The 144,179-nt window shown below is 39.9% G+C and overlaps 2 protein-coding genes and 1 pseudogene across 4 annotated transcripts; 2 read left to right on the top strand and 1 right to left on the bottom strand.

Annotated features, from left to right (window-relative positions):
- The first annotated feature begins 312 nt into the window (after positions 1-312).
- On the top strand, positions 313-14,413 carry SLC38A2 (solute carrier family 38 member 2). 2 transcript variants are annotated; one of them, XM_066258179.1, is made up of 16 exons: positions 313-622; positions 1,790-1,991; positions 2,263-2,344; positions 2,493-2,608; positions 5,130-5,203; positions 5,306-5,398; positions 5,522-5,603; positions 6,883-6,965; positions 7,443-7,501; positions 7,590-7,754; positions 8,149-8,228; positions 8,338-8,438; positions 9,334-9,458; positions 9,764-9,908; positions 10,022-10,119; positions 11,394-14,413. In XM_066258179.1, the coding sequence occupies exons 2-16, from the start codon at positions 1,876-1,878 to the stop codon at positions 11,493-11,495; spliced, it is 1,521 nt and encodes a 506-aa protein (XP_066114276.1). In that variant the 5' UTR covers positions 313-622; positions 1,790-1,875; the 3' UTR covers positions 11,496-14,413. The 2 variants fall into 2 exon arrangements, with proteins under 2 accessions (XP_066114276.1, XP_066114277.1); XM_066258180.1 differs by lacking the exons at positions 313-622; positions 2,493-2,608.
- A 31,536-nt stretch (positions 14,414-45,949) lies between these two features.
- Positions 45,950-46,864, bottom strand: LOC136322997 (G patch domain-containing protein 11 pseudogene; annotated as a pseudogene).
- A 12,760-nt stretch (positions 46,865-59,624) lies between these two features.
- On the top strand, positions 59,625-141,167 carry SLC38A1 (solute carrier family 38 member 1). Of its 2 annotated transcripts, XM_066258178.1 has the most exons (19): positions 59,625-60,066; positions 60,217-60,479; positions 63,796-63,884; positions 79,758-79,860; positions 83,166-83,383; positions 93,045-93,120; positions 93,409-93,524; positions 120,938-121,011; positions 122,418-122,510; positions 122,829-122,910; positions 123,892-123,974; positions 125,437-125,495; positions 125,618-125,731; positions 127,046-127,125; positions 128,706-128,806; positions 131,097-131,215; positions 132,032-132,173; positions 132,272-132,369; positions 135,354-141,167. In XM_066258178.1, exons 5-19 carry the CDS (start codon positions 83,262-83,264, stop codon positions 135,453-135,455), a joined length of 1,461 nt encoding a protein of 486 aa, XP_066114275.1. In that variant the 5' UTR covers positions 59,625-60,066; positions 60,217-60,479; positions 63,796-63,884; positions 79,758-79,860; positions 83,166-83,261; the 3' UTR covers positions 135,456-141,167. The 2 variants fall into 2 exon arrangements, with proteins under 2 accessions (XP_066114275.1, XP_066114274.1); XM_066258177.1 differs by lacking the exon at positions 63,796-63,884.
- The last annotated feature ends 3,012 nt before the right edge of the window (positions 141,168-144,179 follow it).

The following is a 144,179-nucleotide window of genomic DNA, read 5'->3' as shown; positions in this document are numbered from 1 at the left end:
TGCATATGTTGGGCACCAATCCTGGCTGAAATGAACAGAGAGGCATGGGCGGGGGTGGGGGGTGGGTACCTTCCCAGGGTGACCAGGAAACTAGAGAGGGTAAGATTTGGCATTCCGGGAGGGGGGGGGATTCCAGCGGGCGGGGCGGGGCGGGGCGGGGCGGGGAGCCTGTGTCCGCCAAGAGGGGAGGAGCGCGAGTATGAGCAGGGGCGGGTCCTGAGGGCCCCGGCGGGCTGGGGGCGGAGCCCAGGTGGTGTTGATACACAAAGAGAAGGCACCCCGAGGCCGGGCCCCGCCCACTGACGCGTCCGGGGTGGCCGCTATAACCCGCTGATCTCGGTGCTGTTAGAGAGCCGCGCGACGTCGCTGTATCCGAGCGCCCGACCTTGTTGTACTACAGCCAGCATCCCGACCACGCGTTCTCGTACACTTGAATCTTTCCCTTGAGACGGCGGACGCCGGGCGATTGAGGGGCAACTTGCCATTTCCTTTTTTTATTAAAAATTTTTTCTTGCCTTTTGTTGAATTTTTGTTTTGTTTTGTTTTATTTACGATTTTTTGAGAAAAACCCACCGAAGGTGTTTTTGTGACATTCCGGGATTCAGGAGCGGAGACCACCGAGGTAACAGCTTGGGGGGGTGTCTGCACGGGCTGAAGGCCTCGGCGGGAGTGGGGGAGGGGCATCCAGGAGGGGCCGCAGCGGGAAGGCGGCTGCGGAGGTCGTTTACTCCCTAGACTGGCGATTGAGGTTGACGGGGTTAGCTTTAGACCCCGGCCCACGGGAGGCGGGGGGGGGGGGGTCTCCGCCCTCCTTCGGGCAGGGGAAGTGTGCGGTGCGGGGGCCGCGAACCTGCCGGGGGCGAAACCGCATTCTCCCGTTAGGGGGAGGGGAGCCACCCCGACCCGAGTCTCCGCTGCGGCAAGTCTTGTGACTGATTTGCATCAATAAGAAAAAAAAAATTAAATCCAGGGGGTCTGGAATTTGAAGGCGCGGAGGTGGGTTCGGGCTTTTAGTATAGCAGAGGCCACGATTGGGGAAGACGAGCCGAGGACGTTTGACAATCGGCGATCGATATTGCATCAGTTTTCTTTCCCGGCACAGGAGGGGCAGGCGGGGCGAAGCGCTTGCCGGCCAAATGCCAGTGGACGAATGTGCCCGAGGGCACGGGCGTGCGCGTGTAAACAAACCCGCGGCGCTCCTGGGAACGGGCGTTCTCCCCTTCTGGATGGAGAACTTCTGTCAGCCCTTTCCGCCCCCCTCGTGTGGGCTTAAGTGCCGCAGAGGCATTTCCCCATCCGTGGCTCCGCGCATGAAAGGACGAGTTACGCGACACCACGGTTGCAAATGCTAGGGACGGGGAGCTGTGCGCCTGGGCGGCATGCACACCGAGCCCGTGCCTGGGTGGGCTGAGTCCGGCGTGCCTATCCTGTGCGCGACCGGAGAGGCTGTGGGGGTAAGGCAACAGAGCTCCTGCACCTCTCCCTCAGACTTGGGATCACAGAGAGGGTGAAATACTAAAATCCGCTTATGGGCTTCGCAGTCCGAAGGGCGCAGGACCGGGGCAGGTACGGCACCGCGGTGGGACCATCTTTGTTCTCCGCGGCTCGGCTGTCTGTACTTTTCCGCGGCTCAGCGCGCCCCCGCCCCTCGCGCTCGGCTGGTACTTTTCCACTCGCCTGGCCGCGGGGGGGGGGGGGGGGGGGGTGAATCACCCGCGCTGCGCCGCCAGGCGGCGTCACGTGACCTGGGCGGGCTCTGCGGGTCCTGACGCGCAGCCTCTACCTTTAGCAGGCACACGCGCCGGCCCTCGCCCGGCAAAGGACAAAAGGAGTCCAGTGTTGTTCGAAGCATCTGATTCCTCCTGGTTGCCCAGTATGAAGAAAGCCGAAATGGGAAGATTCAATATTTCCCCGGATGAGGACAGCAGCAGTTACAGTTCCAACAGCGACTTCAACTACTCCTACCCCACCAAGCAAGCTGCCCTGAAAAGGTGGGAGACGTGTCTTTTTTTTTTTTTCTTTAAACAGCTGTGCGGGTGGGAGTTCTAGATGCTTTAATTTACCGTCGCATATGGAGAGTGATCTCTGGAAGAGTATCTGGTTGTCTTATTGCAGTGGCAATATCTGGCATGATAGTCAACTCCTACTTAATACTTACGCGTTTAAATAAAGGTGTGTGATAACTAAAGGGCCGGTTTATGTTAAAGCATTCCGTTGTATATTTCAATCCAACTGAAGATAACTTTTTTTTTCTTTTTGCAGTCATTATGCAGATGTAGATCCAGAAAACCAGAACTTTTTACTTGAATCGAATTTGGGGAAAAAGAAGTATGAAACAGACTTTGTAAGTTAAAAATAATAATTTGCGTTTCTGTGGCTTTATGGAGTAAAAGAATAGTTTTACTTTTAGATTTCAAATCTAACTTGCCCAAAGCTGGTTTTCTCCATTTAATTGTTGTTATATGTTTGGTTATCGTTTCCCCTCTATGTAGCATCCAGGTACTACTTCCTTTGGAATGTCAGTATTTAATCTGAGCAATGCGATTGTGGGCAGTGGAATCCTTGGGCTTTCTTTTGCCATGGCTAATACTGGAATTGCTCTTTTTATGTAAGTATGTGTAAGTAGTGAGTCTGCCACGCAGGGCAGTTAATATGATAATACAACGTGTTTTGGCTCCAGAAACTGATTTGAAAATCATTTGCTTAAAATTTAAACTATGAGAAATCAGAAAATATTTTTATTCTGGTATGCTTGCATGATAATCAAGAAAGCCAATTAGATAGGGAAAAAATAAGCCGGCAATTAAAACTGATAATTAAGTCAAACATCTTTTAAGTCAATGGGAACAGTTAGGACAAAATTTTAACAGGACAATATTTTAAAGGAACTATTGATAAATCTAGGATAGATAAAAATTTTGTTCTGGCAAAATAGGAAGCAAAAAATATTGAGCATAGTCATTCCAAATCATTTTGGTAAATTGACATATTCTCTCCACAGATCTATGGCCCTAGTGTATGTAAGGAAAGCAACTATCTTTTCTTTTAATGTATAAGGTGTGGTATTTGCCAAACTGTTTGTTTTAAGAAAAGGAATCAAAAAGCAATCCATGCATGTTTTTTTTTTTTTAATATTCCAGATATGTGTGGTTGCCATATGCTATAGCAAAAAATTATTTTAATAAGTACTTGCTTTAAGTGTTTTTTTCCTTAGTTGTCAAGTTAGAATTATTTACTCCTGTATAGGAATAGAATTTTGGAACTATAGAAGATAGTGGTTCTTAACCATTGTGAGGTCACTGACATTTGGAGAATATAATAGACAAGTACAGATCTTATTTCCAGGAAAAAAGCACAAAACAAAAATACATACAGTAAAATTAAGCATATATTTTTAGTGGTGTTTATGTCATAGCTGTTAGGTAGAAGAACCTTTGAGCTCCTAAGCCAATTTTGGTGGAAGATGGGTGATTTTGCTGTGTAGATAAAAAAATATACACATGCATATAACATGAATTTGTCCCTTTGTGACAGATACACTTTTTGTTAGCCAACTGGTGTCTTCTATTCAAGTTGTTTTATCCAGCAGAGTAGACTGTTCATGAAAAGAAAAGCAGACCTTTGCAAAGCTCTGCTTTGTGAAATTCCGTGCTGAAGTTAAGCACAGTTTGAACAGTGGTTGACAGCTTAAAAGTTTTAAAGTTTTTAATGGGGAAATTGAATGGAATCATGGTTAACAGTTTGAAAATCTTACTGTTAGCATGAAAACTGGAGGCAGTTTTTAAGTAGAGTTCTAGTGCATCTCCATTTCATAAGTGAAACCACAATTCTGATATATTAGCCTTGTACTTTGGAAGTTATTTATATTTTAATAGGTTCTCTGTGTTTAATTATGGTTAAACAGTATTGAGAGTGCTAACGTCAGGCTTTTATCCATCAGTATTTTACAAGGTATGGAGGTAAATGGACCAAAGGCCATATGGCTGCCATGTTCTAGTTAAACAACTCTAGTTAACCTTATCGAGTAGAATCTATCTTGAAATTGAGAGGCCTCGAAGGCTGTGAAGTCTCTTCATTCCTATTGTCATTTCAGTGTAAAAGAAAGGACCGAATTTGTTAGCACACTTTGAAAATTGTTTTTGATTAAACCAATTTAGTTTAGAGGTGAGGTTATGGTGTCATTCAGATTAGACCCCATAAAACTTCTGGCATTAGAGGAACTGTTTGATGTCACCAGCTATGTTTAACTAACAGACATCAGTTTCTTTGCCAGACCTTATATGGTGCTATATTCAGTTTGCTTTTGCAGAATCAAAAAAATATGTCTTGTTTGCAGAGTTTTTTGTGAGTTTCCCTGATTTTGATTTGTTGTTCCTTTTACTAAAGAGAAATTTATCTTTTTCTTGGCTTACCCTGGGGAATAAAAATAAAACTGGAATTTGAGAGAACCTGTGCCCTAAAGGAAAACATTAGGGAACCTTGAGTCCCTTTCTGTTCTAACAGCCCACCCCCACCCTGTTCCAGGGAGGAGATAGCCCAGACGGTTGGACTGATAAGCCTACTTGTTCTGTCTAGCACAGGCATTGTCTAACTTTGTGACAATGCTGGGCCTGTAGTCCACACCATGATGAGCAATATAGATTGTCACATTGGTTACTTCTCTAACTTGTGTTATCTCAATTGGATTTCAAAAGTACCTTGTAGGCTGGGTTTCCTGGCAGGCATTACCATTTTATAGGTAAAACAAACTATTTAAAGTGCAGACAGGTAGCAGGTATACAGCTAATTATTATGGTGCCAAAACCAAATTAATAAGTCTCATAATTCTACCAGTTTAAAATTTGGCTTTCCAGTATCTTTCTGCATGTTTGGTTCAGTGGGTAAACCACTGCTTTTACCAGTACTGTAGAACCTATTATCACCTGAGACATGATGCAAGCTTTTTGGACCAGGTAAGAGAATATGTTGACACTCTAGTCAGATGAGTGTCATTATTGGGGGCATTCTGTCTAGCACAAGAAATATTAGGACAGGTTCCATAGTTAATGTTTAAATAACAATCCAGAAGACCTGTCTTTTAATAGAGCTGCTCTCATTTATAACCCTGCGCCTTCTCTTTCTCTCTTCAGAATTCTCTTGACATTTGTGTCAATATTTTCCCTGTATTCTGTTCATCTCCTTTTGAAGACTGCCAATGAAGGAGGTATGGTAGCATTCTTGGTATTTCTAAAACAATTATGCCTGTCATGATTTTGTTCCTTGTATAAAATACTCGCTTCATGCTTCCGTGTTCTTCAAATTATAGGGTCTTTATTATATGAACAGTTGGGACATAAGGCATTTGGATTGGTTGGAAAGCTTGCAGCCTCTGGATCGATTACCATGCAGAATATTGGAGGTAAGAGTTTTTTAAAGGTGATTTGGGTAGACTTGCTTTGTATATCACAGAATGGTGACACATTACTTCTAGTGTCACGTGCCACATTTTGCGCTTGTAATGGTATAATTTTTTTCCCTCCAGCTATGTCAAGCTACCTCTTCATAGTGAAATATGAGTTACCTTTGGTGATCAAGGCATTAATGAACATTGAAGATACAACTGGGTAGGTGCTAAGTAAGGTTACTCATAAGAAACAGTAATAGTCTAAGTGGTTAGATACATTTTATCAAAGTTGGATACAAAATGATTATCATAAATTAGTTTAAATGTTATTGTTGAACCTGGGAATTGAGAATGAAAGGCCAAAGATGTAGCTAGTCCTATAACTCTGGATAACTAATTTCAAGCCTGCTGTGAAAACAGGTTTTCTAAACTTTTCTCTCCATACTTACTCATGAAGAGTTTAGAGCTGAATAATACGTACCTGACCTGTTATGACTGCAGCTTTAGAAATTCTTAAAACTTTTTATAAAATTCAAAATACCAGAAAATGTATAGTCTTATCTGTATCCTTCTAACAAAGTTACTCATCTCAGGAACTAACATACTTCCCCACATAAATGTAGCCCTTTATCTCAAAAAGAGGTGTGGTTATCTCCCTGCTTTGGAAATTTATTTCAGTCATCTGATCTTTAGATACTACATTTCTGTGGGAGTCTTTGTTGCTGAAGCCAGTGGAGTAAAATTCACAAGGCAATTAGAATTTGAAATAGTGATTTAAAAGAGAGACTATAGTTGATTACCTCAGAGAGAAAATATTGCTAGAACTTTTAAGACACTTGGGTTATAGTTCTCTTAACTTCAGAAGAGATCTTTTGACTATTTTTGGAGTTAAGGTGGGTCAAGGTATTAAAACAATCTCTTGACAACCTAAATAATAAGTCCTCATTTGGGGACTGGGTTTTTTTGTTTTGTTTTTACCTATGTATTTTGTTTAGGTATGAAAAAATTTCCTTGTTGAAGTATTTTGTATGTATATGTGCTAACAAATTTCTGAAAGAAGCTTGTTTTAAAATTTTCTTGTTTCTAGCATTAAAAATTGCAAGCTAAAGCTATAACAAAGTTGGTATACAATTTTTCAAAAATGCTTAAAGATAAGATTACTGGCTTAACAGTGCCTCTTTGTTCCCTATATTAGCAGCGAGTGGTTAAGAAGTATTTTGTGTTATGAATCAGCTGGCAGTCTTCCCAGAGCAAACTGTGGGACAAAAGTTACACTGTTCCATACCCCGTTTCTAACCTGGGTGAATGAATATTCATTTAGCACACAAAGTTAGAGATTTATTCCTGTTTCTAGGTTTTTTGAATAAGTGATACTTTCAAACCTATCTTCTTTGTATTTTTATAGTATTTCTATAGTGAGTCCTATGAGAAGATGTATATGTCATTCTGAGGATGTTTGTGACCAGTTTTTGACCTTGTTTTTCTTTTCTTTAATTCAGATTGTGGTATCTGAACGGTGACTATTTGGTTCTGCTGGTGTCATTGGTGCTTATTCTCCCCTTGTCACTGCTGAGAAATTTAGGTGAGCAAACCCATCTCTAAAGAGAATTGAAATGATCCTCTCTCTCACCAGCTAATTGGCTTTCCATAGTAGACATTGAAAGCTAAAAAGTTCTAAATACCTACCTTGGGGAGGTGCAGCAAACCTCTGTATGTCTTTCAAATTCCTAGTATGATCACTGCCAAGGTGCCAACTATTTTGTTGACATTTTGTAATATACTGCTTACAAAAATTGGGATATTTCAAAAGGAATATGAAGCAATAAACTAACCCCTATTTCTTTTTGGGAGCAGGCTATTTTTTATGTTGTACTTTGTATTTATATTCAATATTTTTAGTTATTAGCAACTGTTCTATAGCTTAGTATATAAAAAAATCAAAAATTACTGTAGCCACACTGAAGCCTTCCAAGCAGAATGCAGTTATTTAGTAGATATATTTGCTGTAACTCTGTTCCATTAAACTAACATTTATTTCACCATCCACCCACCCCTATAGGCTATTTGGGATATACCAGCGGCCTTTCCTTGCTGTGTATGGTGTTCTTTCTGATTGTGGTAGGTATAACTTCTTTAGAACTAGAATTTATTTTATAAGCACTGTCACATTATTCTATTTAACAAATGAAAAATAATGTATTTTCAGGTGATTTGTAAGAAATTTGAGATTCCTTGTCCTTTGCCAGCAGAAATCATAATTAGTGAGATGGTAAATAACACCGTCACACAGCCAACATCTTTTGTACCTGAGATGGCATCTAACATGACTGATGATTCTTGCAGACCACGTTATTTTATCTTCAACTCACAGGTAACTAAATGGCATCTTCATTTTCTGAAAGGAAGGTTTTAGGGAAGAAAAGAGGGAAACTACTGGAAATTTTAAAATAACTCCCAAGGTAGAAGGAGGAGGGGTTAAGAGCTGCTCTTTAGAAAACATGATTAGCTTATTACTGAGGACTGGGAAGAAGCATTGGTTTGTGTCTTAAAGTAGATTCAAAGTGAAATAATCATAATGTTAATAATTGACACATTCAGAAGTTTAGGATACTGGTCAGATATAGTGAACAAATTAGAAGTTTGGAAGCTAATTATGTAAGAAAAAAGCTATTTTAGGCTTTGATTCTAAGATTAGTTGCTAAGTTGCAAAACTATGATAACACAAGTTTCATGCATTAGGCTGTTAATTTTTATATCTTTTGCAGACTGTCTATGCTGTGCCGATTCTGACCTTTTCATTTGTCTGTCATCCTGCTATTCTTCCCATTTATGAAGAACTGAAAGAGTGAGTGCTTCACCTATATTCACACAGATTTATTGAAAAAATAATATTTGTTTACTTCTGTAACTGCTGCTAAACCATATTTTTTTTATTTTTCTTTGAATTTACATAGCCGCAGCCGTAGAAGAATGATGAACGTGTCCAAGATTTCATTTTTTGCTATGTTTCTCATGTACCTGCTTGCTGCCCTCTTTGGATACTTAACATTTTACGGTAAATAATGTCTGCTTTACAAAAGCAAAAATTACGCTGTGAAATGAAATAGATACTTTGATATGTATAGTTCTACCATTTAAGAGTCTGTTTTAGTATATTTCATCTGTGATGGGAAATTGAATTAGAGCTTATATTCAATCAGTAATTTCTAGAACCCAAAGTTCACAAGTACTGTATTTCCCTGTGTATATAAGTCACTCCCATGCATAAGACGCACCTTAATTGTAGGGCCTGAAATTTTGGGGAAAAAATGTATTACATGAAGTTATTGAACTCAAGTTTTATTCATCATAAAATTCGTATAATTTGTCCCTGTCAAAACTCCCATCCATTAGCTTGTTCTCATCTGTGTCTGATGACAAATCACTGTCTTCAACAATGAGCGCAAAAACAAGCACAGAAAAGCGAGAGATGCAAGTAGAAAAACTACAACCACTGTATAAGACACACCCAGTTTTTAGACCCCAAATTTGGGGTGGGGGTAGTGCATCTTATACATAGGGAATACAGTATACCATTAGTCATTTGATGCCATTTTTATATGATATGCTACATCTAAGTTCATCCTACTTATCTCTTCCCATGAATTTCATATTATACAGCACACACAAACTATAAGCCAAACCATGGGATTTAGCTATTTAGCTCCTGTTGTTTTTAATGGGGGTCATGTGGCTAAATCTCTCCTTAGCATTTAGAAAAATTTTCCTTCAATGTTACTTTAATTGCATTAACCCTAATTCCAAATTAATCGTATTAGCCTCTTAGTTTGTAGTCATTTTGTGAGGAGCCAATAACTTTTGTGCAAATTTTGCCACAAGTTCAATTTTCTACCTAATCTCCAGAGAAAACACACTTAAAGTTTTGTGGTTTTTTTTTTTTTCCTTGACAGGACGCGTTGAGTCAGAATTGCTTCATACCTACTCTGCTGCCTTGGGCAATGATGTTCTTCTTCTCATTGTTCGTTTGGCTGTGTTAGTGGCTGTCACCCTGACAGTACCAGTCGTTATTTTCCCAGTAAGTAGTCACTTGCTCTCTTTCGGTGGGAATGAGTTCAGATGTGAGGGAAACACCACTAGAGCAATACTGAGTTAATGGTTGTTTTGGGAGAGCTTTTAAAAATACTTTGTAAGTTTTCAAAACATCCTAGTACATATTTTCCATAATTGAAGATTTAAATGATCTCTGAGTGTTCAGATGTTTAGAAAACAGCAGGGAGACATAATTTTATTATTTAAATAACTGCTTATTGTAGATAGATTTCTGTTTGGGTTTCTTATTAATTAAAGCTGGAACTTTAATTTGTTTATTTATTTTTGCAGATCCGAGGTTCCATAACTCACTTGTTTTGTCCAACAAAAGATTTCAGTTGGTGGCGTCATAGTCTCATTACAGTATCTATCTTGGCATTTACCAATGTGCTTGTCATCTTTGTCCCGACTATCAGAGATATCTTTGGTTTCATTGGTAAGTTTTAGAAAGTATCAAAATGGATTTAAATATCAGGAATTTTAAGGTTTAAAAAAATGGATGACAAGTGATGATTGAATTCTCAAGAAATGGTAAATGTTCTTTTACAGGTGCATCTGCAGCTGCTATGTTGATTTTTATTCTTCCATCTGCCTTCTATATCAAGTTAGTTAAGAAGGAATCGATGAAATCTGTACAAAAGATTGGGGTAAGAGATTATGACTAGAAACAATGATAATATTCCAGAATACCAGAAATCTCTCAACTGATTTTAATTTTAGTCTCTTAGCTATCATTTGTGCAGTTTCACTTTTAAGTTTCTAATAAATGTTTCTATAACAGTAGGAGAGGAGGTAAAAGACAGTTTGCTATCTAATGTATGCTTAAGTTACTTACAAGAAAGTTATTAGATACTGTGGAGAGGGTATAAAGTGTAAAGATGCTTATTCAGCTGTCAACATTTGTTGAATCAGTATTTTGGGGCTGTCTGTCATGTGACAGGCACTTTATATCCCCATGGATAAGACGCTCCCATGGATAAGAGACCTTAATTTTAGGGCCCGAAATTTGAAAAGAAACATTACATAAAGTTATTGGACTCAAGTTTTATTCATCATAAAATTCATACAACTCCCCATCCATGCAAAAAAGCGAGAAATGCAAGTAAAAAATCTACAACTACACTGTATAATACACACCCAGTTTTTAGACCCTAAATTTTTCAGGAAAGGGTGCATCTTATACATGAGGAAAAATGGTGCCTGGGCCTTGAGTCTGAAAAAGAGAAAGTGATGGGCTGTGTTTAGTTGAGCAAGACAAACCACCTTCAAAGCAAAGCTTGGGATAGGGCTGTTATTACATATTAAAATGCTTTTATGTACATTAAAGTGTGATAATGAATTTTTCAAAGGGTATGATTCTGGTGGGGCTACTTAGGAAAAAAGACTAATTTTCAGTCTTTAGTCTCAACTACTATTCTATTCTGATTAAAACTACAGTGCTAGAATTGTTTATAAGCCAAAAACTGTCTTCTTGTTTTACTCAGTGTGTATAATGGCAGTAATTGAAATAGTAGGATTAGGAGTAAACTTTTTTCTCTTAGAAAAGCCTCTGGCTTTGACTCAGGCTGCATTTTAGGATGACTTGGGTTTGATCCTGTGACTTCAGTTTTTGCTTTAAGAATATGTGAAAACCTAGTCCAGTTTTACTTACAAAGTAGTTTATTCACCAAAGGAGATCATTTACCTTTTCATTTGAAAGAAAGAAATTTAAAAGTGAAATTTTAGAGGTATTTTGTATTATAGATGACCCCTTGATTACTTAAGACCACTTAAATATCTTTAGCAAGGTGAAACTGTAGCTCTATATCCTTACTGACATAATTTCAGTAATTACAAACCCATTTTTAAAAAAGTAGGAAGAGGAATGTTGAACATAAACATCATGTTGCTTGCTGATCTGTGTTCTCTGTGCTTATTACAGGCTATGCTCTTCCTGCTAAGTGGCATAGTGGTGATGTTCGGAAGCATGGCCTTGATTGTTCTGGATTGGATACACGGTGCCTCCCAGAATGGTGGCCATTAACTGGCAGCATTAAAACTTCAATAGTCCATTTGATGCCAGTGTTGAGGCGACAGTTCTCAACTACTATGAAATTTCACCTAATGTTTTCAGTTTCACTTCCTTTTGAAGTGCAGATTCCTCGCTGGTTCTTCTGAGTACAGAATAAGTGAACTCTTTTTTTTTCTTTTTTTAAGAAACTATTCTGTGTGATAGAAATGGACATGAACAACGAAACCACGAGTCTCGGGTTAATGGAAGTGACAATTTTATTCCATTCCAGAGAATGGACGAACTCTTTAACTTTTATCAAGCCACATGTTTGGCTGTGTCATTGTTTAACTTGGATATTTTATGGTTTTACTTGAATGTGCCTAATGGAACCATTTGATGTGAGAAACAATTCTTAATTTACAGCAAAGTATTGAAATAGTCATTGAGAAAAACACTATTATTTTTTTGTACCAAAAATATTTAAAGACCTTAGAAGCACTATTTTACTTTTAAAAAAAAACTGCTTTTTTGAACATTGTCCAAAAACAGTTGTCAATAAATTCCGTAAAAGAAAAATTTACATTGGTGTTTAAAAACAAATATTAGTATTATGAAATGGATTGCCTTTTTGTAGGCATAATAAGCCAAATACTTTTTTTACCCAAAATGATTTTTAGACAAAATGATGTAATGAAAAATTGTATCGTGAGTAGGAGCATAGTTTTTTCCATTGAAACTTCACCATTCAAAGATAATTGATTGCTTATTGCTACACCAAATCAGATGAACTCTGTTCATCATTTTTCTTCTGTTCCCAAATAATCTAGATCATTCAGACAAATAGTTATGGCTTCAATCTATTAGAATGAGAGATAATGCAGATGATTTCTGTGGGAAGTAAAATACCTAATTTTGAGGTACCAAATAGTGCAATTGGGTAAAACAGGGTTTATTCAGTTGCATCTGTCTCCAGAGTTGGATTGACAGCTCTGAGTTTTTTGGGCCAGCCCTTTTTTGACATTGTTTCCAGCAGTGGAAAATGGGCATTTGATGGCTATCGGCCAAAACTATTCTATCTGGAGTACAACTTTTCAGAATGCTCATCTACTACTGGAAGTGTGAATTACTTGATAATATGTGGCTTAGTTGTGTCGTGTTTTGTCTACAGTAGAGGTCTAATCCACAGATCACACCGATATTTGGTATAATATAAGTTCTCTTCATACAGGCCACTGGATTTCTCATGCAGTAAGCTTTTTAAAAAACTTATTTGCACTGGAATGTCATCTCATTCTTGTACAACATAGATTTATTTGTTTACATCCAACAAATGGTTAGCTAGGGAAAACAGTGCAACCTGAGTGTAAGTAGTTGGTCCAGCTGCATGTTCACCCTTCCATGTAAATTCCAGTTAGAACTGAAAAAATTACTTGGCTTTTAAGAGCACATTTATTGTACGTTAAGGTGTATGGCGAATATATTATTAAATAATGTGGTACTTTGCTCATCAGGCATAATGTCTAAAATCTAATATACATAATTCCATTAGTGGTTGAGGGAAGCAAATAATGGAATCATCAATTGGTCATCTGGCTGTTAAGGTTTTTAAACTAAACATTTTTAGTTCTAGGCAAGGGCCAGAAATGTGGCAGACATGGTTTTTGTTAAGCATTCTTGTATTATATGTGACTAGATTATAGACCAGATATGTCTGTCTGTACTAAAGACCCTTGTGGAACTGGAAGACGTCTTGTAGTGCTACATTGGGTGAGACCAATGGTCCATTTTTGTTTGTTTCTACGAAAACAAAGTAATTGGGGACCATCTAGAAAGGCAGTGAGAAGGCGAATTCTGCAGCACTGCTTTCATTTCATTGGGCTCTTGGCACTCCTTTCGAATCCAGAACCTCACCTCTATCTAGTTCAGACCAAGAACTAGCGCTTCTTGAGTCCCTGAAAGAATTGCTGATTTTGTATGTAAGGCCTGTCGGGGAATACCAAGTAAAGAGCTGTCTTACCGTTTACATCCTGTCATGTGGGAGGAGATACCCTGTCAACCAGAAAAGAATGGGAGAAAACCTTCACAGTGAATAGATGTGGGAAGGCTCATCCAGTCTTTAGCTTTGAGGTTCAAAATCAGTTGCCTAGGGTAAGTTCCGTTGCGTGATTTTCTTGGAGCTATCTTGTCTGTCTTGAGGTTCCTAAACAGTGAATTCCCATTAATAAGCAGTCTTCAGTATTAAAAACCACTGTCTTAGTCACCTCATTTTGCATTACTGTCTTCCGTGGATGTTTCAGTTATAACTGTAATGTTATTTATAGAACAACATTAATCCATTAAAGCTAACCTATTTTTCAATATTTATGATAATCTATGTACATACATTGTCTGTCTATATGTATTGTAAATAGGTTGTATATAATTCCATAGGTCAGGTTTGGGTCTTAGGTTCAAGTGTATATAGATTCCTGTAAGTTTCTTAACTGCATTTTGATGTATTCACATTATATATCTCTAGAATTGTCCCCCAATTACCTGTACAAAGATTTCATTTTAAACAAATTGACAAATTGTATAAACACTAAAAGTTTTAAATATTGTTTAAATTGTATTTGCAATAAACAGACTGGTTAACCATTACATTATTTTTTTCCATAAAAACTTGGTGCAAGTTCAGATCTCTTATTTGAATTTTAAATAAGGTCTAAATTTTCAAAATGCTGTAGTTACCAAAATGTGAGCTAGTGTAATGAAATCAAATGTGATTAGTGTAAGGAAAGACCTTTGAGAACCTGGGTGTGTTAGTCTTATGTATATAGTGTAAAAATCCCCCTGTACTGTTAGAAGCCAACAATTCTAGTATGACTTGTTGGCAAAGAGTGCTACACCGTTTCAATGAAACAATGTATGTTTTAACTGAACTAAAATAAATACATGCTTAATCCTGAGTAGCAGTGTTTTCTTTCGGTTGATGGAATCAACAATGATGTATTTTAAAAGGACAGCATCTAGCATTTAGGTCCATTTAATGTTAGAGATTATAAATATGGAAGAGAAAGAACAGGGAAATGTTTATTTTGCTTTCAAGTTCATAAAGATCATAAATTTACAAAGTGTGAGGAAGAATGAAAAAGCACTGACAGTCATTTTGAGGACCCACAGGCTTGGACCTGCTGAAAGTAGCCAGTAGTGCGTCAGAATCAACCCGGGAGCTTTTAAAATGCAGCCTTCTGAAGCAAGTGCCTATGATAGTTGAGTGCCATGGGTCTGAAGGGCTGCCCAGATCTTTTTTGCCCCAGAAAGCTACCCAGGTGATATCCGCAGTTAAAATTAAGGGGTGCTGAAACTGGCCCAGGAAGGAGTCAGGTTAGTCCCACTCTGGTGAAGTAGCAAAGAAGAGAAAATGTTGAATAGGAATTAATTACAAGTTGATGGGGGTGTAAGTACCTGAGTGACACGATGTAAAGATTAGTAAAATACACAGGATAGTTCAGGTATGGCCTACAGATAGCCTTAAAAGATTAAGGCTGGCTGGGTAGCTAAGTGTCATTACCAAAATGATGGTTGTGGGTTCAATCCCCAGTCAGGGCGCATACAAGAATCAACCAATGAATGCTTAAAAAAAAAAGTGGAACAAAAAACCAGTGTTCCTCCCTCCCTCTCCTTTCTCTCAAATCCATAAATAAAAATTTTAAAATGTTGGGCTCCTAAAGTGAGTTATTCAAAGCTGAAACGAAAAGGGAGTTAGGGCAGAACAGCAGGTGTGCTTGGAAGTGATTCCAAAGGCAAGGGGGTTCTGCAAGAAACTGATACCCCTTATGAACCATGGTCAAGTGGGAAAAATGAATTGTGAGTAGAAAGTGCAGCAGGATATGCTCAATAGTTACTCATCTGAGAAGCTTTCATGGTACACCTCCCATGTGCAACTAAACATGCCATGGGAAAGAGGATGGGGTTATGTGTCAGACTTTGGTATAAACGGAATCTGTATACTTTCTATTAAACCTTTTTTTTTCCCCAAAACAGTACCAAATTAACCAGAAAGCCAATTTATGAATCTAAAATTAGGAATATATATTCAATGGTTACATCCACTCAGGAAATGAAAATACAGTTCTATAACCAGGCAGCCAGCTATTCCCAAGAGAACCTTTTAGTAAACCTGAGGAATAATCTGGGAACATGTCTAACTAAAATCAGAGCTGTTTGTCGTGACTTGGAAATAGTCTTACCTGGAGAATTGGCTTAGTTAAGTTTCTGGTAACATGATAAAGAAAAACCACTTAAATTAGTTTAAGCAAAAAATGATGGCAGAGGGAGAGAACTTCTTAGAAGGAAGTTGGGGTACCTCAAAGAAAGCTTTAACGGGCTTCCAAACAGTCAAATACTAGGTTTGTTAATCTAGAGACTTCAGCGACAGAAGTGTGTGAGACATCACCATAGAGCTCTGCAATTAGACTGAGCAGTTTCTTCAGCCAGATTCTCAAGGTGAGCTCTGCAATTAGATTCTGAGCAGTTTCTTCAGCCAGATTCTCAAGGTAGACACTGGCTAATAATGGGTGCTGATTTCTAACACAGCCTGATGGATGTGGCTGCCAGGACCACCCTAGAGGTTGGGAGATTAGTTTCCAGAGGAGGCATAATCCAGTAGTGCTGCAAATTGAGTCACTAACTGTCACAGCTCTAGCATGGAAAGTCTGCATCCTGGGCAACTCCTCAGTCCATGCAAACTGGAGTGATTGGTCACTCTAGTTAGGAAGGCACACCAAAAAAGTGTCTAATAAAATAGCCTAGAGATACCAATAAACTCATTTTCTTTGGATTTCCTTTTTCTAGAGGTCCAGGTAGAATGCTAGTCTTTTTTAAAATTTATTTTTAAGCCTGACCAGGCGGTGGCGCAGTGGATAGAGTGTCAGACTGGAATGCTGAGGACCCAGGTTCAAGACCCCAAGGTCTCCAGCTTGAATGCGGGCTCATCTGGTTTGAGCAAAAAGCTCACCAGCTTAGACCCAAGGTCTCTGGCTCAAGCAAGGGGTTACTCGGTCTGCTGAAGGCCCGTGGTCAAGGCACATATGAGAAAGCAATCAATGAACAACTAAGATGTCACAAGGCGCAACGAAAAACTAATGATTGATGCTTCTCATCTCTCTGTTCCTGTCTGCCCCTGTCTATCCCTCACTCTGACTCTTTCTCTGTCTCTGTAAAAAAATAAATAAATAATTTTTAAGTGAGAGGAGGGGAGATAAGACTCTTGCATGTGCCCCAACCGGGATCCAGCTTGCAACCTGGTCTGGAGCCGATGCTCAATCAACTGAGCTATCCTCAGGGCCCGGGGCCGACAGGAGAACCAGTCAAGCCACTGGCTGCAAGAGAGTGTAGGGAGAGAGGGAGGGGAAGAGAAGCAGATGGTTACTTCTCATGTGTGCCCTGACTGGGGATCGAACCCAGGACATCTGCATGCCAGGCAATGCTCTATCCATTGAGCCAACTGACCAGGGCCAGTCTTTTATGACTTTGCCCCAACTCAACAGATTATAGCTTTCCCAGGTCACATTTTCCCCTGTTTTCCTTCACCAGAGTTGTAAGCTTCATAAAAGCAGGCATCTGTCTTTTCATTAATTTATCCCCAACAGTCATAACAGTCTCTAGCAAATAGTACAGAAATCCTCAATGTAATTTGTTGAATGAATAAATATGCCCTTCATTTCCTATAACATAGTTGAGATGAGGCTCAAACTTTTAAGCAAGAATTTACTAAATGCTTACAAAATAAATACAGCAAATACCATGAAATTAAACACTGACTTAAAAAATATAGTTTATTTCTCTTCAACCAGAGGACTGCCTACAAGAAAAAGGCTTTCTTGCCTAGCCTATGATCTGCCTCCAGGTGGCAGAAGCCATCTTTAATGACCACATGTGATTTTAGAATTGTGAAATCCTTTTTCAAATACTAGCTAGATTTGGTTGTCCTCCACCTATTGTGTGTGTGGGGGGGAGGGGGGGACTGACACAGCAAGACTGGTTGCTTACTACTTATGTCTTCAAGGGAACCATGAGTGAACTTTGGCCAACTCCTAGGAACATGCCCTCAGAATGTTAGTGATTGATGATTTTGTCATATACTCCTGAAGCAACAGACCGTGCAATCCTGGCTTTTGAGCTTGCTTTTACACAAACATCCCCAGATTAATGATGAGTACCTGGTTTCATTGTTGTGGTCCTCAGTTTTAGTTGCCAAGGGTAGTTGCCAAGCAGAATGTGTCTACGTGATCAAACCCCACTAAAAGCCTTGGACCTTAAAACTCATTTGGGCTTCCCTGGACAGACATTCCACACATGTTCCTGAAGTTCACGACTGGAAAAAGAGCGCCCCTTTGCCACCTCAGACAAAGAAGCTCTCAGAAGTCTGTGCTAGACCTCTCTGGACTCCACTGTTGCATATCTTTTTCCTGTTTCTTTTGCTCTGTATCCTTTGCTGTAATAAATCTTAGCAGCAAGTATTAGTATGTGCCATTGAGCCTTGAGCATCCTTCTGGTGAGTCACCAAATGAAACATGTAATGTTTCCATTTTTCTTTACACCATCAATTTGCAAACCATAGCATTCTCCAGGAAGAATCTATTCAGCGCTAAAGCAGTCAAAGCATTATTCAGCAAGTTTGACTTAATACACTCTTGGGTCTGCGGAGATGAGAGAGTTAAATAGCAAAGAGACTTTTTTTTATGTTGCACATCCCACTGTGTTGAACGTCATAAAATTCCATTTGACGCATTTCTTCTCCCAAGTCCCTCTGGCTCTGTTTGAACTTAAGATTCTCTCTATCTGCCCTTCCCCCGCACAACCCGTGCACCCTATGCCCCAGGAGTTCCTCCCTATCCTCAGATCTGCCTGTCCTACTCAGATAAAAACTGTTTTCAAGTCATTGGGACTCACTCTCCTGAGACAGCAGTTTACTGGCCATTTATTTTCATTTCACTGTTGCTTTTGGAGACCTCACTTCTACTCCCACCCTTCCAAAGGGGCTTATCTAGGTATTCTTTCTAACCACATACATAAGGTGACCAACTGTTTTACAGTGCCCCGTGAGGTGCTGCCTTGAACTAGGGCCCTATGCAATATGGTTTGAAAACATGACTCTAAATTCTTCCAGGGGATCAAGACCCCAAGATAACAACAATTCTGCTCACCTGAAACTGAGCTACTGAGTCACCATTTTCTGCAACCAGGCTCTTTCTCTTCTTATTGACAGAATGGTGGCCTTAGCCTCCTGTTTACAATCTAATTACATTTTTAGGTACAACCCAATAACCTCAAGGTTGACACTTGTTCATAGACACAGAAGTCACGTCTCCTTGATTGTGAATGTATTGCTGAGGAGATACTCAAGACCTTCCAGGTAGCCCCAAGGTGGAGAAAGTAAAGAAATCAAAGTGGAAAATAGTCACTGGTGTCGAAAAATCATTCCTTCTCCTCTTGTCAACAATGATGCCATTGCTGAGAATTGCCTTAAGTTTGCTAAAGAAACTATAGTCTTTATAAATAGGTAGGGGAATAAAACTTTTTAAAAAATATTGACCTTTGCCTGACCTGTGATGGTACAGTAGATAATGCCTCAACCTGGAATGCTGAGGTTGCCAGTTCAAAATCCTGGGTTTGCCACATTAAAGTACATATGAGAAGCAACTACTATGAGTAGATGCTTCCTGCTCCTCCCCCCACCCTTCTCTCTCTAAAATCAATAAATAAAATTTTGAAAAATATATATTGGCCCTGGCTGATGGATCAGTGGATAGAGTGTTGGCCTGGCATATGGACGTCCCAGGTTCAATTCCCAGTCAGGGCACACAAGAGAAGAGACCATCTGCCTCTCTCCTCCGCCCTCTCCTTCTCTCATTCTTCCCCTCCTGCAGTCAGCTCAACAGGTTTGAGCGTGGCCCAGGCACCAAAGATAGTTCAGTTGGTCCCAGCACATCAGCCTCAGATGCTAAAAATAGCTTAGTATCAAGCACTGGTCCCAGATGGGGTTGCTAGGTGGATCCCAGTCAGGGCCCGTGTGGTAGTTTTCCTCACTATCCCTCTTCCTCTTACTTAAAAAATAATAAACAAATAAATAAAGAAATTATATATTGACTTTTGGTTAGATTTAGTTCTGGAGGTCTTTAATTTTAAAAGAACAAATGACCATAAATCAATCCTCAAATTATCTGTTTCTCAGGAAATTGAGGAATTATTCCTAGGTCCTAAATATATAACTTTAAACTTCCAAAGTTAGCCTTGACCAGTTAGCTCAGTTGGTTAAAGCTGCATCCCAATACACAAAGGTTATGAGTTTGACCTCTGGTCAGGGCACATACAAGAATCAATCAATCGGCCCTGGCCAGTTGGCTCAGTAGTAGAGTGTCAGCCCAGCCTGTGGAAGTCCCAGGTTCAATTCCCCGTCAGGGCACACAGGAGAAGTGACCATCTGCTTTTCCACACTCCCCTCCTCTCCCTACTTTCTCTCTCTCACTTTCTCTCTTCTCCTCCCACAACCAGGGCCCAATTTGTTCAAGTGCATTGGTCCCAGGCATTGAGGATGGCTCCATGGAGCCTCTGCCTCAGGCACTAAAAAGAGCTCCATTGCAAGCTTAGGCCCCAGGTGGGCAGAACATCAGCCCAAAATGGGTGTTGCCAGGTGGATCTTGTCAGGGCACATGTCTGTCTCTCTATCTCCCCTTCTCTCACTTGAAAGAGACTAAAAATAAAAAAAAAGGAAGCAACCAATGAATGCATAAATAAGTAGAACAACAAATCAATGTTTCTCTCTCTCTCCCTTCCTCTCTAGAATCAATTTAAAAAAACCCAACTTCTAAAGTTATATACATTTTCACAGAAAGTTTGGCAAAATCACACATCAGTATAATATTTAAAAGTGAGGTATCTGGCCAACAGGCAACAAAAGTAAACAAATAAGATTAAGATGCAATTCCAGCAACCAAGTGTTTATTTTTCTCAAAGGCAAATGCACCCCTTAAGTTTTGGTAAATGATAAATATTTTTCCAGTATATCCAATCTACTGTAGCCTATCATAGAATCGTGTTGTGTTCCAAGCCAAAAATAAGTTATATTTCTTTTTTATTTCCTTTTGTTTTCTTTGTATTTCCTCTTGAAAGGGACTGAAAGTCTTAAGAAATGTGGAACTCATGGTTCACAACCCTTCTGCTCCAGTTAGAGAGACTGTGTTTTTTAAACCAATCCTTAAATAGAAAGATCCAAAGAAGGAAATTTGTGGAGTATAAAAATCTCTTCTCAAAATGTATGAGAGCCTCATAAATTTGGAAACATTTTTCTCTCATGAATTGCTCCAAAAAGAAATGTATAATATTTACCACCTGTATTGGAGGCAATTAAGCAAGAGAACATTCCTTCCTGCTTGTGGGGAAGAGATTGGTGAATTGCATTTTAAAGAAGCACCCTTTCTTCTTAAAACACACACATACATGCACGTAAGTGAACAATAATACACTTAAAAGACTATCACAGAGTTTACTACAGTATTTACTGAGGAGGATTAACCATCAACAGTACCAGCAAATGTTTTTCAGTGGCTGTTTTTATGACACACTGTTTGTGGAAAGCTCTCCTGGTCTGAGGGAAAAAAGTATGACCTTGTAGTTGTGCAGAGATAGGATCAAGTTCTGGTTTGCCATTACAGTCATGTGCCACTTAACAACAGGATACATTCTGAAAAATGCATTGTTATGCAGTTTTCATCATTGTGTGAACATCATATACAAATCTAGATGATATAGCCTACTACACTATCAAGCTATATGGCATAGCTTATTGCTCTGCAGGGGAGGAAAAATAATTTTCCCTCTACCTTTCTGGATTCTTGCCTAACACATCCCTATAATAAAAGACAGATTAACAGGAAAAAGATGGACAAAAGTTTAATAGCATGTATCTATATCCTATATACATGGGAGCAATCCAGGAAAACTGAGTAATTGACCAAAGTGGCTGAAGTCACACCACTATAAATACCATCTTCATTAAAGCACCCCCCCACCAAAAAATGTTGGGGGGGGTGGTAGTCAGTTTGGGGAGGTTACAAAATAAGTCCAGGTAAGGTTTAAGTTGCTGTCTTATGCCTGGGTAAGAGTTTCTAGAGAAAAAAGTTATCTCCCTGTTCCTTTGTATTATAGTTAGGGAGACACCTTAGAAATGGAGATTTCCCTTACAAATGCAAATGTCTTTCACTAAAGGTAATTTCTATTTGGTTTTCAGATCTTCTTCCATGTCTGCTGTTTCTTAAAATTAACCAGCCTAAAATAATCATTATGCCTAACAGGCATATTTTGGGGTGACAAATTCTGGTCCCCTACAGCTCCTAGAACACAAACATGCACAGCATGTTGCTGTATTCATACTGCGGGCAATTGCTATGTCACCAACCCTGAGGTCCAGAGACCCCAAATCATGGTCATTCTGCCTGGTGATGCTTATATCAATAGGATGGGACATTATTTGGAAAAGCAAGTCAGAAACTTTATTCTTTGGCCAAGGAATTGATAGGGGGAATTTAAGAGTTGAAATTTTAGCCTGAATAATGATGGTTTTGGTTATGGTCAGCGGACTTCATGGTTAATGCAAGTCAAAGCTTTGTTCCAGGAACTGGGATACCTGACCAGGCCTGAATGACTTAACAAGATCTGCAAGTAATACACTTTTGTGCCACAGGAGATCTGTGAGCAATCCACCTTTGTGCCCCAGGGGACTGCAAGGAAAACTTTATGCTCTGAGGACAGTCCAATTAACTTTGACTATGATCTGATTAACTCTCCCTTGAAATTTCAAAACTTTTACCCACCTTTCTCTTCCCCTTATAAAAAGATTGGCTGGGGATGGGGGTTGAGATGATTTTGAAATATAACCTCATCTTCTCAGATCACTGGCATCTGAATAAAGCTTCCATAAGAGATTCAATGCCTGTCTCTACTTACTTGGCCAACGCGGTGACAGGCAGCATAATTTCTGGTTTAGAATAAAGAAGGATAATTGAATGCCTAATAATCCTTTCTCCTCCCATTCTGGGGAATTAAAAAAGTATTAAAGGGCCTAAAGTGGGGGAGTATGTCAGTCTAGGGGTGGGGATTCCCAAGGAAGGGTAGAGAGTTCTCAAATTTCTAAGGGACCATGTGCAGTTCCCAAACATATATATTTGAAACATGCTTAGCCATGTCTCATTTTAATGAACCTCCTTTCACTCTGGGTGTGATTTTTGGTATGCTAATGACAGTTGCTTGGGAAGGGGTTTCAGGTGCCATCTTGGGTTTTCCTGGCTCAAACTAGCTTTTCTTTCTTTCTTTCTTTCTTTCTTTCTTTCTTTCTTTCTTTCTTTCTTTCTTTCTTTCTTTCTTTCTTTCTCTCTCTCTCTCTCTCTCTCTTTCTTTCTTTCTTTCTTTCTTTCTTTTTCTTTTCTCTTTTCTTTCCTTCCTTCTTTCCTTCCTTCCTTCTTTCTTTTTTCTTTCTTCCTTTCTCTCTCTCTCTCTTTCTATTTCTCTTTTTTTTGAGAGAGAGAGAGGAATGGGGAGAAAGGATAAGATCAACTTATAGTTGGAGAACTTCAGTTGTTCATTGATTATTTATCATATGTGCTTTGACTGTGGGGGTGAGCTCAAGCTGAGCCAATGACCCCTTGCTCAAACTAGCAACCTTGAGCTCAGGCCAGCAACCTTGGGCTTCAAGCCAATGAACTTTGGGCTCAAGCCAGTGACCATGGGATTATGTCCCTGATCCTACACTCAAGCCAGCAACCTCAGGCTTTCGAACCAGGACCTCAGCATCCCAGGTCAACTCTCTATCCTTAGTGCCACCACCAGTCAGGCCCAAACCAGTTTCTTAGTGGTGGTCCCTGGGTTTCTTATTTGATTTCTACTGGTAGCGTTAGCTAGCCCTGGAATTTCTGCCTTTTATTGGTGAGTTCAACTGGTTTTTGTCAGGGTATATGTTAGAGACCACATAAGAAAGTCAGAAGAAGTTTAAAGATTAACTAATGACTTGGTGGCACAACCGGTGACAGTTACACAATGCATTTGCATACTTGTAGTGCTAATGAAGCTAGGACAACTATAACATCATTCAGTGATAGGAATTTTTCAGCTTCATTATAATCTTATGGGACCACCATGGTACACGTGGTCCATCATTAACCAAAATGTCATTATCTGGCACAAAGCTATACTAGCTATGTGGTCTACAGCAATTTCTTAACCTGCCCATGCCTCACTTAGCTCATTTTGTAATAAAATTTAACATAACTCACATCATTTAGTGCTTACAACATGCCAGGTCCTGCACTGAAGATAACCACCACAGTTTCCTGAGGCAGGTACTTTTTTAATTTTAATTTTACTAAAGAAGAAACAGAGGCTTATAGGTTAAGCCTCAGTTTCAAGAGGTTAAATAATTTGCCTAGAAAATGGTGGAGTTGAGACTCAGGCCTCAGTCCTGAGTTCATGCTATTAATTAATTTATTCTCAAAGTAAGGCTGAATATTAAATGCCCATTTTTAAGATTGTTTTGGATATTAAATAAAGTGACCCAGAAAGTGCCTTTCAGTGTGTGTATCATACAATGGAATATTATAAAGCACTGAAAGTGAAATAACTACAGTTCATTTTAGTACTAAAAACTTGAATGAACAAAGCAAGTCTCAGAATGTCACATATATATATATATTATTATATCCATATATTTATAAAGTTCAAAATAACTGAAACTAAACAATATCTTGACTAGTGTACTTGTCTAGTTGATACAACAATTCTAAAACTAGCAAGGGAATGATTTCCACGACATTCAAGACAGTGGTGATTTTTGAAGGGGGAGAAAGGACATGACACAGAGAGCATGTAGGCAGATGGAAGTTATTGTTCGTGTTTTAGTTCTCTGGTGTTCATAGGAAAAAATGGAAAAGCAAACAGACAGAAGATGACCTATATGAACCAATGGTAAATGTGACTGATTAATCACATTACGTACTTCTGAGATCCATAAAAAATGACTTGCATAGTCTGAACCCCATGAAACTACCAATTTTCTGTCAGCTTTCACCTACAAAACTAGAAATTTAATGTTTTAAACTAATATGTAATCAATAATTTTTTTTCTATTTACGCTTTTTCCAGCTTGCTTGACACGATAAGGTACCTACATGATCCCACAGCACCCTAAACTTGTCAGCTCCTCCCATCCGAGGCTATGAGGGAAATAGGTGCCTCCATCCCAATACCAGCTATTGGTCTCTATCCCAAGAGCTCTATCAAGGTGACGGGTTCTTCTAGAATGATGAATAATTGTTGAATTAATGATCACTCAAAATCTCCATATACTTCAATGGGATAAGAAAACACTTACACTGGGTGCAGAATAGGTACAGGGGATTGGGCACAGGGAAGTACATCAGAAAGTAGCTCAGGGACCAAATGGTTGGCTCATTCTTGTCCTGCCTCTTGTAATAAGGGGACATGCATTGCTGCTTTGAGGTTTCATCTGTGATGTCACAGGCTCTGTGGGTTCTCTGAGATCCCAGTCCTAAAACTCGTGCCCTCTGCTAGCATCTCCTTTCTGCCTTCTGACTCAGCCTGACTCCTGGATTCCATCTTTGCCCTTTGCAGTGGTTCTCAGACAGCAGCTTCCTCTAGCCTATCTGACTTGGCTTTCAGTCCCCATTACTGGCATCTACATTACATGTTCACTTTTTAAAGCCTACTGTGGCTTCCTGTACCTATCAGTATAAAGTTCCAAATTTTTGTGGCCTTTCATGATCAGAACTTTTCTCACATCGCTAGCACATCTCCCCAGCTTTACTCTGTAACTCAACCACAAAGAACTATTCCCAGATCCTACCATACTCTTATACCTCTATGCCTTCATATATGCTTTGTCCCCTGCTTGGAACACTGTTTACTGCTCTTCTTCTTTTACTTATTTATTTATTTATTTATTTGTTTATTTATTTATTTGACAGAGACAGAGATAGAGTCAGAGAGGGGGGGACAGATAGGGACAGACAGACAGGAAGGGAGAGATGAGAAGCATCAATTCTTCGTGGCGGCACCTTAGTTATTCCTTGCTTGCTTTCTCATATGTGTTTTGAGTGGGGGCTGCAGCAGAGCAAGTGACCCCTTGCTCAAGCTAGCAAACTTTGGGCTCAAGCCAGGAACCATGGGGTCATGTCTTTGATCCCACGTTCAAGCCATCAACCCTGCACTCAAACTGGTGAGCCTGCACTCAAGCATGGCAACCTCAGGGTTTCGAACCTGGTCCCCCACGTCCCAGTCCGATGCTCTATCCACTGTGCCACTGCCTGATCCGGCTATTTATTTATTTTTATTTTTTTGTATTTTTCTTAAGTGAAAAGCTAAAAGCAGAGAGACAGATTTCCGTATGTACCCGACCAGGATCCAATCGGCAAGCCCACTAGGGGGTGATGCTCTACCCATCTGGGCCATTGCTCAGTTGCAATCAGAGCCATTTTAGTGCCTAAGAAGGTGAGGCCATGGTCCCATCCTCAGTGCCTGGACCAGCTTCGCTCCAATGGAGCCATGGTTGTGGGAGAGGAAGAGAGAGAGAGAAAGAAAAGGGAGAGGGGGAGGGTGGAGAAGCAGATGGTCACTTCTCTTGTGTGCCCTGCCTGGGAATCAAATGCGGGACATCCACACACTGTGTCAATGCTCTATCACTGAGCCAACCGGCCAGGGCCCTCTTTTGCTTTCTTAAATCAAGACTCAGATCAAGCACCACTTCCTCCAGTGTACCTTGTGTGCTTGCTAAACACGTCTGACTGTTTTTGAAGAGTCTTTCTTACTGTTCACCTGGCCCACTAGACTAAAGTTCCCTGAGAGTAGAGACTGTGTGCCCTTGTCCCTGAACCCCAGCATCTAACAGTGCCTGGAACAGGTGCTACACTGAGGCAGCCCCATTCCAGACCAAGTCCTCAACTGGGTCTTGGTCTATTCCTTAGCAATGCCTTCAGCTTTCAGAAGACTCCATGTTTCAGACTCTGAGATAATCGTCAAGCATTCAATGACAGAGAAAGTTTTTTTTTCTTTTAATAAGTTTACAATTGCCTGACCAGGTGCAGTGGATAGAGTGTTGGACTGGGATGTGGACTACCCAGGTTTGAAACCCCGAGGTCGCTGGCTTGAGCATGGGCTCACCAGTTTGAGTGCAGGGTTGCTGGTTTGAACGTGGGATCATAGACATGACCCCATGGTCGCTGGTTTGAGCCCAAAGGTTGCTGGCTTGAGCAAGGGGTCATTTGCTCTGTTGGAGCCCCCCGATCAGGGCACATAGGAGAAAACAATCAATGAACAACTAAGGTGCTGCAACGAAGAATTGATGCTTCTCATCACTCTCTCTTCCTGTCTGTCTGTCCCTATCTGTTCCTCTCTCTGTTTTTCTCTCTGTGTCTCTGTCTCCCATAAAAAAAAAATTCACAATTAAGCCAGGGGAACAGGCAAACAGTTAAGTACAATCTAACATCAGAAGTGCTATTTTAAAGTGGTATAGCAAATAAGGGAATAATGACTTAGTGTAGCACAGGATTAAGAAAAGGCTTGAATCCATACCTAAATTTGAATCCCAGTGCTGCACTTCCTAGGTGTGTAAACTTGAGAACGTTATTTTTCAAAGCTCCAGTTTGCATCTCTGTAATAAAGAAAATAGTACATAGATGGAAGAGAAAGCATGGCATTTGTAAAAGGAAGTTATTATAGTAAAATATACATAACAACATTTAGCATTTTAATTATTCATAAGTATACAGTTCAATGACATGAAAGGTACATTGTCTATCACCAATCTCCATACCCAAAACTTCTTCAATATCAACAGCAAAGACTTTGTGCCCCAACTTATTAAACAATAACTCTGTATCTCCCTCCCCTCTATTCTTCTTTCTGTCTCTATAAATTTGCCTATGCCAGCTACCTCGTATGAGTGGACTTTATAGCAATTGTTCTTCTGTGGTTGGCTTATTTTACTAAGCATGTTTTCCAGGTCCATTTTGTTGTAGCGTATAATAAAATTTTTATTCCTTTTTATGGCTCAGTGATATTTTATTATTGGTGTATATCACATTTTATTTATCCATTCATCTTGCTTGTGTCCACCCTTTGGCTACTGTGCATTGAACATGGGTATCTAAATATATGAGTCCTTGTTTTCAGTTCTTTTGTATATAAACCCAAGTGAACAATCACTGGGTTCTATGGTAATTCTGTGTTTAACCTTTTGAGAAACTGCCATATTGCTTCCACAGTAGCTGCACCATTAAACATTTCTATAAGCTAATGTATAAGGGTTCCAATTTCTCTTCATCCTCACCAATACTTCCTATTTTCAAATTTTAAAAAACTTTATATTTATTGGTTTTAGTGAGGAAGGCAGGGAGAAGAAGAGACAGGAACATCAATCTGTTCCTGTATGTGCCCTTACAGGGGATTGAACCAGCAACCTCTATGCTTCAGGGAGACACTCTTAACCAACTGAGCTATCCAGCCAAGGCTTAATTTTTTTTTATTATAGTCATTCTAGTAGATGGGATTTTAAAAAGAACTAACTGCAACTTTCTGTACTTGATGGCATAATTCATAGATAAGAAGAATGGTTTTTGGGGGCATAAAAGATAAAGCTCTCCTTCTGGGCAGTTCTGAGGATGAGAATGGACAAGAGCCTTTTAAGAAAACAAAGTAATTTCAAAACCCTGGACTTGCCTGGTCAAGGCACATATGGGAATTGATGCTTCTAGCTCCTCCTCCCCTTCTCTCTCTGTCTCTCCTTTCTCTCTCCCTGTCTCTCCCTCTCCTCTCTGAAAAAAATGAATAAATAAATAAGAAAACAAAGTAATGCCTGACCAGGTGGTGGTGCAGTGAATAGAGCATTGGACTGGGACACAGAGGACCCAGGTTCAAAACCCCGAGGTTGCCGGCTTGAGTGTGGGCTCACCAGCTTGAGCATGGGGTCTCTGGCTTGAGCGTGGGACCATGGACATGACCTCATGGTCGCTGGCTTGAGCCTAAAGGCTGCTGGATTGAAGCCCAAGGTCGCTGGCTTGAGCCTAAGGTCACTGGCTTGAGCAAGGGGTCACTTGCTCTGCTGTAGCCCCTGGATCAAGGCACATATGAGAAAGCAATGAACAATTGAGGAACCACAACAAAGAATTGATACTTTTCATCTCTCTCCCTTTTTGTCTGTTTGTCCCTATCTGTCCCTCTCTCTTTCTGTCTCTAACACACACACACACACACACACACACACACACACACACGAAAGAAAAGAAAGAAAAGAAAAGCAATAATTGGATATTATTTTGTATTTTTGAAAAGATGATATAAGCTCATGGTATAAATTAAAAGCCCATCTCATACTCTTGAGCCCTAAATTCCCCTCTCCTTAGGTATCTATAATTAACGGTTTCTTATTCATTCCTTCACAGATACTCAGTTTAATGTTTAATTTTATATTGCTTGCTCTGCTGCAGTGCAACCTGCTTTGCTTCCCTCAAGACTTGGGTAGAAATCTGCTACGTGTAACTGCCTTAACTGGTGATACAGTGGTGAAGTTAAAGGCTAAAAGTTAAGAGATGACACGGGCAGGAAGAAAAGACCCCAAGTGAGGTCAAGAACTCGGGAGGAACAGAAAATGAAAAGAGACCATGAAACAAAACAAACAAAAAAGCCCTGGGAAATTTGCATAAATCTTAGGGAAGACAGTATTTATGGTAAGAGTTCACACTATTTTGATTCGCAAACTGAAAGACAGAGAGACCCTAGACACCTAGAAGACTTAGAGAGGCTCATTCAACCAATTTGTTTTCAACAGACCTACAGACGACTTATCAGGATTAATGAGATATCATTGTGTTGAAAGCTTTTAGCATAGCACTGATAAGACTTTAATAAGTTATAATTATTGTCTTTCTTATTTATTGATTACTTATTGTTTGCAGGAGCTGGGACTACAAAGACATGGGCTCCTTAAAGAACTCACACTTGTCCTGGCCAGACAGCTCAGTTGGTTAGACGAGAGTTGTCCCAGCAGGCCAAGGTTGCAGCAGCTTCAATCCCTGTTCAGATCACATACATGAACAGATTCATGTTTCTCTCTCTCTTTCTCTCTTGTGTCTCTCTCTTCCTCTCTGTCTCTCTGTCCTTTCCTCTCACTCTAAAATCAGTAATTTTTTTAAAAAACTCACTCTGCTGAGGATAACAGATAAGTAGACCATCAATTACAGTGTGATAGAACACGCTGTAGATAGAAGAGGGAGGCACAGTGTTCCAAGGGTGTGTGAAGAATGGTACCTAACTCAGCTATATCTGGGGAGGTTTCCCAGGAGGGTGTCTAAGCTGATAATCTGGTGTGTATCCTCCTTCCAAAACAACTCAAACACATGAAATTTTGCAAATACTTTTATAATGAGATTCCAAAACACAAAATTCTGTACTAAAATAAAACTCATTTGCTGAAGTACTTAGAAAATCATCAAAGGTTTTTTTAAAGGAGGTTAATAAGCATAGATTCATATTTACAAACGTCTCAGTAGCAGCCCATATTATACGCTCTATTCACATTTATTTAAATGGAGTGAATGCATTTCCACTAAATGATAAACAATTAATACTATGTTTCTTCTCTCCACTTTCTTACTACAATGTATAAATGAGTTGCACTGGAGAAAATAGAAAAGAGAATTACCCAAAGGCACAAATAGCACAGGGCTGAACCATGAACAAATATTTAACTGTTAATGAGGGTCTTTTATGTATTAGAATAACCTTCTTTTTACTTGTTCAGCCTAGAGGAAAATTGCATGCGTTTTGCTTATCTAAGGCACTTCGTTTTACCATGTGTTTCAGACAGAGTAAGTTATGGTGTAATAACAAAACATCCCAAATCTCAATGGCTTAACTCATTTATGCTGTATGTCAATGTGTGTCAGTATGGTGGACCCAGGTTTATTGAAGCTCCATCTTAGCGAGTGCTTGATATCTTTTTTCTTTTTTTTTTTGTATTTTTCTGAAGCTGGAAATGGGGAGAGACAGTCAGACAGACTCCCACATGCGACCGACCAGGATCCACCCGCACGCCCACCAGGGGGCGATGCTCTGCCCATCCTGGGCGTTGCTATGTTGCAACCAGAGCCACTCTAGCGCCTGAGGCAGAGGCCACAGAGCCATCCCCAGCGCCCAGGCCATCTTTGCTCCGATGGAGCCCTAGCTGCGGGAGGGGAAGAGAGAGACAGAGAGGAAGGAGAGGGGGAGGGGTGGAGAAGCAGATGGGCGCTTCTGCTGTGCGCCCTGGCTGGGAATCGAACCTGGGACTTCCGCACACCAGGCCGATGCTCCACCACTGAGCCAACCGGCCAGGGCGAGTGCTTGATATCTTAACAGGAGGAAGAGAACTACATGAATTATGTACAGGGGCTTAAAACTTCTGTCCAGAAATTCATGCACCTCTTGTGCTTGTTTCTCATTGAACAAAGTAAATCACATGGTCTTACAGAGGTGGGAGAGAACTATAATCTCTACATGTGCAGTGGTGGGATTCAAATAATTTAACAACTGGTTCTCTGCCCTAATGATCGTTTTAAGTATAAAAAGACAATACACCAAAAGGTAGTTTATTATTTCATGAATTTAATACTTAAATAAAAACAATTAAAAGAGGTACACAAAACTAGATTATGTTATAAGAGTTTTAAAATATTAATAAAAAATATTAAATAATACCTGGCAAAAAACAATAAAACTGTTAAGATATTTCCAGTGACATCTTGTCACCCCTGGTTGTTTGGTACTTTTTACATTATATGTTTGTTTACTGAAGTAACAAACGTGAGGGAATTAAAATGTAGCATTTCATCAAAGGTATAATGAGTTTCATGAAATGAATAAATAAATATTTCAAGCACAGTTCCGTCAATTTTTTTTTCACCTGTGGACAGAACGAACATTATGACAGGCATTTAGAATATACTGTTGCACAGATGAATATTAAAAAAGAGTAAGACAAAAAAAAGACAAAAAAAAAGAGTAAGACATATAAATTTGTGATTTTCACATTGGGCGGCTGCCCAGGTGCCCACCTCAGAGAGAACCCTGATTACAAGTGCCATTTTAAGAACTGGTTCGCCTAACTCAGCAAAAAACTAGGTATCCTGCTTCATGAACATGTGCGAACTGGCTGAATTCCACCACTAAATATGTAGCTAGAAACAGAGAGAATGAAACGTATTTATTAAAAATTACTGGTAATGTCACAGTTCGCTCTTCTGGTCTCCAAATTGTTTGTTTCTTTCTCCCACCTACAGTAAAGTGTACTGAGCCTGAGAGAGACAAGCCAAAAGTCTCATCCCATATCCAACTTAAAGTCTAAGACTTCTGGCAGGTATGTGGTAGTCTCTTCATTGGGCGTGATGCTCCATTATGTCTACATTAAGTTTAGATGTGACTCTTCTTGCTCCAAGTCCTATATACTAAAAAGTTGTTATCAGCTCTCAAAATACTTACTATACACTGGGGATCAGGGATGGGGTAAATGCACTAAATACTCCCATTTGGAAGTCTGGGTTTGTAGCAATTCTAAAATCCTGCTAGGTCAACTTGAGGAGGGCTCCCTACCCTAGGATTTTTTAATTAAGCTCCAGTTCTGTCCCCTGGAAGAAATTCCTCAATTCACTTGTCTCCATAGCCCCTGAATGAACCCTCCGTAAGATTCTTCTTTTTCTTCATATCCTCTTGAGTATCATCAAAAGTGGGAATTAGTGAATATATCTTCCCTAGAGGTTAAGAAATTTTCCTAGCCCACTTCTTACTCATAGAAGGTTAAGGCCAAGGGTTGTTTTAAATCCCAATAAGTCAATTTTTCTTTTTCTAAGCTAGTGGTCCCTTTAACAGTTTAGCTCTCCCAAAAATTAAGTAATATTTTCATCTGATTCCAGTGAATTTTATATACCAATACAGGTTTTTTTCTAGATATACTCCTTTTTCTTTCCAAGTTTATTTTTGAAATGTAATTAATATATACCATACAATTAATATACCATTTAAAGTATACAATTCAACTGTTTTTAGTATATTCATTCACAGAGTTGTACAACTATCAGCATTAATTACAGAACATTTTCATCATCCTGAAAAGAAACTTCATACCCATTAACATTCTCTCCTTATTTCTTCCCATCTTCTTCGTCCCCAGCCACTATTCTCCAAGCAATAGGCAAATACAAACCTGCTTTCTGTCTCTATATGGGTTTGCCTATTCTGCACGTTTCATATAAATTGAGTCATACAATATTAGGTCCTGTGTCACTGGTTTCTTTCACTTAGAATAATGTTTTCAAGGTTTATGCATGGTGCAGCATGTATTTGCACTTAATTTCTTTTTTATATTTTTTGACAAATAACATTCTATTGTATGGATATACTGTGTTTTATTTATCCATCCAATGATAGACATTTGGATTGTTTCTACATTTTGGCTATTAAATTGTTGCCACATTTTGGCATGTGGGAGTCTGTCTCTCTCTACCTTCCTGCCTCCCTGCCTCTCAATAATAATAATAATAATAATAATAATAATACTATAAACATTTGTTTACAAGTTTTTGAATGGATGTATTTTCATTTCTCTTTAATCATACTTCCTGAATTTTCTATATTTCTTTGCTTTATTGCCTCTCTCTCTTTCTCTCTCACTCTCTTCTCTTTCTCTCTTGCACACTCTCAATTGCAATTACTTTGGGCCTATCTTTAATGGAAAAGCCACATATTTATTTATTTATTTATTTATTTATTTATTTATTTATTTATTTATATTCAGTGAGAGGTGGGGAGGCAGACAGACTCCCGTATGCACCCTGACTGGGATCCATCCAGCAAGCCCCCTCCAGTAATAGTCTGCTCACCTGGGGCTATTGCTCCATTCCTCGGCAACTCAGGAATGTACATAAGGTGAGGCCATGGAGCCATCCTCAGCAGCTGGGGCCAACTTGCTCAAACTAATTGAGCCATGACTATGGGAGAGGGAGAGAAGGGAGGGCAAAAGAGAGAAGGGAAAGAAGAGGGGCAGAGAAACAGATGGTTGCTTCTCCTGCATGCCCTGACTGAAAATCAAACCCAGAACTTCCACACACCAGGCCTAATGGTCTACCACTGAGCCAACCAGCCAGGGATAAGTCACACCTTTAGTTTATTTACCCTGAGCTATTTTGTCCAATTAAAAAGATAAAGCATATACAGAGATTTTTTACGATACTGTATGTCCAATAGCTTTGCCTTGATTTGATCCTTGCTTCAGGGCTGAGCTTTAGACTGCACTATCAAAGCATTTCTCAGTGCTCCTTTTTACTGTCTGAGGCTCAGAAATGGTTTGTGCAACCCTACAATTTCCAAAATCTGTGAACACTATCCATTCCCTTTCCTGCTTGCAAACTGGCCTTTTTGGGGTTTTTTTTCTGAGCTCATCTATTCTTTTATAATACCTTGCCAAACAGTCATCAGCAACCAATAAAAGCTATAAATGTTCTGTTTTCCAATCTCTTCTTCTAAGGCCACAAAATATTAAGAACTTGATGTGCCTTCCAAATGATCTCAGATGCCAATTTTACTAAATGTTTTGCCACTGTGTAATATGGCTAGGCATCCTTTCATCCTCCGGTAATAACCGTTTTCTGCCACCTGCTACCAGCCCCTAAGCCAGTGCCTCATTTTATGGAAATTTAATTAAAACAAAAACATCTATGATATCCAGAATAGTCTATGCTATGTTGTGGTAAAAAAACAAAACAAAACAAATAAAAACCCAATCCCCCAAAATGTCAGCCGCTCAATCTTATAGAAGTTTATTTCTTGCTTATGCTACATGTCCAGTGAAGTTCATGAAGGTAATGAGAAAGTTGAAAAGCTTTAACTGTAAAAATCTGCCTTGCCTTTCATCTTATTGGAATAAAAGACACAGATAAAGCCGGCTGCAAAGTTAACAGGAAACATTACTTCCCCCAAGGACATACTGCAGCTATAAAGTGTCATAACAACTTCTTCCTGAGGTGACTATTGCTTTCCTACTCACTGAGAAACTGTTCTCTAAAATCAGAAACCATTATAAATTTAAGTGATTTGGTTTAAATTGCTGTTTGAAATGTTATCAGTAGGAATGAAACAACCCACCCTTGCCTGGAAGGTCTAGCTACTGTGGCAGAGAGGCAGTCTGGATCTACAGCCCAGGAGCAGAGCTTCAGACAAGGGGCGTGTGCACGCAGCATTCCACATCAGTCTTCACTTCCTTTCCTTTCAGGAAACAAGACCCTGGGTCTATTTTGCAGGTTGGATGAAATGTTGACCACTTTACCCAGCCTTGCTTTGCTTGGAGCTTATCAAAACACTGACTTATCTAAATTTCACCTCAACTTGACTCTTTGGCAGAAGTGTATCTATCCTAACTCTGTCTTGCTCTTCGCTGGATGAGATGTCCCACACTTGCCCTAGCGTGTGGTCTCCCCCATTGCAATGGGTCAGTAAGTCTGATTTTGCTTAACAAAAGTTTGCTTTAGTAGTTTGGGGCTGACTGGCCTAAGACTGAGCATTCAACTCATTATAAACTTTTGGCCTTAGAGGATTTGTATTTTAGGTAATGAAATAATTTTAAGTTCTAGTCAAGCCCTGCCTTGAACCTGGACCATCCTAGCTTTCAGGTGATTACTGCTTTTCTGGAAAAAAATGGAGCCAGATAGCTTACATACCATAATCCCTCACTCATCAATACTATGGGGTTTAGAAGTAACAATAGCTGAAGTCCTAAATGCTTCAGGGCAACTTGGGTACCAGACAGTGTCTTAAAATTCCACTGGTGCACAGCTAGGCTTCCCACTAAGCTCCTTTCTATCTGTCTTTCTAAAATGCTAATACCCTGCTCAGAGGGAAGCCCTGCACTGTGTCCCACTAGTTGCCATCTCTCAATAATATTTCAAAAGTAAAATAGAAGGGATTGTAAATATAAAATCCTTGCTCCACTCCCTACCCATCAATGTGGTTTTCCTTAAAGAATAAGAAGGAAGTTCAGACATGGTTACTGGGAATCCCAGCAAGAAGCCTTAGCGTTAGAAATCAGGGAGATACACAGGAAAAGGGGTAGGATATCAGCCATTGTCCTAACAAGAAATAGATGTGGGCAGGATTAACGAAAAAAACAAGGAAAGACGAAGCATCTAGGACAAGCAATACAGGAAGTCATTACCACCACTAGGTCTGAAAAGGAGGGAAATGTAGAGCCCACTGAGCCCTGGAGATGTGAAAGAGGGGCTTGTCTAACAGGAGCTGTGGTTGTAAAGCAATGGAGCTATTGCCAGGATCAGAAGGAGGTAAGGGATGAGAATGTGGATGGAAAGAAAAACCAAAAGAATAAATATCCTAATATTTTTACTTTCATCATCCAAACCCAGCTGGATTCCAAAAAGCAAGAGATCCCAGGAAATGCATTGGTAAAGGTCAACTTCTAGAAACACAGTACAGGGTGGAAAAAAACAGATAATGGGTTGAGGTTGGGACACAGGTGGGTTGAGGAAACAAAGGGGAAAGTGGACTTGGGAAAATACATGAGATGGGAGCTATTGCCCATAACTGATTTTACATGGATACAACCTCTGCCTTGCTTGGGCTGGCTCTTTCTAGGTCATCCAGTCATCGGTGGACAGTCTTAATTCATTCTAAGATATTTTTAGATAAGGGGTCCATCCCCATTTCTTTCAGCCTATTTTCTTTCTTTAAAGATTTGTTTTTTATTCATTCATTTTGGAGAGAAGAGAGAGAGAGAGAAGTAGAGGAGGAGCAGGAAGCATCAACTTTCATATGTGCCTTGACCAGGCAAGCCCAGGGTTTTGAACTGGCGATGTCAGCATTCCGGATTGATGTTTTATCCACTGCACCACCACAGGCCAGGCACAACCTATATTTTTTTCAGTAAGCCTGGTGTTAGAGCTGAACAACGTTTTACCAGCAGTCTAGTATCTTTGTAAAAACTGAGATATAATTCAGACACCATAAAATTCATCTTTTTGAAGTATAAAATTAAGTGATTTGTAGTATATTTATAACATTATATAACCAACACCACTATCTAATTTTAGAATATTTTCAACACTCCCAAAAGACTCCTGATGTCCACTAGCAGTCACTTCTCATTCCTTCCTCCCCCACCGTCCTGCCCTAGGCCACCATTAACCTAGTTTCTGTCTCTATGAATTCGCCCACTCTAGACTTCTCATACCAATGGAATCCTACAATACATGGTCTTTTGTGACTTGCTTCTTTCACATAGCACAATGTTTTCAAGGTCTATCCATGTTGTCACATGAATAGTATTGTACTTCATTCCTTTTTATGACTGAATACTATTTCATCATAGGGATGTACTTCATTTTGTTATCAGCTGATGAATGTTTAAGCTGTTTCCACTTTCCCTTCACTTCTACTAAAGCGCTCTGGTATTGCTGGGCATGGATTCTTTGATATTAGCTGAAAATAAATAGATCCAGGAAGGAATCATTTATTTGATTTTAAAGAAGTTGCAAAAGACGGACTCTGTCTCTATTTCTCCAGTTTATTTTTGTTTTATTCTTGAAGCTATGCTCTTAGGAGAGCTAGTAGTGGATTAGCTCATTAAATATTATAGATAATTTTTTATAATAACTGATAATAATACTGGTTAGCAGACTAAGGAGATTTGTTTGGTCATTTCTAATCTGTTTTATGGATTAGAATTTATTTTTCTCAATTAGTATAATTAAATGTATGATCCAAATAAGCTCTGGATCTAATTACATAATGTATTTTTGTGTGAGTGTAGGAATTTTCCTATTGAGAAATGATCCCTAGCCCCCAAATATCAGTTGCTGTACCTAATAAAGATTAAAAACATTGCATAACATAAAGCCTGTAATATTATTTCAGTCTAATTCCTTACTTCAACATATTGATGACATTGTTCATTTTAATCCTTAAAGAAGATCAAATGGAAAAGCAATAAAAAACTCAGCTTTGTTTTTAGATTGAACTTGACCATGGCTTGCTGGTTTCTCCTTTTCCGGAAGAAATTCATTGCATAAATAAATAGGGCATAGGAAAACAAGACTCATTCACTAGTAGAGAACAGTGATAGAATTTAAAAGTAGCTCTGCTAGAATTTCATGATTCTCTTTAATTCTTCATGTCAAATGTGTGTGCTGTTTTAGCATCACTCTTAATAATAAGAATTCTTCTACCTCTCCAGGAAGCTTTAAATGTTCAGAAAACAAACATTGCCTCAGAAGCTTCAACCGGTGAATGTGAGTAGAGAGTGCAAACATTTCCACAATCCTCCAAGAGGATTTAAGCAAATTTGCTACTAATATTTCCTGCTGTTTCTGGAAAACTCTGATTTCCAAAGAAAAGATGTTCTCAGAGAAAAGTTGACTTTATGTACATAAACTTCAAGCTATTTATGAAAATGCTATAATTCTGCTATGTGAAATTATATATAGATGTAGTAAAACAATTATAATAGTTCTACCAGAACTTAGTCATGCTCCCTTCCCCCATTCTTTTTTTAACAGCTTTATTGAGATATAATCCACATACCTTAGAATTCACCCTTATAAAGCATACAAATCAGTGGATTTTAAGTATGAAACAGAGTTGAACATATTAAAAATAAGTATGCATATATTCATATAAAGTATAAATATATTTTATTGTATGGATTCACCACATTTTGTTTATTCCTCAGGAGATGGACATTGGGTTGTGTCAACTTTTTGACTATTATGAATAACACTCTTATGAACATTCAAGTACAAGTCTCTGGACATATGTTTTCATCTCAGTCATGTTTTAATAAATACATATTTGTATAGCTTACTGACATATGCTTTTTCTTCTGTGTGTTTTCTTCTTAAAGATAGATACTTTATAACCAATTACATCCTCACATTCTCGTTAAGCCTGAATGGGGATGACAGTAGGTGAGGGAGGTAAGAGGAAGGTGAAAGGGAGGGTGACCTGGAACCCCGAACTCCTTTTTCCTGATACAAAATGAACAGGTGTGGTCAACAAGTTTATCTTGCAATTTCATGTTTCTGTTTATTCTTGTGAAAAAATTTAAGTAAGCAAACTAAGAATATACAAACATTCACATAAACATAAACTTATCAATGTGCGTGTGTAAAGGCTTCATACAACACATAAATAAAAAGTAATTGAGAAAGAAGACTTTCAAATATTAATATTAATGTTGTTTTAAAAGTATATCTTTTGAATACCTGATATACAGGTCTTTTAGGGCTATCAGTTTTGCTGTGCATTTCCCTAATGATGAGTGATGTTAAGCATCTTCTTAATATGTACTTGCTGGCCATTTGAATATATTTTTTGGAAAAATGTCTATTCAGGTCTTTTGCTCATTTTTTAATTGGATTGTTTTCTTTGTGGTTGCCCTGGGGATTACATTTAACATCTAAAGTTATAATACCCTAATTTGAATTTATACAACCTTAACTTCAATAAGAAACAAAAACTGTTCCTTAACATTTCTGTCCCCATACATTTCAGTTGTTGACATATAACTACATCTTTACACACTGTGTGTCCAAACACGTAAGTTAATAATTTTTAAAAATGCATTAATCTCTTAAATGACATAGAAAACAAAATGTGAAGTTACAAATCAAAGCTGCTTTCAGACAAATAATTGCTTTTTAAAAATGTAGTAGTCTCTTAAATCATGTAGAGAACAAAGAGTCAAATTTTAAACCATTGTTATTTTAATACTAGATTTTATAATTGCCCACATATTCATTTTTATGGAGTTGCTTTACTTCTTCATTTGGTTTCGATTTATGGTCTATTGTTCTTTTATTTCAACCAGCAGGTCTCACTTTAGTATTTATTGCAGGGAAGTTCTAGCAGTAACAAAATCCCTCAGATTTTGTTTATCTGGGAATGATTTAATTTCCCCCTCACTTTTGACAGACACTTTTGCTATATAGGAACCATAACATGTTCATGGACATAGTTATTCCATTACATATAGTCTCAAGAGAGAATCTGAATGTGGTGAGAGCTTTGTCCTGTTTTATATATAGTGCTGAACATTTTAAAGAAAATAAATGGTTAGCAATGAAGATATTAAAGTTCATTTTTATGATGACATTTTATATTAATATTAAAATAATTAGTACAGGTGGCAAAAGTAGGTTTATAGTTGTTCATATGAAAAGTAATACAATAATTAACAGATAATACAAGAATACAGTAAACTGTGTTTCCTGTACTCACAATTGTAAACCTACTTTTGCCCCACCCTATACAAAGTCTATGTAACAACATATATATGGTGCAATGAGCTACCATTTACTTCTATGCTTACTGTGTCCCAGGCCATATATTAACCATGTTGGAATATTACTTTATTTCTGTCTCACAATAATTCTGTGAAGTAGGTATTGCCCCACTTAACATTCTTTTGAAGGTTTTTCTTTCACACCGCCCACCCTCTTCAGGTTGACTTCCCTTTTCCAATAATAGGAGAACTTAAAGAAGCTCCAAGCTGACTCTAGAGCAGGGGTCCTCAAACTAAGGCCCGCGGGCCACATGCGGCCCCCTGAGGCCATCTATCCGGCCCCCGCCACACTTCCAGAAGGGGCACCTCTTTCATTGGTGGTCAGTGAGAGGAGCATAGTTCCCGTTGAAATACTGGTCAGTTTGTTGATTTAAATTTACTTGTTCTTTATTTTAAATATTGTATTTGTTCCCGTTTTGTTTTTTTACTTTAAAATAAGATATGTGCAGTGTGCATAGGGATTTGTTCATAGTTTTTTTTTATAGTCCGGCCCTCCAACGGTCTGAGGGACAGTGAACTGGCCCCCTGTGTAAAAAGTTTGAGGACCCCTGCTCTAGAGCATGGTTGGGGAAAAAAAATTACCCTAAACGGTCTTCTATTTTATAGGGTGCTAAACAGAAAAATAAAGAAATAACAGATTTTTTTTTTTCATTTTTCCAAAGCTGGAAACGGAGAGGCAGTCAGACAGACTCCCGCATGCGCCCTACCGGGATCCACCCGGCACGCCCACCAGGGGGCGATGCTCTGCCCCTCTGGGGCGTCGCTCTGTCGCAACCAGAGCCACTCTAGCGCCTGGGGCAGAGGCCAAGGAGCCATCCCCAGCGCCCGGGCCATCTTTTTGCTCCAATGGAGCCTATGCTGCGGGAGGGGAAGAGAGAGACAGAGAGGAAGGGGAGGGGTGGAGAAGCAGATGGGCGCTTCTCTTGTGTGCCCTGGCCGAGAATCGAACCCGGGACTTCTGCACGCCAGGCTGACGCTCTACCACTGAGCCAACCGGCCAGGGCCGAAATAACAGATTTTAAAAAATTATTATATCCACTACCATTTAAACTTGAAGGATTTGTCTCTAAAAAAAAAAGCTTGGAAGAGAACACACAGAATTGACAACTGTTGCCTTAGGGCTGTGGTTCTCAAACTTTTTGAAGTCAGGATGGATTTAAAATCTTGCAAATAATTGTAGGCATATTATATACAAATTTCTGAGAAATATGTTATAATAATTAAGTCAAATATTCAAGAAAAAATATATAAAGTCCAAGTGTGTTTTTATGGTAATTAAACTAAATAAATACGACAAAATTAAATTTATTCTGATATTAAAAAACATCTTTATGTTACATTATTTGAGTATTGCTTTTCAGAATTCATAAAAAAGAGGGGTTAAAAATTTTTAAAAACGACAAAAAAGTTATCTATCTATATATATATACACACACACACACACACACACACACACACACACACACACATTCTTAGTAAGATTTAGTAAATTGGGCAGGTTCCGGAGTGAATGTGTTAAGTTTTTTCATTCTTGTGTTTATGAGAAACATGAGCCTGATGTGTCCTAGCAATTTCTTCAATGTTTGGGCATATATTTGAAGGCAAACTCTCATTTCCTCCTCAATACATTGAAGAATTCCTCTCTCTTTCTCTTAATTGTGTTGAGGGTAGAAAATCCTAATTCACATATGTTAAGCCAGTAGCCGGGGCCACCATCACAGCCGCCTGGCCCATGCAGGTTCGCATTGGATTCGGACAGTCGGTAAAGAAACAACAAAGCCAAAAACTGACAGGCCATCTCCTTTAATTCTAGCTCGCACCCGGCAGGCAAGTAAAAACACACATTGAGCTCTATCCGAATTTCCTAGAATCAAAGGTTTCTAGCTCACCAGACTTATTCACCTCTGTTCCCCATTTCCTTCCTTCTCCCTGCACAAACTCTGCACAAAACTGGCTTCTCACTCAACACTCTGCCATCTTGGCTGCTTCTCCTGGCTTACTCCACGTGGCCTTTCTCTGCTCTCCTCTCTGCTTTCTCCTCTAATCTCAGGAACCAAGAGCGCAAGCTCCTGTTCTGCCCCCATTTTATAGTGTAGATTCATAACCTTTAATCCAATATACAAAATAGGGAAGTCTCTGATACAAAGTCACTTCTCTGGGGCATAATGGGATTGCACCACCCCACATCAAAAAGGGTGGGAAAGGCTTAGTCCCAAAATCAAGCCCCAGGCTACAAGGATTCTGCCTGCCCACAGCCAGCCCCCAACACACATTAATATCACCTGGGCGACGGCCTCCATGTGGGCAGCGCCATCTTTAACAAAGTGAGCATAATATATTTTATCTGCCCAACAACATAATAAATAAGATGCTAAAAATTGTAGTAAAACGTTCAAAGCTTTTTTAAATATTGCCACAATTCTTCTTTTATAAAAACCCAAAAGGCTTCAAGAGACAATTCCTTATGTTTAATCATCAATCCAAAACCCCCACCATACATATCAGCTTAACTTTACACCAAACAAAGGATAGAAGAAACTTGCCTCCAGTCTTTCCAGGGAACATGGGGGGTAGTGTAAACAATCCAGCACCACAGCTTAACAGTTTTTTGCAACCTAATCAGGCAAGTGAGGTGGGGGGTTGGGCAGACTGTCAGCTTACAGCCAATTCCCCACACCTCTGTGCCCCAAAAATCTAAACTCCAAAAACCCTGTTGGTTTTTTGGTCCCCAACAGGCACATATTTCTCTGGAATACCATAGGGTACACCTGGAAATCTTCTAGGGCACACCAGTGTGCCCTGGAGCACACTTTGAGAACCACTGTCTTAGGGTATTGGAATTTTAGAGTTACTATTTTTTTTCATTAAAATATAATTTAATTTTTTTTTGTTGTTGTATTTTTCTGAAGCTGGAAACAGGGAGAGACAGTCCGACAGACTCCCGCATGCGCCCGACCGGGATCCACCCAGCACATCCACCAGGGGGCGACGCTCTGCCCACCAGGGGGCGATGCTCTGCCCCTCCGGGGCGTCGCTCTGTTGCGACCAGAGCCACTCTAACACCTGGGGCAGAGGCCAAGGAGCCATCCCCAGCGCCAGGGCCATCTTTGCTCCAATGGAGCCTCGGCTGCTGGAGGGGAAGAGAGAGACAGAGAAGAAGGAGAGGGGGAGGGGTGGAGAAGCAGATGGGCGCTTCTCCTGTGTGCCCTGGCCGGGAATCGAACCCGGGACTTCTGCACGCCAGGCCGACGCTCTACCACTGAGCCAACCGGCCAGGGCTAATTTAATTATTTTAGAATATATGCATAAATATTTTAAAGACTTCAAAATGGAAATAATTGGGTTCTTGAATGATGGATCATTCTTTTCTTGTTCTGAAGCATTTTTTTATGGTCATTGTAATATAATTTTAGGAACTTTAAAATATGTTAAGCAATAAAAAAGGCTGTCAACTTCATTTATGAAGGTAACGGTGATTAAGCTTTAAGGTTTTAGAGCTTAAGGAGAGAAATGTAATCTCACACAAACACAACAATATAGTGCTTTGTAGATTTCAATTTTATGTACGTTGGCTCACTTGATCTTTCTGACACCTGAAAGGTAAAAATTCAACTCTCTGAAAATTGCCCAGAAAGCCCATTCCCTCGCATTTCAGTGAAGCCACAGCTCTGCTGTATTTACTGGCTAGTCTACATGCCCCACAAAACTTCTTGGGGGCCCTTGACATTCGCACATCCAGCCCCACTAGGCACAGCTGGACACACAGCTGCAGGCTGCAGCTGGCTGAGTCCCCGGAGTACTCATCAATGAAAAAATGCTGGAGAGGAAGACTCTTCTGAAGGTTCTTCCTTCACCACCACCCCTCTTCTGTCCCTCTGGGCAGACTTTTTCCACTAAATAGGAAGAGCAAGTCTACTTAGTGTTGCTAAACAATGAACAGGTGCTAAAAGATGAGGCACTCACTTCTTTCCTGCATTTACGGCTCTCCCAGACATACCGATAACATGGGCAGCTGAGGAAATCCTGTGGACTAATACTGCCCCCGCCCAGCAAAAACTAAGCAGAAATTGTAGATTTAATTCAGATTTAAATGCCTAAACAAAAACAAACAAACAAGCAAAAACCCTAAAGCAAAACAAACAAAAGACTTTAAATGTCACTTTTTCTTTTTAAAAGTGTGGTAATTTTCAGGGGGCCATCGGAAGTCCAGGGGTGAGGCTCTGTTCTCCGGTACCCTACCTGGGCCCAGTCTTACTGTGTTGAACACCTCCTGAGTGACCCTGAAGAGCTCTGACAACCTCCCTTCCTGACATGGAGCTCACTACCATCAATTGGCAGGAGGAAACTGAGTCTCAGAAGATGGAAGCCCTTCGCCCAAAGTCATGCAGCTGTGAGCACCTGGGCCCGGCTGGCACCAGCTCTGCCTGATCTAAAAACCCATTGGCTCAACCACATGCTACATTCCTTCTCCTCTGAAGAAAAAAACAAGAAAATAAACAGTATGGTATTTTTCTGATTATAAAATTAATATGTACTCAGTGTAGAAAAACAAAAATAAATTTAAAGCAGAAAATAAAATCACCCAAGAAGACCCTTCACCCAGAATAACCACTAATAATATTTTTAAATAAATTCATAGTTTTAAAAAAATATGTGATATACACACATAAAATATACATTAATATACACTTTTTAAATGTCACCATTTGAGAATTACACTGCATGTATTATTTAGTTTCCTTTTTTCCCCCCAGTTAACATTACTTGCATCTTGCCATTTTATTAAATGTGCTACAAAAATATGTTTTTAATGCTGTATGCATAATGTCATAGCTTTAGGAACTATTCTCCGCAGGTTTGTTGAAGTATTAGCACCATCTGACTCCTCTTCCTGTATTCCTGACTCTGCTGAATCCTCAAGGGCATCTAACAGTCTCTGGCTTCAGTGAGAATTAAGCACAGGAAGAGGAAAAGCAGGCCATCTGTGCAGGGAGGTAAAACCAGTGTAAATTAAATGGGGTGTGAAAGAAAGCCACTTATGCTCTTTAAATATGTGCTACTTGAGTGAAATGCTCACCTATGTACAGAACTAATCACTGAACACACAGGCTTCAAGTGAATGACCAGTTCTGAGTGTTCTTTGTTTAAAAAGCAAAAGCAAGCCTATTTTTCAAAAATAATTTTTTATAGCCTCAACATGACCCAAGTGATTTTGATCAAACTTTACAAATTTCAAGGATGGTAACAAAACAAGCCTCCGTCCTAGCATCAGTGCCACCCGCCCCTCCGCCGGCTCTGCTCCCCAGCTCTGAATTAATTTGGTCTTTGTATATTCATCCAGGGCTGCCTGCTCACACACTGCCATCTCTACTGCACGGATGAGTTCTTGCTCCTCTTTTTATTTTCTATTTCTGCCATCACACCTCTCCTCCTGTCTCCACTGGGACACGTGTGGAATAGCCTGGTGGTGGAGAGTGCCAGATGTGAAGTCATGTGTGCATTTGAATCCTGTCTGGTGTAATTGATACATGTGCCTCAGTTTCTGACAAATAGGGATAACAGTATTGACCTCATGAGGTTGTTGGGAGGAGTACTTGTGTTACCTTCTATAAGGTGCTTTTAGAATAGCACCCAGCACACAGTAAGCGCCTGATCACTGTTTTTATTATTGTCACTACTGAGGAGCTCCCTAGATTCTTTCTCTGCTCTCAACCTATCACTCCCCCCCCACACACACACAAGAATAATTATAGCTACCTTTGTGCCAACTGAATGCACTCTATGTGTCAAACCTGGTCTAAGCTCTTTACGTGGTTTACTCTTACTGCTTTCATCAATCTGCACAATAGAAATTACCCTCCATTTCACAGATGGAAAAACTGAGGTTTGGGAAACTTCCAGTCTATCCATTACAACTTCCTTTAAAATTTGCCACATTATTTATTTATTTATTTATTTATTTATTTATTTATTTATTTATTTTTCTGAAATAGCATTCCATTATTTTATTGAAGTCAGTGAACAATTACACTCTAAAGTACAAAAAGAGCAAAACATAGTAAAAACCCTCTTTCTTTACTGGCATCAAAAAGTTTGGGGATTCTAACTGCTCAACTGTCTAGAAAACAACAGCCTTTTCCAAGTTCCTACTTTATGGAGAATAATTTTAGTCATGATCTGCAGCAGTTGGTCCTGGGCAATTTGAGGACAGGTCTTCTTTATCTTCATAGGCGGTTCCACACCAAATACAATACAGATGTTTTTCTCTTAAATGACTGGTCAGTATTTGTAATTTGTCCACTACACTTAAATCTTCACTTTCATATTTGTCTTTATCTTGTTCTTTTTCTTCCTCTTCCTCTTCTTCAGTCTCTTCTTCAAGTCTCAGCCAGTACCAGGCCTCCCTGGGAACTTGAATATTCTTCTGTGTATCCAACTGCTGGCAGGCTTGCTGGCTTCTTCTGAGATCTCCTTCCAGCTTCATTTCGTCTGGCTTATTCCTAAGTCACATTCGAAACTGTTCTGCAGCTTTTTCTTCAGCTTGATTTTTCATGTGAATCTTTCTTCTGTAGCTTTCTAATTTTTCCTCTGCTTTTCGTTTTAATAGTGCCTCGTGACCAATGCCACTTTTTCCTGTTTTGACATTGAGAGGAATTGGTTCAACAATACCATCACTCTTGCCAAGGGCCTGACCACTTTTATATCCCATCTTCTGGAGCAAAGCAAACCCTTTGTTTTCACAGCCTAGTGCATTCTTCAACCTAATGTCATGTCTTTCTTGTTCTTCTTCTTTTAAACTCTTCTGCCTGTTTTTCAAATTAGCTTCTTGTTGTTTTTCTTCTTTTGGACGGGCTTCTCAGACTTGCCTCAGCATTGGCAATCCTGGTGTGATATCTCCCTGGACATTAATGAAGGAATCAGACATATAATCTTCCTCTTCTTCCATGTTCAACTTCCCGTGACAGAAGTACCTGGCAGCTCTACTTGCCTGGGGCCAGCTTACGACAGCCGAGCTGCGCACAAGCTCCCCTACCAGCGTAGGACATCTCGCCACATTCTTTTTAGTCACATTATTTCTAAGCTCAGATGTCCACAAGATACTCAGTTAACCGCCTCCACATTCCTTCAGCTTTCCAGTCATGGGTATTGGGCTAGTGCCTGTCCACTCATTCTTACTGCAAACCAATATGGTCATTCCAGGTCTATCCTGTCTTTTCAGCTCAAATCCTGAGGTTACTTCTGATTCTGCTCATGCCCCTTCCTTTCTTCTTTACCATTTTAAACATAAGATAAAGATTTAACTCTTTATCATATCCTGGAAGTTCAGTGAAGTACTCTATCACTGTACTTTTTGAAGTACATCACCCACATCTTGAACATCCCTGAATTTAACTATGCTCACTTAAAAAAAAAATCAGTGCATTCAGTCAAGAATGAAATGATTGATACAGGTTGGTGAAATTTTGGAACAAAGCACCATTATTTTAAGATTTTTCCAGCCACTGACAAATAAGCATGGTGTGTTTGCAGGTGGCTGTGAGATTGTGGTGCAGTGCTTCTCAGACTTCAGCGTACATAATGATCCCATTTGGTTAAAAAGCAGTTTCGGGTTCTGTAGTCTGAGGTAGAGCCTGAGATTCTGCATTTCTAACAAGCTCCCATGTGTTGCCAATGCTACTGATCCTTGAGCAGCAAGGTTTGAGTAGATATCTCAAGGAAGAAATTGAAGAATTAATTGAGGACCATTGAAATATTAATTAATAAAGAGCTAGAGAAATAAAAATGATCTATAGAAGACAAATATTTATCAAGAAACAACAAGACTCAAAGTTTTAAGGGGTTTCAGGTATACATTGGGGTGTATCTTTCCTCTTTTATATTAACCTTAGATCCTAACGCTGCACCCCCCTTTACCACATAAGATTTGTTACTTGTACCCCCTCGCAACACATTCTGGTCACTCCTGTATTCCATGTTCCAGCACCTCAGAATAACATTTAGAGTTCTTTAGAGATCAGTAACTTTTATGGATACCTATAGAAAGTATTTAGGAAGGTGTAATGGATTGAAGGGAGAAGAGAACAATATCGGTGATCAAAATTAGAGAATTTGAAGGAATAGCCTGGTGGTTCAGAGCCACATTTTCTCTAAGCAAAATGTGAGATGTGTGGTCTGACAATGGAATAACCAAAGTGAACATATTTCTACACACATTTGAAATTTCTAAGTGCAGGACATATTGTAAATACACATATAGGGAATGATCAAGGGGACTAGAAATATTTGTGCTGAGGAAGACAGATGGGGGTGGGGGAGATGGTATAGCTACAGAGAGAATACATGAGAAGTTTCTCCCAAATATCCCGAGTGTCCGTCATGCGACAGAGGGAAGGGGAGGGGAAAGGGTAGGGGAGGACAGAGCAAGGATAAACAGAATAACCTGAAAGCAAAATAAATACCCCCAAGAGGCTACAAGACCACTTATCTCCCCAGAGAAGGGCATATATCAGCTTGGACTGTTTCTAGCGGGTGTGTATGCATTCAGTACACACATACAACAATCCGATGAGATAGCTGCTATCATTCCTGTTTTGCAACTGAAGATCTCAAGATTAAAGAGGCTACGTCACTTGCCTAAACGTATCCTGCATGTGGACAAAACTAGAATTGGGTATATTCAGTAACAAAGCTCTTTGTACCAGGACCCTGCATCAAAAGAAAAAATAAATTGCATCTAACTTACCATTTTAGGTTCTCCATTAAAGTCAACAAACACTTCAGGAATGCCTGTCTTACCTCACATTTTTATTCCCCTTCCATTACATACTTTAATTTGATTTCATTAGAAAAATGGGTGGCCAGTCGTTGCCAGCCTATCTTCTTTTCAGCTCCAAGAGCCCACTTCAGGGCTTTTAATTCCCTGTGTTTTTAATGTCTTTCAAATGCCAGCTCAACATGCACTTAGATAACTTGGTCAAGCTACCAAAGGTATTAATTGGATAACTATTTCAGTTACTTTGACACTTGTATAGAAACAAAATGTCAAAACCAACACCCTAATAATGGGAAGTAGATCTTCATGACTAAAATTCATCTCTTTTTAATCCCCACAAATAGTAAAGTGCTTGGTAAGCACTCAAAATGTTCATTAAACCACTGAATGACAAAAGTGAGTTATGCTAAAATGGAGGGATAATTATCCCATTCTATCCCACATATGTACAACACATAATAGAAACACTGTCATTGAGAGCAGACAGATTGGAGTTCAAATTCTAACTTAGTTACTGCCTGTGAAATCTGGGCTGTTATTAAATTACATCTCCTTTCTGCCCATCAAAGCTTCTCTCTGAAAATTTAAGATAATAGTATCTATTTCAAAGGTTGTTGTGAAGGCAAAACAAGGCAACATGCACACATGTGACCCATAGACAGGCACAAACAGGTAGGTGTTCAGTAGTTTTCCCTCTGTCCCTCTCCCCTGCAGTCTTTCTCAGCAGTCACACCTCCCTATGCTCCCTCCATCCCCTTCCAACTCTGCCTGCTTTGTTCCTGCATCCCAGAATCTCACTTCATAAAGTGAGAAAAAATAGCTACTTTTTTCTATATGGATAGGTTTCTATTATTAACAAACAACTATTCACTGTCCAAGAATGTATAGTGTAGTTTGGTCCCTTGCTATTCCCCCTGGCTTCTTTTAATTTTACCGCTTCACTAAAGAAAAGAATGGAAAGCAAAGGAAATGAGATTCGAATTCTTTCACCTTAGTTTTTTTGTGTCCACGAGTCAGAGAAGTCAGAACAATGAGAACCTTAGAATACTTTCTTTTGTATTTCTTATCGGTATACAACATGAAGGACACTGGGTTGTGTATACTAAAAAAGAATTCTCTCACAAATTTTCTACTTTTATATGTACATACATTGAGTACACATGGATACATGATGGGGAAATGGTAAGGACTACTTGAAGTTTCTATGCACTGCGGACACTGTCCATGCCTCCCTTTAGGACTGCTGCTAGAGTTGCTGCGGCAGCCTTCATCCATCTGCCCTCTTACGGAAGTATCTCAGCTACAGAGAGCTGACTCACCCAAGGTCAAACTCTCTTCCCACAGCAGCCAGCATCCAATGACTGGTCAATATGGGGGTAAAATGTATGGTCCCTCACCCTAACTCAGGACAGCTCACAAAGAACTCACAGGCTCAGAGCTCCCTGTGGGGTGGGCGGAGGCCTTCACTGAGGCTATGTCACAGCCTAACTTCTGAAACTAATCTCTTCCCTAATCTGATATTCTTTCCCCTCTTCCTCAAGTGTGGACCCCAAGAGCACATCCTAATAAACTCTTTTCCTTTGTTTCCTTAGCCTGAGAAAATATAATGGCAAAAATATTGCTATGAGAGACGTCAGAGATTTTATCGCCTATGTTTTCTTCGAGGATTGTTTTTGTTTGTTTTGTTTTTCTTCTTCGAGGATTTTTATGGTTTCATGACTTACATTTAAGTTGTTTGAACAGTAAAAGGAACCATCAACAAAATGGACAGCCACTGAATGGGAGAACATATTTGCCAATGATACATCTGATAAGAAGTTAATTTCCAAAATATATAAATAATGTGTACAACTCAACACCAGGAAGACAAACAATCCAATTTAAAAATGGGCAAAGGAAAAAAAATTAAAAAATAAAAATAAAAATAAATAAATAAAAAAAAATGGGCAAAGGACCTGAATAGACACTTACCTAAAGAGGACATATTGATGGCAAATAGATATATGAAAAGATGCTTGGAGGGGGGAGGGAGCAGGAGGAAGAGTGTAAAAAGGGACAGAAATATAAGGTGACAGAAAATGATTTGACTTTGAGTGATGGGTATACAACATAATCAACAGTTTAAATGCTATAGAAAAGTTCACCCAAAATCTATGTGCTCTTATTGATCAATGTCACCCTATTAAAGTTAATTTTCTAAATAAATTTTTTTAAATGCTCAACATCAGAAAGATGCAAATTAAAACCAAGATAAGATATCACCTCACACCTGTCAGAATGGCTATGATCAGTAAATCAACAAACAACAAGTGTTGGCGTGAGTGTGGCGACAAGGGAACCCTGCGGTGGTCGGCAAACTCATTGGTCAGCAGAGCCAAAGATCAACAGTACAAAGATTGACATTTCTTTTGAGAGCCAAATTTTTTAAACTTAAACTATATAGGTAGGTACATTCCTTATCAGGGTAGCACCCGCACGTGGTATTTTGTGGAAGAGTCACACTCAAGGGGCCAAAGAGCCGCATGTGGCTCGCGAGCCACAGTTTGCCCACCAGGGTGGCCTAGTGCACTGTTGGTGGGAATGCAGACTGGTGCAGCCACTGTGGAAAACAGTATGGAGATTCCTCAAAAAATTAAAAATAGAACTGCTTTATGACCCAGTGAACCCACTTATGGAAATAGAACCAAAGAAATCCAAAACACTGATTCAAAAGAATACATGCATCTCTATGTTCACTGCAGTGTTATTTACCATGACCAAGATCTGCAAGCAGCTCAAGGGCCCATCAGTAGATGAGTGGATAAAAAAACTGTGGTACATTTACACAATGGAATACTACATGACCATAAAAAAGAAGGAAATCTTACTTTTTTGTGACAGCATGTATGGACCTGGAGATTATTATGTTAAGTGAAATAAACCAGACAGAGAAACACAAATATCATATGATCTCGCTTATATGTGAAATCTAATTAACAAAATAAAATGACGAACAAAATAAGAACAGAGGCTTGGACACATGGAAGAGATGGACAGCTGTCAGAGGGGAGGAGGGGGTAAGGAACTGGATGAAAAAAGATAAAGGGATTATCCCCTCTCCAAAATATATATATAACACATAGACCCAGACAACAGCGTTGTGATGATGGCTAGAGGGAAAGTAGGATGGGGCTAGGTGGAGATAGGAAAAGGGGTGAAAATGGGGATGTAAAGAGACTGCTTGGGTGGAGGGTACATGATGTGGTATGCAGATGATGTTGTATTGAGTTGTACACTTGAAGCCTGTATGGTTTTGTGAACCAATGTTAAACCAATAAATACAATTAATAAAAAATAAATAAATGAATAAAGCACAAGGGTCTAATAAATAGGTGATAAAAGAATGGACAGGCCTGACTGACCAGGCAGTAGTGCAGTGGATAGAGCATCGGACTGGGACGTGGAGAACCCAAGTTCGAAACCCCAAGGTTGCCGGCTTGAGCATGAGCTCATCTGGTTTCAGCAAGGTTCACCAGCTTGAGCCTAAGGGCGCTGGCTTGAGCAAGGGGTCACTCAGTCTACTGGAGTCCCCCCCCCCATCAAGGCACATATGAGAAAGCAGTCAATGAACAACTAAGGTGTTGCAACAAGGAATTGATGCTTCTCATCTTTCTCCCTTCCTGTCTGTCTGTCCTTGTCCCTCTCTCTGTCTCTGTAAAAAAAAAAGAAGATAATGGACAGATCAGCAGACAGAATAGTTAGATCAGGAGTAGAACCACACACACACACACATATATATATACATACACACACTGTATATGTATATGTATATATTTATATATGTATAATTATATATATACTGTATATATTTAAATGTAATAACATCTGATAAAGGAGGAACCACAACTAAAAAAAAAGAGGAAGCATTTTCACAACAAGCACTGAAATAACTGGTTATTGGTTAAAACAAACCAATTCAGATTTTTAACTCTCACTAGATGGATTTAAAGAATGGGGGGACACCTAAGCCATAGAAACCAAATTCTGGTGAATATTTGATCTCTATGAGAAACCAATTTGTAGGTCGAAGAAAAATCTCAATGGTTCATTAACATAAGAATTTTAAACTTCTGCACATAAAAAAAAGGTAAACCAAAAAATAAAAAAAAATTCAATTAGCTATAATTATAACTTTTGAAATACCATCTGTCTCCTCATTCTCACAGTCAGAGGAATGGGAATAGAGGTGAGGGCTTCATAGCTGCTTCAGTATGGGGTGAGTATAATAAAATACTTTGTGCCTATCAACTCAGGCTTTGAAAATTCATTGCCCAGAGCTCATTTCTACAAAGTGTACAGAAATATTAACAGATATCATTTATTGAACACCTATTATGTGCTAAGTATTCAGTACATACTGAGTTATTTGATCATCAGATGGGTATCATTACCCAATTTGGCAACAAGCTAGGAAGATACACGCACAGTTGAACTGCATAACGATGCATGAATGTCAGGTAAATTAGACATTAAACTTACAGGACTAATCATTGGCTCTGGTTCCTTGATTTGGCTTGGATAAATAAGACTATATTGCATCCAGTTATAATACCTAATGGACGCTACTCCTTACTCCCCCAAGAGGTAAAATATAAGTGACCCTACAGAGCTGACCCAGGCCAAAATCAGAGACAACTGACATTTTTTAAGAGGTCCGCTCTGGGATTTTCATTTAAATTCAGTTTAGAGTCAGTAGGGGTTGCTGATCTCCTGCCAAAGTCAATTACAAATCTGGTGAGGTAGAATGTTCATCAGGATTCTGGAAAAGGCGAGAGTGGGTCCTGTCACAGTGCTACTGAGCAGGGTTAGGACATACAGTGCCATGTATCTGCAGAAAGATGACCAAATTACTTTTTGCTGTGGCCGCTTAACTAACTCCTAGTGTCAAAATATTGCCATCCATGGATGAGATCCAAGGAACATTAAGGATGGTAAAAATAAAAAAGTTTAATCAGGCAAGGAAATGTGGTTACATCAGCTGAAAGCGAACCCAATAATTTTAAAGACCATCTGTTAGACCCTATAAATAGTAATAGAAAGCTGATTTCAGAATAAATACCTTATTTTCTAACAAGGTAGGATTTGTTCATAGATAGTTCTATTGCTCCTGTTAGAAATTTTTTCTACTTATTCAGAAGATAGTTTTGATCTTATTACTGAAACTCATACATAAGAAGTCTGCTAGCATCAGATCAGATTCTTTGGAAAGCTTTGAAAACCCACAGAGAAAAGCTCTTTTTTTTTTTTTGTAAGCACACAGCTGGTGGTAATGCTTCTAGCTGCCCTACCGGGCAACTCAGACAGGGAGCCAATACAACCCAGGTGAGTACAGGGTGAAGCAGATATGGCTTAAGTTAGAAACTCCCAGTGACCTGAGCTGATTCAATTCTCCTTTCATGCTATAAATTCCTTCTCCAGCCTTTTTTTCAGGGCAGATACAGAATTTGTATTATCTTAGTTTCACAGGGCAGCCCACAATACTACCTCTTAATGTGTCCTGACTACCTCAGTATCATTTTGGGAACATTAGATACTATCAACAGTGCCCTCAGAGCTCACAAACCTACTACAGAGTAAACTGACTCCCTGGACTCTCTAAAAACAGGGCAGTGGTTTCATCTGACGGCAGAGTAGTCTGGGACCTGTCCCACCTTCTAGCTCTGTGATGGCGAACCTATGACACATGTGTCAGCACTGACAACATGTAGCCTTTTTTTTTTTTTTTTGTATTTTTTCCGAAGTTGGAAGCGGGGAGGCAATCAGACAGACATCCGCATGTGCCCGACCGGGATCCACCCGGCTTGCCCACCAGGGGGCGATGCTCTGCCCATCTGGGGCGTCGCTCTGCCGCAATCAGAGCCACTCTAGCACCTAAGGCAGAAGCCACAGAGCCATCCTCAGCGCCCGGGCAAACTTTGCTCCAGTGGAGCCTTGGCTGCGGGAGGGGAAGAGAGAGACAGAGAGGAAGGAGAGGGGGAGGGGTGGAGAAGCAGATGGGCGCTTCTCCTGTGTGCCCTGGCCGTGAATCGAACCCGGAACTCCCGCACGCCAGGCTGACGCTCTACCATTGAGCCAACCGGCCAGGGCCTACGTAGCCATTTTTGATGACACATGGCCGCATGCCGAGAAGGAGGTTTCATCCTCGGCTCCTGCACAGCCAGGTGCAGTAGCCGAGGATAAAACATTTGCTGTAGTGTGGACACTCTGTGCCAGAGGTCTGTAGGCCAAAACAACAGAACTCTGGCACAGAGCATCTAGTTCTGGGACTTCCGGTTAGGCTGTTACGGGATCTTTGAACTCACTTCCGGCCGGCGGAGCAGGGAGCAGTGGAATGCCGCAGACGCATCTCTGGGGGCCCTGTGATCACCATTACCAGCAACCACATAACCATAGCAACCATCTTCCAATCTACTGTTCTGGGGTGTCATGGATTTCTAATTGACCATCATTACTGAGATAAGTGAGGGGGAGACTGGGAGAGGCGAGGGTCTGTGCTATGAGTGCCATTTCCCGCCATTAGAAATAGCGGCAGCCATCTTAATTTACATAAGATGCAACTTGCAGAATTTCAAGATAGCATCTGGGCTCAGGTGTTTGTCGACTTGAGGTCAAAGCTTGAGAATCTGGAAAGGTGCCACTTGGAGAATCAAGAGGAGTGCCACTACGAACAGGAAATGTGGAGTGCCTAGAACCAATTACCACACTTAGCACCCTGAAAAATATAGCAATAGCTTTACTCACAATTTTCCCTCTACGTACTTTAGTGAGACCTTATTCTCAGCGCTAAATAATATCAAAACCAACAAAAGAAACAGATTGACAGATGAAGTTAGTAGCGCTTGCTTGGGCTTGAAGTGTACCAAATACCAACCTTCAATTGAAGATTTAGCCAATGAAATTCAGTAACAAAAAAGTCACTAAGAGGCAGGTTAGTTAAAGAATTCCCTCTCCCCCTCACTTATCTTAGTTCACGGCACCCCACACAAGTTAAATAATATCAAGACCAGCAAAAGAAACCAACTGGCAGATGAACAAAGAAGTCACTAAGCAGGTAAGTTAAATAATTAGTTTTTGGTTTATTAAATACAGTTATATATTACAATTATACATTTTTGTTATTTAAACTATAAATATTGCAAAATTATGTTTTTTTCTCTAAGTGACACACCATCCGAATTATGCTCAGTTTTTTTGGCGAATTTTGACACACCAAGCTCAAAAGATTGCCCATCACTGTCCTAGCTCCAAAAAGAGTTGTTCCAGCATCTGGGAACATTTTATTTTTCAGTTACAGTTTACATTCAACACTATTTTGTTTTCATTTCAGATGCACAGCAAAGTGTTTGGCCAAGCATATACTTTACAAAGTGATCCCCTGAATTGTCAAGTACTCACCTGTCACCATACCTAGTTATTACAATGTATTGACTACATTCCCTATGCTGTACTTTATATTCTCATGACTATTTTGTAATTACCAATTTGTACTTCTTAATCCCTTTACCTTTTTCACCCAGCATCATGGAACATTTTAGAGCCAGTCATAAAGAATCGGCTTTGAAGTCGGATCTGGATTCAGGATCTCGACAATTAAAGCTGTGTGAACTTGGGATAAATTCCTTAACCTCTGAATCAGGGATTAGGATGGTCTGCACCTGGTAGGAATGTTGCAAGGATTAGAGAGACGATCTATAAAGTGCTTATTCTGTTACCATCTCTCAGTAAGTACAGTGAACAGTTGTCATGATGACACCCTTTGCACCCATTCGAGACCACAGCAACTGGATTTAAGTGCTGAGCTATTTTTTTTTTTTTTTTTTCATTTTTCTGAAGCTGGAAACAGGGAGAGACAGTCAGACAGACTCCCGCATGCGCCCGACCGGGATCCACCCAGCATACCCACCAGGGGCGACGCTCTGCCCACCAGGGGGCGATGCTCTGCCCATCCTGGGCGTCGCCATGTTGCGACCAGAGCCACTCTAGCGCCTGAGGCAGAGGCCACAGAGCCATCCCCAGCGCCCGGGCCATCTTTGCTCCAATGGAGCCTTGGCTGCGGGAGGGGAAGAGAGAGACAGAGAGGAAAGCGCGGCGGAGGGGTGGAGAAGCAAATGGGCGCTTCTCCTGTGTGCCCTGGCCGGGAATCGAACCCGGGTCCTCCACACGCTAGGCCGACGCTCTACCGCTGAGCCAACCGGCCAGGGCAGTGCTGAGCTATTTATTCTAAGACATTTCGTCTACAAACTGCCCTGGAGGAAAAATCACCTTGAAGTTATCTATCCTCCCCCCACCCCGTTCTCCACACAGCAATAGTCCTTCTTTTCAGCCTCCATATTGATCTTTGCACTTATTACAGGTTGTCAACTAAATATCCACATGGGGGTGAAGATCCTTGTAAATTCTAGACCCAAGAGTGTCTAGTTGCAAATGATTATAGCATCATGTTTAAGACTAAGCATGAACTTTTTTTTTTTTTTGTATTTTTCTGAAGTTGGAAACGGGGAGGCAGTCAGACAGACTCCCACATGCGCCCGACCAGGATCCACCCGGCCTACCCACCAGGGGGTGATGCTCTGCCCATCTGGGGCGTTGCTCTGTTGCAACCAGAGCCATTCTAGCACCTGAGGCAGAAGCCACAGAGCCATCCTTAGTGCCTGGGCCAACTTTGCTCCAATGGAGCCTTGGCTGCGGGAAGGGAAGAGAGAGACAGAGAGGAAGAAGAGGGAGAGGGGTGGAGAAGCAGATGGGCACTTCTCCTGTGTGCCCTGGCCAGGAATCAAACCTGGGACTCCTGCACGCCAGGCTGATGCTCTACCACTGAGCCAACCGGCCAGGGCAGCATGAACTTTTTGAACTGGGACTTGAAAAGGAATCACTTCCCTCGTTTCCCTTTTCACGACTATTAAGTCTTACCTGCTTTCTTGTTTATACAAAGAGGATAATATCTAACAGTGGTTGAAAGGATTAAATGAGATGTTTATACAAGTGCTTAGCACAGTAGCTGGCAAAGGGTAGCTTAATTCATCGTTACTGAATCCAGTTCACAAAACTGCAGTCTTTTTAGGTGCAGTGAAACTGGACAGTAACTTAAAACTGCAATAGAAAGATAAGCTCTTCAAACAAACATTGGTGAATATACATTCTGCTTAATAAGGTAAACATTTCAACAGGCTGATGGAGCTGTTGACCTACTTTGCCTACTCGGGCTTCTTTAACTTTTTTCATAAGACTCATGGAGCTAACCAGGCAAGATTTTTGCACACTACTTAATTTAGTAATTTTGTACTAAATGAGGTACCTCTAGAAAGGAAACAGGAGAAAGATCCAACTTGTTAAATTGAATTTATTGGGGTGACATTGGTTAACAAAATTATATAGGCTTCAGGTCTACAATCCTATACTACTACATCATCTGTACATTGCACTGTGTGTTCATCGCCTGTGCATCCTCCTTCCATCCCCATTTATCCCCCTCTTCATCCTCTTCTACCTCCCCTACCTTTCCCTCTTGTAATCACCACACTATTGTTTGTTTCTATGAGGCTTCTTTTTCTTTGCTTAATCTTTTCACCTTTTTTACCCAGCCCTCAACCCCCTTTCCCTCTGACAGCTGTCAGTCTGTGAAACCAACTTTTTGATGACCTGTAGAATATTACTGTGATGCGGGTACGATTAACCCTTTAACAAAGTGAGGAAACAAGACTAGACAAAAGTGAGTGAGGGAAGCAACAACTGTCAGAATTTGATCGCAGGTCTGTCTGCACTCGGCTTCCCATCATTTTATTCACTTCTGTTGGCACTAACTGTTCAGCTTCTCAGGTTTATTCAAGAGCATTTCTTCACAAAGGGTTCTCAGGAAGCCACTGTTGAACTAAAGAGGAGCATTTACTGCCGTTCGTCGGGAAAAAAGGACTTTAGTAATTTATGAGGGTTGTGAAATTTGGTTGTCCTCTCGCTTTTCCAGCGGTGATTTTAAAGTAATAATAATAATAATAATCAATAGCCACTTCATTAGAGTGACTACCGTTCTCAGTGTGCTCACTTGAAACGTTCCAGGTAGATTAGTTTTTGAATTATGATTCACCTTCCCTTTCCTGTTTTCATAGAACACAGAGACTGAACCATTCCTGTCAATAAAAAGCTCGAGTTTCCACCCTGCAAATTCGTGCTACAATGACAGTCTAATTGGCTGACGCGCAGGTGGGATTTTCTGTCGCCATTTTAAAGGAAACACTACTCCCCTGCAAAGAAGTACCTAATTTAAAGGGGCTGAAACAAAGAGTAAGCAAAAGAAAGGGAAACGGGCCCCGGTGGTCCAGTCCTCTCCATCCTGCCCCCTCGCTCGCACTGCTCCCGGGATCTGGAGCGCCCCTGCTCCGTTAACCCCAGCGCGCCCGGAATCACGTGGGGTAATCCAGGCTGGGGACTAGCGGGCCTCTTCGCGCCTAGGCAGGTGCGCTCCAAGTTCAGGAAGTCCTTCGGGTTATGTCACACCGAGTCCCCAGTACAAAGCCCCACAGCGCAGACCTCCTGGGGGCTGGCGCGGTCTGCGGCTGCAGGTTCCGGAAGAGGGAGGCCCCGCCCACTGCGGGTTGGAGACAAAGGCTCTCCAAAGGTGTCTGCGAGCCCGCTGCCCCAGCCCCTGGGTCCCCTTCCCGCCAACCTAGGCGGTCTGGGTGCTGTCCCCGAATCTAACACGCGGCTGCATCGCTGTCCGCAGCTCCACGCGCTGACAGCGGCTGGAAGGGCTGCGCAGGAACCAGCCACTCTCCCGGCCATCCCCACTCTGGGCCCTTCCCACAATGCAACTCCCCTCCCCCCGTGGCCTGGCTGGACTCCGGTGTACTTCAAAATGAGCCCCTCACCTAGGGAACAGCCCTCCTCTTCTGCGCCCGCGCCCTCCTGCGAGTCCCACATTCATCCCCAAGGGTTCCCCGTCTCCAGCCGCCGTCGCAGCCGGCTCTGGACTGGATGCCCGGCCCCAGGAGGGCGCGGGGCAGGTGTCCAGGCTGCGCGCAGCCTCCTCTCCCGGTGCCATCCTCAGAGCGCCTGGCATCCGCGTACCCTGCAGCCCCTTCTTTACCCCTTCCCCAGGCTCGATCTCTGCCAGCCGCGGGCGCTCAGCGAGCGGCCAGAGGGAGACAGCGGGCGCGGCCGCCAGCGCAGACACCATGTGACGGACCCTGCTCCCTGACACTCAGCTTAGGTTAACGAGCCGCGCGCTGTAAGGGAGGTAAAGGCGCGGGACGCGGAGGAATGGCTTGACTTTCCCTGTTAAAACATCAGGAGCTATGGAGACACACCGCGACCTGCGCCCCCAGTAGGAGAATGACTACGATTCAAGACCCTCAGCGCCCGAACGTGTTGCAGTAAGTGCGCGGCTGGCGGGAAGGGGGAGCGGCGAGGGGAGGGAGGGGAGGGGAGGGGAGGGAGGGGAGGGGAGGGGAGGGAGGGGAGGGGAGGGGAGGGAGGGGAGGGGAGGGGGAAGGAGGGGGGACTGATGCAATCCGCCCCGAAAGGAGGAGCAGAGCCAGAGGAGCGCCGGCTGGGCGGCCACGCTGCGCAGCCTGAAGGTCGCCAGGAACCTCCGCCCTTCACCTTCCCGGGAGATCCGCCGCCGCGCCAGGCTTCCCTGCCCATCCCTCGCAGACGGAGGCCACCTTGTCCCGACGGAGGCAGCCAGACCTTGGCACAAAGGACATCACCCGGCTGGGGGTGGGAATCCGGAAGCGAGAACACCTTGACGTCTCTCCTTTTGACACTTTTCCCTTTGCTGCCCGAGGTACGGAGATTTTCCCGAGTCAGGAGAGCTGGGGGAGCGCGGCGGGAGGGATAGGCTGTTGAGAATGTGTGAGGAAGAGGCAGTAACGTGGAAGTCATCTGTACGGGCCTGAAAGGAAGGGGTGCACGGCTGTGCCGAACGCTTTCAGATTTTTTGGGGAGGGGAAGAAGGAAAAGTCCAGGTCCCAGTGGCTCCGAAAGCATGCGGCAGCGTAAGGAGTCGCAGAGGTCCCTGGCTTCACCTTTGCGTGAGCTGTGGCTTACTTTTTGGTTGTGTTTTCATAGTGGCAGCGTATGGCACCGGATCTAGTCACATTATAGGAGGGTCAGGGACCACGCGGTTCTGCAGGGAAAGCGCAGCCGATATGAGAGCGCGGCTGCAACCACGAGGAGTGTTTGCATCCTGGGCATTTGGGGTAATTTCCTGTATCCGTTGGGCCCAGAGGAGAGCGTGGGATGCCCGCGAAGGTGTGCGTGTAGCGGGTTGGGTCTCCGGGACTGGCGGCGGAGCGCGAGTAAACCCCGAACACGTTTGCCACCCCTTCTTAGAGGTCTGACCCTGTCTCAGTAAGGGAGAGGAGCAGGAGGATGCGAAGGTGGTGGCGGCGGAGAGAGTGGGGGGTTACGAAAGGATGCCGGCTGTAGCTCGCTGTCCTTTCCCGCCCTAAAGAGGTTATTTTCAAAATCAAGAAGGTGGGGGGGAGAAAGTGCTGTTCTGGGAACTGGGATCGCTGGAGCTGACAAACAAAAGGCCACTGCTTGCGCGGGGCCCGGGCTCGAACTGACTTCTCCTGCACTCCACCTCCTCCCTCCATCCCAGCACCTCGCTGCCTCCCTAAAAGTGTTGCCACAAAAGGCCTTTAAACTCACCGCGCCTGAGCCGGGAAGGGAGGAAGCGCTGCACCGCCCCCGTGTGGGCCCCGGGCGCTCCCCCGCCACCGCAGGAGCGTGGGGCTCGTAAGCGCCCACCGGGACCCCACACAGCCCCGGGCTGCCTGGGTGCTGCTTCCCTGCGGAATCTCCCGCAGCTGGATTTGGGCGGAACTGTAGTTAGAAAAGGTAGAAGTGTATATGGCGGCAAAAGGAATTTCGCGGTAACAGCGTCACGGCGTTTCGGGTGCCTTTCACAGGCTGTCTGAGGCTGGGGAGGTGGTGCTACATTTGAGAGTCCTTTGTGTCTCGCTCTGCGGCGCGGACCCAGTTTTTATGGTACTTTTCTCAAACGAATCCATTGTGATGTATGTTGTAAGAATAAAAACCCAGAGCTAGGAAACGGTATTTATGGATTTGAGATCTCTGCGGCGGGTTTAAAATGCTTTATTTATTTATTTTTTTAATGTAAGGGGGAAGAGAGACTAAATCTAGGGTTTGCAGACTGCAGGGCCCAGCAAGACTGTAATTTGTCACCTTGATGGAAGAAACTGTGCAGCAACTCGTGCTTTTTCTGACGTCAGAAAGGCAACGGAAAGAGAACCTGAGCTATGTGGCTGGCTGCCTTAGCTGTTAAACATCTCACTCAGGGTTGGGATCCTTGAAATCTTTGTAAAACAGTCAAGTTGGGGCACTGATCCCCTGTGGGCCCCCTGGATTTTGGTTCAGCCCCAATCTCAAATGGCATTACTCTTCAGTCACTTAAGTTTTCAATATGCCGCTTGCAGCATCTGGAAGTCTACCTCGTTTGGTTTGAGGTTTTAACCTTGATGAGGTTTATTCACTTTAAAAAAACACATACTTGGCCCTGGCCGGTTGGTTCAGTGGTAGAGCATTGGCCTGGCGTGCAGGAGTCCCGGGTTCGATTCCTGGCCAGGGCACACAGGAGAAGCGCCCATCTGCTTTTCCACCCCTCCCTCTCTCCTTCCTCTCTGTCTCTCTCTTCCCCTCCTGCAGCCAAGGCTCCTTGGAGCAAAGTTTACCCCAGGCTCTGAAGATGGCTCTCTGGCCTCTGCCTCAGGCGCTAGAATGGCTCTGGTTGCAACAGAGCAACAGCCCAGAGGGGCAGAGCATCGCCCCCTAGTGGGCATGCCGGGTGGATCCTGGTCGGGCGCATGTGGGAGTCTGTCTGACTGCCTCCCCGCTTCCAACTTCAGAAAAATAAAAAATAAAAAACAAACAAAAAAAAAAAACCCCAAAAAACCACATACTCAATAAATATTTCCTACTGGAGGCTTACTTTGTGGCAGGCAGCAACAAACAAGATACAGTGCCTGCTTCTGTGAGGCTGCTATTTTCATGGGGAAACAGGCAATAAATGCATGTATAAATGACTTTCAGTTATTTGTTAGTGCAATGAAGAAATAAAACAGTCATGTGCTGGGGGAGGGTGCTTGAGGTAGATGACCCTCTCGGAATGCCTGCGTGAGAGGGTGACATTGTCCTGAGGCTAGGAGGCCAGGCATCAGGCTATTGCTAGTCTTGTTGTCTTTTCCTTACTCTGGATGCTACTTCAAGACAAAACCAATCTTATTCATCATTGTTCCCCCTAACGTCCAGCAGGGTAGCTTGCTGCTTTAATAGTGTGCCCTTTGAGTTGAAATCTAGGCCAGGTTCCATCTCATTCACCTCTTTATGCTATTGTTGATCATCCCTTTCTATAACAGATTACTTGTTCCCCTTCTCCTAAATTGAAACATTAGTTTTTTTTCTACGCTGCTTTTCTTTCTCTCTTTACTCTCTCCTGACTGCTGAGTACTTACCAGGCCCTTGAAATTACCCTCAAACCTGCCTTCTCACCTCAGTCCCACTGTCCAAGTTCAAGTCCCCGTCACCTGACCTAGAGATGGCAAGTCAAGTAGAGTGTTGGGATACAAGAATCATGAGACAGGAACGGAGGTGCCCTGAAGGAACTAGCACTCAGGGGAGGAAGAAGGAAGCACAACATGTGGTTAAGAGTGAAGTAGCTAACTGATGAGGTGTAACAGCTTTCTAGTGGGTCTCCCCCATACGAAGCTCCCCTAATTCAATCTTCACACTTCCATGAGTTCTATATTTCTAAAACTCAGTTTGCATTTTTTAAAGATCTTGCTTCTAAAAACTTTCAGTGGGTTCCCAATTCCATAACCAGGCACTCAGGACTGTCCACAATCTGACTCCTCACCTCTTTCCATCTATTTGTCCCAGCTGACCCTATGCCCTCCCTCTCACTTTTCTGCCTCAATATCAGTGTTCATTGCAGACTGGAATGCCTACTGAAATTCTATATGTTTATGAAGACCTAGCCCAAATGCCAATTTTATAACTCTTTGCATAAGTGTCCACGATCACCTCTTAGCATTTCTATAAGGATTTTGTTTACCTTTTACTGTTTGCACTATTGTCAGACCAGGTGATGGAAGGTGGCTTTGAGTCAAATGTGAAGACAGTTGGCCTCAGTTACCTGGGGGTTCTACATTCCTGAATTTAACCAACCGTGAGTCAAAATTATTTTTTTTAATAATAATTAAAAAACATGTACTATGTATTTAGGCCTACCATGGTTATGTCTGTATTGAACATAATACAGACATTTTTTCTTGTCATTGTTCCCTAAATAATACAATACAACAACTATTTACATAACAGTTACATTGTTTTAGGTATTATAAGTAATCTAAAGATGATTCAAAATATATGGGAAGATGTGCTTTGGTTATATACAAATACTATGCCATTTTATATAAGGGACTTGAGCTCCCATGAATTTTAGTATCCACAAGGGTCCTGGAACCATCCTTGTAGAATACCAAGAGGTGATAGTACCAGGTCTTAATTTATCAGTTTAGGAACTTTGGGCAAGTTGTTTAGCATCTCTAAACCTCAGGGTTTGTTTTGTATCTCCACTTGTTTAATGGTGATAATGATAATGATGATGGCAGTCGTGGTGCTCATCTTTTTATTTTTATTTTTAATTTTTCCATTGATTTGAGAAAGAGAAAGAGGGGAGGATGAAAGAATGCAGGGGGGAGAGAGAGGGGCATCAGCTCGTTGTTCCACTAAGTTGTTCAATTTAGTCGTGCATTCATTGGTTGCTTCTTGTATGCGCCCTGACTGGGGATGGAACCCATGGCATTAGCAGGCCAGGATGACGCTCTATCCCTGAGCCACCCGGCCAGGACCAATACCCGTCTTACTGAGTTATCCCAAAGATTTAATTATGATAATGGATCTGAAGTGCACCACATGGTGGTAGCACTCCATATATATTGAATTCAAAAGAACTTCAGGTTTCTCATCTATGACAGGGAGTGGAGAAAGTTGGTCAGTATAGTTTCCTTTACCTCTGATATTCTGTGACTGTTTAACCATTTAAAAATACTTTTCTGAAAATAATATCGTGATGGAAGCTACCTGAATCTTTTCAGTCTCTGTGAAAAGTAGTGTGGGGGTGGGAAACATAAGCATATTCAAAATCACATCATAGACTTCAGAAAAACACACCTTAGAACACTGAGCCTAACCTGAGTCATGTTATACTTATTTCTGAAATTTGATCACCTTATATTAATTGGTTCTGTCAGTGAGTAACAGTAAAGGATTTAGTGATTAGGAATGCCCCATGGTTTGGGGAAACTTTGCAGGCACTGGGGTTGCAATCAAGGAACTCCGCCTTAAGTGAAGTGACAATGTGTGTCTTTGCCAGTAACTAGCTGGGTACACTTGGGCAACTCATTTAACATTTGTATGCTTCATTTTCTCATCTGTCAAGTGCTAATAATATAGTGTCTGAGCTGCCTAACTCACAGAGTTGTGAAGATACAATAAGAACAGAACGTAGAAAATCTTTAAACACTTAAAGGAACTATTCATGATGATAATCATCTGAGGTTAAACACGCTGCTAATGTTTAGAAGATGGGTTTAGTTCAGTGATTCTTGACTCTGGTCTTACCTGGGATCTTTTAAAAACTACAAAAGCCTGGACTCCATTTCCAGAGATTCAGATTTAGTTGGCCTGGGTTAGAGCCTGGAAATGAAAGAGAGAGAGAGAGAGAGAGAGAGAGAGAGAGAGAGAGAGAGAGAGAGAAAGAAAAGCAAACACAACACCAGAGATAATTCTGATATGCAGTAGTTTAGAACTAAAAGCAGACAAAACAAAGTCAGAAATTAAATGAAAACCTCCATATGTTATTTGATAAAGTCTTAATAATGTGAAATCATGGTGACTTTTCCCTTGACTCAACTAAACCAACCAGTTGTTGACATCATGGAGCCATAGCCTCAGGTTACAGTTTATAAACTGAATTTCCCCAGGCATAGAAGCCTGTCCAGTGATACAGCCTGGGCCACATAAAGATTTAATGTGTGGATCTCGGTTTCCATCTCCCAGGAGTGACAAAGAAGATTGGAAAAGAAGGAGACAATGGAAAGCAAAAAGAAAGGGATAGGCTATGGCCCAAGGTATGGGGGGGAAGAGGCTCTGAGTGGGAGAGAAACAGAGAACAGGGGGAAAGTTGTGTTTTCTTTTTTAAGCTGGTTTTGTTTAGGTTGGCAAAGTAGTGGCTATAGAACCAAAAGAAGCCTGTGGGTATATTTTGTGTGGCTTATAATTTCTTTTTTAATTGTTTGGAATTAGTTTTCAACATCTAAATATCAGAATTTTATTTAAAATAAGGATTTCTGGCTTTTTTTGTATGTGTGTGACAGAGAGAGGGACAGGTAGAGACAGACAGGAAGGGAGAGAGTTGAGAAAGATCAATTCTTCCTTGTGGCACCTTTTAGTTGTTTGTTCATTGATTGCTTTCTCATATGTGCCTTGACTGGGGGGCTACAGCAGAGCAAGTCAGTGGTCCCCAACCTTTTTTGGGCCACGGACCGGTTTAATGTCAGAAAATATTTTCATGGACTGGCCTTTAGGGTGGGACAGATAAATGTATCACGTGACTGAGACAAGCGTCAAGAGTGAGTCTTAGACGGATATAACAAAGGGAATCTTGTCATTTTTTAAAAATAAAACATCGTTCAGACTTAAGTATAAATAAAACAGAAATAATGTAAGTTATTTATTCTTTCTCTGCGACCGGTACCAAATGGCCCACGAACTGGTACTGGTCCGTGGTCGGGGAGTTGGGGACCACTGGAGCAAGTGACCCCTTGCTCAAGCCAGAGATCTTGGACTTAAGCCAGCGACCTTGGGCTTCAAGCCAGCAACCCCTGGACTCAAGCTGGATGAGCCTACACTCAAGCCGGTGACCTCAGGGTTTTGAACCTTGGTCCTCTGTGTCCCTGTTCGATACTCAATCCACTATACCACCGCCTGGTCAGGTTCTGGCATTTCTTGAAAAAATATTGAAAGATCTGGCTTTTTCCTACTAAAATAGTTTGGGACACATGTTCTCTGTTTCCTTATGCCCAATTTGCTTTGTTCATTTATCTTGCCTACCGGGATCCTGGCTACCTTTGTTTTTAACCCTTAGTCTAAGTTTGCAGATCTCAATGCACATGGGACTCTTTGAAGAGCAGTTAAAATATCCACGCTTGGATCCCATCCTAGGTCAATTAAGTCGAAACTGGTGTGTGTTGTGAGAGAGGTTATCATTATTATTATTTTTATTTAAAATTAGAAATTTTATAGAATATGTTGGGGTGACATTGGTAATAAAATTATGTAGGTTTCATGTGTACAATTCTATAATACATTATCTATGTATATTGTATTGTGTGCCAAGACTCCGTTTATCCCCCCTTTATCCTCTTCTACCTTCCCCAACCCACTTTCCCTATGGTGATCACTACACTGTTGTCTATGTCTATGAGTTTTTTGTTTTGGGTGTTTTTTCTTTGTTTAATCTCTTCACCTTTTTCACCCTGCCTCCCAGACCCCCTTACCCTTAACATCTATCAATCTGTTTTCTGTATCTATAAGTCTATTTTCTTTGTTTATTTATTATATTTTGTTCATTAGGTTCCACATATAAGTGAAATCATATGGTACTTGTCTTTCTCTGACTGGCTTATTTCATGGAGCATAATAATCTTCACATCCATCCATGCTATGTTGAAAGGTTACAATTTCCTTCTTTTTTATGGCTGAATAGTATTCCTTTGTATAAAGGTAGCACAGTTTTTTATCCATTCATCTACTGATGGACATTTGGGCGACTCTAGATCTTGGCTATTATAAATAATTCTGCAGTGAACATAAGGGTACATATATTCTTTCAAATCAGTGTTTTGGGTTTCTTTGATTCTGTCCCTATAAGTGAAATCATTGGGTCATAAGGCAGTTCTGTTTTTAATTTTTTGAGGAAACTCCATACTGTTTTCCACAGTGGCTGCACCAATCTGCATTCCCACCAACAGTGCACTAGTAGGGTTTCCTTTTCTCCACGTCCTTACCAACACTTATTGTTTGTTGATTTATTGATGATAGCCATTCTGACAGCTGTCAGGTGATATCTCATTGTGGTTTTAATGTGCATTTCTTTGATAATTAGTGATACTGAGCATCTTTTCATATATCTATTTGCCATCTGTATGTTCTCTTTGGAGAAGTGTCTATTCAGGCCCTTTGCCCACTTTCTAATTATAGTTTGTTTTATGGTGTTCAGTTTTAGAAGTTCTTTATGAATTTTGGATATTAATCCCTCTTCAGATGTATCATTGACAAATATGTTGTTCCATTAAGTGGGTTGTCTTTTTATTTTGTTGATGGTTTCTTTTGCTATACAAAAACTTTTTAGTTTGATGTAGTCCCATTTATTTTTTTTCTTTTGTACTCCTTGCCTGAGGAGACATACAGAAAAAATATTTCTATGAAAAATATCTGAGATTTTACTACCTATGTTTTCTTCTAGGATTTGTATGGATTTAAATCTTACATTTAAGTCTTTAATCCATTTTGAATTTATTTTTGTGTATGGTGTAAGAAGACGGTCTACTTTCATTTTTTTGCACATATCTGTCCAGTTTTCCCAATGCCATTTATTGAAAAGACTGCCTTTACTCCATTATAAGTTCTTACCTCCTTTGTCAAATATTAATTAACCATAAAGGTGTTGGTTTATTTCTGGACTCTTCATTTACATTGATTTAGTGTCTGTTTTTATGCAGTACCATGTTGTTATGATTACTATGGCCTTGTGGTATAGTTTAATATCACATAGTGTGATTTCTCCAACTTTGTTCTTCTTTCTCAAGATTGTTGTCACTACCCAATGTCTTTTGTGGTTCCATATGAATTTTTGGAAAATTTGTTCCAATTCTATGAAATTGATATCATGATAAGAAGTGCATTAAATCTATAGATTGCTTTGGGCAGTATGGACATTTTAATGATGTTAATTCTTCCTATTCATTGTCATGGTGTATACTGTCATTTATTTGTATCTTCTTCAATTTCTTTCTTCAGTGTTTTATCATTTTTTTTTTTCTTTTACAGAGACAGAGAGAATCAGAGAGAGGAATAGATAGGGACAGACAGACAGGAACAGAGAGAGATGAGAAGCATCAATCATCAGTTTTTCGTTGCGACACCTTAGTTGTTCATTGATTGCTTTCTCATATGTGCCTTGACCGCGGGCCTTCAGCAGATGGAGTAACCCCTCGCTCAAGCCAGTGACTTCGGGTCCAAGCTGGTGAGCTTTTGCTCAAACCAGACGAGCCTGTGCTCAAGCTGGCAACCTCGGGGTCTCGAACCTGGGTCCTTCCGCATCCCAGTCCGACGCTCCATCCACTGCACCACCGCCTGGTTAGGCTCATTTTTTGAGTACAAGTCTTTAACTATCTTGGTTAAATTTATTCCTAGGAGTTTATTCTTTTTGAAGCAGTTATGCATAGGATTGTTTCCTTAGTTCCCTTTTTGATAGTTCATTACTGCTGTGTAAAATGCAACTGATTTCTGGACATTTATTTTGTAACCTGCTACTTTTCTGAACTCATTTATCAGGTCTAGTAGGTTTTTGGTGGGGTCCTTAGGGTTCTTTATATATGGTATCATGCCATTTGCAAATAATGACAGTTTTACTTCTTTCTTTCCGATTTGGATGCCTTTTTTTTCATCTTCTTGTCTAATTGTTGTGGCAAAGACTTTAAAGTACTATGTTGAAAAAGAGTGGTGAAAGCGGACATCCCTGTCTTATTCCCTATCTTAAGAGAAACACTTGTAGTTTTTGCTCATTGAGTATGATGTTGGCTTTGCATTTGTCATATATGGCCTTTATTATGTTATGTTCCCTCTATTCCCACCTTGCTCAGAGTTTCTACCATAAATGAATGCTGGATTTTATCAAATGCTTTTTCTGCATCTATTGATATGATCATACTATTTTTATCCCTCATTTTGTTTATGTGATGTATCACATTTTTTTTTAATTTTTAATTTATTTATTTATTCATTTTAGAGAGGAGAGGGAGAGACAGAGAGAGAGAGAGAGAGAGAGAGAGAGAAGGGAAGGGTGGAGCTGGAAGCATCAATTCCCATATGTGCCTTGACCAGGCAAGCCCAGGGTTTCGAACCGGTGACCTCAGCATTTCCAGGTCGACGCTTTATCCACTGCGCCACCACAGGTCAGGCTGATGTATCACATTTATTGATTTGTGGATATTGTACCAGCTTTGCATCCCCAGAATAAAGCCCACTTGATCATGGTATATGATCTTTTAATGTATTGCTATATCTGGTTTACTAATATTTTATTGAGGATTTTTTTTCTTTTTTCTTTTGTGTTTTAGAGAGAGAGGGATAGATAGAGACAGACAGACAGGAACGGAGAGAGATGAAAAGCATCAATCATCAGTTTTTCGTTGCGACACCCTAGTTGTTCATTGATTGCTTTCTCATATGTGCCCTGACCATGGGCCCTCAGCAGACCGAGTAACCCCCTGCTCAAGCTAGCAACTTTGGGTCCAAGCTGGTGAGCTTTGCTCAAACCAGATGAGTCCGTGCTCAAGCTGTTGACCTCGAGGTCTCGAACCTGGGTCCTCAGCATCCTAATCCGATGCTCTATCCACAGCGCCACCACCTGGTCAGGCCCTATTGAGGATTTTAACATCTATATTTATCAGGAATATTGTCCTATAATTTCCTTTCTTTATAGTGTCTTTATCTGGTTTTAGAATTAAGATAATGCTGGCCTTGTAAAATGAGCTTGGGAGTCTTCCTTCCTCTTGAATTTTTGAGAATAATTTGAGAAGGATAACTGTCCGTTCTTTTTTGAATGTTTGGTAAATTTTTCCTGTAAAGCTATCCAGTTTAGGATTTTTGTTTGCTTGCTGGGATTTTTTGGATTACTGCTTCGATTTTGGTTGTAATCAGTCTATTCATGTTTTCTGCTTCTTCTTGATTCAGTTTTGGAAGGTTGTATGTTTCTAGGAATTTATCCATTTCTTCCAGAATGTCCAGTTTGTTGGCATATTGTTGTTTATAATATTTTCTTACAACCTTTCATATTTCTGTGAAGTCGTTGTTACTTTTCCTCTTTTCTTCTGGTTATATTTATTTGGATGTTCTCTCTTTTCTCTTGAAAATTCTGGTTAGAGTTTTGCCAGTTGTTTATCTTTTCAAAAAACAGCTCTTGGTTTCATTGACCATTTGTATTGTTTTTTTAAGACTCTTATTTTGTTTCTTTCCATTCTGATATTTATTACTTCCTTTCTTCCACTCACGTTGAGCTTTGTTTGTTGTTCTTTTTCAAGTTCTTTTAAGTGTAAAGTTAGATCATCTATTTCAGATTTTTATTGTTTCATGATGTAGGCCTGTAATGCTATGAATTTCTCTCTCAGGACTGCTTTTGTTGTGTTCCATAGATTGTGAGTTGTTGTGTTCTCATTTTATTTTATTTTATTTTTTCAAGGTATCTTTTGATTTCTTCCTTAATCTCATTGTTAGCCCATTCGCTGTTTAATAACATGCTTTTTAGCTTCCATGTCTTTGTGTCTTTTTCAGTTTTTTTCTTGTGATTGATTTCTAGTTTTATACCATTATGGTCAGAAAAAATGTTTGAGATTATTTCAGTCTTCTTAAATTTATTGAGACTTGTTTTGTGTCCTACCTAACACATGGTCTATCTTGGAAAAAGTTTCATGTGCACTTGAAAAGAATGTACATTTTGCTGCTTTTGGGTGAAATGCTTTGAAGATATCAATTAAATCCATCTGATCTAGGGTGTCATTTAAGACTACTGTTTCCTTGTTGATTTTCTGGTTGAAAAACCTATCCATTGATGTCAATGAGTGTTAAAAGTTTTTACTATAGCTGTATTATCAGTCTCTCTTATTATGTTCATCAAGATTTGTTTTATATATTTAGGTGCTTCTATGTTGGGTGCACAAATGTTTACAAAGGTTATATCCTCTTGTTGGGTTAATCACTTTAGCATTGTGTAATGTCTTTCTTTTCCCTTGTTTTGAAATCTATTTTATCTGATACAAGTATTGCTACTCTACATATTTTTTTTCCATTTGCGTCAAATATCTTTCTGTATCCCTTTTAACTTTAGTCTGTGTGTATCTTTCATTCTGAGGTGGGTCTTGTGAAGACAGCATACTTATGGGTCTTGTTGTCTTATCGATTCAGCTACCCTATGTCTTTTGATTTGACCATTTGAGCCATTTACCTTTTTGTGTGTGTGTGTGTGTGTGTATTTTTCTGAAGTTGGAAACAGGGAGGCAGTCAGACAGACTCCCGCATGCGCCCGACCGGGATCCACCTGGCATGCCCACCAGGGGGCGATGCTCTGCCCATCCGGGACGTTGCTCTGTTGTAACCAGAGCCACTCTAGCACCTGAGGCAGAGGCCATAGAGCCATCCCCACCATCCGGGCCAACTCTGCTCCAATGGAGCCTTGGCTGCGGGAGGGGAAGAGAGAGACACAGAGAGGAAGGAAAGGGGGAGGGGTGGAGAAGCAGATGGGCACTTCTCCTGTGTGCCCTGGCTGGGAATCGAACCCGGGACTCCTGCACACCAGGCCGACGCTCTACCACTGAGCCAACCAGCCAGGGCCTGAGCCATTTACCTTTAAATTGAGTATTGACGAGTATATATTTATTGCCATTTTATTCTCTCTCTATTTTTTTAAGGTTTTATTTATTGATTTTAGAGATTAGAGGGAGAGAAAGGGGGAGAGGACCAGGCATCAACTTGTAGTAGTTGCTTCACATATGTGCCTTGACAGAGCAAGTCCATGGTTTCCAACCAGAGACCTGAGCATTCCAAGTTGATGCTTTCTCCACTGAGCCACCACAGGCTAGGTGCCATTTTATTCTTTATAACTATGTTCCTATTTTTATTTTTTTCTTTCTTCTTCTTAAAGAAGAGCCTCTAACATGTGATACTGATTTAGTGGTAATGAACTCCCTTAGCTTTCTCTTATCTGAGAAATTCTGAATTTCTCCTTAAATTTTAAATGATAGTTTTGCAGGGTAAAGTAGCCTTGGTTGTATATCCTTCCTTTTTATCACTTGGAATATTTCATGCCAATCTCTTCTGGCCTGAAATATTTCCGTTGAGAAATCATTTCAGATATTGTATTCTTTACTTATGACTAGTTTCTTTTTTACGGTATCTGTGTCCTTTTTATGCTTGTTCTCTCCTTGTTAAAGTTCTCATTAAGTTCCTTGAGCGGGCCTATAACCATATTTTTAAATCTATATCTGGTAAATTGCTTGCCTTCATTTTATTTAGTTCTTTTTCTGAGGGTTTCTTCATTTTTTTTTCATTTGGGGCATGTTTCTTTGTCTCCCCATTTTGGCTGCCTCTCTCTACTTTTGAGTATTAGGTAGGTCTTTTATGTCTCCCAGTCTTAGCAGCATGGCCTTATGTAGTAGGTGTCCTTTGGGACCCAGTGGCACAGTCTCCTTGATCACCTGGTCTGGGTGCTCCAGGAATGTCCCTGTGTGGGTATGTGGACCCTGCTGTTGTAATTGAGTCTTAATTGCTATTGGCCCACTTGTGTATAAGGTCTACCCTCAGGCTGTCTGACTGTGTGGATATACTCTGACCACAGTGTCTGAGCTGCCAGGTAAGTGCTGACTCCAGGAAGTAGAATTTACTGTAGCATCCTCTGGCACCAGCTGAGGATGGTACCAGAGATCTCCTTTTGGATATGCTGCTTGTGAAGCTAATTTAATCCTGCTTTGAAGCTGACCACTGGATATATCTGTTCTGGAACCTCTTGAGAGAGATTCTAGTGCAGGCCAATATTAAACATTGTTTGTGACTGGCTCTGGGCAACCTGTTAAAAGCTACAAAATGATCCACAGTTTGGCTGCTTCTGCTGGGTGTTGGTGTGCATGGAAAAGACCACGCTGCACACCAAAGCCAGCTTTTACCAGCTGCAGGTCCAGTGTCATGTCAGCAAAATTCCCAAGGCACCCCAAGACCCATTTCCACCTGCCTCCACCTGTCAGTTAACTGATAAGCTCAGACACTGAATGAGCCTCTGGCAGTATCTGAGTTTCATCAGGTAAGCTTTCAGTGAGTCACCAGGTAGAAGTAAGAAATACTCCACCAGTTTCACACAGGTTCAAACTCAGTACAGTGCTGGGTCTGAGGCCACTCAGCAAATATTCCAGGGTATACCAAGTTTAGCTGTCACCTGCCAGGTGCCCTCAGACCTTTGTGGTAGGAAAGTTCTCAGGGAGTCATCAGGGAGAGGCCCACAGTTTATCAGGCCCAAATAGACCAAGGTTTCATTGTGTGATTCGAGGGCTCTGCACCACTTGGGTGTATGAGAAACAAATGGCCCTGACCTAGAGCCACGCAACTCAGTCTGCACAATTTTTTTTAACACTCCTGAGGCAATTCCTGTTTTTAGTCAGAATTGAAGACTACTAGTCTAAGTCAGCTATTCAGAAGATTTGCCTACAAGCTCATTATTTTATCTCTGATATGATCCATTAAAAATAATCTATAGAATCATAAATTCATAGGATTTTAGAACTGAAGGAAATCTTTGAGAGTGTATTGTTAATCTGCCTTTTATATTTTAAGATGAGAAGACAAGTCAAGAGAGAAGGAAAAAGCTTGTTCAGACTATCACATCATCTAATATTGGATTATAACATTTTTCTCTTTTCAAATAAAGATATGTTTTTAATTGTTTCTTTTTATAAATGATCTTTTTTACATGCACCACTTTTTGACACTTTAAAATTCTTATTATTTCTGGGTGGGTTTTTTTTTAAAGAATATTTTGTTGGGCATTAACTGTCATAGCTTCACCAGGATTTAAAAACAAACTCTACTCATTGTTTTTAGTTTAGTAACAATCCTGAATCAGAGATATCATTAGAGCAAAAACATAAATGTGCAAAGAGAAAGCATTTTCTCAAAGACTGAACTATTCCAGGCTGTTTTCCACTTTATAAGTTTTTAGTAATTATTTAAATCTATGAATGTTTAGTTGATGAGAAAGATTTTAATTTTGTGGTCTTTACACAGCTCAAATACACTTACTATTCAAATTAAATTAAGCTTTAATTTTTAGAAATGTAATATTTATTTCAATCTCCTATATTCAGAGTTACAGGTTGAATTCATTAATTTCTGGAGTTTATCAGTATTTTCTGTCTTAGAAAAATTGCAATACTTTAAAAACTTCTGAATATGAGTAGGTTAATTTCCAGACATCATCGGCTGGGCCTATTGATAATGGACATTTGACAGATCATATAGGCATTTGAACAGAAGAGGAATTATAGAGCCGTTGGATATGGTGAACAATATAGGATGCAAGGGATGATCTGTCCATGGAGTGAGCAGCTCATCTCCATTCCCCAAACAGAAATGGTTAATACTTATCCCCTGGTAAGCTTCTTGTAACACAGGGCTTCTCACCCTCAGCGCTACTGGCATTTGGAGCCAGATAACTCTTTGTTGTGGACAGCTGTCCTGTGCATTGTACATTTAGTGCCATTCCTGACCTCTTTCCACTAGAAGCTGGCAGCACCTCCTCACTTGTAAAAACCAAAAATGTCTCCAGACACTGCCACATGTCCTCGAAAGCATGGGGCACAGAATTGTCCCCAGTAGAGAATCACTTCTTTAGCACTTCATCACAGGTAAATACTCAATCATCGGTTGGTCATTGGAGAAAGACAACACACAGAAGTTTGGTTTGAAATGTAAAAATTAAAAATTATGCAAACAAACTGGGCTTTGAAAGAAATATAGGCATGGGCTTGATGGGAAAGGGTAGGGGAAGTGTGCTCCGGGCCAAGGGAATGAAATGAACAAAGCAGAAAACTGTAAGAGTAGATCTACTGCAGGAATGGAAGGTTCAGAAAGAAAGTCATGGGAGAGAAAAATTAAAGAGATAATTATGAGCAAACTGAGCTTTGAATTTGTAGTTCCAGAGATTAGACTTTATCCTGTAAGCATTAGGAGCAATAATGATTAGCAGGGGGTGAAGAAGAATGTGCAAGACATATTTTCAGGAAGAATCTGTGCCTGTAGCTGGGGGCAGGGCGGCGTCAGTAGAGCATGGAGGAAAGAGACGGGCAAAGTCAGGGTCGTGGAGCTGAAAGGAATGAGAGGAAGGGAAGGGACACCAGGAAAGAATGTTGATAGGACTTGGTGACTGATTAGATATGAGGTAGCATTAAAGATAATTTGGCTGGTTTCCATGTCTAAGTGATGAGAATGAACATTATCTTTAACAGAAATAGAAAAACTTAGGTCTGACTCAGGCGATGTGTTCAGAAAGGCACGTAGAGTTTGAGGTAAGGGCAGACATCGCTGTGGAGAAGTCCCAAGGGCAGCTATAGTCTAGAAAGAATTTGTGGAAATTTTTTTTAAGCAAGAAGGAACTGAATGGTTATCTCCCTCCAGCCTTCTCATTTTATAGATGAAGAAACATGTGGCATGTTAAGTAATGTGATTATTATCAAGAAGTATCTTTATGAGGGAGATCCTATTTCATAATACAAAGGAATTCTAGTTTTATGAAATGAAAATGCCTGGGGGAAAATGTCTGAAAGATGCTCTATGGGATGAACATGACACTACAGGCTTGAAACTGTAAAAAGGAAAGAATTTGGAGCACATGAAGGGAAGAGTGGAGGGAGGAAGAGCTGCTCCTACGCTAAGAGAGGAGGGGAGAAGAAGGGAGCTGGCAAAGGAGGCCAAGAAACAACACTAAGGAGGATGCAGTGAGCAAGTTGGTGGCGGGCAATGAACAGTGCTCCATGTTCTGGAAGGAGCAGAGGAGAATGAGGACTTAAAAAAAAAAGCCTTCTCGTCTTAATTAGGAAGTAATAGCAATAGTAACAATCATAGTCACGATAGCTTACAAGAACCAGGGTTGGCACTATTGTAAGTGCTGCACATGGACCCAACCATAGAATCATAATAACTTTATGAGGTGGGTATGACTTTATGTCTATTTACAGAAGAGGAAACTGAGATAAAGAGGGGTTAAGTTACTTGCCCAGGGTCACACAGCTCCTTAATGGAGGAGTCATAATTTGCCAGTTGGGCATAGTTTCAGGGGAGTGATGAAGACAGGAGCAAGTGTTCAGAACTCTTGGCAGTAAAGAGAGGAGGTGCAGGTGGTAGTGTATAGTTCTAGACAAGGTTACTTTCCAGATACAGAGCTGAGAGTGATTGACAGAAGTTGGGGAAGAGGGTGGAGAAGACAATGGCGATCTAGGGTCCTAGCAGAGCTAAGATCACTAGCATTGGTTAAGTTGTGAGGTGTGAGTAAGGATAGAGAAATCACCTTTGAGATCGCTGACCAGCTCCCAGCCTGATCACTACCAAGGGTCTTTTTTCTTATACCCCACCTCCCAAAGAACCCAGGTTAGCAAAGATTTTGAGTAGTAATTTTAACCTTTTATTTTAATTGAAATATAATTTACATGAAGATCTTAACTATACTGTTTAATGAGTTTTGATGACAACTTTTTTATTAATTCATTTTCCATTTTTATTTTTTAAAGATATATAAAATGGCCAATGAGAATCTAGGATTACCACATCAAGTTAATGCAACCTAGCCAAAAGCAAGGCTCCGTGACATTTTAGTTAACCTGTTTAGCTTGTTTCAGGTCTTTCGAAGTATAGGAAAGCAGACTGTCTGAGAGCTCAGCGATTCAAATATCGACTGTCTGAGAGCTCAGTGATTCAAATATCCCAAGTGGGTAAACAGGCTCAGTCAGTTTATGGAAGAAATGGCAGGAAGAATAGGACCGTCATTAGCCTTAGGCCTAATACTTTCTTAAAACCGCTGGCCTGAGTATCATGATTAATTCTCAGGAGTTGAGCTAGCAGAGGTGTGATTTATTAAAACAACAACAAAAAACAGTGATTCATAATAATTTAATCATTAAGTGAATGTGAATGATGTGACTGGATATTTAGTGATATTAAGGAATTCTATTTATTAGGTTTTACAGTGATGTGGTGGTGTTTGAAAAAAGAGTTCTTACCTTTTAGAGATATGTGCTGAAATATTTGGAAATATTAGGATATCTGAGATCTGCTTTAAAATAATTCTATGTGATGGTGGGTGTAAAATTTCCATAAGACTGGCTTGACTTGATTATTGTTGAAACTGGTACGTGCGGGTTTATTATCTTACTCTGTTCACATTTATGCATGTTTAAAAGTTCCCATAATAAAAAACTTAAAAGAAAGGAAAAAAATAAAATTAAGAATATTAGTAGGTTTTCAGATAGCAGAAATCTTTCTATGTTTGTTAAACAAAAGGGATTTAATACAGAGAATTAGGTGCCTAAAGAATTGTTAGAAGAGATGACAGAGCAGGTATAGGCTGGACCTCTACAAATAATTAGCAGAATACCTCCGTTTAACTGGCCCACAGAGGAAACTGCAACTTGCGTCTCTGTCAGGAAGCTGGGAAACCAGGAAGCTGGTTTCTCATTGTCTTAACTACATGCTCCAGGAACACATTGCTTGAACCAAATCGGATTACCAGGAATCTGTAGACAGAATTCACCTGCTAGAATTGGACCAGCAAAATGGGGTGCCTTGCCCCTAGCACCTTGCTCTTTGATCAGTGGAATCTAAATCATATCTAGAACCCGAGCAGCAAAGGAATATGAGAAATGTAGTTTTCAATTTTCCATCCTCTGTAGAACTGAACTACAAAGAGGTGGGGCAAATACAGAGTGGTCAATCCACCACAAAGTAAATTAGCAATTGAAATTGTATTTTTGCTTATTTCTCTCAAAAAGTAATCTTAGACAATGTTTAAGTTCCAATACATTCTTTGGCTTGGTTTTCCCTGTAAATCTTTAAATCAGCTTTTACCAAACCTATAAAACCTCCTATTACTCAAGAGCATGTACAGTACCTTGCTCCTCTTACTCTTGCTAGGCTCATCTGAATGGTCACAGAAGGCTCTTCTGTGCACAGTGGGCCTCCATGTCTTTGTCTATGCTGTTCCCAGGACCAGTAATACCTTCCCTACCCCCCAGTCTAAACCCTACCTGTCTTTAGACATTGTCTAAGTCCTAACATTTGCAAAACCTTACCTGATTTCTCAAGACCCCATTTACTTTCTTTCCTGCCTTCCTCTCTTCCCCCTCTCCCATCCTCCTTATATGTACCTATGTGCATATGTCTGTCTCTGAAATCTTTCTGGACTTATTCTTTGTTCTGCCATATAGTTTGGTTCTGTCATACAAAGGATTTATGGTATATTGTCACTTTATGTGGGACAGTCTTGCTGGTTTAAATACACTCTAAGTAATGTAGGGCCAGACAAATTTGTCTGCCTATCCTCTCCTTTGCTATCTAATACCATAAAGAGCAGAGAATAAATTTATGTATTTTACTTTGGTACTATTAATAAATGTACCAATAAGCATACTGACATAATAATGCAGTAAAGGATCAGAAATGTTCTGTGCTGAGTAAACTGTAATTTGTAACCTAATATGAACGTTGAGAGATAGTAATTATGGTTGTGTTAACATCAAGATCTTCACATGATGACCCCATTCAGCTTTTTAATTAATTGTACAGTCTGATAATTGCTGCAATCTTTCAGTGAAACTATAATTCTTTGTTTCTTGAATTCCACCTTCACCTCCCGCCTCTGAGCTGTTGATTGTTCTCTTTCACTGAGAAGTCTCACCTCGGGCCTCATCTCCGCCTGTCCATCTCCTGTCCACCAAGCAATGTGACTGCCCAGTAGTAATGGAATGACAGTTAATGGCAAAGTCAAGTGGTTAAGCAATATTAGAAGTACAGTAATGGCGTAGACCTGGTTTTACTGACATAACTCAGTATAGGAGACCGTATCTTGTTATGTGAAAAATGTTTTAAAAACTCTATGGTGTGATTTTCATTTTTGGAGATGTATACATATTGTTTATTTGTACTCATTCTTTTCATTTAACAGATATTTACTGAGGGCCTACTGTGTACCAGGCGCTATATCTATGTGCACACAGAAACTCTGGAAAGTCACAGTCCTGGATCATCTCTGCTTGCTGAGATAACAGGTGACTTTCTTTTCTTTCTACTTGTTTCTTCCATTGCAAATTTGTATTTTGTAATTTTTCTACAAAAACCTGTATTGTTTATTTATAAGGAACTAACGTGTTTTCAAAAAACACTTTTCCAAAATCCTTATAATGTAATGCTACATGAAAAAAAGTAGGTTAGAACAGCCTAAAATGCTAATTATAAATAAAACAGGGAGAGAGAAGGAGGAAAGCTAGAGAAGGAGAAAGAATAGGAAGAAAAATAGAAAAGGAAGAGAAGGAAAGATATAGAAATATAACAGTGGCCATTTTTAGATGGTGCAATCTCTTTTACAATGTCTGTTCTAAAGATTCTACAGTGAGCTTGTATTAGTTTTAGAATCAGGAAAAAAAAAACTTTTCTTTTTCAAGAGCCAGTCCAAATGTGACTTTTTTATGATGCTGCCTCAGATCACTAAATTTGACTTTCCCCAAACATTTTACTCCCCTTCATCACCTAACACTCAATAAATATATAAATGGAATGGATAGTATTTCCTAAGTGTGGCCTCAGTCTTCGTGACATCTGTTACTTTGTTTATTTTTCCCATTTTTCATTTTCAAGAAGAAGTTAGATTTCAGACAGGTTATTTCATAGCAGTGAAAATTTATTCTAAAAGAAAAGAAATTAGGGCACACAATACATGGACAGAGGAAAGACCATGTGAGGATACAGTAAGGAGACAGCTCTCTGCAAGCCAAAGAGAGGGGCCTCAGAAGGAGGAGTGGACTTGACCTTGGACTTCTAACTTCCAAAACTGTGAAAAAAGTATTCTATGTGATTAACTTAGAACTGGTATTTGCCAAATACTGATATAATTTAAGTAGCCAGGACTTCCTGTATTCTTTTCCCTTATTGTCCATTTTTAAATGACTAGTTTCAAGTGTGTGTGTGTGTGTGTGTGTGTGTGTGTGTGTGTGTATATATGTTTTTATATATATATCTGTTTAAACATATACACATGCACACATGTATATGTTGATATAAAAGTTTAAATTCAAACAGCAGACTCCCAGTCTGTTGTTAGTCAACCTTTCCTGTCCTCAGAAAATTTTTGTCTAATGCCCTATTTATTTTATTTATTTATTCATTTTAGATAGGAGAGGGAGAGAGAGAGAGAGAGAGAGAGAGAAGGGGGGAGGAGCAGGAAGCATCAACTTCTATATGTGGCTTGACCAGGCAGGTCCAGAGTTTTGAACTGGCAACTTCAGTGTTTCCAGGTCGACGCTTTATCCATTGTGCCACCACAGGTCAGGCTCTAATGCCCTATTTGCTACCAGTTTATGGGGAGACAGGGACTTCTTATTCCAGTTTGGAAGCACCATCCACTGAATCAACTGTCTGCCAACCCTGTAGTATCACTTCAGTAGCTTCTGAAGGAGCCATACAAGAAAGAGCCAGTGTGGCAAGACTGTTAGAAATCACCCCATCTAGTCCATTTGTGCAGCTTTCATCAATGGGGGCTAAGGGGCAAGGTAGTGTTTAACTGTTTTTATACATTACAACTTTTGCAAAGTAAAGACAGGGTGTAAACATTGCCACTGTGTGAAGGCATTAAAAGCAATTAGAGATGGCCCATCTCTAGTACTACCACCTTGGCTAGAAGAATCCTCCCCAAGCTGCCAGGTTGGCCTTAGAAGTTCATGAAGCTCACATCTTCCTGTCCTGGCTTCCTGCTTTCCAGGAGAGACCTTGCCCTGCAGGAAGGGTGACGCTCCTGGAACCTGAGGTAGTAGAGAATATTTCTGTTACAAAGTTGTAAAGCAGTGGTAGTCAACCTGGTCCCTACCACCCACTAGTGGGCGTTCCAGCTTTCATGGTGGGCAGTAGCGGAGCAACCAAAGTATAAATAAAAAGATAGATTTAACTATAGTAAGTTGTTTTATAAAGATTTATTCTGCCAAACTTAGTGAAAATGCAACATAAAGTACTTGGTAAGTAATTATTATTATATGCTTTAACTTGCTGTAACTCTGCTTTATAAATTTTATAAAGTAAAGTTACTTCCCTACTTTATAAATCACCATTACTGTAGAACCGGTGGGCAGTTAGAAAATTTTACTACTAACAGAGATACAAAAGTGGGTGGTAGGTATAAAAAGGTTGACTATCCCTGTTGTAAAGGATCCTAGAATCAGGGAGGTTTCATTCTAGATAGGAGACTGAGTAAAAAGGAATAATGTGTGGCCTAGAGGAGGAGGAGAAAAAAATTCTGGGAAAAGTATCACTCTAGGGTACTTTCCATGGGTCCTGAAAATATTATCAATTAGCAAAATGCTTCTGGATGATATACTAGGATGCTTAGGTGGGCACATTTGTGTTTTGACTCTTAACTAGGTTACAATCATCTTATAGACTTCAGGATCAGAAAAAATAACAAAATGTCATTCAGTTACCAATGAAGGTAAAAAAAACTCACTGACATTCTGCTTTATTCCGTGGTCCTCATCACTTCACTCAGGTCAGGCTCCTGCACATCTGGAATTTTGAAATTGCATTCACCACTCTTGCCACCTACTTCTTGATTTGTGATGCTGTGTGTCTGGAACTCGGTCCCCTCTTTATATACTATTGGTGACCCCTCCGAAATTTAAATCACAGTCATGCACATGGGAGAAAATGTGAACTCTGCAAGACTTTTGTTTCTGATGAGGAAATATAGTTTCAGGTGGATTAACTCAAATCCCTTGAGTATGAATTTTTAATTCCCTAATTCCCTGACATGGAGTGATTTCATTGAAGAGATTGATTTAATCTCTTGCAGTTGATAGATAAACTGTTGCTAAATTTCAGAACATAGATTTGTCCTTTGCTACTTGACCTCTGAGTTGAGTGGTTGATCCCTCATGATGCCATTTATTGAGGATTTGCATTTTTCTCTTACTGGGACTGCTAAATTAGAGGTGCTTTTGTGGCTTTGCAGTCTATACCCAGCTAGATGTGTGTCCTGTGAACTGACGCATTAATGTATCCAACTGACTTTCATTTTAAACACAGTTTTATAAAAGGGTGTCTATATTGCCTGCAGCTGACATAGTAGTCCTATAAATGTGAGCATTAAGATTATGAGACATGATTCTTTTTATGGTTGAAATGGAGAAAGATTTATGAAAGTCATAAAATTTAGAGTTTTTATAACTTTATGTACAAAGATTGCTTTTATTGTATTGAGTAGCATAATGTAAAAGTTGTTCTGTCATTAAGTTAATTATTTGTTTACTTAAACTATTTTTAATCAGTTATATTTATATGTTTAACAGTTTTTCATTGTGTTGTATTTTAGGGGCATCAAGCTTATATTTTTGCTGCTATACATTTGTAAATACACTCAGAACAGGAGAATTTGGATGAATTTTTTGACTACAAGTACTTTCTAAACATGATGCATTTCAAAAGTGGACTTGAATTAACTGAGTTGCAAAACATGACAGTGCCTGAAGATGATAACATTAGCAATGATTCCAATGATTTCACTGAAGTAGAAAATGGTCAGATAAATAGGTGAGTATTTTTCTAACACTTTCTATCCAATAAAGAACTGTCTCTAAAATATTCCGATTTTCAGTTATTCTCTTGAATTATTCATTACAAAAGTTATGCTCCATTTGAAGATGTAATTTGAATTTCTTATGTGACATCTGTTGGGCATAGTCTGCAATGGCAGATGAAGCAAATAGGAGAATAATTTATTCATCCTTTCAAATCTTTCAATTGGGTCTAATAAAAATGTATAAAAACATTGGACCCCCAACCAGCCCTAACTTTTCAAAAACTCTGTGCTTATGAATTAGACAGACTATTGTGATTTCACTGCATCCCATATTTGAGTGTGTTCTACCGTCATCTGACCTCATCCACATTTTAATCAAGAAATAGTTCAAGACACATTTGCCGGTATTCCCATGTTAAAACTACAAATACATCATTAGAAGCATCATTCACAACATGGATTTTAAATAATAATAACTATAGTTGAGCCCAAATGGCTCTATGAAAAACTGTAGTACAGAAATAGTATATGAAACAGCAGGAAAAGAAAAGATTCGGTGAGTGAGAGGGCGTAGAGAAGCAGGGGAAGAGAGCTGGCCAGGGGCTCTGGGCCACAGCGGCTACCTCGGCATCTGTTGCCAACTCTTGGGTTCTGTGTCTCTTAACTTACAAAAGTCGAACCAAATGTCTTTAATTATTTTTTTAATGATGTGGGGCATTCTCTGACCTACTGATTTTATAGCTAGCCTGTCTGGATCCCTTAGCAGGAGGGTCTCCAGCTTGGGAATTAGTACTGCGGCATATTTGAAGCACGAAGACTCCTAAAAGCCTAGGAGAAAAGAGTGGAGTATACAGTACTCCTTATTAGAACAGCAGTGATGCTACACTTTTTTGTGTGTGGGGGGGTGTCAGAAGGAAATTTGGGTAGAGGAAGATGAAAATATTACATCATCTAACCCAGCATCTTCATAGAAAGAATTGCTGGCAGTCTGCTCTCTATTTTGATCTAGTACATACATAAATAAGTCAAAGCGCACAGAGTACTTAGCTGCCGTCATTGACATGCACTCAGAAGTCTCCATCCTGCCTCTCCTCACTGTTCTCTTCCTTCAGTGGTCTTAGAGGTTAAGTCTCCGACCAGACACTTCCTCATTATAATCCAAGTATCATTTACTGTGTTGTGATATTTCTTATTGTGGGACTCAAGTTTACTTCTTTTATCTTTTCTGAGAAATAATAATGTCTAACATTTGTTGACTGCCAACCATTTTTACATATGTTGTCATTTATCCTTACAACATCATGCAAAGTATTCTTTTGCAAATAAGGCTAATTTAAAATTTTAGTTTACAAATAAAGAAGCTGAGGCTCAGAGAAATAAAATAATTTGCTCCAGGGCATACACACAGGTCTGGTTGAAATCCCTGTCTTTTCTACTCTGTCCTGCTGCCTTTGATTATCCTGCTCAGGCATTAGTGGAAGAGGTCGTCTTGGCTGGTTCTGTCACCTCTTCCAGTGCTAAGTTGTACTATGTACTCCTGCAGTGTTCTGGAGCTACCACATAAGGGTGCATGGAATCCAACCACTTCACAAGTAGGACACTTTGGTTTTATACTGGAGCTTCATTCCCAAAACAAGGCAAACCTTGAAGACCTTAAAATAATTGTCATATATAATATTCAGTTTAGAATCTGAACTTGATCTGAAAAAGTTTTATTTGCAATAAATACTGAGTTTTTGAGGTGATTACTACTTGCAGTAGGTGGAAGGACCCTTCTCACCCCTGACTTGGGCACGTGAGCACCTTGCCCAGTGAGCTCATTCTCCCTAGGCTATGACTAAGGCAATGAGCTGAGACAGTGGGTTTGTTTCTGGGCGTTGACCATTTGTTTTGCTGAGTTTGGTTCCATTATTACAAATGCAGTGTGATGCATTTATTTCTTGATTTAGCTTACCCCTTTTGTCAGTGACACAGTTAAAGAACCTCACTTTATTTTTGTCTCTGCAACAAGTAAAATCAGAAACAACATATTATGGCATGAAGCCATAGAGGTAATTAAAAATCAGAAAATACCCCCACCGTGATTGCTGCAAAAGCTACACCTAAATACCGCTCAGTTTTCTTGCAACTTTTTCACATTGGTGGGAGGAAGGTAGGTCCAATTATATGCATCTGAAAGAACCATCTCCCTAAACAGTGAATTTCTATGTAATTGTTCCTCTTTTTAGGGAAGTTAGAAAAAAATGTTGAAAACAAATGTTGATCTCTGATTGCCTGACATCTAGCTGAGAGCTTAGCCTGAAAATTCCCCATTAAGATACAATAAGAATCACTTTTTAAAGTTTAGGTGAAAATAGTGTAGGAGACATTTGAATATTATTCTGGTTCACCTGCCATTATTCCAGTTCAATTGTTTTGTTTTATGCCCTAATTTTTGGGTTATAGTCATAGAAATCTATCCCCAGAACAGCAAAACCTTTCAAAATGTCCACTAGACCAGTATTGCTAACATTTTAATGTGCATATGAAACTTCTGGAAACCTTGTTAAAGTGCAGATTCTGATTCAGTGTTCTGGGAATGAGGCCTGAGATTCTAATTTCTAACAAGCTTCCAGGTAATGTCTATACTGCTGGTCCAAGCACCACACTTTGAATAGTAAGCTCTAGACTCTTTCTAGAGATGAGTTTCTTAAGAAAAAGAATCATCTTAACCATCCTTATATCACTTGTACTTTAAAACAATAGATGATAGTACCTAGCACAGAGTGAGTCTTACAAATTGTTAAATGAGAGAACAGAGACAGACACAGATGAGAGGGAGAGAGAGAAAGAAAGACAAAGAGAGTAGTTAAGTGGTTTGAGTTTAGGCTTGTATTGAATCCTGGCTCTATCAATAGGTCTTGTGTGATCTTGTGCTTTGAGCTTCGGTTCCATCCTTGTAAAACAAGGGTAGTAAGAATACCTTACCTTATAGGCGTGTTGGAGAATATTAAACATAATACTGTTTGTAGGTGAAGAACTGAGTCTCTGTAATCAGCCAGCTTAGGTTCAAACCTTGGCTCAACAGTTTAGTTACTAGCAATGTTACTTTGGTCAAGTAATTTAATTTCTTTGAAATGGAGCTATTCAATAATAACAGTACCGAGCATATAACAATTATTGGGAAAATATATACATGAGAAGATCCATGTAAAGTGCTTGGCACAGAGTCTGGCAATATAAGCCTTTCAGTATGAGATGAGTCTTTATCAATAAAAGCGTGTCCTCCTTCTTTGACAAGCACTTCTTTCTTGCTATCGTAAGAAATAATAACAGTGCTTTAGGTTTTGGATGATTGCTGACTATTGTTACTTTAGAGCTATTGGAATATTAGATTATTTTAGCTGTTTCTAGGCAAATATTCACATATTTTCTGGGATTTTTTTTAAGTTAACTTACTTATTTTAGAAAGAGGAAAGGGGAGAGAGATGGACAAAAACATCAATCTGTTCCTGCATGTGCTCTGACCAGGGGTCAAGCCTGCAACCTTCTGTGCATTGGGATGATGCTCTAACCAACCTAGCTATCTGGCCAGGGAAAATATTCACATATTTTAATATTTATTTACTGTTCTCATCTCTATGCATAATTGTTGTTATTGTTACTCAGCAAGCATCTAACAAAGTTTGAGAGTACCTCATTAAAATTTTTTCTTAGAATTTGGGGCAACTCTTATCACTACACCCTGCATCATCCTTTTTGGGGGGTCCCTGTATATCCTTCAGAGTTCATGTACTAAATTTATATCACTTGGGAAGATCCTTGAAAGGCTATCCCTTCTCTTCTAATATCTTTGCTGCTCCTTTAAGAAGATTCTTCTTCCTATATTCAGTTTTATGTCAGATAATTCTTTCCTTGCTTTAATAGCTCCAGTTACAATTAAAGTCTGGATTTTTCCTGTTTTCAGTCGAGTTTATTCACCAAGTATGGTTTTGCTTATTGCTCAGTCTTCTCTTTAAATATCTGCCATTTCTGTCATTCTTTCTTGTTCTCCGGTCTCTTTGTACTTGCTTCTTTCCTCCCATTCTCTTTTCCTTTTTTATAGAATGTTAAATTTTCAGGGAAAATACTAGGAAAGGTCTCTAGGTTCAACATTTATCTCTTTTGTGTTATGAATCCTCAAATGAAACATTATAATCTAGTAAGAATCTGATTGGGCCCTGGCTGGGTAGCTCAGTTGGTTAGAGCATCCTTCTGATACACCAAGGTTGCAGGTTCGATCCTTGGTCAGGACACATACAAGAATCAACCAATGAATGCATAAATAAGTGGAACAACAAATCCTTGTTTCTCTCTCTCTCTCTCCTCTCTAAAATCAATAAATAAAACATTTAAAAAGAAAGAATCTGATTGGTAGAGATTAAAACAGGAAGATTATCTTGCTATTATTGTACAACCCATCCTTGTTTGGTTGTTATTAACGTTGATTTATTTTTTATTTTAAATAACTGCTCTATATTGCTCAATCTCCCTTCACACTACCTCAGTATAACACCTACTCTTTTGTGTGTGTGTGTGCGTGTGACAGAAAGACAGAGGGAGGATCAGACAGACTGGAAGGGAGAGAGATGAGAAGCATCAATTCTTTGTTGCAGTATCTTAGTTTCTCAGTGATTGCTTTCTCATATGGTCCTTGACCCGGGGGGTGGGGGTGCTACCGCAGACCGAGTGACCCCTTTCTCATGCCAGAGACCTTGGGTTTAAGCTGGTGAGCCTTGTTCAAACCAGATTAGCCTGCGCTCAAACCGGAGACCTCGGGGTTTCGAACCTGGGTCCTCTACATCCCAGTCTGATGCTCTATCCACTGCACCACTGCCTGCTCAGGCACGCCTACTCCTTTTTAAGGCTTTGTCTATTGAAGGTCACCATGAGAGGCACTGTCATTTTTTTGTTTGGTTTTGTTTTCAGAACAATTGGTTTGCTAGTAGTTGGCTGAATTCTTTTTTATGGGTATAGACTGACCCAGTGAAAACTCTTTTTAGCAATACTTTCATCAACCTGAAACCACATGTCAAGGCACCCTCTCTCACAGCCCATTTTTTAAGAGAAAAGGAGAAATTTTTTTGTCAGAGGCCAGAGCTTTTTAATACACAGTTGCATTTTTTAAATGGTAAGATAACAGAAATTTGTGATAAGCTGCTTGACCTAGTTATATTAAATGGACTTTCCCACTGCTAAAAAGGTGGGTTTTATTTTGTTTAAAAAAGTTTACAGAAATACAAAGCAAAGATTTAATGACTAAAGAGAAGAAAAGATTGAAACAGTATACAAAGAGTAAAGAGGATTTATTTAAGTACTTTATTCTTACTGAGCTTGATTTTCCTACAGCCTAATACTCCCTAATTCCTAAGTAGAAGATGCACATTTGGTTTATGAAGGGCTCCTCTGGAGTGGCTAATGCATGGGCAGGTGCATCTAAGAGGAGCTGAGGGACTGAGAGCACTAGAACCACCCTGGATGCAAGATGAGTTAAGCAGCACAGTATGTACCACAGAGAAGTAGTGAGTAGGCCAGAATCAGAAAACCCCATTCAAACCAGAGTATCAGAAGACACACGGAAGATGACCTTGAACTGGTAGGAAGGCACTGGCTGCGAAGAGGAGAGAGGGTCTCCTGAGTAGAGAGTGGATTCCCCATTGCCTCGTTTTTCCATCGCTGTTCTCAGAATGCTGTGACCTTGTCTCAGTGCTCAGCCCCTCTTGATATGGTCATTTTGAGGAGTAGGGTTTCTGAGATTGGGACATTGAGGCAAAATCAAAATCAGCAGTCTCTGGAATTGCAGGGTGAGGACTTTATACTTGAGACTTCCAGTTGGGAAGCCAGTGAAATTTGGGGGAAAACCTATTAAGTCTAGCTGCAGAAAGTACACCGTAAGAGGCAGTCAGGGAGTCCCTGGCTGGTTGGCTCAGTGGTAGAGCATTGGCCTGGCGCGCAGGAGTCCCAGGTTCAATTCCCGGCCAGGGCACACAGGAGAAGCGCCCATCTGCTTCTCCACCCCTCCCCCTCTCCTTCCTGTCTCTCTCTTCCCCTCCCACAGCCAAGGCTCCATTGGAGCAAAGTTGGCCCGGGCACTGAGGATGGCTCTGTGGCCTCTGCCTCAGGTGCTAGAATGGCTCTGGTTGCTACAGAGCAACGCCCCAGATGGGCAGAGCATCGCCCCCTGGTGGGCGTGCCGGGTGGATCCCGGTCAGGTGCATGCAGGAGTCTGTCGGACTGCCTCCTGGTTTCCAACTTCAGAAAAACTACAAAAAAATAAAAATAAATAAATAAAAAGAGGCAGTCAGGGAGGTACTTGACACACAATGTGTTTTAATGTGCTTTTTATTCTTATTTTTTAATTTTTATATATTGATTTTAGAGAGAGAGAAAGAGAAACATCAATGTTGTTCCACTTATTTATACATTTATTGGTTGATTCTTGTATGTGCCCTGACCGGGGATCAACCTGTCATATCAAGGTTGACCCACAACCTTGGCATATCAGGATCACTCTTAACTACCTGAACCATTTGGCCAGGGTCTTTATGTGCTTTTTAATGCTTACTCATTCCAACAGCTCTGTAAGCCAGTTTCACCCTCCTCATCCTGAGAAGTTCTGCTGGAAAGAGCTGGCAATCATGCAGGGGGCTTACTCTTCATCCCCTGTCATTGCACAGTGTTTGACCCTGCTGAATGAATGTCTCTTGTGTTACAATGCCTGCACCCTTTCTTCTCTGCCAACCAGTTTTCTGACTCCAATTCTGGGTAGTGTATCCAGGCCAGGGAACTTAGATCTGTTACACATGGTTTGTTGGTGTTTTGTTCAGTTTGTTTGAAAATGTTCAGGCTTTTCCCTTAATTTAAAAATAATGGAAATTCTCTTTGGAAATGAAGTCCCTCCACAGGAAAGGTAAATGAGGGACCTTCTGGATAAAGATTTGATAGATATGAGTTGATTATTAAAATTCAGAGTTCATGAACTAAATTTATGTCACTTGGGAGAATCCTTAAAAAGCTAGCCCTCTCTTCTAATATCTTTGCTATACCTTGAAGAAGATTCTATCACTTCTTCTTATATTCAGATTTTAAGTCAGAAAATTCTTTTCTTGCTTTAATAGCTCCAGTTCCAATGAAAGTCCAGATTTCTCCTGTTTTCAGTCAAATTTATTCACCAAGTAAAGTTTTGCTTACCGCGCAGTCTTCTCTTTAAATGCCTGCCGTTTCTGTAATTCGTTCATGTTCTCTAGTCTCTTTACTTGCTTATTTCCTCCCATTCTCTTTTCCTTTTTTATAGAATGTTAGAATATTAAAAATACATGAGAAATACAGTATCTGTAAATATATAAGGAAGGAATTCAGAATGCTCTAAGAACCATATTCAGAATTAACATCAGAAATTTATGGCCTTAGTTTCTAATTTTTAAAGAAAATTTACCATTAAAATAATTAGTGGTATTTAGCAAATTGCTGCATGGGCTATTTTAAATTGCTATTTAAAAATAGCCCGATTAAATAGAGTCTTTTATTTAATGGCAATTTTATTTTGGAAATCAATTTCACTTGAGTAAGTCCAGCACACACATTTTCTCGGGCTGTCTGTGTGAAAAGGAAGGCTGCTTCCTTGCTCCTCTCTAGCCAGATCTGTGGACCTCAATTGTGGCAAGATTTAACATGTTAGGGGCAAAAGAAGGGCCAAACACTATAACTATACAACTGCCAGATTGGTCTCCAAGGATACCGCCTTCATTATTTCCTTCTCTTGTAATACAATTTCTCAGGCCTCTGGCTTTAAGTTTCCTCTGGCTAATCCATCCCAATAATGGTTTTTCCTTCTCTGATTCTTTATCTCATCTCAATTTTGCACAGCCCAACACTCCTATTTTGGTGTTGGCTGGTGTGGTCTTTCCTGTCAACCAAAGATTTCACCTTCATTTTAATTCCTCATAGTAACTGACCAGGTCCTAGGAAAAGGCAGATGTTGGAGGGAATAAACCACAGATTGGGCTGCTTAGACCAGGAATGGTCTCACAGGAAGTCTGTGTATGCATATGTCCTGTCTTTATTTTATTTTGGCAAAATAATGCAAACTTGGAGAACTATTGCCAAGGAAAAGCCTGACTCCTTGGAATAAAGATGAAGAAGATAGTTGAATAAAGCCAACATTGATGTACATTTTCCATTGAAAATCATTTATTGTGAAACAGCATTATTCAGGAAAGTATATGAAAATATAATGTATACTTTAAAGATGTATACTTCTTCAAAATAATGCAGTTCAAGTGGCTTTACGTTTATTAGTGAAAAACTTATGTGATTAGTTCTTACTAAAGCCATATAATAAAATTTCCAGAAGCAGAGCTCAGGAACATACCTAACATGTTTTATGAATACATGCAGCAATTTGCTAAATACCACTAATTATTTTAATGGTAAATTTTCTTTAAAAATTAGAAACTAAGGCCATAAATTTCTGATGTTAATTCTGAATATGGTTCTTAGAGCATTCTGAATTCCTTCCTTATATATTTACAGATACTGTATTTCTCATGTATAAGATGCTCCCATGTATAAGGATGCACCTTAATTTGGGGGCCCGAAATTTGAAAAAAAAATTATTACATCAAGTTAATGAACTCAAGTTTTATTCATCATAGAATTCATACAACTCCTCATCACTGTCAAAACTCCCATCCATTAGCTTGTCCTCATCTGTGTCTGATGATGAATCACTGTCTTCATATATTGCCTTGTCCTCAGTTCCATCTGTGGCATTTGAAATGCCATACTTCTTAAATGAAAATCTACAACCACTGTATAAGATGCACCCAGTTTTTAGACCCCAAGTTTTTCCAAAAAAAGTACGTCTTATACATGGGGACATGTGGTAGTTTATTACACAGATCCCAGCTGTGACTCTTTCCCATCCCAAGTCCCACTCCCCGCATGGAGGGGAACGATTAACATTTGCTGCTCTTACACTGTGCCTAGAACTGTACTAATGATTTAATTGTTTCAATAATGACATGAGATAGTGTAGTAGTGTTACTCTAATTACACAGAAGACACTGAGGTAGTATGCCCAGGCCCTCATAGCCAGAGAGCATTTGATCTTATGTTCCAAATCCTATGCTTTTCTTAAAGCCCTAGCTCTGCCCCTAACCATGAACTAACGCCCTGCCTCCCCCACCACAATTTTCTCTTCTGAACCTCCCATAGCTTAGTGTCTGCAAATTTATTGCATACCCTCATGTCTCCCTCATCACCTTGTCTAGTGACTTGCACATGGCAGGTGACAAAAAAGAATTTGATGGGGAAAGAGCTGTTTCCTTTTTTGCAGGGAAGAGAGGGTTCCTATTTTAATAACCTTGTTCTCTAGGAGTAGGAGCTCAGAAGAAATCCTGTACCCCGTATTCTTTTACATGACAGCTTTATAGTATTTTTGACATGATCTAATTTTTACTTAGAGAAAAATCTATGTAAAAGTTAACTTACATTGCATATAGCATTTTAATTTACTAGTATTAAAATGATTTGAAATTAGATTGATAACTTTTCATGTGTTATATGTTTTAGTAAGTAATAAATCACTTAGATAGAATGTTAAGCTTCAAATCATTACCATGAAGTTAAAATGCATTATACATGTCTTTACAGCAAGTTCATATCCGACCGAGAAAGTAGAAGGAGTCTCACAAACAGCCATTTGGAAAAAAAGAAATGTGATGAATACGTAAGTGTATTTAGAATAATTATGCTTATTTTTTAATCACATAAATTGGGACAGATGTTTTTAATTCATGCAGCATAGTACCAAAGGCATAGCTACCTATATTCACCAGGATGCCCCTCAGATCTTATGTATTTTCTCTGGAAACCCATTAAAACATAACTAAACTACTAAGGAAAGATTTCTTGAATTTAATTTGTGTTGGTTCTTAATAGTGCTTTAAAGGCTTTGGTGTGATGAACAGCTTTGGGGACCATTTTGCTTAGTGTGAATATTTGTCTCTTTGTTCAGATTCCAGGAACAACCTCCTTAGGCATGTCAGTTTTTAACCTAAGCAACGCCATTATGGGCAGTGGGATTTTGGGACTCGCCTTTGCACTGGCAAACACTGGAATCCTACTTTTTCTGTGAGTATTGACATTGCAGTATTTTTCAATTTTAAACTCTTATTTCCTGTATGTTTCTGTTCAAACACAGAAGAAATTGGAAATATTTCTTTTTATGTTTTTACTAACTTGGCTAAGTTTCCAGTGCATACTTTCGTATTATTTGTTTGAATGATTTTCCAAGAGGTACCTAATGTTTGTAAGAAAGTGGAAGAAGAAAATCTTATTAGTCAAAAATAGCAAAATAGGCATTTATAAAAAAAGATTCAAGATTCCAAAATAGCCCATTTTGTATTTCTAAACTCATTACCTGTCATTTTAAGTATCAGTTAAATGGTTAAAATATTAAGAGGTACTTAATCCAACCAGTCATCACTATGGTATTTAGATTGCTATGGAACATGTACTAGATCCATAAGTAATTACAAATTTGTTTGTGGTAAATATTCAAAAAGCACAGAAGTTGTGCTTCTTTAAAGATGAGAAATTAACATGTACTTTTAATGAGATTCAGTGAAAAGAAAATGGAGAGTTTTCTTTTTTTTCTGTTTTTCTTTTTGTGACAGAGACACAGAGAGAGAGTGACAAAGAGAGGGACATATGGGGACAGACAGACAGGAAGGGAGAGAGATGAAAAGCATCAATTCCTCGTTGCAGCACCTTAGTTGTTCATTGATTGCTTTCTCATATGTGCCCTGACCAGAGGGCTACAGCAGACCGAGTGACCCCTTGCTCAAGCCAGAGACCTTGGGCTCAAGCTGGTGAGCTGTGCTCAAACCAGATGAGCTTGTGCTCAAGCCGGCAACCTCGGGCTTTTGAACCTGGGCCCTCCGCGTCCTAGTCCACTGCTCTATCCACTGTGCCACCGCCTAGTTAGGCTGGAGAGTTTTCTTTTAAAATAAATTCATCTCAGCCTTGGGCGGTTGACTCAGTGGTAGAGCATTGGCCTGGCATGTGGAGGTCCCAGGTTTGATTCCCACTCAGGGCACATAGGAGAGGCGACCATCTGCTTCTCTAACCCTCCCCTCCCCTTCATATTCTCTCTCTCTTTCTCTCTCTCTCTCTCTCTCTTCTCATCTCACAGCCATGGCTGGATTCAAGCAAGTTGGCCTCAGGTGCAGAGGATGGCTCTATGGCCTCTCAGGTGCTAAGATAGCTTGGTTGCCAAGCAACAGAGCAATGGCCCCAGATGGAGCCATTGTCCGGTAGGGGGCTTGCTGCGTGGATCCTGGTCAGGGCACATGTGGAAGTCTGTCTCTCTTCCTCCTCACTTCTTGGTTAATATAATTAATTAATTAATTAATTAAAATAAATTCAGCTCAAACTGTTGAGTGACTCTTTGTACCAGTGTACAGAGGGCTTATTTATGGTTGGAACAAGGTGAAGACATATCTTAGAATGTCTACCAGGAAAATTCTCGCCCAGCCTGATTCTCATCTTCTCAAACCTCCAGGAGTATCAGTGATGCTTTGCCTGATAAGGCATGGAGAAAATCCTCCCAGGATCTTGTCTTTTCTCTCTTGCCCACCTTAACGCCCTTCATTGGCCTTGGTCAGTGGTCCTTATTATCAGGTCATTTTGATAGAAGCATCATTTCCTTGGTAGCAGTGACCATAAAGGCTACTGACCCTAAAAATGGTGTGTATTCCCTTAGGAAGACTTAGAAAACCCCATCCCATTACTCAAGGATCAGAAATTCCCATCCATGCTACTTCATATTGTCCCAGAACATGAGGGATTAATATTCTGATATTGTGTGTAAACCCACTAGAGGTATCCTTCCTAGAATTAAAACAACTCTGTGTAGTGAATTCAATACATTTCTTCCTTGTCAACCTAACTCAGTAGTAAACCCAATTTTAGCTTCCTCTTTCTTGCCCTGAGTAGCTCTATGTGGCCATTCTGCTTATGTATATATTGAGCCAAGTGCCAGATTTTAGGGTAAAATCACTGACTTGGACAAAATATTTTTATTGTGATTTTTTTTGTATGTGTGAAACTCTGACCCTCTGAGGATAGCTGCACTTCTGATTTTCAATGCATTGACATGAAACACCTGACTGCTCTTCCCAACTCCTCTTTTGAATGTGTATGCAGTCTTTAGCAAGTTAATTAATTTGAACTTCAATTTCCTACTCTTTAAAATAAGGAAATTACACTAGAAAAATCTCAGAACCCTGCCAACCTCCAAAACCCTATGGTTCTGTGATTATTTTTATTAATTTCAAAGCTGGAATTATCTTCAGTTCAGAAATGTTTTTACATTTTTCTTTCTTTCTTTTTCTTTCTTCCTTTTTCCTTCCTTCCTTCCTTCCTTCCTTCCTTCCTTCCTTCCTTCCTTCCTTCCTTCCTTCCTTTCTTCCTTCCTTCCTTCCTTGTTCTTTTCTTCCTTTCTAGTTATTGTAATACATTAAGTAATTATATGTTTACATAAGGTAGAGTCAACTCTTTGATAATGATAACACTCTTATAGCTCTTACTTTGTGCCAGGTATTACTCTAAGTGTTTTTTGTTGAATCCTTAAAGTCTATGAACTAATAAGTATTATTGTTAGTTCCCTGTTTTACAGGTAAGAAAACTGAGACATACAGAGTAACTTCTATTTTGAAATCTTTATTTGTCATTATTCTGGAAATTCCCTTCACCTCTCTTCTCTGCTAGAGCCTTTGTTTCCTGTATTCCAGTTCTTCCTCTTTCAGTATTTACTTCCTTGCTTTTGTTGTTGTGAAAGGATGAATAGAAATAAAAATTTTGAGGCTTTCATGTCTGAAAAATGTCTCTATTCTACCTTCACCTTTGATTGATTGTTTGGTTGGATATGGAAGCTCTAGATTTGCAATAATTTTCCTTCAGAATTTTAGAGGTGTTGCTTCAGTGCTTTCCAGTTTTTTTCTGTTGTTAAGTCCTATATGCTTCTGATTCCTGATCTTTCAAATATAGCCAGGTTATTTTTTTTAATTCAGTGAGAAGATGGGAGGCAGAGACAGACTCCCATATGTACCCCAACAAGGGTCCACCAAGCAAGCCCACTAGGGGGTGATGTTCTTCCCATCTGGGGCATTGCTCCATTGTTCGGCAACCAAGCTCTTAGTGCCTGAGGCAGAGGCCATGGAGCCATCCTCAGTGTCTGGAGCCAACTTGCTCTAATTGAGCCATGGCTGCAGGAGAGGAAGAGAGACAGAGAGAAGAGAGAAGGGGAGGGGTAGAGAAGCAGATGGGCACTTCTCCTGTGTACCCTGACTGGGAATCAAACCCGGAACATCCACACACCAGGCCAATGCTCTACGACTGAGCCAAGGTTTTTGTTTTTAATGGAAACTTGTCAAATTTTTTGGCTTTCAATATTCTGCAGTTTCACATTGATGTGTCTTGATGTGATCCTGTTTTGACTATCGAGTCAGGCAGTTAGTACATTCTTTTATTTTAGAAATTCATGGTTTTCAGTTTGGGGACATTTTCTTATATCATTGTGCAGATGAATTCCTTTTTCCTCTTTCTCTTTCACTCTTTCTGGAACTCTTATCAAGATTTTAAACATTCTACACTAGTCCTTTAACTTTTTATTCTTTATTTTATTTGTATAATTTTTCACTGTACCTTCTGGGATATGTATTCATTTTTTTCCTCAACTCTTACAGAATGTTTTATTTTTTTATTTCTGTTATTGTTTACTTACAATAGCTGTTAAAACTATTTAAGTTTTCCATTTTTTATATTATTTTGTTTCTGTTTTATAATTTTGTTGTCTTCTTTGAGGATTCCAAAGATAGTTTTCTGTATGGAAAATTTCAAACATACAATAAAGATAACATTATAAAAGATTTCTGTTTCCTTCATCTTATGGCCATGATTGTTTAGACCAGGGATAGTCAACCTTTTTATACCTGCCACCTACTTTTGTATCTCTGTTAGTAGTAAAATTTTCTAACCGCCCACGGGTTCCACAGTAATGGTGATTTATAAAGTAGGGAAGTAACTTTACTTTATAAAATTTATAAAGCAGAGTTACAGCAAGTTAAAACATATAATAATAATTACCAAGTACTTTATGTCGGATTTTCGCTAAGTTTGGCAGAATAAATCTTTATAAAACAAGTTACTATAGTTAAATCTATCTTTTTATTTATACTTTAGTTGCTCCACTACCGCCCACCATGAAAGCTAGAATGCCCACTAGTGGGCGGTAGGGAGCAGGTTGACTACCACTAGTTTAAACAGTCCTCTCACCCAGACTCTTTTTTTTTTTTTTTTTTTTTGGTAGCGATAGAGAGAGGGACAGTCAGGAAGGTAGAAAGATGAGAAGCATCAAATTGTGGCATTTTAGTTGTTCATTGATTACTTTCTCATATGTGCCATGACGGGGGGGCTACAGCTGAGCCAGAGACCCCTTGCTCAAGCTGGCGACCTCGGGGTTTCAAATCTGGGTCCTCAGCATCCCAAGCCAATGCTCTTTTCATTGTGCCACTGCCTGGTCAGGCTCACCCAGACTATCTTGAAGCAAATCCAAGCTATCATAATTTTATCCATAAATATTTTAGTATCGTTCTCTAAAATATAAGAACTATTAAAATAACTATAATATGTCATACCTAAAAAATCAACAACAGTTTATTAGTATCATCAAATATCCATAGTATTTAAATTGCTCTGATTATCTCATTTAAAAAAAATAATTGGATTGTTCAAATCAATACTTAAAGTCCATAGAGTGCAATTGATTGATATGTGTTTTAAGTCCCTTTTAATCTTCAAGCTCCTCTATTTCTCTCTCTCTTTTTTTTCCATGCAATTTATTTGTTGAAGAAATTGGACTGTTTGTAGTACAGTTTCCAACAATTTCAATTCTGCTGATGGTATTCTTATGGTGCAAATTTTTTTGTTTGTTTTGGAATCTGTCTTTTTGTTTTAGAATCTTTCCTTATTTGTCTACTATATTGAAGAATGGGAAGGGAAGACAAATTTAATTTGAGCCTGGTACACTTTAGTGGGGCTTGTTGAAAATAGCATCCCTGGCCCTGGCCGGTTGGCTCAGCAGTAGAGCGTCGGCCTAGCGTGCGGAGGACCCGGGTTCAATTCCCGGCCAGGAGAAGCGCCCATTTGCTTCTCCACCCCTCCGCCGCGCTTTCCTCTCTGTCTCTCTCTTCCTCTCCCGCAGCCAGGGCTCCATTGGAGCAAAGATGGCCCGGGCGCTGGGGATGGCTCTGTGGCCTCTGCCCCAGGCGCTAGAGTGGCTCTGGTCGCAACATGGCGACGCCCAGGATGGGCAGAGCATCGCCCCCTGGTGGGCAGAGCGTCGCCCCTGGTGGGCGTGCTGGGTGGATCCCGGTCGGGCGCATGTGGGAGTCTGTCTGACTGTCTCTCCCTGTTTCTAGCTTCAGAAAAATGAAAAAAAAAAAAAAAGAAAGAAAGAAAGAAAATAGCATCCCTTGCCTGACCTGTGGTGGCGCAGTGGATAAAGCATCCACCTGGAAATGCTGAGGTCGCTGGTTCGAAACCCTGGGCTTGCCTGGTCAAGGCACATATGGGAGTTGATGCTTCCAGCTCCTCCCCACCTTCTCTCTCTCTCTGTCTCTCCCCTCTCTCTCTCTCTCTCTCTGTCTTTCCCTCTCCTCTCTAAAATGAATAAAAAAAAAATAGCATCCCTTGAGGTGCTGTTAATAGTTCTTGGGGAACCACCAGTGTCAGTTTCTCTTTGGCTGTTCAGATCACCCAGAGATCTTTCAGTCACCTACCTGGTAGGTCTGGGCTTTACTGTCATCTTTCTGGTAACCACATGGAAGAAAAGGGTTGATGTGACTATTTCAGCATGCATGTATTCACCCAACACCAGTGTTCAGTCTATAGTACCCTCTTCCCCATAACACACATTCTGAGTCCCTCACCCAGAGACATACATTTTATACTTTACAGAGAATGTATCTTGAGACACGTATCTTTTGACAGAATGGAAGAGGAACAGTCACTCAGCATTACAGAGTAGGTGCCTAGTCTGGGGAATTTAGCTATTTCTTAAAAGAAGTTCAACATACCCTCTTTATTTTCCCTTCCATTGTTACCTACTTCCAGTAATGCCACCAGGGTCTTTAGGGAATTCTGTGCTATAAATTACATTAGTCTTGGCTTTCGCCACTGCCAGTTTAAGATTCAGCTCTGCTACTTTCCAGCTTTTGTTATTGTTGTCTCCTCTCGTGTTCTTACTATCCTATCCTAGTGGTTTTATGCCTAATAAAACAAAAACAAAATTTACTGGGATATCAGGAGGGAATAGTAATACATGTTTTTTAAAAAAGCTTTTAAAAATATTTGTTTCTTTTTCTTTTTAATTTTAAAATTTTATTTAGAAAATTAACTTTAACAGGGTGACATTGATCAATAAGAGTTACATAGGTTTCAGGTAAACATTTCTATATTGTTTGAATTATTGATTATGTTGTATACCCATCACTCAAAGTCAAATCATTTTCTATCACCTTATATTTGTCCCTCTTTACACACTTCCCTCCACCCCTCCCATGTCACCCTCCCCTACATCCTCTTCCCCCTGGCAACCACTTCACTTTTATCTGTGTCCATGAGTTCAGTTTTATATCCCACCTATGTGTGAAATCATACAGTTCTTAGCTTTTTTCTGATTTACTTATTTCATGCAGTATAATGTTCTCAAGGTCCATCCATGTTGTCATAAATGTTCTCTTGAGAGAAGTGTCTGATCAAGTCCTCTCCCCATTTTTTAATTGGATTGTTTGCTTGTTTGTTGCTGAGCTTTATGAATTCTTTATATATTCTAGATATTAACCCCTTATCAGAGCTGTTGTTTGCAAATATCATCTCCCATTTAGTTGGCTGCCTATTTGTTTTGTTGTCTGTTTCTTCTGCTATGCAGAGGCTTTTTAGTTTCATATAGTCCCATTCGTTTATTTTTGCCTTTACTTCCTTTGCCTTTGGGTCAAATTCATAAATTGTTCTCTATAGCCAAAGTCGATGAGCTTAGTACCTATGGTTTCTTCTATCTAACTTACTGTTTTGGATCTTATATACTGCTCACAAAAATTAGGGGATATTTCAAAATGAATATGATGCAATAAAAAAAAGAAGCATTTGATTTTTTTATTAAACAAGAACATCAGAAAAGCAAACAATAAAAGCCTGACCTGTGGTGGCACAGTGGATAAAGCGTCTACCTAGAAATGCTGAGGTTGCCAGTTTGAAACCCTGGGCTTGCCTGGTCAAGGCACATGGGAGTTGATGCTTCCACCTCCTCCCCCTGTCTCTCTCTCCTCTCTCTCTCTCTCTGTCTCTCTTTCTCCCTCTCTCTCTCCTCTCTAAAAAATGAATAAATAAAAATTAAAAAAAAAAAAGAAAAGAAAAGCAAACAACAAGTCAAAGAAAGTTGTTTGGTTATGCAAATGAGATGCAAAACTAACTTTTATTTCATTGGTAAAAATACGCTATACAAAAGGCTGAAAGTACTGGAGTATCTGCACATTCCCTGACCCCTTAATTTTTGTGAGCAGTGTATTTAGGTATTTGATCCATTTTGAATTAACTTTTGTGCAGAGGGACAAACTGTAGTCAAGTTTTATTCTTTTGCATGTGGCTTTCCAATTTTCCCAGCACCGTTTATTGAAGAGGCTTTCTTTTCTTCATTGTGTGTTTTTGGCTCCTTTGTTGATGTTGAAGATGATTTGTCCATATATATGTGGTTTTATTTCTGGGTCCTCGATTCTGTTCCATTGGTTTATATGTCTGTTTTTCTGCCAATATCATGCTGTTTTGATTATTGTAGATGTATAGTATAATTTGAAGTCAGGTAGTGTGATACCTCCAGTTTCCTTCTTTTCCTCAGAATGTTTTGGCTACTTGGGAATTTTTATAGTTCCACACAAACCTGGCAACTTTTTGTTCCATTTCTTTTTTTAAAAGATGGGATTTTGATGGGGATTGCATCAAATTTGTATATTTGCTTTGGGTAATATGGCCATTTTAACTATGTTGATTCTTCCAATTCATGAACATGGAATATTTTCCATTACATTGTGTCTTTTTCTATTTCTTTCAGTAATGTTTTGTAGTTTTCAGTATATAGGTCCTTCACATTCTTTGCTAAGTTTATTCTTAGGTATTTCTTTTTTGTTGTTGCAATTGTAAAAGGAATGGGGGTTTTAGTTCATTTTCTCATGTTTCATCATTGGCATATAGAAAAGCAGTGAACTTTTGTGTATTGATTTTATATCCTGCAACTTTACTGAATGGTTTATAGTTTCTAATAATTTTTTTGGTGAAGTCTTTGGGGTTTTCTATATACAGGATCATGTCATCTGCAAAAAGTGATACCTTTAGTTCTTCTTTCCTGATACGGATGCCTTTGATTTCTTTCTCTTGTCTGATCACTCTGGCTAAAACTTCCAGAACTATTTTGATTGAATAAGAGTAGAAAGAGTGGGCAGCCTTGTCTTGTTCCTGATTTTAGAGGAAACACCTTCATTTTTTCACCACTTGGTATGATATTAGCTGATAGTTTGTCATATATGGCCTTCATTATGTTGAGGTACTTTCCTTCTATTCCAATTTTGAGTGTTTAAACATAAAGGGATGTTGTATCTTATTGAATGCCTATTCTGCATCTATTGATAGGATCGTATGATTTTTGTTCTTTGTTTTATTGATGTGGTGTATAATGTTGATCGATTTCCATATGTTAAACCAGCCTTGTGTTTATGGACTGAATCCCATTTGATCATGATGTATTATTTTTTAAATGTGTTGTTGCATTCAGTTTGCTAGTATTTTGTTTAGGATTTTTGCATCTGTATTCATTAGAGCTACCGGTCTCTAGTTTTCTTTTTTTGTGTTGTCCTTGCCAAGTTTTGGTATGAAGGTTATGTTGGCCTCATAAAATGTGTTGAAGAGTAGTGCTGCTTCTTCTATTTTGTGGAAGACTTTGAGAAGGATAGGTACCAAATCTTCTTTGAATGTTTGGTAAAATTCACTAGTGTAACCATCTGGTTCTGGACTTTTGTTTTGTGGGAGGTTTTTGTTAGTTGTTTCTATTTCTTCCCTGCTTATAGGTCTAATTAGATTTTTCCACTTCAACATGATACATTGTGTTGTCATTTTCATTTGTCTGTATATATCTTTTGATCTCTACTTTTATTTCTTCTTTGAGCCAGTAATTTTTTAGAAGTATGTTGTTTAATTTCCACATTTTTGCGGGTTTCTTTACTTTTTTTTACAGTTGAATTCTAATTTCAAAGCTTTATGATCAGAAAATGTGCTTGGTATAATTTCAATCTTCCTGACTTTGTTGATGTTAGTTTTGTGGCCCAATATATGGTTTATCCTTGAGAACATTCCATGCACACTGGAGAAGGATGTATAATCTGACATTTTGGGATGAAATGTCCTATAAATGTCTATTATGTCCTTTTGGTCCAGAGTGTCATTTAAGGCCAATATTTCTTTACTGATTTTCTATTTGGATGATCTATCTAAAGCCATCAAAGGTGTGTTGAAATCTCCAAGTATGATTGTATTTTGTCTGCTTCTATTTTTAGATCAGTTAGTAGATGTCTTATATATTTTGGTGCTCCCTAGTTCATTGCATATATATTAAGAAATGTTATGTCTTTTTGATACAGTGTCCCCTTTATCATTATGAAATGTCTGTCTTTGTCTCTCATTACCTTTATTGTCTTGAAATCAACATTGTCAAATATGAGTATAGTTACACCTGTCTTTCTTTGGATATTATTTGCTTGGAGAATCATTTCACTTTAAATCACCTTTCACTTTAAATCTACTTTTGTCCTTGCAGCTTAGCTATTTCTCTTGAAGGCAGCATATGGTTGGGTTTTGCTTTTTGATCCAATCTGCTACTCTGTGTCTCTTTATTGATGAGTTCAGTCCATTTACATTTAGGATAATTATTGACACTTGAGGACTTCCCATAGCCATTTTATGTTTTGTTTTCTGGTATCTCTGTGTCTTGTTTGGTTCTTCTCTTTTTTGTTTCTGTCAGTTGGGTTTTTTTGGCCATATTCCATACTTCTTTCCCCTGTTTCTTCTTTTTTTAAGCTGCATGTTTTAGTAGTGGCTTTTTTGTGGGTGGTTACCATTAGGTTATTAAGAGAAAAATGTTCATATACGCAAGAGTCCTTTGTCTTGTGAGCGCTTGTGCACTCCATCCTCCTTTGCTACTGCCAATCTTTATTCTCTCCCCTTTTATGTTATTGTTGTCACAAACTATCCTTGTTTTTATTGTGACCTTGTTGGAGCTTTTACTTGCAGTTTTGATTAGTTTTGTTCTCTCTATCTGGTTGAATAATCCCCTTTGTATTTCCTGCAGTGGGGGTTTTCTGATGATAAATTCCCTCAACTTCTGTTTGTCTGTAAAAAAAATTTTATTTCTCCTTCATATTTGAATGATAACTTTGATGGATATAGTTTTCTTGGCTGGTAATTCTCCTCTTTCAGTACTTTGAAAGTTTGGGTTCATTCTCTTCTGGCTTGTAGAGTTTCTGCTGAGAGTCTAAAGGGCTTTCCTTTATATGATATGTTATGTTCTTCTTTTCCCTAGCTCCTTTGAGGATTCTTTTTTTGTCATTGATTTTTGGCAATTTTATTATGATGTGCCTTAGAGTAGGTCTGTTTGGGTTGTGGTAACTCAGTGTTCTGTTTGCTTCTTGGATTTAAGGCTCTAATTCTTTCTTTAGGTTTGGGAAGTTCTCATCAATTATTTGTTTGAATAGGCTCTCCATTCCCTTCTCCCTCTCTTCTGATGATGATATACCCATTATTCCTATATTACTCTTTCTGATAGAGTCGAACAATCTTGTAGAGCTTTCTCAGTGTTTTAAATTCGTGAGTCTCTCTCCTCTTCTCTCTGTAGCACCTCTAATTGTCTGTCATTGATGTCACTTATTCTTCCCTCTCTCTGGCTTGTTCTGTTAGCTAAATTTGCTACCTCAGTCCTCATTCAATTCATGTATTGAGTTCTTCATCTCTGACTTTAAAGTTTCAATCTCTTTGGTGAGGTATTCGTTTTGTTCATTAATTTGTTTTCTGAATTCATTAAGTTGCCTATTAGTGTATTCTCACATCTTGTTGAGTATATTCAGAATTTCAATTTTGAATTCTGTATCATTTAACTCCAAGGTTTCCATGTGGTTGAGATTTTTTTCTGGAGATTTTTCATTTTCTTTCTGAGCTACATTTCTGTCTTGTGTAGCCATGGTATTCAATTTCTTCTTCCTTGATGGCATTTGAGAGTGGTATTATTAATAATCCTAACAACAACAAAAAACTAAAAAATTAAAAAATACAATAAAAATTATAAAAATTTTGGCAAGTAAAGAAGAAAAATCACAGGAAGAAAGAATGAAACCAAATAAAAAATAAAAAACAATACACCCACAAAAAATAATATTAAAAATTAAAGAAAATGAAATTCAAGAGAAAAAAAGAAGATATAAAAAGGAGAAAGGGGGGAAAGGAAGAATAAATTTTAGTTTTGAGAGGTTTCTTCCAATAGTTATCAGTGTATTATAGTTTTTAGCTCTGTGAAGTTCCTGGGCTGTCTACTGAGGTGTTGCTGTTGCAATGATGTAGGCAAGGCCATAGTCACATTAGTGGGTGGGGCGTGTTGCAAGGGCTTTACAGCATCGGCCTTACGGCCCCAGCTTTATGACTTTGGCTTTACGGCTTCAGCTTTACGGCTTTATGACTCTAACAATGGTAATCTCAGGCTTCTAGGTGCTCCTGCCCACATCTCAACAGACCTTTAGTCCACTTGGTGCATAGACCTTTCAGGTGTGCCTATGAACCCAGCTGGGGTTTTTTTTTTTTTTTGCTGTATTATAGTTGTTCAATTTCTTGAAATTTCAAGGGGAGAGATCAGGGCTGTCTCTCATGCTGCCATTAATCTGACATCATTGTCAACTCCATTTGTTTCACATTCTAGCTTTCGGGCAATTTCTCAACTCAGTAACTTTTAGTGAACACTTTAATTGGGTCCTGTGAGGCTCACTGACATCTGTGAAGTTGTGCTCAGAGTCTTCAGTAGGAGGCTAAGGTCAGAGCCTAGCACCTTGAGCTGGGCTCTGAGGATCCAGTTGTGAAACAATCACAGTGTGTTGCTCCCAAAGAATTTACAACCTGACTCCCAATGGGTACATGACAGAAAAAAGATTAGGAACCCAACTGTATAGCAAGGACAGTCACTGGAAAACACATGGCTGGCCAGAACTGTGTACATCCCTGCATGCCACTCGAATAATAGTAAATTCTTATATCCCATCTATGACTCCTGGAATTCAGTTGCTTTTTAAGTATACTGCTCCAGGGATCATTGATTTCTTATCTCATGATGCTTCCATTTCTAATTGAGAGCAAAGAATTGAGTAAGCTTGAGTTTCATAATTGCAGAAAAATTTCCCGTGGATAAAACATTTTTAGATCTTTTGATTATTTGCAAGATGCATGAATAGGAAGCACAGCTCACCAAATCTTCAGGTTAAAAGCTCATGAAGCTAATTGTATACAAAGACCCAAACTTTGTAAGTTTCTCACAAAATGTAGAGCTCTCCTACTTCAGAACAAGGACTCACTCTGTGTGTTGTAAAGCCAGCTGCTCCCACAGCTGCTCAAAGCCAAGAAGCAGTTGGCAGGATCAAGATATTTTATCTGGTACAGGGCTCTGTTCCAGACTCATATTGGCCAACACGGAGAAAGAGTCCAAGCCTGTCCAGCTTCTTTAGAAAAGCAGCTGGGAAGGCTCCTCTGTGTCTCCCTGAGGCTGAGCGCAGGCTCTCCACTGGAGTCATCTGGAAAGTTGCTGGGGTGATTTCTTTTTCTTGGATGAGTTTGGGGCTCTTTTTTCTTTTTTCTTTCTTTTTTTTTTTTTTACCTAACCATAATGGTTGTCATCTCTGTTTAACACACATCTGATTCAATTAGGGCAGATTCAGTGAATTTTGCCCTATTGTAAGAATGCTGGGAGATTTTATGTTTTCTTGAATTCTAAGCCTTATAATGCTGTCTGAGTGCGATGGTGGGAGGCTCAGTTTAAATTTGTTCTGAAGGTGTATGTTCTCTGGAAACAAAATGGGGCTGTATCCTGAAGTGGCAATTTAGGAATGTGCTGAGGCCCCAGTTTCTCAGGGTAAAATGTACCTGTTGAATGAGTTTTCCTAAGAGTGGGGATCCAAGGAAAAGGCAGTGGGTTCTAAAGAAATCTCCTTCCGCTGTAACTTCCTCTTCTGTTGCTTCCCCATAATTCCATCAAAGCAAAAGTAGGGATTGGCATGAAAGTAGATATTGGCATGGAAGACGGTGGGTTTTGTTTCGTTTTATTTTGTTTTATATTACCATCTCCCTCACTCCAACCCAACATCAAGAAAGTTACATTTTCTAAAGGTTTCTATTAAAAGCATACATTTTATAGAAAATGAATCTCTTTAGAACATATCATCTCCTCATAGTGTTAGGTAAATGAGAGGTTTATTGCACTATACAGAATCTGATAAAGCAGTACGTGCTTTATATTTTTTTATAACTTCTTAGCATGTATTATTATTTTAATAATGTAGCCCTTGAGTTTAAAACCATGAATAAGGAGAATGTTTCTCATTACATTTTTGAGAGATCAAAAAGCTATCATAGTTTATTGTGAACACTGAGTTTGTGAACAATCTGTTTGAAATGATAATTGTGAAACAACCTCTGTATAGAACAAAAGTTTATAATTTATTTAGGTTGATTATAATCCCAGACTTCTGTGGGTCTTGTTTTCCATTTTCTATCTCACTTGGGTAGAGTTTGTGAGAATAAAAAATATAATGTATAAAAACACACTTTGAAAAGTGCATGCAAGAAGACATTTATTAATCAATATCAACCCCACAGGGCTGCGAGGGCTGCTGTGGATGAGAAGTCAATGAGAGAGAGAGAGGCCTCCAGGAGTGCCTGTATAGTAAATGCTTGTTAAAGTATTAAATAGGTAGTCACTATAATGGTTAAAATTTATAGAACGGTAACTATACAGGGTGAGGCAAATTAGGTTTATAGTTGTGAATATACATAACTGCAGCACAGAGTTTATTCTTGTATTATTATTTATTAATTATTATATTATTTTCTATATGGACAAGTGTAAACCTACTTTTGCCACACACACACACCCCATATATGCCGTATTGTCTGGTTCAGTCCCTACCAGGAACACGATGAATATCAGTGCCATTTTACAGATGAAGTACCTGAGGCTTGATCATGACTTAGAAGCCAGGGCTACACCCACGCTTTCTTGACTCTGGAACCTGTGTGATCTAAAATACCACTTCCTTTTAATGATGCCTTCTTCAGAAACCAAACTTGCATTGTTAATGTGCATCATGAGATAAATTTTATTCTTACCTTAGCTTTTAAATCGCCTTATAAAATCAGTCAGCATTCCTGAATTATTTTACTACTGTTTCCACCAAGACTTATCGCCTTTATTGTAATGAAAGAAGTTTTGCAATATCAAGTGTACCAAATTGTAGATGTGAGGTGGTCACGTTCTAAGCCATGGCAGTAACATATATGCCTAAACCATTATTGCAAAACCAATGAACCGCCTAAACTACTTTGTATTTATCAGAGCTGTGCCTAACTTAGCCTTCTGTGCTATTTAAGATTTCCCATCGCATTCAGGACCCCTTGGATTTAATTCCTTCTTAGGATTTATCTAAACTTTTTGTATTTAAGAATTAAAAACCAAGTAATATCAAGGTCAAATAATTCCAGGTCCATTAATAGGGAATTGGGTCAATAACCATAGTAGTTGCATGAACTAGAATATTTAAAAGAGTAAAATGGACTTATCTGTATTGGTACAGAAAAAATTCCCAGAAGTATGATTATGTAAAAGCAAACGGAACATTGGGTGAGGTGGGCGTGCATGAATAGTGCAGACATGCATATATTGCACAGACTGTGGGGCAGGCACATAGGACAATGGCTAGCAGTGTTTACTTCTGGAGAGTGACCTAGCATCTGGGGATGGAGTGGGAGTGGACAGTTTATATTCTTTAAATTACCTTTTAACCATGTGGTTTTAGGGAAAGACTCTATTGAAAACAACTGTTTTTTAGAAAACTTAAAACCAGTGCACTGAGACTTTTTCCTTTTCCCCTTACCTACAGAAAACTTGAGGGGGAAAAAAATATTTTCAGTGTAGATAGTTAAGACCATGAGAGCTAGAACGAGAGTGAGAGCTGGGCCACCTGTTCTAAACTGGCAGCCTCATTTCCCTTCAGATTGCCTCTGGATCGGCCACACTTAACTTCTGCCTTTTCTGTGGAGGCTGCCTGGCCATGCCTCTCACTGCAGCCTTTCTGTAAACTAAAATCAGACCATCAGGTGCCTTCTTGCTTTAAATTCAGTTTTGCAATTAAACCTACATAGGGGATAGAAATGGAATTGGAAGTATAGACCCATCAACACATTGCCCTAAGTCCTGTTCATATATTATAGGTATTTGATCATTGCTGCTGTATTACAGATTTGGGCTTCCCATTATCAGGAGATTTGCGTCCTTAAATAGCTGCATCAACCTAACTCTCTGAAGTCTCTAAATCCTTTTCCGCAAAGTCTACTGAACTAGAGTGAAATTGCAGTGTACCTTTGTAAATACTCAACATGTTCCTCACCATTGCTTTATTACCTTACATATGTTCCAGAAAGTTATTCAATAGAATCACACCCACCAAGACAGTAACTTTGCTCTTAATGGTAACAAAGATGGCCTGTGTGATTTTTCTCATAATTCCTGGTAAATGTTAAGTTGTCTTTTTTACGCACTCTAAAGCCACAAGTTCTTTGCCTCTCAAGACTAAATTGAATCTTGGATATAAAAATGGGGCAAAAGAGGAAGTCAATAAGGAAACCCTACTCTTCCGGATAATCCTAGGAGGTCCATGGGTAAAGTCACACTCATCTTCTGTCTTGTCAATCAGTTACTTGTTTTTAAAATTCTTTGAGTTATAGTCACTGCTCCTTAGAAATGAGCTGAACAGAAAATTGTCTTTCAGCTGGCAGCAAAATCATGGGCATCAGAGTCTCTTGTTTGGGAATAATAATATTGGAAGGGGAGAAATGGCACATTCAGGCTTGCCAACATTTGAAATACATGAAAAAAGGACAACAGCAGGGCCACTGAACTTTGTTGAAAGGCATTGGATTAAGAAGCTGTTCAGAAATAGGAAAGTGGTGAGTGTTGTGCTAAAAATGAGTGCCTATTTGTAAACAGAAAGAGTTGGCAATTGTAGGAGATGAGTCTCACTCATTGTTTTAAAAAGTTGAGCAGTTATACTTAGTTGGTGAGTCATCTAAGATGTGTCTGATAAGGAGTTCTAAGAAGTCAGTCCTCAAGCCCCAGAGAGGTAGGAGTGTGTCTGCATGCCCATGCACAACAGAGTGTACACGAAGCTTAGTCTCACTGATGTTGAGTTGCATCGGTCCATTTTGGAGCACTGCATTTTTCTTTCTTTCTTTCTTTCTTTCTTTCTTTCTTTCTTTCTTTCTTTCTTTCTTTCTTTCTTTTTTATTTTAATTTTATGAGAAAAGGGGAGGCAAACAGATTCCCGCATGCACCCCAACCGAGATCCACCCAGCAAGCTCACTAGGAGGCAGTGCTCTGCCCATCTGAATGCTGCTCCGTTGCCTGAGGCAGAAGCCATGGAACCATTCTCAGCGCGTGAGGCCAACTTACTCCAATTGAACCATGGCTGCAGGAGAGGAAGAGAGAGAAAGAGAGAAGCGAGAGGGGGAGGGGTGGGAAGCAGATGGGTGCTTCTCCTGTGTACCCTGACGGAGAATTGAACCCAGGACATTCACATGCCGCATCAATGCTCTACCACTGAGCTAACCAGCCAGGGCCACACTGCATTTTCCTTAGCCTGCAAGAAGCAACTTAACAGTACTAAAGTTTTTATAATGTTATTCACCTCCATGATGCATAGAATGCCTTTTCTGTTCACTGTTCTGTGTTATAGTGGGCCAGGTATATACCAGCACAATAGATCAATAGAGTCCAGAAGTTTGGGTGCTCAAAGTTAAGGTTAACTTGGACTTTTATACTCACAGAGTGGTAGTTGACTTAGTAGCTTGGAAAACTGGTCCTATGTGGGCCAGTTAGTTTTGCTTTGTTCTTGGCCACAGGCTTCATCTCACTCACATCAGGCACTTGGTACCACTGGTCTACATCTCTAGCAGCAAACTGCAACCTACAGACCAAAGCCACGTGCAGCCACTTTCTGTATGGTTTCCTAGCTGAGGATGGCTTCTACTTTTTTAAAGATTGAAAGTGAGAAAATAGTTATAAAGTATATATCGTTTTATGGGATCTTCATAACAACACTATTTATCATCCTCATTTTATGGATAAAGAAAGTAAGATTCTCAGAGGCCAAGTAATTTACCCTGGAGGACACTTACTGGTGGTGAGAAAGAGGAAGGGAAGACAATGAGCTCATGGTGTATTCCTTCTAACTCTCCCATCTCTCCTTAAATGTGCACTGTTACCATAGAGACAGTAGGAAAGTATGAATGAAGCTCCAAACCAATTGTTCCTAATGGAATGAAAGTCCAAAATACTCACCAAATACAACACATTCCTTTTTTTAATGGTAAAATGGAATTTTTCTGTGACTGAGGAGTTACACATTTACACTAGATAAAGGGGGTATCATTCTAAAGGTGTGGTTCTAGGTTTGAGGAGTAGGGAAACCAGCTATCCTTGTAGAATGGAAGAAGAGGAAGGAGGACGTGTCGAGTTATAAATGGAGTGCCCGCAAAACCCACAGCCCTCGACCAACGACTATAGGCAAAACAGGAAGTGGGTGTGGCATATGACTAACTTACTGGTATAACTTCCTTGTTTAAAGTCAAGCCTCTTCCTAACTGCATATTTTAACTTCACAAAGTATCAACTAAAATGACAATGGGGGAAAATGTATATACAATTTCTATCTGTATACCTCTTTTTTCTTTTTAGGATTTTGTTAGATATTATTTATTTGGTCATTAACAATACATATTTCTTCTCTAGACAAAAAAAGAGAGAAGCCTAACCAACAATGATGCTATTTTAAGAGAAGCTTTGCGCCAAAGAATTTAGATTTACCTACAGAGAAAAACATTGAAGGAACTATACAGATAGTTTACCACCACCTGTTTCCTGCCCAATCTTTTAAAACTACCTCTTTCATTCCCTAGTTCAATTTGTAAATATTACAAATAATCACATGTTATCGGATCCTAGTGTGCTGGTCCTCTGACCCTCAGAATGTTGAAATTTAGTCAGAATTTCATGACTAAGAAGTTCACTTTGGGACTGAATGATTATAGGTTTCTGTTCCTTGTTGTATTTTGTGAGCTCTTTAAATGAAATAGCGGCTATATTAATGAGCTTGGGACTTAATCTCCCCCAAAAAGGTCTGGAATAGCAATACTATCATTTGAAAAGCTATTTATATTTTTATTTCAACACTTTTAATATAAAATATGATAATCATTACTTTTTGAAAATGAATAAAATAATAAAGTATGAAGAAATCATCCAGAGTTTCACTTTTAAAACACGAGCTCTAATACTCTGGTTTCTCTTCAGATCGCATAAATCTTTCACCTTTTAAAACACGAGCTCTACTAACATTTTGATGTATTTTATTCTGTATTTTTGTCCTCTGCTATCATTCCTGCACATTCTCTGCATGGCGCCTTTGGTAGCCCTTATGCTGATAAGGACGTTGGAGCCCGACTACCAGGCCTTGAGGGCTCTGATGCAATGTGACCTTAGACAGAATATTTAACCTCTCTTGACTTCAATTTCCTTAACTGTAAAATAGATAGTAATTGTACGACTCATAAGTGAAACAGTTGTTAAAGTGCTTAGCATGGGTAATGGTCAGTAAAGTGTTTTATTGACTATATTGAATCCCCATGAAAGTAAACCAAAGCTCTAGGAAACGCATCTGTATGTAAAAGATAATTTTGAATTTTTCAAAATATTTAAAATTTTCACATGATCTAGAGATCCAAGACACCTCATCTCTCTCTCTCTCTCTCTCTCTCTCTCTCTCTTTCTCTCTTTCTCTCTCTCTCTCCTTCTACTTGTGCACTCATTAAATAAACAGTCTTCCCCTGTGTCCCCTTTCCTGTCCACTTAGGCCTCCCACCAGCACGGCTTCCCAGGGCCAGGAACCACGCCGCACCATGCCACCTCTGCAGTTACCCTGCTTCCACCACAACCCCTTCTACTTCCAGGATCCTGCCTTGAATAGTCCTACTGTCCTTGAATGCCACTGAGAACCTCCGGTCTGTGTTTCCTTCCCTGTTCAGCTTACATGTCACGATCCTCCATTTAAACCCCTCTCCTTCCCATACCCTAGATTTCCTTTCTCCACTGGCTGGCTGGCTGGCATGCCAGTCTGGGAAACCACTGAATCTGCTCATCCTCAGCTGGGTTCTCCAGGATGCCCAGACCTTCCTCTGCCCCCAGCTAGTGCTGTGCTCTCTTCAGCAGTGTTTTAAATCTTCACTCGCTTCATACAGCTATTTCCCTTAGTAAGGCTTAGAGGTGGAATGGAAGAGCAGGGAGAGTCGTCAGTCAGTGGTACAAAATACGAATGAAAAGGGTGCAGGAGTGGGGAGACAGTTTGGAAATGCAGACGAAAGATAAGAGGTACAAAAGAGTGAGGGGGAGACCGGCGACCCGGGGAAGGACAGAGAAAGACGGTTGGTCTGTTTCCTACAGTTTGTCCAATCCCTTTGTACTGAAGCTTTTCTTTTTCTTGTAAGTATTTTGCCTCATCCAGCATCTCTGTCCATGAGTTTTGGAGTGAGGGCCTGACGACTGGGGAGAAACCCAGCTAGATAAAAGAAGGACTAGTGATAAAGATCACTTTTCCTCCGGTGTGGGCAGTTTTTATGTGGACTTTCTGCTTTTTAATTGAGGATGGCAAAATTTTTATACTTTTAACAAGGTTTAGAAGAGAAAGAATTATACAGTGTGCTGAGTCTCATATCCCTTTTGGGAGGATAGAGAGAGACATAGCCAGAGGAGGAAGTGTGTGGAGTTGAAAATAATTTTTAAGTTATTTAAAAAATATTATTATACGTTGGTGAAGTAAGTAATGTCCTGACGTCTTGAGGAAGTCGACCAGAGAAAGTAGATAAGACCTTGCTTTTTTCATACCAAGGGTCGGTCAGAGTCTTGCAGGGAGAATAATTGTCCAGCTGTAAATGCTTTTCTGCTGTGCAGTCTCGCCTGCGCAGCGGGAGGGGTGGGGGGTCCATGTTGCAGGTAACCGCGCTGTAATGCTGGCACGGCGGCCGGCATGCGGGCGGTGTGGTGGGTGATGTGGCACTAAGTCAGGGGTTGTGAGAATCAGAAACACTAAGATGTACACACCGCGGGGCCAACACACACAGCTTGAAATCCTTGCTGCTGCAAGTGTGGTCCATGGTCCAGCCGCATCAGCATCACCATAAGCATGTTAGAAATGCAGACTCTCAGGTCCCAACCTGCACCTTTATGTTAGAATCTGCATTTTAACAAGATCCTAACGTAATGCACGTGTATACATTAAAGTCTGAGAAGAGCTGCTTTAGACTTGGGCAGGGGAGAGGACGGGGAGGGCCACACTGGGGAGGGTTGGGAAGGGCTCTGTGTTGTGAGAGGAATGGGTCCTGGAAGAATGAAAGCACCCACCCACGTAGCAGCCCCGAAAACCCTCATCTGAGCTATTTCTGAGTCCACAGCTGCAACTGCTGCTTCAGCTCCACCTCTTCCAAGGGTTCTGATGCTGGGTGGGGAGTATGTTATATGATTTCTCGTTTTGTAGCTATGTCTTTAAAATATAGTAGTCTTATCTCCCTTAAAGTGTTGCGAGGTTGGTTTTGGGGGTGGGAAGTTATAGGTGGGAGAATTTATATACAATAAACTTTGATAGGATAAGATTAGATAACTTTACCCAAATTATAGTAGTGACATCACCAGCACTATCATTGTATAGAACATTTCAAATGCCTTAAATGTTTTGGTTTCATTTATTGTCACAACTTTTCACTTTATTAGTATTCAGTACTTTAAAAAAATGAAATTTATTATAATATTGTCCATATACTCTTTGGGTAAATTAAGGAAAAACAAAGACTTGCAGTCCTCTCAATATGATTCTAAACAAGAATGAAGAAATGTTTTTAAATAAATGTTTAGATGTTCGTTGTTTAAGGTATGAATCAAAATTTTCTTGTAGCAAATAGAGTAAATGTGTCTAGGACCACTGTCAGGACTGTTTAAGAAATCAGGGCATGCAGGAGTAACACCAGAGGACTGAAAATGGGAAATGTCACGTCCACTTTGAAATGTGGTAAAAAGTTGATCCCAAGCAACATTCTAGAGCTAATTATTAAATAGCTTCATATGTGCAATTACTATAGAAAATATTATTCTGCAAAGGCCAATAGGGTTTCCTAATAAGTAGCCGTGTTAAACTAACGTCATCTTTTGAGATAAGAGCAAATGAGTAAGTCACAAGACTGTCTTAGGCAGAGCATATCTTGATTTTAGCAAGATATTTGGCATAGTCGTATATGACTTACAAATGAGATTCTAATATTTGTGAGTTCACTTATTCTTAGCGAAGAGTCTGCTGTGTGCTGTGTTTGATATTGTGTGTAAATAGCACAGGCCACGACTGTGAATTAAATCATCGTGCCCTGTCCTACTGCCTAATAGTGTAGAAACATAATAAAGCGAAAGATTCTTGCTGCTGGGTGGAGGATGGATTAGAGGGGGCATAAAAAGGGGGAAGACAGGTAGAGATTATCACGATTGCCTAGAAAATAAAGATGATAGTGACTTGAATTAGAATAGTGACACTGGCCTGACCTGTGGTGGCACAGTGGCTAAAGCATTGACCTGGAACACTAAGGTCGCTGGTTCAAAATCCTGGGCTTGCCTGGTCAAGGCACATATGGGAGATGATGCTTCCTGCTCCCCGCCCCCCCACCTCTCTCTCTTTCTCTCTCTCTCTCTCTCTCTCTCCTCTCTAAAATGAATAAATAAAACCTTTAAAAAAAAAGAATAGTGACACTGGAGACAAGGGAAAATGTATCAATTTGGGATACATTTTGGAGGCAGAAATGATAGACCACTTGCCAGTGAATTATAGATGAAGGATGAAAGTAGTTGAGAGATCAAAGATGGCTTCCAGATTTCTGGTTTGAGCAGTTGGCTAGATTATGAGCCATTTTCCAGATGGTCTTGTTCTATTCATAGTTAGTCCCAGTAACTTGGATGAAGGCCAATTCAAAATAGGAAGCTTGATGAGGCCGATGATACATAAGTAAAAAGGATCAACAATTTAAAAAATTATAACAAGACTGGAAAGATAAAATGGAATGGAAACAAGTGTAAATAAGACAGGCCATGGTTTGGGATTAATTCGTCATGGGCCAGGAAGATTAGCCTACTAGTAGTTCACACCAGAAGCTCAATTAGGATGAAAAATATGGCATGGGTGCCATAAAAATAAATACTAAGCTACGTTGTCTTAAAAGAGGCAGGATGTCCGCCTGACCGGTGGTCGCACAGTGGATAGAGCATCAACCTGGGATGCTGAGGGCCCAGGTTTGAAACTATGAGGTCACTGGCTTGAGTACAAGCTCACTAGCTTGAGCAGGGGGTAGCTGGCTTGATCATGGGATCATAGACATGATCTCATGGTCTCTGTCTTGAGCTCAAAGGTTGCTAGCTTGAAGCCCAAGGTCACTGGCTTGAGCAAGGGGTCACTGGCTCGGCTTGATCCCCTCAGTCAAGGCACTTAAGAAAAGCAATCAATGAACAACTAAAGTGACACAACTACTAGTTGATGCTTCTCATCTCTCTCCCTTCCTGTCAGTCTCTCTTGCTTGCTCTCACTCTCGCAAAAGAAAAAAAAAGCATTATGTTCAATTCAAATGAATAATTTTACCCTTCTTTTCACTGTTTGGGTCAGAATTGATCTGTTGGCATTGTGCTTTTTCTTAGCACACAGCCATTAAAAAGGATGGTTGAGAAACTGGACCATGGCCGAGATGTAAACAGCCTGAACACTCCACCACAGGATGAATGGCTAAAAGAATGAGAGACATTTAAGTCAAAAAGCACAATTCAAAATGAACACCATCAGATGAATTGTTAGGTGGAAAAGGGTTTCGATTTCAAGTAGATTCAAGTAAGCCCAGAGAGTAAAATGAAGACTAGGAGTCAAAATAGCTCAGTAGTCAGCTCAGCCTCAGTTCACGCACAACACTACATCAGTGTCTCAGAAGACACTTAGACCTTGATGCCTGTGTGTTGGCATGGAGCATAGAAATTTCCTGTCCTGGGTGAAAAACTGGACAGAGAAGTCTCCAAAGATCTTGCCCTAATCTAGGGGTCTAATTGTGTTTCTTTTTCTTTTTTCCCAATTGATTTTGAGAGAGAGAGAAGCATGATCCATGTTTCATTTAGTTGTGCACTCATTGATTGTTTCTCATGTGTGCCCTGACCAGGAATCGAACCTGTGACCTTGGCATGCCATCCACTGAACAACTCAGCCAGGACCTAGAATTGTGTTTCTTAGCAAGCCTCTTCCTTTTCGGAGGACACAAAATCTCCTTAGATGTCCTTGTACCACCCTTTCCAAAGTGATGCTGACACCAGGTTCTCAAAAGTCCCTTGACCACATTCTTCACAAAACTTAACTCTCCTGCCACTGCTTCCCCAGGGCCCAGGACCAGTGACATATTCTAGATCCCTTCTTTTCAAGGCTGAACATAAGTCTGAAATATCAATACCTTGACAACTCAGTTGCCTATTGCTGAGGTTTAGTTCACATTGAAATGTCTTTTCCAGCAAGCAGCTTTGCCCCAGCCATATTAAAACTTCAGGTCAGTGGCTGGAAGTGCAAAAGTTTACATGATATCCAGGTGAAATGAAAAAAAGGAATCCCTAGTATTTCTCTTAGCACAGGAATACTAGCTAATGTTTCTCTTCCAGGAAACTACAATTATGTATACAAACATCTAGTTGGACAAATAGCAGCACAATCATGCTCAAAATAGCAGAAATGTTCAAATAATGTATTATATTCTCTGAATTCATTCCGCCTGCTCTTTTTAAAATTACTATTATTATTATTATTAAATTTCTTTTGGAAGCAAAATATCTCCTACTCCAAGAGGGAAAAAATTACCACTCAAAGGATACTAAAAAGTACTTAAGTTAAAAAAAAATAAAGTTGATTACTCTAAAATTTTTAGAAGGTTATATTGACTTGATACTATTTTTTATTGAATTTATTGGGGTGACATTGGTTAATAACATTATATAAGTTTCAAGTGTATAGTTCTGTAATACATCATCTGTGTATTGCATTGGTCTTCCTCCAGCCCATATATTTGACCCCCTTTACCTAACACTTCATCCTTCCTCACCCGCCTTCCCCTCTGGAAACCATCCTCTTGTTGTCTGTGTCCTTGAGCTTGCTTTCAGTTCTTTTATTTATTTTTTTATTGATTGATATTAGATAGGGGGGGGAGAGAGAGAAAAACATTGATTTGTTTTCCACTTATTCATGCATTCATTGGTTGATTCTTATATGTACCTTGACCGGGGTCTAACCAACCGAGCTACCCAGCCAGGGCTGAGCTTACTTTCTTTTACTTGTCACGTTTTCTGTGTCTGTGACATCTCTGACTGGATCCTCTAAACTCTTCTAGGATCTATTATAGCCAATTAGACAACTTATTGCTTCTTTCTAAGAATCTAAACAAGGAGGTATACTTTCCTAAAATATAATCCCATTAATGCTAGAATCTCTTATAGCCCAAAGCAGTCTGATTTTCACGTAAAGAATTTGCCTCTCACTGACCTGATAGAAAAAGATTTTTGTTCTTATTTAGTTTTAGTCTTTGGAGAGGAGAGTAGTTAAAGATTGGATGACCAAAGGCAAAGACTATCATACTCTCACTGTATAGGTCCTTTTGTTTAAGGTACAACACTATGTCTCTTAAACATGGGAACAAGGGGATTGTTATCATCACTGTGGGAGCACTCCATTCTGAGGTTAAGTGCAGGGAAAAGGATAGGTGAACTCCCTGCTAAAATTTTCCCTGATCAACACTTCTCTACTTGAAAAAGAAAAATAAATGATAGGAGATGAAGAAATCCTTTACCTCTTGCCAAGAGCCACAGGCTAGCTGAGCATCGTCTACAAAGAGATTCAGCCTGATCAAATCTGTCAAGAGGCAACCATGTGCAAGAACCACGTGGTCCCAGGGTCTATTAGCTAAGGGAACAGAAGTTTCATTAGAATGTTGTGGGGGGCTTTGCTAATCAGTAACCAGTTCTAGACGTCAGGCCTTTGGTTAATCATTATGTAGATAATTAGTAATTATTCCTTCTACTAGGCACATTGCTCCTACAAGGTCATACTCTTTACTCATTAGCCTGGGGCCCAGTGGTAAATCCCCTTTCTTCCCCAGGTCAGTTCCAGGAGAACTGACTCAACAGGGTACATAGTCACTTTAGAATAACACATTGCATCTATCCTACCACCAACTGAGAAGCCCATGCTACTCTGTGCCACACAGAAATCATCGATGGCCTGTCTCATGTGCATGTAGATGTTGCCACTTAGTGTTCAGTGCCCCTAAAATCATGTGTAAATTCTCAGGAAAACTCAAAGCTTACTTCTTCAACATAGTATTGTTTATCTTACAAGATGAAAGAAATATCACACCATGATGGTATTTTATTCTGTGGTAGTCTGACAGAGCATATCAGATCATGTTCCATTACACATCTTGAAACTACTAGATTGGTTAAGAAATGCTTGCTTTTAGACTCTTGTGTCCCTTAACCAGAATAGATAATAAGGGAATTACCCTCTTAATTACCCTTCTGTTCAAGGATCTTAGCTAAGTCAGTATATATCTGAATGCACTTCCTTACAGTCATATCTTTATCTAAATCCCCCTTTATTAGCTGGTCCCCTTTATTTATTAACCTTCACCCAATGTGGTTGGTTTTCTGTTCTTTCTCCCAGTGTTTGTCTTACTTCTGCTGAGCTCTGTCCCTCTTGTGTTTTCTGGCCATCTCTGGCCCATTTGCTCTGCAGTTTACCATTCTGTACTCCCTGTTTATCTCCTCACGGTTCCACTGCATGTAGGGGGAAATGCCGTCATACTTAAGAGAGCTAAGGAGCAGCCTTTCTGTCTGGGATAAGGGAAAGCACCTGAGGAGGTGACATCTGAGCTGGGCCCAAGGGCAGTGATTCAGTGGGTGTGAGAGGTGGTGGACGGTTTGGGAAGGAGATAGCCCACACAGAGAGAACTGTTTGATGGGCCAATTATCTCTCAATAGCGCTTGCTAGAAAAATACACTGCTCACAAAAATTAGGGGATACTTTATCGCTTCATATTCATTTTGAAATATCCCCTAATTTTTGTGAGCAGTATAATTACCTCAATTACTCAAACATGAAATCAATTACATTGTCCTAGAGATATATTATTTCCCTACATCCGGAAGTGAGTGGTTTTACCTGGGGGACTAGAAATTTTTTCTTAAATAAATAGGCTTTAGTTTCAATTATTTTGTCTGTTTTAACCAAATGATTCAGAAATAATCTATGTAATCTGCCACATCATTTAACTGTGCTTTTCCTTGAGGGGGGTTTGATAATGAGCCAGATGTACTGAAACAAAAACATGAGTTCATCATTCAAAAAGTAGTTTCATCGTGTTTGACAGAATTTTCCCATCCATTAAAAGAGGTGCTTATTCTTTCAAGAGGATCCAGGTGCAAAAAAGTAATTATCACTGGTTCAATCTACAACCTCATAAATAGCCATAGAATAATTAAATGAAAAGAACTTTTAGACATGACTTGGCTGGTGCCTTTATGTTATACATGAGGAAACTGGGGATGGGAGAGTTTGAGCCATGTGCCCAAAGTCACATGTCAGTGACCTAAAGGTCACTGCAAGCCTTCCCCCCAGCCTCCCTCCCCACACTCTTTTCTCACACTTTTTTCCTCAGATCTAACAGGGTACCATAGACTTCAAAAGCTTTCTTTCATAATGTTGTTTTAGAGTCATCCAACTGAAATGATCCCAGATTGCTATTTAGGCTTTGAACTATGTAAAGGATTTGAACTATTAGTTACTCAGATTTTAATGGGCAGTTCTTTATTTGGTATAACATTTTTATTGAGGATTTTTTAAATGTGACTAATGGGTTCCAAAATTTGGACACCCTCAACAAATAATGTTAGCCATATAAATAATATTTTGCCCTTCTAAAATGTAAGGGCAGAGTATGTTCTCTTATAGTTATTTCATGATTTATTTTCTTTGCTTTAGGATACTTTTGTCTTCAGTGACACTGCTGTCTATATATTCAATAAACCTCCTTTTGATCTGTTCAAAGGAAACAGGTAAGGTGATATTATGATTAATTTTGTAAAAGCCAGGATGAAAGATTGTGATGGCTATATTGTGAATAAATGATGCACTCCCTGTTCAGTAACTTGAATATTAAAGAAAAAGAGTACTTTGACTTACAGTCACAGGGAGACCTATAGTAGTATTTACCTAGAAAAATAGAGATAGCAACTATAAATTAAATTGTCATGAACAATGAATAATAGTGTTGTCATTTAAAGTAAACCCTCAATTACACCTTTTTTTTTTTTCTAGTTTAAGATGACTTCATTTTAAAGGCTTTGGTTTCTCCTTGGATCTTTATAAATTCAGAACAAGGATCCCATGTTTTTTATAGTATAGCCTCCAAGGTTTAAAAGTAAACAGAGCTTTCATTTTCTCTTGTGCGAATTCCAAGGAGAAAATGCTACTCCCGAGTCAATGTAGGAGGGAGGGAGTGTGCCATGAAAAGATTTCAGTACTCTGGGCAGTGTAATACCTGAAGTGTTTATTTTCTGTTCCTGGGATACTGGATTATGTTTGTAATACTTTGACTTTTACATTAGCTAAGACCATGTTGGCCAACAATTATTGTATATAGATGACTCCATTTAACTGGAACATTTTGTAATAAGTTGAGGATCTAACCACTGTCTGATTTAAACACCAGTCTTATGAGAGATTAAACAAAAGTTTAATTTAGCCTGACCCATATTACTTTCTGTGAACCTTTTGAAAATGTGAGCTGAACTGTCATAAAGAAATATAAACATTTTTTTAAAAAAAGAATGGTTTAGAATTCTACCCTAGCCAAATTATTCTTCTCCTACTGCTTTCTTTTGTGAGTTGTTTATCTTTGAACTGAATTCTACAGATGAGCAAAATTCTAATGTCATGACTATTACATGTTTCTAAATTATGTTTAGGACACGTGAGGCATCGATGGAATATGATTAAGATAATTCTTGTTAGCCTAATCATTCAGGTTATTCATTCAAAAGGAACCTTTCATCCAAACCATCAGGAATTTTATTTTTAAATTAAGTCTTTACTTTAATGATACTCACCACACCTGAGAATAAGATCAGAGTGGGAATTTCCCCCCAGTAGTGAAGTAAAAAGACAATTTGAGGGAGTCAAAAGTAAGCCTTATGATCTAATAGTTTAATTGTAAAGCTTTTGTAGCCAACCTGAAAAAGGGGAAACTGTGCTCATGTCTGATATTTTTAAATGTCAAGAGGTTGTTCAACAGTGAGAAAGCCTTAAAACCCTTGCAAAGCCAAGAAGGCTATCTGTGTGATTCTGAGAAAAACATAAAATAAGTTGGGGAGTAGTCGGCAGCATGATGAAATCTTGGCTGTTTTTAATTTTTAGAGCCTTGTCATTTCTTATTATGTTCTCAAATATGATTTTTAAATAGGCTGCATGGTGTATGAAAAGCTGGGAGAACAGGTCTTTGGCACCACAGGGAAGTTCGTAATCTTCGGAGCCACCTCTCTACAGAACACTGGAGGTAAAAACAGAAACAAACATGCTTTTTTATACATAGCTTTAAAGTAAGTGAGCATTTTTTATGGGTTCAAATTCTGGTGGTTGGGCGGCCACAGGAATTTTAACATAATTCAAGGGGTTATCATTCTCATTGCTACATGGCAAATAAAAAGTAAAGCAGAGACCGCAGTCACTTATTTAAAACCAAAGATACCACAAGAGTAAAGCGGTCACTCTGTCTTACTGAAGGTTAGCTTAAGAACACGCTGGTAACCTTTTATATAGCTTTGCAACATGAGCCTTAGTATCATCTTTCTAACATGTTCTCGGTTTCCTCTAGCAATGCTGAGCTACCTCTTCATAGTAAAAAGTGAACTGCCCTCTGCCATAAAGTTTCTAATGGGAAAGGAAGAGATGTTTTCGTAAGTTATAGACCCCCCCCTTTTCCTTGTAAGATAACTAAAATGTTTTTAATTTAAATGTGAGCTCACCAAAGTTTTTGTTTTATGAAAATTGCTGAAACAAAGTTTTCCCCAGACTGTTCTCTTCATTGTTTGTTATTTCAAAAGCAAATTTCTCTGGAGTTATATAAATAAAAGAAACAGAGAGAACCACTTAAATATGAGCATTTAAAAGGTTGATGCATCTGTCATGCTGCAGACGGTAGATGATGCATTTTCCCAAGAGCCTGAAATCTGTATCAAGTTTGTGTGAAATAGAGGAAATATACAGTTTTAAGACAGCAGTCAAACCTGCAAAAAACCATTAAGACTCTTCCTTAAAGAAAGGACATAGCATTTTGGAAACAAAATTTACCTAAGCCACATTCATTAAAGATGTAGTTATCCCTGGAAAATGTTGCAGCTACATTTGGCATGTCCGTTATTTTTTGACTCTCTTGTTTAACAGTTCTTGTCAGTCTTAGTTTCTCTGTAATCTTTCAAGGGAGAATCAGCGAAGCCATAATGCCTAGTGTTCTATAACCAGGATTCAAGGTCAAATGCAAGAGATAAGGAAGAGAGTAATGCCTACCTGTGGTGACTTATGTTTTAGTGACATTAGCCAAGCAAAATAAAAAGGAACTTTCTCTTTAAATAATTGATAATACAAGTTGTAATCCAACAGAATGCAATGTGTGCATTCAACTTTGAAACCACATAAATAATTCAAAGGAATGCCACATTTAGCCAATGGGGGAGGAAAAGAAAACAATCTCTTTTCTTCCATCACATGGGAGAAAGACAGTAGTAAATGAGAGTGGTTGGGTTCAACTGTTTGTTTGGCACCTAAGTAATAATAAAAAATAATAGTTAAAAAATTAGCTAAAATATATTATGAAGTTTTACAGGTAAGGAAAAAAAGTCCCTTTCTAAGGAAATGTGACCTAAGTATTTATCTTTCAGAGACTGGTATGTGGATGGCCGTTTTCTGGTGGTAGTGGTTACCTTTGGCATAATTCTCCCTCTGTGTCTCTTAAAGAACTTAGGTAAGGAAAGATCTTGCTTTTACAGTCGTCGCTACAGTGCCCAGATGAATCAGAAACCTAATAAAATGAACCACTTTGCCCTCTACTTTCACTTGTACAGTAAAGATGAAGTTGAGGATAAATTACAAGTATTAATCAGTCTGAACTTTAACATGGGATAAAACATTGGTCAGTAGGTGACTTCCTAAGCAATCACTCTACCAGCCTGCAGAGGGAGGAGGGTGGTTCTGGGGCCAGCAACAGACAGGGCTTATTTCCAATAGCACAGCTTGCAGGCTATTCTGAGAAAAGTCCAAAAGATAGAATTCTCCTCATACAAGTTTTTAAATACCCTGATTATTTAGACAATTAGATTTTTAAATCTATTTCCAAGACAGAAAGCTGTTTATATTTAAACCCAAACGTATAATGAATTAATCTTAAATTATCAAAGTCTATTTGCCTCATTATCATATCACAATTATTTGCCTCATTAAAGGGAGTGAGAGAAGTGAAAAGTCAAAAGTGGAAAACAATCACTAAGTCATATCCATTTGGTTTTGACTTTTGTGTGTGAGTGTCTTTATAATCAGGGACAAGTGTGCCTAATGTGATGGGAATTTCATTGAATAATCTGGCCACACTGCCAGCCAGTAAAGCCTCTAAAATGTATTTCCTTTAATTCTGGCTAATTCCAGGCAGATATAGAAAGTTCTTTCCAAAATGATTGTTAACCATAGTTTTTTGTTTTGTTTTGTTTTGTTTTGTATGAAAAATATTGAGCCTCTGCAGCTGCTCTGTAAGATTTCTAAGTAGATTTTTAAAAAAAAACTACTTAATTTTATGACTTCTGGGTCTATGTTTAGGCTTTTCTGTATATTCTCATGACTTTTCAGTTTAAGTAGAGAAGGGCTCTTCTCCCCCAGGGATGAGAATAGTGCAGCCCCCCCAGAGGCCACTTAACTCTGCCTTTCTGGAGGTTACGGTGGTTGGAGACCTGCCGGGCATTCTAAGGGGAGCAAGGTAAACATCCCCGGATGCTCAATTTATCCCTGGAAATCACTTCATCTTCCTGGTGCATGCTTCTCATTTGAGAAGTATTGTGGCTGATAGTCATTATGCACACTATAAGTGCATAATAAAGAGGAATGGATTTGACCGTAATTATTATCCATCAGAGTACAGCAACAGAAACCTATGACTAAATTTGAGACACTCTTCTTCCCTGGATTCTGGTAATCTGTGTTCTCTAGTCTAGTGTGTCAGGGAGAAGTGGAATCAAAACACACAATGTAGTATTTTTATTTAAAGTCACATTTTGCCAAATAAGGTAGCACTATCAAATAATAAATCTTATATGTACATTGGCATGTATGTAAACTATTGGAAATCCAGACTATGCTTAAAAAGATGCATTAAAAAATAAGGTGATAGATGAAATAATCATAATTTTTTAATAATAATTTTTTTAAACTTTTTTTAGGGTATCTTGGCTATACTAGTGGATTTTCCTTGAGCTGTATGGTTTTTTTCCTAATAGTGGTAAGTGCTAGTTGAAATGGTTGGTTCGGTCTTGCCATAGTACAATGCCATGTAGCAATTATTCCTGCTTTGGCTTTATTTGATAATGTCTATATTGTTTCTCCTATATTTTTTAATACCAGGTTATCTACAAGAAATTTCAAATTCCCTGTCCTGTTCTAGAGCAAAATTCAACAAGTCCTAATTCAACAAATGCTGACATGTGTATGCCAAAATATGTTACCTTCAATTCAAAGGTTAGTTTCCTTAACTCTTAAATATAAAAAAGAATATTTTTATTAAGGTCATTATTCTTGTAGTAATTAAACTGTTTTGAATGTATTCAATCTCAAAGGAACACAGTATCCCTGCTTCCAAATTCCATAGTTCAGAGACCTTTGAGAAATATGCAAATATTATATTTCATGCTCTCTCTTAATGCAGTTTACATGTAGGACAATCTTAAGCATTTTCTATGAAAATCTCTTTCTGGATAATTGTTTCAGCACTTCTCTTCCTTATAGAGCTTTAAAAATATACTGCTCACAAAAATTAGGAGATATTTTATAGCTTCATATTTATTTTGAAATATCCCCTAATTTTTGTGAGCAGTTACAGATTAGTAACATCCTTAGCCCACTGCTTCCTATCTGGTGGTGACAAAAAGGAATACCTTAAACTTCCCCAGCTTGCACAGTTAAAATATAGATGCCACCACAAATTGGCACTTAAGACTTAAGAAACTTTCATACTAGTGGGATATTGTTAATAGTATAGGGAACAGTGGACTGTGGGACCAGTTAGGCTCGGGTTTGAACCCTCAAGCAGGTTACCCAACCCTGTGTGTAAAAACGAGTATTCTATTCTGTATCTTAAAGGGTCTTCTTGTTTTTGTCTTTGGTTTTTTGTAAGAATGTGCCTGATACAGTGCTTGGGCGGAAGGAGAGCTGAGACATACTGCTTTTCCTTCCTTCTCTTCCAGCTTCTTTTTGCATGAGAAGTTATGTTGAGTATGAAAGTTTTAAAAAATCATAGCTCTCTCTCTCTCTCTAACTCTAAGATTCAGCCAAAGTAGTGAACATAAAACCAATTTTCTTTTTAGATGCCATTTTTAAAGTCTGATTAGATACACCCTATATGCAGCAAAGAGCAGTACATTAGTGGGGGAAGTCCTAGGCATGTCACCTAACCTGTTGGAGGAAGTCAGGAGAAAGACAATGTCTGTCTACTGCTCAGAGTTGTTGTGGGGACTCAGCAAGGTAGTGGAGGAAAAGTGCTATGTAATGGTTAGTGTCCTATAAATGTGGGTTATGCTCTGTCTGGAGTATGTAAAATATGCTGTAGGTGAGCTGAATCTAAAACCCGTCTGTGCCAAGTGCCTGATGTCTCGAGCTAGATAAGCTCTCTTAGAAAAGCTGCTCCCATTTTAGATATCAAAGCCCTCCTAATAACCAAATAATCCAGGGATTCTGAAGAGCTGTCAGATAAAGAGACAGCTCAGAAGTACTGGAGCTATATAATTTTATGGTAAAAATACCTTTTTATTAATATTTATTTTTTCTTTCAAATAGACTGTGTATGCTCTACCAACAATTGCGTTTGCATTTGTCTGCCATCCCTCAGTCCTGCCAATATACAGCGAGCTGAAAGAGTAAGAGGTTTTTTATCTTAATCATTTTATAACCCCTCATTAATAGGCAAGCACTGTATTAAAATAAATAGGCTGGTAATGAACCCCTGCGGACTCACTGCCAGCTTCAGCAGTTACTTTCTGCCATTCTTGAGCAAGCACTGTAGTTTGAGGGTCGGGGGAAGCAAGAAAAACCAGAAACCTAACATATATTTTGGATGTAAAAATATAAAGTAGCCAATTATATGGGCATTTTTTGCTAATCTGGTTTTTCAAATACTGTATTACTTAGAAGAATTCAAGTATTTTTGTGTTGCTTTATGTTACTTGTACTTATTTGGCAGGTAGAATATATTGAACTTCAGATTCATCTGTAAACTGCTAAATACATTATATCTGATTTGCCAGTTGGTTTAGGTGAGAAAGACTGGTAAATTAGGCAGAAAGAAATTAATGTTAAGACCACAAACTAAACAAAAGAATATTGTTATTCATTTTAAATTATTAAGATTTTATGGATATTTTTATTACTATTTTAGAGAAAACTAAAGTCCCCTTATAAATTTCCTCATTGATTCTTTTTTTAACTTATTGTTACCAGTTTCTTTATAAAAAGTCATCGTGGCATAGCCTTAAGCTCAGGAAAGATATATAATATAATTATTACCATTTTGAAACAAAAATAAAGTTGTTGTCATTTAGCATTGAATTCAGTCATGATTCTTTTTTCATATTTAATCAATATAAGTAAATTTTAAAATATTTAAATCTACCTATCTGTGGGTGTATCAATGCTAACTTTATGATCCTGTTTTTAGGTTATTTACACATGCCTTTGGCATCTTCTACATTTTATAGTCCAACTTTCAGTTTGTAATTTTCTTATGTGTTTTCTTCTCAATTTTTTGTGTCTTCCATATTCCCTGTTACGACACAACCAGATATGCTATTGGTAGTCTGTTATTGATTGCAAGTCTTATAGATTAATTATTTGGGCCATTAAAGAAACTTAAAGGTTCACCTGTTCACCCAAACTTCCACAGTAAACTTGACATAAGAGACACCTTCACATCACCCTTCTGTGATGTTTTGGGGACTTATTGCTGTGGAGACACTCAGACTTCTAGTTGCATCCCTGGGGCTATTCAGTGGACAAACTGGAACCTAAATAACAGCTCTAGCAACAGAACACCTGAGGTCAAGTTCCAGTTCTTCCTCTGGTCTCTGGAGTGGGGAGAACAGTACTGTATTTGAATTTATTCTGACTTTTTTCCTGTGAGTACTGAATGTGGAGATAATATCAGGTACAAATATTAAAAAATACTCTCTGCCCTTCAGATGAGAACTTGATATTCTTTCAAAGGAATGGGTAAGAACACTCAAGAAATTGTTAGTACCATAGCTCTTTCTCTCACAATACCTATTGAGTATAAAAGAAATTATTCTAAACTGGCATAATTGCCTAGGGAAATTTCAGCTGGTCATACCTGCCCAACCCTGATAGAAAGCTAAGTTAGCACTAACACTTCCATGTTAACACTGGTGTTTAAATTCGGTAACATGGTTTTTACTTTTTCAAATTCTTTTATCTTTGTTTTTAGTCGATCACAGAAAAAGATGCAGATGGTTTCAAATATCTCCTTTTTTGCCATGTTTGTTATGTACTTCTTGACTGCCATTTTTGGCTACTTGACATTCTATGGTAAGTAACCTCTGTCAGTGCATAAATGTAGGAATTGTAAATTAATTTGTAAAAAGCAATATCAGAATAACTTTTAACATGACAGTTAAAAAAGCAACACATCTACTCATTACTTTTGCTGGTCTTTTCTTCTACTTGAAGCAAGTGGCAATGGTTCCTTCCCATATTCACACAGACTGCACAATGCAATAATTATTGAAACAGTGTACTGTAATTATTCTCCTAATACTGTCCTTAAAAGAAATAGTATTTTATAAGCACACCACCTGCACTGAGGAAAGTGAAAACTGTATGGGAATTGGGTCAGATTCCACTAATAGAAAAGAGAGACAGAGACAGATGTTGAAAGTGAGAGAGAGCAGAGTGCCACACTCATGACACTGAGTGTTAATTAAAAATAAAGTGCCTAATTTTTTACTGGAAGTTGGAGCCTTGCAAAGATTTAAAGGAGTAACATAGAAGGTTAAACAGAATGAAATCCAAGATATAGAAAGAAGCCTTTGAAAGGAGACGTGGGGGAAGAGAACGATCTCATCACAGGAGTGAGCACTTGGTGACGGCCACTCTAGTTTTGGTTGTCTTTGAAATAATACTCTCTGAAGTTCAGAGCTGAGAAAACGTTCCAAGTGGTACATAAGCAAAACACTCTTTTTTCATAAGAAACACATACATGGAAGAGAAGGATTATTTCTTGATGGTGGTTAAGTTTCGCTGGCACCTGTGCTGCTTGGCCACTGAAAGTTGAGTTCTAAGAGGAAAGTTTTAAAATGGCTCCGCCTATCCACTCAGCAGGACTGGGGCTGCTTAGTGATGTTTGATGAGCGTCACCAAGTGGGGTGTAGGGGTGGAATCTAGATTAAGAATAGCTTCGTGCTTCGCCTGACCTGTGGCAGCGCAGTGGATAAAGCGTCCACCTGGAAATGCTGAAGTCGCAGGTTTGAAACCCTGGGCTTGCCTGGTCAAGGCACATATGGGAGTTGATGCTTCCAGCTCCTTCCCTTTCTTTCTCTCTGTCTGTCTCTCTCTCCTCTATCTCCCTCTCTCTCTCTCTCCCTCTCTCTGTCCTCTCTAAAAATGAATAAAAATTAAAAAAAAAAAAAGGAATAGCTTTGTGCTTCAATTTGTTGTTTTTAATCCCAGTTTATTCCTAGGATTAATTTTGTATAAATTAAGCATGCCCACTCTTTGTAGCTCCTTCTAGTGATAACCAGAAATTCTTTTTATTTATTTATTTATTTATTTATTTATTTATTTATTTATTTATTTATTTATTTTCTGAAGCTGGAAACGGGGAGAGACAGTCAGACAGACTCCCGCATGCGCCGGACCGGGATCCACCCGGCACGCCCACCAGGGGCAAAGCTCTGCCCACCAGGGGGCGATGCTCTGCCCCTCCGGGGCTTCGCTCTGCCGCGACCAGAGCCACTCGAGCGCCTGGGGCAGAGGCCAAGGAGCCATCCCCAGCGCCCGGGTCATCTTTGCTCCAATGGAGCCTTGGCTGCGGGAGGGGAAGAGAGAGACAGAGAGGAAGGAAAGGAGGGGGGGTGGAGAAGCAAATGGGCGCTTCTCCTATGTGCCCGGCCGGGAATCGAACCCGGGTTCCCCGCACGGCAGGCCGATGCTCTACCGCTGAGCCAACTGGCCAGGGCCAGAAATTCTCTTTTTTTTTTTTTTTTTTTTATTTAATTTTTTTTTTGCACTTTTCTGAAGCTGGAAACAGGGAGAGACAGTCAGACAGACTCCCGCATGCGCCCGACCGGGATCCACCCGGCACGCCCACCATGGGGCGACGCTCTGCCTACCAGGGGGCGATGCTCTGCCCATCCTGGGCGTCGTCATGTTGCGACCAGAGCCACTCTAGCGCCTGAGGCAGAGGCCACAGAGCCATCCCCAGCGCCCGGGCCATCTTTGCTCCAATGGAGCCCTGGCTGCGGGAGGGGAAGAGAGAGACAGAGAGGAAGGTGAGGCGGAGGGGTGGAGAAGCAAATGGGCGCTTCTCCTGTGTGCCCTGGCCGGGAGTCGAACCCGGGTCCTCCGCATGCTAGGCCGACGCTCTACCGCTGAGCCAACCGGCCAGGGCTCAGAAATTCTTTTTAATTAAAGGTAAAATGGACAAGCGAAGCAGGTCTCACACAGGGGACTCTCTTTCAACTCTATGAATTGTTTTGATTGCCAGCCTAGGTCTTTGCTTTCCTTGCCCTAAAGTTTAAAAATTCTTTGTAGTTCAGAAATACTGTCATTTAGTGGTGTGCTTTGTTTCTCTTGAATACCCTATTTTTCCTCATTTTAGATACTGTGCAATCAGACCTCCTTCACAAGTACAAGAGTAAAGATGACACTCTCATCCTAACGGTGCGGCTGGCTGTTATTTTTGCTGTCATCCTCACAGTGCCAGTGTTATTTTTCACGGTAAGTAAAGCCTCCATGCCATCTGAGAATGCTGAGGTGCCGCCTTTCCTTCTGTCTTCAGGAGCCCGCTTTACAGAACGCCTGTTGCAGGGAGCTTTCCTCTGCCATTGAAACTGCATCAGGGAAGGATCCCAAGGTGCAGCTGAGACTCTTTAGAAAGAAAGTGGGGCCTGACCAGTGGTAGTGCAGTAGATAAAGTGTTGACCTGGGACACTGAGATCCCAGATTCAAAATCCCGAGGTTGCCGGCTTGAGCGCAGGATCATCATCATGCTCCCAAGGTCACTAGCTTGAGCAAGGGATCACTGGCTCAGCTGGAGCCCCCCCCCCACACACACACACACACACAGGTACATATGAGAAGTATTCAATGAACAACTAACATGACGCAACTACAAGTTGATGCTTCTCATCTCTCTCAGTCTTTCTCCTCGAAACAAAACAAAACAAAGAAAATGGGATCGGTGAGATAGGGTAGACTCTGATGGAATGGATTTTTTATTAGAGAAATGCAGATAGAATGTCTGAAGCTTTATCATACACAATGAGCAAATGAAGAAGGACCAGAAGAGACTGCTTAGCCATAGATAAAACAAAAACAGAAATCATCTTCCCTAAAAAAAACAAAAATCTATTCATAAATAAAAACACTTATCCATCTTAAATCAAGCCCCCTGCTTCCCAAGCTGTTAAGCTACCTATATAAATGACAAAACATTTCACAAGTCCCCGTGCACTGACACATAGGTTTCTGCTGAGAGCAGGCAGGGTCGGCATGCTGCTGGCCCTGACAGCATTCCTGTTTCTTTTCCCACAGGTTCGCTCATCTTTATTTGAACTGTCTAAGAAAACAAAGTTTAATCTATGTCGTCATATCTCTGTTACCATCATACTCTTGGTTATTATCAACTTGTTGGTGATCTTCATACCCTCCATGAAGGATATTTTTGGAGTCGTAGGTACGGCTTTGTGATCTTACACTTATTCTACAGCCGCTATTTAGGAAGCTAAAATTTCCCCACAATGACTTCAAACTATTCTTTGTCTTATTTTACAGGAGTTACATCTGCCAATATGCTTATTTTCATTCTTCCTTCATCTCTTTATTTAAAAATCACAAACCAGGATGGAGATAAAGGAACTCAAAGAATTTGGGTATGTCTTATGCCAGCCACCCTAATTTGCCCGATTAGGTTTTTGTTTAAATTTATCAGATAAATAGTCCATCTCTACCATCTAATAGTACTTCTAGCAGCCTCAAAGGGGAAGGGAGGCAGCAGTCCTGAAGTTTTCCCCTTGGGAGATTTAAAATCTCATCAAAACCCTCTCTATTTCCTCCAAATGTCTTTCCAGGTACTCTTACTGTGCCTTCGCCTTTGCTCTGAGCACGGGCAGGGCTGACCAGGAGAATGAATGGATGGTTATCTTCCTTTGTCTCTGAGGTGATTTCTGATCTTTAGCAACAAAATGTAGTGGAGAGGGACTCAGAGATTTTATGCAGTCTGCTGTTTCTGTACAATTCCTAGTCGTATAACTCCTTGCTACAGCTCAGGGGGCATGTGATGCCTTAACTTAAATGGCTGAGTTAGCTTTAAGAGTCTTTTTATGATTTGACAGAAATGCTTAGCAGCAACAGACCTGGATTCAGAAGCTACCCTTCTATATTGGGATTCTTGTTTCCAGGTCTGGTGAAGTTCAAGGGCATCTTCAAGGTAGTGCACTTGGAGACAGTGAAGGAAGCAGGGGTGAAGTGGCTGCTGCATGAGTACCTTCTGGAGCACCCTTTTGTTTGGCCTCGGAGCAGGCCTCTAAGCTGCCCTCCCAGAGAGTGTAAGCATACCAGCTGCACGTATTACCTCAGTCAGTAGAGCGGATAGGAGACACAGGCAGGAGGGATTGTCCTTGTGCAGGGGTCCCCAAACTTTTTACACAGGGGGCCAGTTCACTGTCCCTCAGACCGTTGGAGGGCCAGACTATAAAAAAAACTATGAACAAATCCCTATGCACACTGCACATATCTTATTTTAAAGTAAAAAAACAAAATGGGAACAAATACAATATTTAAAATAAAGAACAAGTAAATTTAAATCAACAAACTGACCAGTATTTCAATGGAAACTATGCTCCTCTCACTGACCACCAATGAAAGAGGTGCCTCTTCTGGAAGTGCGGTGGGGGCCGGATAAATGGCCTCAGGGAGCCGTAGTTTGGGGACCCCAGTCCTTGTGCATTCAGGAGAAGTAGTGTACGGGTCCTCCATTACAACAGTCTTGACATACAATGTTTCAAGTTTACCATACTCACTCCCATAAAAACTTTTTAAAAAATTTGAGACATGAGTGTTTCAGTTTATGCTGTTAACATTGTACTTAGGGATTATGTGGGCACACTATATAGTTTGGTTGCATGCAGCGGAAGAATACGCAGTAACGCTGCCTATGAATGCAGGAGTTAGCTTCCCCCAGGACCCTAACCTACGCCATTTGGACTGTTAAATGCGCAAGTGTTCCGTTTGTGTTAGGCTAGCGTGTGTTTCAATTTAGGGTTACATCACTGTCATAGGAATGGAACTGTGTCGTGACCCAAGGACCCCGGTATTGAGGCTGGTAGAACATCTACTACCCTGACAGGGTTTTCCTTGAGGCCATAAATCCCAAATTCTTCTAACCCTTACCAGGAGTTCTTCACCAGGACAGAGAGGAAGGAGCAGTCACTCTGGGACAGCGGTAAAATAGACTAAAATCCAGAAATGGCAGGGGCCTATTGCCCATGAATTCTCTGGGGTTCACCAACCCCACTCCCGTAATAAAACTGATAGTAGGAACTACTGAATAGCATTAGAGAAGGACTCCTATCCGTTTGAGGACCCACTGGAAGTCAGACCAGACCCATGATGCCTAGCCGGTGTGCAACCTTCTCAACCCACCATTGGCCTCCTCTGCTTCCCTTAGTTCTGCCCTCCAGGCTCCAGCCCAGCCCCTCAGCTCTCAGGATGCTTCATCCTCCCCACAGAGCTCTCACTGGGTAGTCTCAAGGCCAAACGATTTGTAATCTTGTGTTCTCCAGATTCTGGATTTAATAACCTGTCTACCTGTGGCCTTCATCAATCCTTGAAGTAACTCAGTTGTTTTCTTTTTTTTACGCTTAATATGATTTGAATTAATTTCAGGTGGACAGCATAGTGCTTAGACCAGGGGTCGGGAACCTATGGCTCGTGAGCTAGATGTGGCTCTTTTGATGGGTGCATCTGGCTCGCAGACAAATCTTTAATAAAAAAAAATAATAACGTTAAAAATATAAAACATTCTCATGTATTACAATCCATTCATTTCCTACCGCTCATGTTCATGGTTGCAGGTGGCTGCAGCCAATCACAGCTGTCCTCCGGGCGGGTCGTTGTATGGCTCTCACAGAATTACATTTTAAAATATGTGGCGTTCATGGCTCTCTCAGCCAAAAAGATTCCCGACCCCTGGCGTAGATAGTCAGATACTCTACAAAGTGGTCCCCCTGATATGTCAGGTGTCCCACCTGGCACCATCCATAATTGCTACTAAAGTAACTTAGTTTTTGATACCCATTTCCTATCTCACTTGATCAAATTTACTTTGCTTTTATATCTGTTTTTCGCTTTTCAAACAGAAATGTTTGCCTGCTGGCGATAGCTGAGGTTGGTTGATAAAGAGTAATGAAATGACCTGTATGCTTTCCAAAGCCAGTCTTTTTTTTTTTTTAAGTTGTAATCTCAGCTGTAGAACAGACTCACACTGAGGTGACCGTAAAGTTAAAACACAGAAGGTAGAGGACAGCTCTGTATGTAGTTCCAATTGTGAGTACATGGAACAGTTTATATTTGTATTATCATCTATTATTTATTGTGTTATTTTCCATATGAACAACTGTAAAGCTACTTTTGCCACACACACACACCCTCCCCCGGAGTTCTTACTTTCCCATCCTTGGAGAATCCAATTCACACACAGGTTCCCAAGGATTCTTACAGTTCAGCAACAGTTATAACCAACTCTGAATACAAGGAGACACCAAAGGAGAGGGAAAGCATTTCTATTTATTCCCCCACGTGTGTGTGGGCAATGTCTGCCTCACAGAAAATAACCCAGGCCTTTCTCTTCATCCAGGCTGCCCTCTTCTTGGCCCTGGGGGTGTTGTTTTCCCTGGTGAGCATTCCATTGGTCATCTACGACTGGGCCTGTTCATCCAGTAGCAATGAAGGCCACTGAGACCAGCCGAGCAAAGGAGCCTGTCCCGTCTGCTTCTCAGTCACGTCCCCACCCGTCAGCAATCTTCATCACTTCTTCCACAAGTTTACAGAAGCAAACAGAAATTTACAAGATACTTAAAATGGAATAACACCTTGGTAGCAAAACTGAGACCTGTTTCTAGAATGGTTTGTGTCCCTCCAAGATTTGGGATCACATTAAGGTTCATGGATTTTATTTTTCTTCATTAGTCATGCAGTCGTATTTCTTAATACTTTCCACAGCCAATTGTCTTTCAACTCTCCAGTTTTTCTGTGACTTCATGGTCTCTTAGAACTTTGAAAACATGATCATCAATCATGTTTATTTATTATAGAACCAGATTCTGAAATAATTTTCCTACTGATGTTCAGCTCACACTATCTGTACCTTTTTAGAAGAAAAAGAATCTGAATTGTACATATTTATTTTGCTTTACAGAGAAAAAAAGTGATTTTGTAAATAATTTGCCTATTTTGGTTAACATAGCACACAGGAATAACCGTGTGAGAGTCACAGGGTGCGTGCCATTGCTGGACCAGCGCTGCCCGATATTTGAGGTGGCTCCGACCCCCGGCAGCTGAGCTCCGGCAGTCCAGTGGCCTCACTGGTGCTCCGTCCCACTCCACGCACACATGTGCTCTGGTGAAGTGTTCTCAGCTGGGAAGGGGGTGGAGGTGATCCTTACCTTGGTAAATATGTTCAAGTATATTGGGTAATCTAGCAAATGAAGGGTTTTTTTCTCTCTTGTCAACTTGTGTCAAAATTACTCTGATCTGAATCAATTTCTACTGGGGGAATCCCATGACACCTTTATTAGAGATTCAGGAACAAGAATACTGAAAAAGATTGTCCAAACTGCTGAAGACAATAGTATGTTGATGCAGCTAGCCTTCAGCCCTACACCCTACACTGTACTGTTGAAGGGGGGGAAAGGTTGTCTTCAGTTACAAATCCAGCAGCTTTTTACTCATGGCCACCAGCTTCTTGCACAAAGAATAATGTAGTAACCAAGGATAAGCTAGGCTAAGTAATTCCTGTTTTATATTGGGTACTTTAGGGTGGGGTCCTTAAAAGACTTATTTTATATCTATAAATTTAGGTTATTACAAACATAACATTTTTGTATCTTAAATAAGCCTCATTCCTATTTCTTCTCCTTTAACAATCCATCCAGAGCCTTGAAAGAAAAGAAAAAGAAAGACCCTCAGAGATAGTCTTTGAGGAGCACTAGTGACAAAATCACTGAGTTCCTTCCTTCCCCCAGATGAGGACCTTAGTGTCTGTGCTGTTTCTTCTCACTCCTGGCCAAGGGAGGGGGGACATTGCTGCCTGCTCCCAACTAACCCACACAGGAGGACAGAGTTGCCTCATACTTTGACCCCAACCCCTCTCCTAAAGGGCGAGGAAGGAGGCTACACTGAGACTGGGAAAGAAGAGAGTTTGGGACAAACCAGCTTAGGAATGAGGAACGGAAACCCAGAACCGCATTACCCCTTTAGCTGAGCTGTCACCTGTGGTTGGATTGTCCACATTACATGGTAAGAAATCTGTGTGCTCTGTGAACTAGCCTCTTGAAACAGGCCTTGTGTTTTAATCTATGTTCTGGTTTCATTTTTCAGACACATAAGTTCACAGATTTTTTTACCCTGAGATGAGCAGAATCTAACCACAGGCTGTTGGCTGAGTTTCCAGGCACCGAGTTCTGGGTTCATTTCCTCCCTCATTCACATCCCCAGAGGCCTCCACACCCACTGGGAGTGACATGGAACCATCCTCTCCCCTTTACAGACTAATATCCCATAGGAAAGGCCGACATCAGAGCTCCTTGTCGTGATCCTCTTGGGGGAGAAAGAAAGGATATTTCCTGCATTTCTTGGTAGGGTCGTCATAGCTTTTAAAGTAATGTCCCAGAGTTACATCCGCATTAGGCAGAGTTCAGGTATTTATATATGAAGACCTACCTATATATGAATACCTAACCCAGTAAAATACACTGTCCTTTTCAGCAGCAAAACAAGTTAAGTCAGTTGGCCCTTGGAGGCTTGTCTGCACCAAGTAAGAAATAGCCAGATAGTGGGATGACTCTCCATTTTTAAAAAAAATCCATAATTCAGTTTCCAAGGTATATTTTCCTCATTAGTTTATAACAATTCATTTTACACTCCCAAAGTCAGCTTAGAAATTTATCATTAACTCTTGGGGGAAAAAGGATGTTCAGTGATATTTTTGGATCTCTGGATTTTATGTGTCAGTACAAGGAATAATTATTGTTTAAAATGTATTTATTTAGAGGAGGCACATTATTGTTGATGTCTGTACTATGACAGGTTTTTAAAATATTCTTTGTATGTTGATCTAAGTTTGTTGTTGACTGAATATAATAGACCCAACTGTAATTTGTCAAATATCGCTGATTAATTACATCATTTGTGTGGGATTAGCTGTAAAGTATACTGCTCTTAATCTTCTTGTTCAGAATAGCGAACTGGTAGCCAAAAACACATGTATCACGGTGTTAGGTAGAATTTAAACAACACAGTCAAGTCCTATAGGAGATTTTCTGCTAAATTAGTAGACTAAGATTATTATACCTTAGCCATTGGGAGCGGCACATTTTCCTTTGGTAGATAGATCTCAACACTAGTGAACAGTGCCAATTTCATACCTTGGATTTAGAACTGTTCTCTAGTTATTGTAATACAGAATACTGTAAATCCCTAATTTCTTTAATGTTACTTATTGGAGGTGGGGGTAATAAAGTGTGTACAGGAAAGAAATTTAGTCTTGTTAAGCAGAGGCAGTCCCCAGTTTATCAATTGATCAGATTGTAGAACTCTATCAGTTGATTATTCACAACCTGGAATGTATTTTGTGTTATAAACCAGATTAGACATGATGGTTAGGCCCCAGACCAGCTAGAAAAGATTATCAAACCCATAGTTTAGCTGAAATTGGATAATATATCAAGATTGTTAGAGAGCTTAACCAGTAAATATAATACTGTTTCTAGGGGTATTTGTTCAGAGTTGCCAAGAATATGTCATTCCTGTTGTTAGTGGAATCTGGATTGCCCCCCGCAGCCACACACACCTGCTGGATGGTGGGTATAGGACTGCCACCAGTTAGAGGTGACCAGAGTGCTCTGAGTAGGCCTCCAGCAAAGGAGAGAAAGAATGGGTCTGGGGCCACCAGAGAAGCCCATGGTAGGAGGAGTGTGAAGGACAATGATTTGTAAACTGCCAGCTACCTTCCTCCATCGATACCTTCTTTTCTCTGAAGGTCTGTCTTGGCCTGCGTGCTTCTAGTTGTAGGACCTTTGGCTCCTAGAGTTCATCTCCTTCCCTGCCTACCACACACACACACAAAGAGCATTGCCGCACAGCCTCTCCCATATGTCAGTCAGTGGAGCCAGCAAACTGCACTCTCAATGGGTTTAGTGCTACAGACCATGGTTTTGCTGCTCAGTAATCAGATGGGGGTGAAAAAGCTCTCTGCCCACTCTCTTTGTTTTTACATTTGCACAGCCTGTAGAGAAAGCCACACACGGGTAACAGTCATGGGGCTTGGGGTGGACAAAGGACTGGTAGGATTCCACAGTATTTCAGAGGACACTGTAGATGGTTACACTAGAACTGACTTTGTTCTGGAGTTGGATTCAAGCCTCTAAGCCAGTGCTTCTCAAAGTGTGGCCCCCAGACCAGCAGCATCAGCAGCATCAGCGTCAGCAGTGCCTGAGAACTTGTCGGAATTCAAATTCTGCCCCGCCCCAGACCTAGGGAAGTCAGAAGCTAGGGGGGCGGGGATGGGGTTTGGCGGAGTGAAAGGGGTTTTAACAAGCCATCCAGGTGATCTCGATGCCCTTAAGTTTGGAATACCATTCTGAGCCAGTTAGTCTCTCCTTTGTTCTCCCCATTAGTCCCGTATAGAGGATGGCTCATGTTCATGGGTTTCTGTCTGGGTTTTGTTGTGTATGTGTTTCTTTAGGGGAATTTAAATTTTTTAATCTAAAATTTTAAAAGAAGTAAAAATCCCTTTGTAAATGTAACCTTCAAGAAAATACTGAATTCATGTCAGGAGTAAGTTCTGCAGAATGTTTGGGTTCCTTGTGTGGTGATCAATCCTGTCTTCTTTTTAAAGTGAGTTCTCTCCTGAAAAGGTCTGCACTGAACACAGAGCTACGCCTGTATTACTCCTCTCCGTTTCACTGTGTCAGAATGCTGGCTCAGTGGGGTGCAGAGAAGGTCTACAATATGATAAGACATTTAATTTTATGCCTTAGAGCAAAAGCCATTACTTTCCCTCAGTTTATCAATGTAAATGGCTTGAGGCTTAGAAAAGGCATAAGCCTTAAGGATATAATTCCCCACTTCAGTTCAGAGTAAACTTCTAGCCACTTTCAAAACAAAGAAGATACTACAGGATTTAGCAAGGTTAGTAAATAATTTCTTAGAGATGGCAGATTTGAGAATCCTATAGCAATAGAACATACTTCCTCTAAGATACAGAGATTTATGATAGAAGGCTTTCAGGTACAAATTTGGGGGGGGGGGGGATAACAACCAAAAAATATTACCAAATCTAAGGAAACTTTCTTGAAAAATATGTAAAATTCACAGGCTTAGACATTCTCCTTTTGGGGTTTTGTTTTTTGTTTTGTTTTGTTTTGTTTTTGGAGGAAGGGCTTAAGTTTGTGTTCTTGAAACGAAGTATTTATGCAGCTGAGGCTTATTGTAGGAAATACATCATTTGTATGTAAATATATTGTAAATAGGAGGCTGTATATTTTTGCAGTTGTTGATCCCTACCAAAATAGAAGTCTAGCATCTATCTGCATATCAAGAATAAAAGTTTTCATAGATCTTAGTGGTTTTGTTTGGGAATTAGAAAATTTTACATGTTCTCCCAGGTAACATAGTTCTCTCCATGTAAACTTGGAGGCTAAAAACATTAATTGTTTAGGAAGAGAAGCATCTGGGAAATAGTTGTTTGATTTCTTATACTGACATTAAGATCAATTATTTATAAGACAGTCATCTGAACTACAACCTAGGAATATTTAGACCCAAATGATTGTCATGTAGAAATAGATATATCCAAAATGACAAACTGTTTCTTCATAATGCTCTTTCGCAGTTAACACTGACACCACTACACAGTATTTATAATAGATGTTGGGGAGGAGAATTTTTTTTTGTTTTTCAAAATTGAATCGCTGCATTTCCCAAACTTTGTGATCTTTGTAAGGAGAAAAGAATCTGAACATTAACTAGGAGCACAAATTTAAAGGAGGAAAAAAAAAATCCTTTCATCAAGCTTCTGAAAGTATTGCATGTTTGCCTTTTATTTTCCATGTTGACGCCACCATAGACTGTCTTAAGTAATTTTTTTCCCCCAAACACTTGAATCTTTGTCATTGGTATGTAATCCGCTTTCTGGAGTCCAGTGTATTTCAGGCTTCATCTGAGTCTAATATGTGTAGCACGCCACTGTTTTATTCATATAAGAACCTTGTAAATGAATTTTAGAGGGATGATTTTAGTGAATCAAGTCACAGAACTTTACTATTCATGATTAATCAAATAGAGGTCCCCCTCCCCAGGATGTGGTGTAAATAAAGAAATGTAAGAACTTCTGTTCTATTATTGCTCTATTAACATAGTTTTTAAACATTAAAAACATGAACTAAAAGTATTGATGAATTTTGTGTTCATTCTTTTGGGATGCAGTACTAATGGGGAAGGGGCATTTACACACTATTTGGATTGTTGGAGACAGATCTGCACACATTTGTCAGTCAGTGTTCTGGAACTCTGGAAGTTCATGGAAGCTGATGTTTAAATTATACTTCTGATAATAACCTGTCTTGTCTGAAACATCTTTTTTTTTTCTTTTTCTTATTTATTCATTTTTTTAGAAAGGAGAGAGAAGGGGGGGAGGAGCAGGAAGCATCAACTCCCATATGTGCCTTGACCAGGCAAGCCCAGGGTTTCAAACCGGCGACCTCAGCATTTCCAGTGAAACATCTTACATAGTTCTTCATTCTTCATAATCAGAGTAGGTTGAACATAACGTTTTCTTTTTAAGCTCATGTTCCTCTTTACAAATACCATATTTTGTGCGATGTTGTGGGTGACTCTACTCTTCCCCTGCCTGCATTAAAGCCACCCACAGAGTAGAAAATTCCATCCACATATCTATTTATCCAGGAACGACTGAGAGGTAAGCTCCCATGGCCTGGCCTTTTCTTGTCCATCACTGGTTCCGATCCATAATCTTAGGAAAGTTTTATCAGACCAGCAAGATGGCCAGAGTCTGATATCCAGATCCCCCTGCGGACAGTGTCAGTGCGTGAACAGCTGGGCCTTACTGGCATGACTGGATGTGAGGCTAGCCCTGACTCTCCCTGAGCTGCCTAGGTAACAGCCCATTTTAGGGCTCATTGGTGCCTACATGGACCTCAAGGGGGAAATCTGAGACACAGGTGTCCAAGCTGTGTATTCCAATCTAGCTTCATTTGCAATAAAACTGATATCTTTATCCTTATGTGCCACCTATTTGTTTTTTTTTTTTTTAATTTTTCCCCCTTTTTTTTGTATTTTTCTGAAGCTGGAAATGGGGAGAGACAGTCAGACAGACTCCCGCATGTGCCCAACCAGGATCCACTCGGCACGCCCACCAAGGGGCGATGCTCTGTCCTTCCAGGGCGTCGCTCCGTTGCAACCAGAGCCATTCTACCACCTGAGGCAGAGGCCATGGAGCCATCCTCAGCACCCGGGCCAACTTTGCTCCAATGGAGCCTCGGCTGCAGGAGGGGAAGAGAGAGACAGAGAGGAAGGAGAGGGGGAGGGGTGGAGAAGCAGATGGGCGCTTCTGTGTGCCCTGGCTGGAAATCGAACCTGGGACCCCTGCACGCCAGGCCAACGCTCTACCACTGAGCCAACTGGCCAGGGCCTATTTGTATTTCTTAATTGACCAAAACTCCAGGGGCAAAGGGTATTATTATCACTTTCAAACCTAAGCAGTTGCAAAGTGCATACATACATCTAAAAGGCTACTGAGGGTTTTGATCTAAATCAAAAGGTCCCCAGTACTGCTGTGGTTTTGATAGCTCTGATTTCTTCCACTGTGGCTCCATGAATGTCTGCTAATACTGTTCCACTTTGACCTACTTTGCACATAATTGCCTAGGTAAGGACTATTCTCCTCTTCTCCTGTGGAATAAACTATGGACTTACTGATAACTGCAACTCAGAGGACCTGTTCGCTTACCTTCTTAGAATAGTGCTCTTCCTGGTTAGGATAGTCTGAAAGGAACTAATGAGGCCCAAATAATGAGGCCAATTATTTTGTATACCAACATTTTATCTTACATTATTTTAAATTTTAGACTAATCCACATGGGTAGGGCAATCTTTTTCTTCAGAAGAGTCAGCACAACGTCAAATTAACCTGTCAAGTTATCAAAATGTATTATAAAGCTATAGCACTTAAAACAGATTTATACAAATGTGGAAATAAATAGAGGATAATAGAGAACACCTACATAAATGGCCCAAATAACACCAGAAAAGTAGCCTTTCAAATCAGTGGGGGGGAAAAGGTTAGTCAATGAATGTTGAGAAAAAAATGACTAGCTTTTTTTTTGTTCGTTTCTTTTTTGTTGTTGTTTGACAGAGAGAGACAGAGAGAGGGATAGACAGGAAAGGAGTGAGATGAGAAGCATCAATTCTTTGTTGTAGCACCTTGTTCATTGATTGCTTTCTCATATGTGCCTTGACCAGGGGGCTACAGAAGACCAAGTGACCCCTTGCTCAAGCCAGCGACCTTGGGCTCAAGCTGGTGAGCCTTGCTCAAACCCGATGAGCCCGCGCTCAAGCTGGCGACCTCTGGGTTTTGAACCATGGTCTTCCACGTTCCCATCTGATGCTCTATCCACTATGCCACCACCTGGTCAGGCAAAATGACTAGTTTTTGAAGAAAATAAAGTTAGATCCCTATATTGTCTCTTACATCTAGAGAGAGCTCAAATATATTAAAGACTTTAAACATGACACATAGGTAAATATATCTTTTTATTTTTGCAAATGTAAAGTTATTACTCTTAGGTTTCATTTCTGTAACCCTGCCAGCACAAGTTTTGTTTCAGGGCTTGCAGCAGGTGACCAGCCACAAAGGAATGTCTGATGTCACAATTCCGAGAAGTTATGGATGGTTGGAACTGCTGATGGTTGAAAATGTACAAACATCTGTAATTAGTGGAAAGCACCCCTGCGCCCAGCGATAGCAGCAGCCAGGCAGCAAATGCCCCGCCCCCCTTCCTACTTCCCTAACCCAACCCTTAAAACGTGGCCTAAGACTGTAGTCGAGGCTGCTCTCCCTTACGAGACAGCCTGGCAGGTTTCCTTTCATTAAAGCCTGTTACACTTTCTTTCGGACTCCAATTGATTCTATCAATTACTCTCATAAAGTAGTCCTATCAAAAACTTTATTTAGCTCATTAATGAAGGAACAAGTAAGATATTTTAAAATGGAACAAAGGAGAATTCAAAGAACAAGCACATACTGTATTTCCCCATGTATAAGACGCTCCCATGTATAAGACACATCTTAATTTTGAGGCCCAAATTTTGAAAAAAAAAAAGTATTACATAAAGTTATTGAACTCAAGTTTTATTCATCATGACAGTGGTCCCCAACACCTGG

This window comes from Saccopteryx bilineata, chromosome 2 (assembly GCF_036850765.1).
Source record: "Saccopteryx bilineata isolate mSacBil1 chromosome 2, mSacBil1_pri_phased_curated, whole genome shotgun sequence".
Taxonomy (NCBI): Eukaryota; Metazoa; Chordata; class Mammalia; order Chiroptera; family Emballonuridae; genus Saccopteryx; species Saccopteryx bilineata.
This window is presented reverse-complemented; position numbering and strand designations above follow the sequence as displayed.

Coding starts and splice junctions, on each gene's coding strand:
- SLC38A2 (XM_066258179.1), top strand. CDS start 1,876: ATGAAGAAAGCCGAAATGGGAAGATTCAATATTTCCCCGGATGAGGAC. Junction 1,992..2,262: donor AAGCAAGCTGCCCTGAAAAG/GTGGGAGACGTG, acceptor TTCTTTTTGCAG/TCATTATGCAGATGTAGATC. Junction 7,755..8,148: donor ATTTTATCTTCAACTCACAG/GTAACTAAATGG, acceptor TATCTTTTGCAG/ACTGTCTATGCTGTGCCGAT.
- SLC38A1 (XM_066258177.1), top strand. CDS start 83,262: ATGATGCATTTCAAAAGTGGACTTGAATTAACTGAGTTGCAAAACATG. Junction 93,121..93,408: donor AAAAGAAATGTGATGAATAC/GTAAGTGTATTT, acceptor CTCTTTGTTCAG/ATTCCAGGAACAACCTCCTT. Junction 93,525..120,937: donor ACTGGAATCCTACTTTTTCT/GTGAGTATTGAC, acceptor TCTTTGCTTTAG/GATACTTTTGTCTTCAGTGA.